The 144,179-nt window shown below is 40.9% G+C and overlaps 4 protein-coding genes across 8 annotated transcripts; 3 read left to right on the top strand and 1 right to left on the bottom strand.

Moving 5' to 3' along the window:
• Positions 1–19,043: 19,043 nt before the first annotated feature.
• Positions 19,044–30,309, top strand: tmem38b (transmembrane protein 38B). The gene is made up of 6 exons (XM_071466138.1): positions 19,044–19,551; positions 26,079–26,235; positions 26,660–26,844; positions 27,389–27,476; positions 28,284–28,401; positions 29,289–30,309. Exons 1-6 carry the CDS (start codon positions 19,428–19,430, stop codon positions 29,589–29,591), a joined length of 975 nt encoding a protein of 324 aa, XP_071322239.1. The 5' UTR covers positions 19,044–19,427; the 3' UTR covers positions 29,592–30,309.
• Positions 30,310–73,801: 43,492 nt separating this feature from the next.
• Positions 73,802–123,928, top strand: znf462 (zinc finger protein 462). 5 transcript variants are annotated; one of them, XM_071466553.1, is made up of 13 exons: positions 73,802–74,116; positions 95,854–96,104; positions 96,332–101,574; positions 102,302–102,436; positions 105,147–105,529; positions 107,245–107,363; positions 109,001–109,087; positions 112,414–112,669; positions 112,851–112,990; positions 114,181–114,404; positions 117,830–118,163; positions 119,081–119,222; positions 119,788–123,928. In XM_071466553.1, the coding sequence occupies exons 2-13, from the start codon at positions 95,894–95,896 to the stop codon at positions 120,005–120,007; spliced, it is 7,494 nt and encodes a 2,497-aa protein (XP_071322654.1). In that variant the 5' UTR covers positions 73,802–74,116; positions 95,854–95,893; the 3' UTR covers positions 120,008–123,928. The 5 variants fall into 5 exon arrangements, with proteins under 5 accessions (XP_071322654.1, XP_071322649.1, XP_071322652.1 ...); XM_071466548.1 differs by having other exon boundaries at positions 73,803–74,116; positions 109,001–109,198; XM_071466551.1 differs by lacking the exon at positions 73,802–74,116 and adding an exon at positions 74,136–74,413 and having other exon boundaries at positions 109,001–109,198.
• Positions 123,929–129,899: 5,971 nt separating this feature from the next.
• rad23b (RAD23 homolog B, nucleotide excision repair protein) lies at positions 129,900–137,585 on the top strand. The gene is made up of 10 exons (XM_071466555.1): positions 129,900–130,112; positions 131,042–131,123; positions 133,528–133,607; positions 134,241–134,422; positions 134,516–134,571; positions 135,444–135,571; positions 135,760–135,892; positions 136,011–136,138; positions 136,603–136,818; positions 137,038–137,585. Exons 1-10 carry the CDS (start codon positions 130,047–130,049, stop codon positions 137,149–137,151), a joined length of 1,185 nt encoding a protein of 394 aa, XP_071322656.1. The 5' UTR covers positions 129,900–130,046; the 3' UTR covers positions 137,152–137,585.
• Positions 137,586–139,413: 1,828 nt separating this feature from the next.
• On the bottom strand, positions 139,414–143,972 carry klf4 (Kruppel like factor 4). Its single transcript, XM_071466554.1, has 5 exons — positions 143,632–143,972; positions 143,390–143,501; positions 141,797–142,682; positions 140,897–141,067; positions 139,414–140,539 (listed from the first exon to the last, which is right to left on the bottom strand). Exons 1-5 carry the CDS (start codon positions 143,634–143,636, stop codon positions 140,364–140,366), a joined length of 1,350 nt encoding a protein of 449 aa, XP_071322655.1. The 5' UTR covers positions 143,637–143,972; the 3' UTR covers positions 139,414–140,363.
• Between the last annotated feature and the right edge of the window lie 207 nt (positions 143,973–144,179).

Here is a 144,179-nt window from a genome sequence, read left to right as displayed (position 1 = left end):
CATCCAGAACTGCTCACAAACACACAGACACACACACTGATACTGACTGACTTCCCATCTCCGGTGCCCAAAAATACCATCACGTGCTGACCTTTCATCTCCTTTCCTTGAGGAAGAATCGCTACCAGCAGGACATCCGTAACTGTGTGTCGTTCTGATCCCATGCCACCGGAATGCAACAGAAAGACAGCGAGAGTTGCCCATTGTTTGGAATAACCACACTACCAGTCTGCTGTATTAGATTAGCGCAGGTTACTCACATCTTCTCAAAGTCACACGCAGACTCGTAAAACTCAAATTAGGCCACAAAGCTTTCCAGTATGGCAGTTTTCCTGGTGCTTCCCAGGCTTTTGATTAATCCTGGAATTATCTAAAAGTGTGCCAGTATGCGTTATAATTTCCAAACGTTGTTACAGTTCAGCTGAATATTTTCCAATTGCAAGCACAGAATATGGGCCTTTGTCTCTATCAAGCCTTTTTTGATGAGAAAACATTTCGTGGGAAATGTGATAAATTTCTGTCATAGCGGGGAATCTGCTGAGTGTGTCTCTTTTTGTCTGCAGATAGAGAAACAATAACCTCATTTACTGTACCAGGCACAAAAGAAAACAGTGCAAGCATTTCTTTGGTCATGAATCATGGTTCATATTCATGCTCATACAGTCATGCAGCGTGTGCATGACTGTTTCAGTATGTGGTCCTTTTTACTGATATATTTAACAGTTTTTCATTGCCAGTACTTATCAGTCTGACTTCCTGCTTCCTGAAACGAGATCCGTCAGTGTTCTACTTCCTGTCTGTGTGATGCCAGCAAGTGACAGTTACTTCTCTTCGAGGTCCAGGAACATCATGCCCACAGGAACCTGCAGTCACAACCTATTGTTTTCTCCACACACAGACACACACACACACACACACACAAACACACACACACACACACACACACACACACACACACACACACACACACACACACTTCCCTTATTATTCAAGTGTTTGGTCATGATCTCATTTTTACCAGAATTTGATGATGATGATAAAATTCAAATGAACAACATAACAAATTACCAGACTCAGACACCTTTTGGTTTCATGAGCTGGTGTCTAAAATGACTCACATGGACACTGACTCAGGGGTTATCAAATTGCTCATGGGTTACATACCTGACTAATCAATGTTATATGACTATAAGTTTGCATTTCAGAGGCATAGTGGATTATTCTCACTGACCTTTGTTTCCAGATACAGTTATCCCAACAGGAATATTGCTGTACGTTAACGTGACTTATGACTTGCCATTATGGAAATAAATCCATGAAAGTATTACTGTAACTTATAATTTCGTTGTAAAGGATCAGGAATTAAAGGGGAATTCCACCGATTTTACACATCAAAGTTTGTTTGCAGGTGTTGAGGAGTGCTACTAAATATGCAAGCCTCAGAGGGAGCCGATCCAATATTGAAGACAACAAGTTTAAAAACAAAAAAAAGACTATTACAGTAACTGGAGGTGTGAAGTTAGAAAGAAGTGAGCTTATCAGCCACAATCACTGCTTAAGGCTTGATGCAACATTAACCGCTATTAGCCTAACACTACAGTCAAATGAGTTGAATCGACCTGGGTGGCTAATGGGAGGCAGGTTTTGACAAGGTTTTAATTCATAAATCTGCAAAACAACTGCAGCCTGAAAAAAGAGTCACATCACCAAAATGATGGGCAGTGGTTTATGTGTGATGCGAAGTAAAGCAAGCTAATCTAAACAGAATGAAACAAAAGTAAAGTAAGGTAGATAGATAGATAGATAGATAGATAGATAGATAGATAGATAGATAGATAATATGATATGCAATTTAACAGGTTGTGAAATAAGAACTGTGCAAAATGTGTATAAGTGTAGAATAAATGTAATAAAAGTATGGTGTAGACAGTGTACAGATGGTAGTGCAGCGGTCTCCCCCTGTCACATAAAAGAAAGCAGTTGCAGAGTGTTATGGTGAACAGTAGGAATGGTTCCCTGTTCCTGTTCTTTGTGACAGTGGAGCTGAATGAGTCTGTTAGAAAACGAGCTCTGCTGTCTCTGCACAGTGTCGTGGAGGGGATGGGACAGGACTGTCCACAATGGAGAAGTTCTGAATATTCATGGCTGCTGTCTTGCCAATGAAGAGTATTTCTGGATACAAAGTATTAAGTACATAAAGTATTTATATGAACACAAAGCATTTATTTCTTCACGCATTGCTGATTTTCTTGTCTTTTATTCTGTGCTTGTCTCACAAACTTTGGTCTCAATGGGACTTCCTGAATAAACACACAGTAAGTAAAAGATATCTTTCCTTTGTTTAATTTTGGCGTTGGCTGACCAGTGGTATGAGAAGAATGCACACGTGAGAGCCGCTTCAGCTTCAAGAAAATTCTCTTGTCTCTCTCTTTGCCAACTGCTTTGAGGCACAGCGCGAGATTTACCGTGAACACTCACTTTGATGAAGGCATGACATGACATGCACACTTGTAGGCTGGCACCGAAACCTGAATGTAGAAAAACACACACTCATGAAGGTGTTGGTTTGCTCTCAGACAGTTGTACATCTAGACAAACACACACACGCACATGCATGCACAAACACACACACACACACACACACACACAGAAAAATGCAGTGCCCACCGTGACGCCCAGGAGGCAACACCTGGGAAGGTCTACGTCAAGCAAGTATGACAGCCACAGCTGTCTTATTCACTCCCACACACACACACACACACACACACACACACACACACACACGTGTACATCCTGCCATCTGTCTCCTCATATCAGTGGTTTGATTAATAACTGCGGTGGTTTTGTTAGCTGTCTCCTTTTGTCCTGTGGCACAGTGTGCTATATGTTTGTCTGCCTGTATCATTTCAGTTAACACAGTAACACAGGAAATTCAGTTAGCTCATGTAGTTGTGCAACTCTTGGGCAACCCTAAAGAGATTTATCAACAACAATGCTTTTGATCAAAAAGAACCTGGGCTGAGGCACCTTCGGAATAAGTTGCTCAGAGTTTTAAAATAACAATGGGGTAATAATGGTCTGAGAGGTAAAGGTAAAATCTCTGCCATTCTCCCCTGCTCTCTCTTTTTGTCTGTGATTTTAATTTCATTTCTGGAATACTCCTTCAGAGCTGAAACACTGAGACAGACAAGGAAATACACCACGTGAGATAAATTTAAAATGAACACATATCAAATAAGTAAAATATAGCTGCTCTCTCCCGCGTGTATCTCTTGTGAGAAAAACCTTAGGTAGTTCTTTCCATATAAGGACGGAGAACGACACAGAGGGAGAAAGGTGAGGCAGAACCACACACAGAGAGAGGCAGAGACAGAGAAAGCAGGTTGAATTGAAGGTAGGAGGGAAAGCACAGAGATAAAGAGCGTGTGAGAGAAAAAAAAAACTGAGATGGAGTGCTGATTGTGAGAAATGTGTTGTGGAGACCCAGACAGTCTCAATAAATGTGTTTTTGACAAATGAATAATGAACACGAGCAGAAGAAGAGTGAATACTGAATACAATTATTTTCCTGTATGTGCATTCCTTTATCTTTGGTTTGTATGATATCCTTTGGAAAAACCTGACCGCTTTACCTTTCTGACATTTGTATGAATTGACTGTACATTTTCACACAATATACACTATATTAGTGTATTTTTGGTGATGTTGGAAATCAGTGAGCATGACAGATTAATGGCAAAACTGGATTTCCTGGACTTTTGCATCAATATGATTTTTGTATTCAATTCACAAAATTACCCAAATTGATTCTCTCTCTCTCTTTTGAATTTCCAGAAAATGTAGTTACTATATAAAGATATATATCAGTATTTTACTATATAATTACTCCATGACAGATTTTCTGCGTTACTGACCCTCATGTCAGAATAGAGTAGAATATGATAGAATAGAACAGAACGGGTCATTGATGGAGTGATACTCAGATACACTTCAGCCTATCATGGCTCCACACACATTATCTTGGGTGACCTCTCCAGAGGGCAGGGCACACTTTGCAGTCACGAGCAGATAAAGGTCTCTCTGTGATTAAACTTAATCAGGGTTGCTAAGCAACAGCAGCTAGACCTGGGCCGACTCAGGAAATTTTTCATGTTTTATGCTGCAAGGAACCAAGGCCACTGCAGCCGTAGGCTCTTTTCAGTGAACCTCACTTCCTGGTATTCATCCACTTCCTTCCTGTAAGCCAATTAGAAACGGTCGTCTGAGTCATATGAGAATCAGTTTCTGGGTGGTTTTGTCTGCTCAGCTGGCTTCTGAGCGATATCTATGACAGCCTTGACCTACTGCAGGTTTCTCTCTATTGTTCGAACGATGAGATGTACTGAGTGGGCTGAAGTGGCGGCACCCTGAGGAAGATGGAGCCGAGGTCAAACTGCACTGTTTTGACAAAGGCGTTATATTTCAATGTAGTTGACTTCAGTTTGCACAGTCCTTCTGGGAACAGATGGAAATAACACAGCATGGTGACACAGCTAAAAACAACATCCCAGCAGCTTGACAAGTACCTCGCAGACATTCACATGGAAACTCAACAGCTATCACATGTATCATATGTATGTATCCCCTCAAGAATGTTCAGATCTTGACATTTAAAATCACCTGGGCTTCAGTGTTTCTAATGGTTTCACTTATTGTTACATGCACGGTTATGTGTGCTGGCCCATCTCAGTAATTTGAACCCTGTCACTAAATGCTTTCTGTCCTATGAATGTTCCCGTTATATGGAGCGTGGAGCCTTGTGAGCATAACTGCTCCCTGGGGAAACTCTGGAATAGACCTTTGAGGGGTGTTAGGGAGAGCTGATTCAGCACTCTGCACTGACCTGACCCCCAGCTCCCAACACCCCAATGCCCACCCCACCGCTTTTCTGTCTCATCATCTCATACTTTTTTTTCCCCTTTCGCTTAGTTTTTTAATAGTGTACCCTTTCTCACAGCTATCTGGCTGGGAAGCTGAAAGAGGAAACGGACTGGTGTTTGAGGGAGGGAGGGGCTAGTTCAGGCAGGACCCAAGACAGAGAGAGACATGCAGAGAACTGCAGAAAGAAACAGAGCATTGCTGAGACATAAAGACAATGCAATCAATGAACTCCTTCCTGTACTTCCTGTAAGAAAGATTCCTTTGTTGCTGTCTACTCTCTTTGAATCTAACACTGATAATCTTGTCAGCACATCCAAAGAAAAGACATACTGTTTGGTTACTTTTATGTGCCTGTGTCAACAGACCCACAGCACACAATCTGTGCTTCCTGTGAACTTCACAGACATGCAGGCAAACAGGTACTTCGTAGCATCTATGTCTGTAATGTCTCAGCAGACAGGAACTCACGCACCATATGGCACAATTTTGTTTTGAGTGTTTACACGTGGGCTGAAATAGCCTTGCAGTGGGTAAAGTATATCTTGTCTTTGTGTTATTTTGGCTTTATGTGTTCACGGTTCATGGTTCATGTGTTCATGATAATAGAGGAGAATGTCACTCAGTGCAATCTGTAAATGTATGTGTGCACTGCAGAACGGTTGTGTGCAAAGTGAGCCAGATGGTCCTTGTTTTTCATCTAAGAATAGTCAACATACAGTTGGCATTTATAGGTTTTGGAGTCCATTGTTGTAGATTACATAAACAAAAGGTCTTTGGCTGCACTGATTATTTATACCATATAACGAGAAAATATAATATAAGCACTTAAATAGCAGTTGACATTTCCTGGTGTGTGGGCTCTGAAGAAATTTATAATGTGTTTTGCGGCGTGGCTACAAGTGCATCCTAAATCTGATTGCCTTTACACAACGGAGAGAGGCAGTGTTTTTACAGTGCAGAATTAATGGAGCGGGCTCAAAGTGTCAAGCATTCATCAGTACATCACTTTACAGCCTTAACTAAATAGTAAAAGACGCTGAAGGGGGCAATTTGTTCTGACATTACACGTGCATGGACCTATGTATGTATACACATGAACACGCCAGACACCTGCAGGGCATAAATCAGATGTCTTTTAGGGCACAGAGATGCCCCTCCCTGGCAGCTGGGGGTGAGAAAGAAAGAGAGAAGTGGGCGAGAAGTGCTTCTTTGGCCCTCTGAGGTCCAAGGAGTCTGGTTTCACCAAAACCTGCTGATATATGTTGACAAAGGGAGCTTTGGGGATGCTGCACTGAGCTGTAAAAGTGAACTGTGTGTGTGTGTGTTTGTGTGTGTGTGTGTGTGTGTGTGTGTTTATGCAGGTCTCTGTATAAATAGACAGTAGACCGTTGTCTTTCGTCAGTCCTCTTGTCTCGCCATAGGAGCCTTGGCTGATAAGATCTATTTTGGAGCCACACAGTTCAGGGCAGCTCCACACTTGTGTTTTTCTTTTCTGTTTTTACCGCGTTTCTAATGATAGCCGGATTATCCAGCCCTCCCTTTTTTAAAGCTTGATGTTGCTGCCCTCTTTTCAAACCTGGCAAAGCTGCATCTAGCATCTGTGTTTGGATGTAGTGTGTTGATTTGAGAGACAACAGTGGATCTCAACGGTAATCCTGCATAGTATTAAAACATGAACTCATGTACTTGCCTGCTTAAACCCCACATTCCCTTTTTCTAAACACCCAAATCTGTGAGAAAGTGTGTGTGTGTCCTTGCTCGGTCTTTTCTGACATGTCTGGACATGTTTCAGAGGAATGCGTGTTATGCATTGTGTCGGACAGACAAGGCATGTTCGGCCGTTCATGCACAGACTACACAAAGTCCAAGAGGCTATTGCCCCAAGTCTGCTCACCACCACCACCACCACCACCCTCACCAGCTACCAGCACTACCCTCAGCGTGGGAAAAAAAAACACACTGGAATGTCTTCAAGAGACACAGCAGCTCAAATAAACAAGGTTCCTCCTCTACAGGTATGTACTGGAGCAGATAATGAGGGAAACTTGAGAGAGAGAAACTCAAGTTTCTGTTGAAGACAACAAAGTGTGTCTATGTGTTTGTGAGCATCTGTGTGTTTGAGTCATTCCTCATCAGTGAGCAGTGAGTACACACAGTAAGAGGCGGTAATCAGTACCAATTATCCTCAAACACGAAGAGAGTCAAGAGGAGCATTCCTCCTCAGCACGACAACCGCTCAAGTCAGGCTTGATTAATCTAAATGTCTGTCTGAAGCAGCATGGGAAATTAGTGAGACCTGAAATGGAAAAAGAGGGAATTAAGTTGGTTTTAAAAGGCAAAACTTGAAATGATGTTAATAAGATGATGGTGATATTTTAATTTAGCTTCAATAAAATAATGGAACAAGTTGTTTATTGGAGTAGTATTGCAATCATGTGCATGTTAATGTCACTCAGGATAAAGCAGACATAATTCATTCAGAGTGCCCTTGACAACAACTCTGCAATGCTTCAGTCAGGACTTGGCGTTGATTTTAACACTGAGAGCCCATATCTTTTCACCAAGTGCAACACATTGCCAGCATTCCCACCGTGGACTGTTGCACACACCGACACACAAAACACTGCACTTCTTTTTCCCCGCCAGTTAAAAGCAAACAGAAACAGAAAGCAAGCAGAGCCTTTGGCAGACTCTCAGTGGGTTTCACTGTTTCAGTTGACCTGCAGTCTGACCCCCTGTTAATGGTGATTTTAAAAGAGAGAGGAGAGATTGATCACTGGTGTAAAGTCCAAATGAATGGACCAGAAAATCCAGACCAGAAAGAAACAATGAGGAGAGACTGAAACAACCTAGCTGGTGTTCATCAACGAGTTTTTGTTTTGCACTAAAACAACTGTCCTCTGCTAAACTTACATTTACATAGAAGCTTCACCATTTTCTTTCTTGTAAGATTAACTTACAATAAACACAACCATGAAATTTCTACAGATGCTTCCCATTTCTTCTCTGTATGTATATGTATATAATATGTATAGATATTACGCATTCGATTTATAGCGATAAAGTGACAGTAAAGTGCTTTGAGTCAGAGAATTATTTTGGTAATATAGGGGCTTTTACTGTGATGCAGCTGCAGGAAGAGTTAACCACAAACATCAGCCACAAAAGACTGAAAAAAACTTGTTGGTGCATACAACAACTTATATTTAGACCTACACATGTACTGAGCCATCTAATTTCTAAAAGGTGTGAAAACCAGTCAGAGTCACGCTGTTGTTTTCAGGTCATTTTTCGGACGATAATTCTTCACAGAACAGTGGTGGAAAGTGAACTAAATACACTGACGACAGCACTGTACTTAACTATAATATGCTACTTGTCCATCACTTGAATATTTTCTATTTGATACTTCTACCCTATTATATATATATATATATATATATATAACATTTATTTGATAACTTTACTTTCAGATTCAGATTAATAATACCAAATATAACCAACAAATAAATAATGATGCATTAATATAGATTAAGATTAGATGAGATATGACTTTATGGATCCCTGGGGGGAAATTCACAAGCCATCCAGGAGGATATAAAGTAATTCAAATTAGCTCCAGCTTTATAAGATGCAACATTAAAGAGATGATTACACATTAATGGATTTAATAATTACAATCCAGTAATATAATGTACATTACTCTGGGAAATGGGCCATTCTGCATGATCAGTAGTCTACTTCTACTTTTGCTACTACACTGGTATGTTTTGATGTTGACAATTTTGTCCTTGTCGTCTTTTCAGCTGACAAACAGCAGATCTAAAGAGTGAGACAGACTCTGCTGAGCGTCAGTCTGTTAAACCTTTGTTCTGTCCTTCTCCGTGATCAACTGAGCTGCATTATAAGCTGAATTAAATTCAGTTGTGTTCATTGAAATATACTTATGCTTCTGTTGCCAGATATATAATATGAAATAGTGATTTAATTTAGCCAAGAAATAATACATGTTGTTAACCAGCAGTCATTTCCAAGCTCCTGCACAGCAGAGATAAAATCATTTATTTTATTGCGAATCTAATAATCTTTCTGATCTCCTCTTGATGTTCTCTTGACTTTACTGTTACACAGCCCCCACCCCTCAGCGAGCAGGTCATGTCATCATTTTGCAGGGAAAGAGAGGTCGATGCAGACACACACTTAACCATTCTTTTTATTATTATTAGTAGTAGTATTAGTAGTAGTATTGAAATATTACAGACATTAAGTGTGAACAGGAGTGTGTAGTGTGAAAACTGGTGCATCCTTTTTTCACATCATTGTCCTCATCTGTCCTTATTGTAAGTGTATGAAACTGGTATTAGAGCTAGTTCTTCCAATCTGTGGCAAGACTTTCTCATCTTCAAACTCTAAAATAAGGTATCAGTAAGTATGAAATGTTAAGTGTTGTTTTGGATCATTTAGGATTGGAATCTGTTATGGCAACAACATAGCCTTCAGAGCCAGGGTGCAATGTTGTGGGTCGTCTTCTCTCACTGATGTACAACGAGTTAAAGGTGATGGTGAGAGGTCAACACAGGTTTGACCTCTCTGTTGAGTGTTTTATGTCCCCTTTAGCGCTCACTCTTCCACGTGTATCCTTGTTAAACCTCCAGTTTTTTTTATCCTGTGATCCACAAGTCCCTCATTTCCAAATAGTCGAAGCACACACACACATACATACGCACAAACACACACTGGAGGGTATAAATCATGTCCTATTTTGGTGATGCCATATTTGGGTGAAGGTTTTTTTTTTCCCCCCCTCTTGCCGCCACTTCTTTTTCCACTTAACTCTCTCTGACTAACATAGACAGTTAAAGTTTCTAAAGGTATTGCCACAGCCGTCACTCTAACCAGCTTGGTGCCGTGGTTTCACCAGAAACAGGCAACACCCAGATCTGGTCTTCCTGAAATGATACGGTTTAGCCTGGTAGCAAAGAGAAAGTGCACATGTGCGCATGTGTTTATGAGAGAGAGGGGAGGTTGGTGAGGTTTGTGAAGAGGGTGTTGCTCACCCTCCACCCTTTTCCCTCTGCGTCTGAGTGTATGATGCATACAGAGGTGTTTGCGTTTGTTTCAATAGCTGGAGGCACACAGGAACATTTAACACTCCTCATTTCCTGCTTGTATGTGGAAACAGCAGCTGCATCCGGAGAAAGATGCAAGAAATGGAAATCTTGAGGAAATCTCATGTTGCTATCAGAAATCCATTATAGCCACTTAAAGTATTATTTCAGTGGTACATTTTTTTTATAATACCTTTATCCTCTTTGGTAATTGTCCTGCACAACTTTCTTAGTATGATAATTATTGTCTGTGTAATCAAAGAGAGGACACTTGGGCAGAGTCACTGGTGTTTAGGCTGAGCCATCATTTGGTACGTACGTAATCAGAGACTAAAATAATCTGTTTATAACAGGACTACTAATTTACCACAGAATGACGCCAGCCACACGACTCCCTGCATCGCTGTGTGGTCAGACTGACACATGCACACACAGTTGGTTGAGCGGATGCCGTAGATAGAATACAGGGCACTGATGTGTCTAGGTTGTTTGTCTCCCTTAGTGTGTGTGTGTGTGTATGTGTGTGTGTGTGTGTGTGAGTGCAGTTGGGAGCCTGAGAGCACTGTGGAGAGGTCTGGAGGGTAAGAGTTTTTTCCAGCCAGACCCAGAGGCAGCCAATGTCCCACATACATCCAGTTTCCTGAGGCAGAAAACAACAAGCTGACTCACTGACTGACCTTCTATGTACATCTGATGTGCTGCAGACCAAACTGTCCCATGTGTCACAGTCCTGAGTTGTTTGATTCAATTCAAGCACTTTACAGAAAAAGAAGACCCTGTATGAGGTGTTCATGTCGCTTGACATATTTAGCTAACCACAAATATGTTACTGGTTGTTCCAAAGCGTTTTGGGCTTGGTTTCTGTTTTAAGCAGTGTTGCTGGGGATTGATGTGTGAAGGTGTCGTGTCACACTGACTGCCTGAGTCTCGGACATATGTTGATGTAAGCAAATCTCTTTACTTCAATTCAAGCACTTTACAGAAAAGGAAGAAGAAGAAAAAAAAAATCACATATCACTCGTATAAGCACAGCAATGACCCAGGACATGTCACACTTGGGGCTTTTCTCACTGTTCTGACACTGAGATGATAATGCTGCTGTCAGCTACCATGGCAGCTGAACATCACACTGAAACGGCTGATAAAAAATCAATGGGGATTTTTAACACAACCAAGGAAAATGAGACTCTGCTGTTCCATTGTTACAAAAGACTCATGGTGAGTTTTATCAAATGACACTGATTTTCTGTGTGTGCAATTTGAAAATCTTCACCACCATTGAGTAATTTAAAAGATGCTAAAATCCCAAATAATTACATGAAGCAGCATTAATTGATTATTTTGGCCACTTGGGGACAACACTAACATATTACCACTTTCTACAACTGCTGTTTTACACACCTAGCACACATGAATTCACATTAGCAATAATTTGGAGGAGTGTGGTGTGCACTCCTACCTAAGTTTTGGTCTCCACCAAATCCTGATGGAAATATCTGGCTTTTTAGCTACTAGAGTGCTCCACTCTGTTCACCAGCTGGTTGCTAACTTTGTCTAAGTGTCTTAACAGTGAGTTTTAAGAGCTATTTTTCTGAAACCACAGAATTGCTGCATCTGAAAACAAAGAAATCACATGAGAGTTAATCAAAATAGCAAAGTTTTAGGGCCACAAAACCAAAACAGTTGGTTGAAGGAAGCTAAAATGCTCAAAAACACTAAAACAAATCACTGAGTAGTTCAGCTTCAATACAAAGCACCAAAACAAACACATCTGGCTCCTGTTAGTGTCCCAAACCATAAGGACCATAGATATTTGGACACCAGCGGGCTAAAAAGTTCAAGAAAAATGTCAAGGAACTGATCTCTCCTGAGCAAAGTAACATGATTAAGTTAGTAGTGTCACTAAAAAGCTTGTTTTTCTTGATGTATATGATGAAGACACAGACTGATGAGTGTTTATTCCGTCTCAGGCAAGTTAGTCTTGACATTGTTGTCATACATAGATATTTATATTTATTATTATCCCTGTTGTTTGAACCATTCATTCACTCATCCCCCTCTTCATGATGGTCCTCTTTTTTGCCATGTCCTCAGCTAAAAAGTTACATGGGCTGTTCACATGGGCCAACTACAGTACACACTCTACTGTGGGTTTTCTCACAAACATATACATATCAAAGTCAGGCCTTCGGTTCATGCAATCAACCTACACTAGCTGTTCTTATTTTTTGTCTTGTGTAGAGGGAATTGCTGTCTGATTACAATGAAAGACAATATTATTGTCTTAATTATACATTATTATGAAGGGATTCTGAGCAATGCAGAGGTTAAATGTAAACTTAAAAATACACACTGTATAAATTTCTCTCTGAAGACACATTTGTAAGGGAGACCTCTCATTTGTTTGTGTTACTGTAACTTCCACTTAAATTCTGTTTGCGACTCTGGTCCAGGTTTAAATCATCTCTTTAGATAGAGAGTAGCCTTTTGCACTGAGACATTCTCACTCTGTGATAAAGCACTTCGATAATATTTAAAGCCATTTCATTTTAAAAAAGAAGGTCAATACTTGTGTCTGAGTATTGCAAGTGAAAGAAATAAATGGTTCACACTTAAAAGCTTGGCTCAGGAATAATATTTACTCATTTTAAAGCCAGACTTTAGCTATTTGAAATCAATGTTGATGCAGCTCAAATCAATGGTCCATCTGAAACTAAAAGTGCAGTGGTTTTATTCAGCTGGAGGCGGCGGTGAAAAGGGGGCAGGGGGAGGGATGGCATTACTAGAAGGAACTGATCCCGAACCCCTTTTGACCTTTTTGGTCATTATGAAGGCAGAACTTCTGTTTTCATATAAACATGGCGTTAAGGATAAAGACAAGTGAGTCTTTGTGTAACCAACCTCTTTGTGTCTGCTGAGGAAGCTCGATCATGAGACTCATGGGAGCGAGGTGAACCTCAGGAGTTTGTCACACTGCTGACGTGAATAAAGCCTCATCACGCTGTGTTGTTTTGTGTTTGTTTGTTACCATCGTTATTCCTCTTGGAAGTTGATCCCCAACAGGAATTGCTTGTGTGTTTGTGAGGAGAACGTTTGGTGGAAAACAAACACAAGCAGGTAAAGGTCCAACAAAATCGCTCCACTCATGTTCTTCAAACAGCTTGTAACCCTGTATGAGGTGTTTCATGTCGCTTGACATATTTAGCTAACCACAAATATGTTACTGGTTGTTCCAAAGCGTTTTGGGCTTGGTTTCTGTTTTAAGCAGTGTTGCTGGGGATTGATGTGTGAAGGTGTCGTGTCACACTGACTGCCTGAGTCTCGGACATATGTTGATGTAAGCAAATCTCTTTACTTCGCCCTGGCTTTCAGCACAAACAGGCAGGCTTTTTAACACTTTATCGTGTGTATTCATTAACAGAACACAGTGTGTAAAGGTTAGAGAGAGCCAAAGTGAAACCTTGAACTTCCAGGTACTGTTTTATAAGTAAGAAAACGTCATTCAAATTTTTTTGGAACAGAGCATTCAACAGTACTGCTGTACTTTTTTTTAGCTGTACTTTTTCGTATGCTCTCAAAGTAAACATTTAACTTTCTCGCTGAAGGTTTCAGTTTCTAATCATAAGTGCTATGGTGGAAGTCAATTTGTCTCAGAATTAGGAAAGTAAACCCCAGGAAGGTGTTTTATTTTCTCAGAGAGACTGATGACAGAAATGCTTAAGGAGAGATTACATCGAGTTACAGGAGTTAGAGGAACGGAGGTGGTACCATGGCTCTCTATAGTACACCTACACTCAATGCTGATCTGAATTTTATTTGATGTTAAGTGTCAGAAAAAACAGTTCATTTGTCGAGAGCAGGAAACTAAACTGTCTGAGCTGCATATTTTCATGTGCTGTAAATGTATTTACTGTAAGTCTTGCTCTTGTCAAAAGCTCATCCATCTCTGACATTAGGGTCCAGCTTTGAAGAGTAATTGTTTGCAGGAACATAAGCAGGCAGTTTAGAAGATTAGGGTTTCAAGCTATAATTAAAAGACGTTTGAATGAATGATTCACAAAGGTCCAAAAACGCATGGAGGAGAAATCAGCCACAGCTGTGAAGCAACCTCACCATTAGATAGAAGCTCGGTTTTGAATAAACATAAAGTATATGGGCAAAATAAAAACTTGGTTTTGTTTTCCTTTGGTAGAAGTTTATAATATTTTTAATATGTATTGAGCTTCTTATTTCTAGGACCATATATATTATCTGAGCTCCAAATGTATTATCTTATTGACACTTTCATTATGCAAATAATTATGAAAATATGATCCTGACAACACAACTTTCTGCTTGACTTTGTCTGTTTTGGTGCGTTCAAGTTCAAGTTTAATATTAGGAAAGTAATTTACTGCGGAGCACAGAGAGAGTCTCACATGCACACATATAATGAATTCTCTCAGTGGTTCAGTTTGATTTATGGGCTTGTGTACTTTATCTCGCTCACAATACCAAGGAATTTGCTCTGGTGCTACACATATGCACAAAAACATGCTGACCAGTCATGTTGTTTACAGCACAGAGCTTCTTGTGCCAGCATCATTTAGTATAGTGTAGTAGTCATAGGACACATTTTCAGGACTCTTATATGGTGATTGGCACACGAACACCTGAACACCAGTGAATCAGAACAGCTGTATGGCGTATTTACAATTACTCATTCTATCTTTATGTCATCTTTCATAAGGTGTGGCATGTACTCTGCTTCCACCTTCTTCTTCCTGCATTTTTTTTTCAAAATAATACCACAAGAAACAAACATCAATGAATGCAGGATTAATATAACATAATAAACAAGCTCAAAATGATCTACAGTTATCTATAAACAGTAAGTTAAACTGAAAAATGTAAAGTCTTGCCTGCTGTCTTGTTTAAATTATGTTTAGTCTAGTAAAAGAGCTAGATGAATGTAGGGGATGTTGCTCTGATTGCCTTCATGTGTCTTTTCCTATTCATAGTAACTCACATTGGATGAAGCCTTTCCTAAAATGAAACACTTCAGAGAGTCAATGATGTCAGTGATGGTGAACCCAGACAAGCAACCAGACTCACATTCAAAGGGTCAGTTAAAAAAACATTCAATCGTCCTTTGTGTCTTTGGATTATGGGAGGAAACATGAGCACATGCAAAGAATGTGCCAACAAGTAAACACCACACCAATCAAAACAGCAAACAAACCAATGAGCAAACAACTTGATAATGATTTTTTTGTGAACACAGTATGGAAAAATCATGCAGCATTTAATGAGCAGTTAGCTAACCATGCATTAGAATAACCTTTATGAAACAATGAACTATTTTACTGCATTATCATTTTACTGTTTTGAAGTGGACTGACGTTGACCTGAAAACACATTTTCCATACTCAAGCCAAAAATTTGTGTTTTATTTTTCTCCACCTCTTCACCCATGTGCAAAGGCACACTTAATTCCATTTCACTGAAAAGTTTTCCCTGACCTTCAATTGTTTGACATGAATGTAACAGAAGCTGTTCCAAGACCAGCAGACTCCCCATGTAGATAGTTATTGGAAATACCAGCACAACCTCATCTGGCGTCAGCCCTGCCTGACTTCCTCAGTGAAGACAGCATTGGGGGGTGGGGGGGGGGGGGGGGGGGGGGGGGGGGGGGGGGGGGGGGGGGCACAGATGTAACAGCCACAGATGTAACTGACATAAGATTGCAGTTGTTCTTACATCCCCAGTTTTAGCCACTTCTGAGATGGAAGGAAGTCCAAGGTCCCAGTGCTGGTGGTGTTGTGGACACAATTTAATCCTGTGCCACTGGTGAGAAGTGCTCCGACTGCAGATGGGGTGGAATGTGTGTGTCTATGCGTGTGTGAGTGTTGAAAGCTCCGGCAAGCACTGAGCCTTGAACCTGAAAGACCCACACTCCTATAATATATTTATGGGAGGTGTCACGTAATAGAGCTGGGTCATATCTAAAATGCGGGCCCTGGAAATAATGTACAGCCTCCAATGATGACACACAGTGGTTTCAACAAGCTGATACACATCTCGCTGCTCTGCCAGCTACCAACACAAACACAGGATTGGTCTCGGGTGGAGTTGTTTCTCGACGTATGTTGGGTTTGAATACGTGGTTACATCATCAGGTACTCTGTTTCCTCAAGATATTTATCAGTCCATGTTCATCACAGCTTTGAAATAACGTCATCCCCGGGGGAAGTTTTCACCACGGCAGTAACGGGCAACACAAAGCTATTGTACTTTGAAACAGAAAAGGTCACAAAAAGGTTCATACCAGCATTTTTCACTGATCCACGCCTCAATTAAGACCAGAGTTTGATGAATAATCTTTATCAACTAAGGACTGTTTTATATTCTGACATATATAGTGACTGAATACAGTCCAACCACTTACTTGCTGATTTATCTTTTTTAATAAGTTAACATGAAATATAAATATGACATTACTATTAGACTGTTGCTGTTGATGGATGGTCATGTTTCAGTTGAATTATGAGAGCAGACGTTAATGTAATGAGATATGTAATGGCTAGTCAACTGCTGCCATCTAGTGCCTATTACTTCACATTACAGCTTCCCAGAGGCCCTTACAGTAAAATACATTTACACACTCTACTGCTTCAATTCACAGATTATTTACCATTACATTAATATTACTAAAGTAAAGGAATAGTTGCTTTAAATGATTTGAAACCACACTGAGATGTGAGATATAAAAGCAGGTGCTCCTTTCAAATGACAGAATCAGTGTTGCAAATTTGATGTCTGATTATTACCTTTGTCAAGGAGGTTTGCGTCTTTACTTATGTCAGCTTGTTGGTTTGTTTTTCAGCGGGATTATGCAAAAATCAGGACCAATCTGCACTAAAACTGGTTGAAGGATGGGGGATGAGCCAGGGAATATAACCCATTAAATTTTGGTGTGGATCTGGATCATTTACGATGAATGGGAAGTCTGGTACACCAGACTGTTTGACATTCGGCTGTGGACTCTGACTGTCCTTCTAGCTTGGTATGGCATTATTACTGCCCCACATGCGAGAAAAAAAAATTTGTATCATATAAAAACGACCACATCTTTTTGGCAGTGGCTAACTAAAGTTTTGTGCAATATAATCTTCATAAGAGCTAATGAAGTTTTATTGATTTGTTGTTTAAGTGTATTTTTGAATCGGTAAGTCAAGGCATGTGGACCCACCACCAGGTGTCATCATGCTCATGCCAGCCAGAACACAGCTGTACAAGAAACGCTTGTACATCAAAGTCAGGAAGATTACAGATGCAGCTTGCGTCATACATTGTGGAGGTATATTTTCACCCAACAAATTGGCCCCCCATAAATAATAGCTCACAAGTGATGCAATAAAAAGAAACAACACATTTGAACATATAAAGACTTTCACAAAACCATTTTTAGCAAATACATTTTGAGGTCAAATTACAGTGCAACCAACCAACATGTGACTTCACTCGCTGACTTCTGTGAACCACTGATGCTACAGTGAATCAACCAGCCCCACCCTCCACTACACATTTTCAATGAATTCAACATGTCATTGCAAAAGCATGAATCGCTCTCTGGTTGAACTGAGTGGGGCTCACGGTGTGACAACAGGTTCACTTTGGGTCAGAAATGCTGTGCCAACACAGTTTTGGTGGTCAGCAAATATTTTGTTTTTTATTATAACTTGGACTTTCTTTGCATTCCCTCACATATTCATACAGATCAATGCTCTTATATTGTTAGGACCCATGAATGTATAAAACATTGACACTGCTTTTCTTTAATTGCAGTCTCCCTCTTATAATCTCTTTGACACAGGCACATTTTTTTTAACATGCACAAACTTGAATTTCTCAGGGAGATTTATTTTACAGGTTTACAAAGTTTGATTTACAACTATAGACTTTATGATTATTTGTGAATGTCAAAATGAGTTAATTTACGTCCATATAGGGATGGGGTCTAGTCATGAAAATGATTTACTGTAAGTTGTGGTACTGGCCTGAGTTGCCTTTCCTCAGAACATATACTTATACTAAATAAAATAAACTTTTATTGCAGGGCAAACAAAGACATTTCAGGCAATTTTTCATAATACAATACTGAGAAAATTAATTTCACTTACCATTACTAACTCAGTCAGGCTCAAGTTGAACGAAGCTCCCACCAGTTTCAAAGGAGGTGGCTGCACACAGCTCCAGCTGTTAACAGCAATCCTGGAAAGATTTTTGTTTGTTTATGAAGCATTCTAAGACCTTCTCTACTCTATGTACAGTTAAAGATTGTTTTCAAAAACATCTGCTTACATTACTTGGTTTTGGTGTAAATGGTATTTTGCCAGTGAAAATGAGAGCCTCTTTTAGCCTATTGTTAATGCTAGCTGGCACTTTTAAGTGGAAAATACAACCAGGGTTCCAGGGATCTGTTGCCTGCAGCCATGTTTAAAGTAAAAATGGCGGGCTCCTTAGTTACCACTATCCATACACCATATGTGGGCAGTCTATAAACTTAGCTGTGCTTCGTTTCATGTTCACCTGACTTCCAAAACTGTCACAGGTAAGAGTTTCTGCGTTTGTTTGTTCCCCAACTTATTCTCTTTTGCTGTTGTTATTCATAAACACATCTTTGTGATTATATTTACACAGTATTACTTCAATAACACATCAGTGCAGGGTTTTTACTCGTAATGGAGTATTTTCAGTGTGGTAGGCCCTATTTACTTTTACTAGGTGAAGGATCTAATAATTCCTCAACCACTGACATTAATGTAGGTCTACCTTAAATTTCACAACGTGTCATTTGCACCTCATTAAAAGTACCTACACACAACAAACTATTACTGCTGACCCATTGTGTGTGTGTGTGTGTGTGTGTGTGTGTACTTGTGGGTGCATTGCCGTTTACAAATCGTGTGGCATCACCTCTCGAAGCCACACTCTGACCCACGATTGGCTCACCGTGCTCTCATTCCACCAATCACAAAGCCGCTCTGGCTCCGCCCGCCACATCACTAGCATGGCGGAAGACGGAGCAGGAATTCCGCGTATGCGCTGGTGACAGCCTCGTTGAGGGGTGACACCGACGATGACCATCCTCCGTCGATACAGGTCTGCTGGCAGGCGACGAGCGGCCATCCCTGAAGGCAACTAACCAGCTGCGAGCAACACCGGCCGCAGTGCATCCTCAGACACAGCTGTTACAGCGGCTTGTGTCAGACTGGACAACAACATCCAGACTGGATGAAGCTGAGCGTTTTCCCCGATGCTCTGAGTTTGGACCGGTGCCTTTTCTCGACTTGAACCTCCTCTCTGGGATAAAGTAGAATAGTTTACTCTTCTTGAAGAGTTGTTAGAGATAAGATAATGGATTTGTTCGGGGCGCTGCATTTGGACGAGCTGTCCCACGGACTGGCAAACTTGTCTATGTTTCCATACTTTGACATGGCGCACTATATCGTGTCAGTTATGGCTCTGAGGGAGCAGCCAGGTAAGTGGCTCATGATCACTGACTGCCCAAGCACGACGTTTACAGTTTCAACAAAGTGTGACGGAGAAAAAAAAAGACCTGCACCTGAATGCCACGCAGAGCCACAAAGTTGTGTTTAATGTCCTAGTCTGCTGTACCAAAACAAAAACATACTCTGTTCTATTCTACTTTAATTTGTCCATATAATCTATAGGTTTATTTCATAACATTAACATATTAGCTACAGGACACATTAGACCTATTAGTTATTCTTTACATTATATTATTTATTAATTGGTGTAGTTTTTTCAGTGTTAGCCATGTGTTGTAGAAGATACTGGACTGAAAAATGTTTTTCAATGAATCAAATCAGACATCAGCAAAATAATTGTCGACTGTTTAGAAAATTGACTACTCGATTCTGTCATTTTTTAAAGCAAAAATAGTGAGAAAATGCCAAATATTCTGAGATTACAGTTTCAAAATGAGAGGGTTAGCTGCTTTTGTCATATCGCACTGTAAAATGAGTATTTGTGACTATTGGACATTTGATCAAATATAAAAAAAGACACCTGAAGATGTTTATCTTTGGCTGTGCACAGTTGTGATGGGCATTTTCTGCTCTATGTTTTACTTTGACAGACTAAACAGTTAATAAAAAATATATAATTAGCAAATTAATTGATACTGGAAATCATTTTTAGTTGGATTACTTTATTTAAAACAAAAATAACCAGTGGCCTATGATCAGAAGCCCTGGTACCCTGCCATGATGAGCTAATCAATTAATCCAATTAAATGCTGTTGCCAACACCCCTGGGTGAATCAGCTGTTCTGCTGTCCTGTCAGGGTGTTGTATCTCCCTGTTTACCTTTGTACATTACACATTATTTTGATGTGATTTAATATGAAATGTTATTTACTTTCACTGGAGTAATATCATAATGATAAACAACATATTATGATATTATTTTACCAAATACTATTTTCTGAATTAATGAATTTGAGCAAACTGTAAACAAAAACAAACTAATTAATTTTTGGCATTTTGTTGTGTGTACATCCATTGCAAGTGAAATTCCTGCATTCAAAATCTTAGTTAAAGTACTTTTAGAAAAATGTACTGCATTATTATTGCTAATGCATCAATATGTAACTAGGATTTACTGTAGCTGGTCAAAATAGCTGCTGTAGCTGCTTTATTTACTGTTGGTTTATTCTTTAGAAATTGATGATAATTTATGAACTGATTATATGTTTAGCAGCACAGGCACCTTAGTAAATGTACTTAATTATATTCCACCACATATAAGTAATATGTAACAGTGGAATGCAGTTAATTGTGTTGAACATCAGTGTCTATATATGGCTTTGCATACATTCCCATATTGATATTTGGAAAAACGGTCTTACTAATATCCTGATATCGATTTCAGCCACATCACTCATCCCTCTGCTGTTTGATGTGTCTCTCTGAAGAGGTGAAAACTGAGGCCTTTGAATAATTAATTAATTAAAGACTACATGTCTGTCTCTGTCTTGGGAAAGCATCCCCATGGCTTCAATTACTAAAATATAAATTTACTGATCTGAAATGTATTGTTGGTATTTTTGCCAGTACACAAACCAACGGTTACCGACAGTGTAAAGCTGTGGGTTTTTACCTGATGTCATGGTTAACTCAGTTGGATACAGTCATGTATTGTCGCTTAGACTCTTGCTCATGTTTGCCTTCTTTGTTTGACTGACAAAAGCAAACAAAAATGCAGCAGAGTGACTGGAAAAACTTTAAAACACACACTGTAACACTCAGCTACAGTCTATTGTATCAGCTCAGACCAAAGGCAGGCACTGAGCCAACTATGTTATGTCACTGAGATAGTGGCTACAGGAACAGGTGGACTTTAACTGCGCATTGGACTTTAACTTTCCATACACACACACACACACACACACACACACACACCCGGCCCATTGTAGTCCCGCCGCTGTCTATTTTCGAACTTGCCTTGCGAAGCATCTGGGCTGCCGTGACCTTTTAACCCCTTGTCTTCTACTCCCATCTCTCTGCATGCAGCTGAAAGAAGGACACACACAGTAAAAGTATGTACAAACGAAATGCCAGAGGTCAGCAAACTTTTCCCTGTGTGTGTTTTAATTTCTGTGCATATGGAGACAGAGAAGACTGAGCTCTCTGGGGAACTTGTGGACCATATCTGATGTAGGACACAAACAGTGATGTATGTGTCTCTGTGTCTTTCTGCTCATTGTTTGGAGATGGATGACTATAGCTTTACTTGAGATAACAAGAGAAAAGCAAAATAAAAGTTTAAATCTCAGGGTAATTTGAAAAGAAGTTAAATAAAAGTCAAGACACAAAACAGTCATGGAGCCAGCTCCGGTTCTTCTTTTCCCCAAAAAGGAAAGGAATGCTATAAACAATTCAACCCTCCCTTGCTTTTCTCTGTCCTGTATTAATCTTCCTCTCCAGTGCATCCACTCTGGGTGTTCAGAGCTGGAGCTGCTCAACACACAAGTAACTTTAATATTTTTCAAGACAAGAAAATCATTATTCCAAAGCTTCAAACCAGAAAAACATACACAACTGTCACTGCAGTTTACTGTGTGGCTATTTTAAGCACATTTCTGTGAGTGGATTGTATCGGAAGCAGGAGGACAAGGACATAGAGGCAGTGGTTATATGTCAATCAGTGGTCCTCTCTTCAAGCCAAAAATAACCCGAGATAAGCCACGTTTTTCTCATCTCCCTCTGCCTGTAATGAGTCTGTCCACTGAGAGAAGAGGAGAGGGCAAAGGAAGTCTGAGTACGAGGGCCCATAAAAGTAAAAGAGTGGGCAAAGGAAAACAAGGCACTGGCTCAAGTTGAGTGAGATTAAGTGGGAACAAAAGGGTTAGAAAGAGCAATGGACTTGGAGAAAAAGAGGGAATTGTAGAAATGCAGATTTAGAAAATGGAGTGGAGGAACAGAGAACAAGACAGATTGGGAGTGAGTTTCAGGGGAGAGGAGGAGTGTCTTATTTACAGGCTTAGATAGTGCTGTGTTTGATGTTTTCAGTCGGTGAGATGTTGCCCTGGTTAAGACTTAAATGACTATTTTTTCATTTCAGGCTGTGTCAGCACTGCTGCAGCAGCAACAACTGAGCTGTTTCTCAGCTACAAGACTTATCTCAATATCTCCTTCCTTTGTGTTCATATGTAAAGATCTTGGTAGCTGGCCTTTCAAGAGAGCTTTCCAAAAATCCAACGGTCTTCAGTTTGTTTTAATTACTGTGAGAACTGAGGGGGAGAGAGATGAGACGCAACATGAACCCAGTCTGTGCAGACAGGCTAAGAAAGACAGAAAAAGGAAGAACATAAGAAATAAACACAGAAAGAGGAATCGATTATACAACCGATACAGGATGACATGTCACAGCTGTACTGTACTTGGCTCGTCCTCCTCCGATTTGACTTGTAAATGTGTTTCCTTCAAACACAAAACAAGGAGACAGGATCTGGTCTGGTGTGTTTGTGTGTGTCTGAGCAGTCAAAGCATATTTCAACATAAAATATAAGCAATATGTCTTTACTGGCCTGTTTTCTCATCCAGCTTTCTTGCATATCTCTAGTGCAGAATTTCCCAATCATGTTTCAAGGTTTGAGCTTCCTGAAAAGCAACCTAATATATTTTATTAGACCTGCAAACGCATTTGTTGCCTATACGCTGAAATTATAGTATGTTTTGTAACATGCAATAGTCTGTACCTCAACACTGAAGCACCATTTTAACAGTTTTGAAATGTTGCCCCCCCCCCAAAATAAAAAAAAAAGCTGGAGCTCATCCAACTCAGAGATCAGGCTCGGACACTGACTGCAGCAGTTTGTTTTGTTCTTGAACTAAAGGTGATGACAGATCAACGCTGTTTACTATGTAAGCAATGTGCTGCACTTGTGAACTGTGTGCTACATCTGCTGAAAGACCAAAAGCACTGACACTGAGGATTCATATCAGGACACATGCAGGCAATGACAGGACAGGAGGATGTGTATGATAGCCATGGGTTTAGATTATTGGCATATTTCTAACCACTCTTTGCTATCTGACGTTTGGCTGCGTTATCTTCTTGCCATTTTTTTTTTCCTTTTTCAAACTGCCTTCTCTCCTAACCGTGGCACAAAATGTTCATTACATCAGACCTCATATGCACACAGAAAATAAACTGCCTGGGTGTGTCACCAGTTTTCTCTTGCCAAACTCACACACAGAAAAAACAGTTAAAAATTGTCAACACTGATGCTTCACTCTGCTCTTGATGCTGCAGTTAAAGCAATATTATACAATATATCACTCACCACCATTCATTACAGTCACCTGCAGTATAGTATTGTATATTCCGACCAATGCTGTGTTGGAAGCAAAGGTGCAGTTGTGACTTTATTCGTCTGTTTTTACGATATTTGACTCTAATGGGTTAGAATCAGTCAGTGTAATTGAAACCTCCGAAAACGCCTCATTTTAGTTAAAGAGTGACTCAGTATTGTAGGTATGGAGACCATGAGTATTTTATGTAAAAGCATTAGATATTATATAAAGAAATGCAAATGGGTATGTCTCTTTACTCTTACTACTTAACTGACTATTTTTTCTGTCTTTGTGTCCGACATTTCTGTTCCACGATTTTCCAATTGTGCGCTTGACTCATCATAGCTGAAAAAGCACTGGTGAAACTTGTGACACTAACTGTTGCTCTGCTTCAGCAGTTAGTGCAGCGCATTGCAGCAGTTAATGATGGTAATGGTTACAAATGTCTCCCCACAAGTTTGGGGAAAATCCTTTGTGTGAAGCTGAGTAGTTAAAATAAATTTAGAAGCTCATGTAAGAGGCTTCCTACCATACGGTGTATGTTAACCAAAGCTGTGTGGGAAGAGCACGTTCTTCAGCAGTGGTGGAAAGTAACAAAGATTTATCCAAGAACTGTACAGTAAATTTTTAGGTACTTGTACTTCACTTGAGTATTTCCAATTTATGTTACTTCACACTTTTACTTCACATTTTACTTATTTAGTTAGTTACTAGTCACTTTACATATGATGATATGATGATTTCACATAAAACACAACCCAGCACATTGTGACCCCTCCCAAAAAACTGTGAGTTGTTATCAATTCCACCAAAGAGACATTTCCCTTTTAAACTTCCTACACGGCTTCATTTAAATAACTGTTTGAGGCTAAAAGAGGTCAAATGAACCATTCTTTCACAAAAAAGTAAAGATTAGCCAAGTCCAAAAACTGAGCCTTCAGGTTTATCTAGTGACCTTTTAGGGGGTCTGATCCATAATTTGTAAACCTCTGGACAAAATTACCTTCATCGAAGGTAAGTTCCACCTCGACTAGCTACATCACTAAGATGCTGCTTACACATTCCTGCTTCAGTATTAGGACTATATCAGTCACAGGGGACGATTTCCTTTCTATTTTTAACATCAGAACTGTTCAAAATGGTACTTTGCCTCTCATTTAGAGATCTAAAAACTATCATTTGCAATTTATAGTTTAAATAGGTGGAAATCTAAATTGCTTCTGTGTCATTTTCTGACTCTTTTAAGGGGAAAGTTAAATGTGAGCCACTCAGACTGAATCCAGGGGAGTCTGCAGAGGGGGCAGACAGAGCTATAAATCCTCCAGGTTTACCGATCTCTCTCCAGGAGTCTATAATCTGCCTGTAATCCTCAGATTACCAGTATGGTCCTGTGTGTGGACACAGTGACACCTGGGCAGGTGGCTCAAGGTTAACTCAGTGCTACCTGTGTGAACTTAAGTGAAACATGTATATCCTTGTGCACATTGGCAGCATTCATTTTGGTGAGATAAGACAAGTCAGTCTTAGATCGTATTGGTCTATCTGTGCGAAGGTACATAGAGAGTAGGATGAACAGTTTAGGTAAACAATAGTTAAACTAAATCTTCCTTTCATGGGGAAGATTTACAAGGTCATCTAACAAACATTAGTAGAGAACAGTTTTTATGCTGTTCAATTTGCCTATAACTCGTGAGTCCCTGTGTTATATAGTTAGCATGTAAATGGTTTCAATAGTAAAAAGAATACTGTGTTCTTTTTATACAGGGTGGGGACAAGGAGGGAACACTGAGCAACTGATAATTATCTCCAGCAAACTGATGTCGTCTGTGTTTGTGACTGTAGACGTTGTGTCTTTGCTCTGCACTTTGAACTGTAGGCTCAGGAGCAAATAATGTTGCTGTGCGTGACAAACCTTTCTCTCCCCTTGTTCCCTGTATCTGTTAATTCTAAACCAGTATATCGTTACACGGGGCCAGGGGCTGTCTGCTATTCTGAATGCATTCTGCAACAATACTGTGCTTTTAGTCCAGACTACATTTTACTCATATCCAGCTTTCACAGACTCCCATGAGAGCTGAGAATCTTTAAAGCCTGTAGGAATGCTAATACCTAATGTATGGATGTATATGTACACTGCATATAGGGGACTCAAGGAAGTGCTCATAAATATGCTGTTCTTGTGCAGGAGCTCTGGAGGTGTCCAGAGTCAGCCCCCTAGCCTGCTGGTTCAGCTCCATGCTCTTCTGCTTTGGCGGAGCTGTGCTGTCTGGGATCATGCTGGCCGAGCCACCTGTAGCACCTTTGACCAACAGCACCAGCGTTCTGCTTGCCTCAGTCATCTGGTAAATATCTGAGAAATGGGGGGGATTAGCGGGGGGCCTTCTGCTACTCTGAGGGAAAGGGACACAGAAATGTGTCTGTGTCCTCTCCTCTATGCATCCCTAAAGCAAAACACCAGATAATGAAGCTCTCTTTTAGAAGAAATGTGGAACTACTTGATTTTCTGTAAAGGGAGCATGAAATGTGCACAACATTGAATGAAACAGAGAGGTTATTGTCGAGGTCCCATCTTTAAATATATAGCCTTTGGTTCCCTCTGCTGGTGGCACATATAATTACACTCTTCTCTCAAAAAGGAACACACACTGGCCTCTGCTGGAGAAGTCAGGTGCCTGACAGAGACGGGCATGTGATACTGTTAAAGTGTTTACTGAAAGTTTCCTGCTTACTGTGCACTAGGTAATTGAGCCACATGTGTCCTCACAGGTATCTGGTGTTTTACTGCCCCATGGACCTGGTGTACTGCTGTGCTACTCTGCTGCCGCTCAGGCTGGTGCTGTCAGGAATGAAGGAAGTGACCAGGACATGGAAGGTGCTTGTAGGGGTCACCCAGGCTCACAGCAAATACAAGGATAGCCTGCTGGTCATGATTGCTATTGGCTGGGCTAAAGGTCAGTGAATGTTAGTATGCACATGTCCCATGGTCCCACTCAAGGATTTTTAAGCCTCCATGCTGGCAGCAGCCAGGGTTGGAGGTATTATGTTTTTGGGTTGTCTGTCCGGCCCGAGGTCAAGGGTCTAGGTCGCAGTGAGCTCACAAAACACAGTTTTGGCCTTGTGAACATGATATCTCAGTATTGCCTTCACGGAATTCCTTCAAATTTGGCACAAATGTCTGCTTGGACTTAAGGATGAACTGGTTAGAAAACAGTGGTCAAAGGTCAAAGGTCAAGGTAACTGTGACCTCACAGTTTTTGGCCATGACTCAAGAATTCATACACTAATTATGACACAATTTAACTCAAATGTGTTTGAGGATAATATATAATGAATAATGAAGTGATAGCATTTTATATCCAAAAGGTCAAAGGTCAACTTCACTGTGACATCATAATGTTCTGCAAAAACACCTCTGGCCATTATTTAATGCTGTGGTAGGGGTTGAAGGGGAGATTGTGACCATATTTCCTGTCCTGTCTTTTCTACCCACACTAGGTGCTGGAGGTGGTCTGATAAGTAATTTTGAGCAGCTTGTTCGAGGTGTGTGGAAACCAGAGACTAATGAGCTCCTCCGAATGTCTTAGTAAGTCTTCTAAAGGACCCTGCTGATATTACATCAGTGCATTACACTTTTGTGCTTATGAAACTAAATTTTTAATACACTGTGAGTATATTGTAATGTAGCATGGTGTGAAATTTAAAGAAATAGTTATCTTCGCTTATGTCATGACCAGAGACAGATGAGACGATTGACAAGTTTTTTCAGTTTTACAGGGGGGGTTATGAATATTATGAGAGACTATTTCCTGTTCGAAAGTCACCTCCTCTTGAAGTCAACCCCGATTGCCCGCCAGGAAGTTACTGTCCCTGTAAAACCGCATCTGCAGAAATGAAATAAATGGGATATAACATGAGAACTCAGGGGGTTGGCCAGGCTGTCTGTTTCCCTCTGTTTCCAGTCTTTGAGCTAAGCTAAGCTAACAGGCTGCTGGTTGTATCATAAATTCATTTTTACCTTACAGAGAGACTGATATTAATCTTCTCATGTTAACACTCTACATGTATCCCTGAAATAAATTATTCCTTTAAACCAAAGCTTTGACATTATATAGCTTACACCCATTTGTATATACAAATCTCATCAGAGAGCATGTTCTTTTGTTACCACAAGGCAGCATTAAAACTGATATGGGTTGCTTTCTCAAGGGGATTTCATGTACAACTGCAGTGATGATGTGTGTCTCCAGTTTAATTTATTTCTGTGTATAAGATGTGACATACTGCATGTGTGTGCATGAGGGGATTGTCCCCACTATTTTAGACATTGGAATTTTTTAAAATCAGAAGCTGTATAACATAACTGATCATTTCTCATTACACCTTTGTTTAGCCCAACAAAGATCACCCTGATAGGGGCGGTGCTGTTTGCTCTGCAGCAGACCCACTACTTGCCTCTCCAGAAGCACCACCTGATGCTCATCTACACCATCTTCACTGTCGTCAACAAGGTCAGTGCGGTGTATCTGGTGTAGCTCATACCTGACGCTGTCACCAAGGTGCTATTGACTCAGATACAAAACAGGAAGTTGTGTTTTGGTTCATGTTATTGCTTACCTAAGAAAAGGACAACAATGCAATACCATTCTGTGCTTATTAATTCGATCTTATCTCAAGTACAACAAATATTTTGGAGCCATATCTCCCTCCAAATCTGCGATGGCTTGTCTTCCAAATGACCTTTCTCCCTCTGCTTTTTTGAAGTTTTAGCTGTGGTGACTCACATTAGCTCGGTATTACCCGTAGGGCTGAGGCGTTTGCATCATTTTCATCAGCTTGCATCAGCCTCTCTTCTTTTCTCTGGGAAACTTGTGCTCTTGACTGAGACACAGATAAATCTACCATGTCTTCTTTCAACTCTCGTCCTGTTAGCTCCCTCTGACTCTGATCTGTTAAATTAACGTGCAGCCATTTCATCAGATTTAGGAGTTGTGTCCAACCTGCTATTTATTATTTTGTGTTCCTGATAATGCAGGTGTTATGCACTCGCTCCCTAAAGCAAATAAGTGCTTTTATATGTAAACTAGGTCACCATCATATAATTAGTCAGGATACATAAAAAAGAGCATATATTTTCAAGTGTCATCTTATATTTGTTGCGCTTTTTTGCTGAGAACGGTTTGCCCGCTGCTTCCGAAAACGATGCTGGTGTGAGCAGTGAGAATGAACCAAAGCTGTAAAGTTGTGGGCCAGAAAACCAAAATAGTGAGCTGAAAGACGCTAAGACACTCTGCAGTAGCCCATAATACACAAATATTGATTCGGAAGTGATTCCCTAAAAAATGTCTCCTGGTCACATCTTGCTTCTGTCATCACACATTTATTTTCTCTTTTTCAGTCAAGGATGATGCTGACAGGCTCCTCTGCGTCACCATTTGCTGCCATTGAGTCGGCCATCTACAAGACCCTCTTCACAGGCTCCTCCCCTTACGCCGCCCTCACTGGCGAGGTAGAGAAAGCATGTATCGATAATGGCGAAAGAAAGAGGACGACCTCCACCGCCACAACCAAAGAGTCCAGTGAGAACGGAGCAGCAGGGAAACGCACCCCAGCTTCTCCTGTCAAGGGACAAAGTGAACCGCTCAAAGCCAAAGAGGAGTCAGAGAACGCAGAGGCAACAAGCTGCAAAAAGACGGACTAGTCAGCCTCTGCCCCATAGCGCCTTTTCACCTCTAAGCTGGGTGGTGGAGTCATTTCTGATTCAGATTTGTCATGTCAGGACTTAAACTTCCTGTTCTATTTTTCTTTTATCGAGAAACATGTTTCTGTCCTGCTGACTGAACATGTTTTCATTCCATTATTTCCATTTCTTTCATTTCGTTTGCAGTTCAATTTAAAGCCTTCTGCTGAAAGAGAATTTCAATAAGAGCTGACTCCAACCAACCCTGCACCTTATTCTGGGGATAATCACCCCATCCTTAAAGTACTGTAATATTCATGCTGTTGGATGTGAACATCATACTATCCTTGGGCTGATTGCATATTTGCAGTACGATGTGTAGCTTAATTTTTAATACATATTTATGATGAGAACAAACTGTTGGTAATTTTATCTCTGGGTTTTGGGAACAGTGCTGTGCACCTGCTGATCTATGAATGTCTACCTTTGTCTTTCTCTCTGTATATTCTGCTTCATGTAAATGCTATATTTCCTACTCTGAAATGGTTAGAGACATTTTTTAAAAAGAGATTATATTCTATGACACTCAGATATTTTATTCTATTTATACTAAATAATTGCACTCTTGAATGTATAATATTTCAAAATGAAAGACAACTTATTGTGTTGTGTTTCTTTTGTGAATGCTTTGAATTACAGTCGAAAGCATGAAAATAAATAGGTTTAAATGCATTAAAAATGTTCTCTTGTGGTTTCTAGCCTCCAGCTTTATCAGACAGATGTGCACAGTTTAGAGAACATGGGTACATGAACATGTATTTTATTTATGTATTTTATGTCCCCGAAAGAAAGCTGCCCATTAATACTGAATTAAATAGTAGCTCTCTTAGCACATTTGTTCACAGTATTATATGTCAAAGAATAATTGATAACTACATTAGCAGCTTCTAAGCTGGTATAAAGCGGCACAGCGTCCAGAAGTAACCTCCTATCCTGAAAGATTGCATCAGTGTAACATCAGCACCTGATTGATACCTCACCCTCTTCAGAAAGCTGCTGGAGAGAGATCCCCCAAATCCCCCCCAATTCTCATCCATGTAACCTCAGACGGAGAAGAACCCCCCTGTGAATACAAATTAAAAATGAAGAGAAGAGAAAAGAGAAGACGTTCAAAGACGATCAAAAGTGATACTGGGTGAGATGATGTACCTGCCTTTAATACACCTCAAGTGCACAGATTTCAGATGCATGTATGTCACTTACAGGCTGGTATGCTTCAAGTTTTTGCTGTGTTGATATTATTGAGTCTAATGCTGAACTGTGTGACCTGGAAAACCGAAAAACACATTAATAAGCCACTGTTTTTCCTCACACTGCCTCCTCTGACAGGAAGGCCAGTGACATGATGACAACTCAGAACCTGAAAGTTCCCAGACAGTCCTCTTAATGAGGTCCAGACCCGTATGACCCCCACTACAATTACTCACTGAACTGAGCAGCCCCCCACTGTCGAACCCCCGCTCCTTTTGCCTCGGCCCCTCACCCCCTGCGCTTCACCTGCCCTATGGCCCATCTCCTCAGGCTCTTTTTATCCTCAGACTGCTGCCTGTTTTCCAGTTGTCAGGTGCAGAAAATTAATCCTTAAATGTGTGCATGCAGACTGACCTTCACACACACACAGACACAGACACGCACAAACAGATTATACATACATTGCATGTGCGCATTTCTATAAACATGACTTTGAACCCATAGTGGCGTCTGAGTAGAGGTCATGGATATAGCAAGGATTTAGCAAACTATGTCTCAGGAATATCTGATTTTCCTCGTGTCAAGGCCACCACAGAGACACTCAAACACGCCTACGACTCATGCGCATAGGCGCAATGCAAATACTCTGGATGCATGTACATTCCTATACACTTGACTTTGAACCCACAGTGACGTATTGAGGTCAGGGACATGCCAAATGATCATATACCACCCATAAACAAACTCACACACACAGCTTGGCTAAGCTTGGGTGTGACACTGACAGTTTGAGTCTGTGACCTGTGTTGTCTTTATTTTTTCTTGCAGTCCGCACCTGAAAATAGCTCAGACAAATGCACCACTACTTGTTTATTTATGTTTGAGTAAGGTTTAAGTATTATTACGCAATTTAAATTACATGTCTCATTTTCAATATGTGGCTTCAGTACACGTCTTGAATCTTCACTCAAAGTGTGAACACACACATACACCCTTTTGCCTCGGTCCCTCGCCCCCTGCACACACACTGGTTTTCAAACTCCACCAATGAAGCTATAAACACTGTTGGTAGCATCTTCTCCTCCACTGTTGCCTGGAGTATGGCACCCCTGCTGATAAGAGGTGCAGGGCAGGTGATTACCACTTGGTGGCGTGAGGAAGCGTCATCTATGATGGCTTGATGCCTGGGAACTGACAGGCTGGCCAGCAGCTGCAGGCAAGAAGGGATGGGGACAGGAGGGGACCCTCTTTGCAGAGCCAATGGTAGCTGCCTGCATGTGTCTGAGTGTGTGTGGTCTGGTTTAGCTGTGCTTGTGAGGACTGACTGTAGACACTTCACCATTCTTGTGAGGACATTTAGGGTTGTGGGGGGATAAGAGCTGATTTTAAACTTCAAAATACCCCTCTCGATGTTTTGAAAATATCCCAAATGTCCCAAAAAATCTGGGACTGTATTTTTTAAGTTTGAGATGGGGTTAGTCTTTACAGTAAGGGTAATACCTCAAGAGAAATGCCACATATAATATAGTAAAATCATGCAGCCAACTTGTATGTGGATATATGTGTGTTTTAGTTTGTTTGTGCTGGTGCATGTGTATGTGACACATAGAGCAGAAACAAAGGCTGAGTCCATCAAAAAGGCACAAAGAGCTCTGAGGGAAACACACACACACACCTACAAACACACATGCTCCCACACACACTCACCAAATCCCTCCAACCACCACAGAGACCAGGGCACTTTGTCTTCTTCTCTTTCTCCAGAGGAACAAACATGACCTATTCACATACACGTCCACACCTCTGCTTTTATGTGCTTATGAATATTATTCAATTTTAGACAAAATTTCTGTTTACTAATTTCTTATTTCAGTGATTAGACAAAAGTGTCTCTACAATGAGCTTTGTTGCATAATCCCAGTCAGTCTAAGTCATGCCTTTGTCATTTTGCCCTACCAGAAACTCCCATCACGCCATGGAAATGTCATTGAATGTGCTAAACTAGCTGCAATCTTCTGGCTTGTGGCGGTGCACCTGCGCCAACTCACTGGTGTTTTAACGTGATGTCACACGCTGGACGTTGACACCACATCCTGACATAATCTCTAGTGGGACCATGTGCACCAATTCTCCTCTGAGCTAATGTCTGCCATGGATGATGTATCAATAAAAAAAATAAAATAAAATACAAACTAATGCAATAAAAAGTTTTCATAGGTGCTTCACAGCAGCAAGGCGTTCATTATTTTTCACTGACAACTTCTTCCTTTTGGGATGTTTTGAAACGATCAAAGTGAGTGTTTTTTAATCCAAAGTTTTGTCGAATGACTGTGCGGGTGATGCAATCAAACTCATTATCTCTTCAAGTGAGATGAAAGTATGGAGAGAGCTGCTTGGGACCACACAGGAAAAGACTCAGTTAGGAAAGTTAGGCAGAAGGAAGGAGAAAGGCAGATAGAAGGCAAAAAAAAAAAAAAAAAATTATAACTAGAGGAGACTATGAAAAATGTGGGGACCACATGAATGAGAAGTCACATCAGGGCATCATGACAGCGTTGTGGTGTTGGATGAATGACATCTCTCATTCTCTCGCTCTCTCTCTCTCACGCACACTCAGGCACACATTCACAGGCACAGCGGTTTCTTCAGCGCGCTCGAACTGAACGCCAAACGGCCGATGTCTACCACCATTCAAGATCTGACTTGTAAAGAACAGCTGTGAGGAGAATGCCAAAAAATGGAGCTGCTGTAATCTGACTAGCAAGCTGGTTGTGTGTGTGTGTGTGTGTGTGTGTGAGATAGAGAAACAGCAACATCGGAGAATAAAAGGGGTTTCTCCAAAGGAGCATGTTCACTTATAATGTTAAATTTTGACTTGGAAACTAACTGAACATGAATTTGTTCAAACTTTTGCAAACTACTTTACATATCAACAAGAGGCATACAATAGCTGTTGTGGCAATGTGGTTTTTAAATGAAATGACAGTGTTGCTTTCTGTCTTCCTGGATGTGTGAATAAGCAGCTGATTGTTCACTATAGTTCACTATATCAACTTACAAGGTAATGGGATGTCAATTTTGTGTTCACAGCTTGTTTCCTCAGCTCTCATGTGTCAGAAAAACATCATTATTGCAGGTTTAACCAAGTGGCAACTCACCATGACATCACCCATTGGATTGTGAACTGCTGTTTTGAAGCCTTGAGTTTGCAATTCGCCTGTAGTCATCTTGGTTTTTTGAAACCAGAAGAAACCATATTTGGACAAGAAGGTGGAGCTAAGGAGGAGTGAAAGGTGGATCTGACCTGCTGTGCACTCTATCCTGATTGTCAGGCAGGTTGCTGTGTGGTACAGTCTGTCAATCACATGGTAACCACACTCTAATGCGTACTCTGCCTTATGGTCTATTTTCATCTAAATGGGACCATAATTTTAAAAAAGAACATCATGTTGTATTCAAGAACACTTGAAACTAGTGATTGAGACCATAATCTGATTAAGAAAACATTTACTGAGGTAATAAATCAAGTGAGAATTGGACCATTTTCCCATACATTTCAGTACAATCAGACTTTTTTCAACCAGTGGAGTCGCAACCTGATGGTCATTAGATAGAATGTAGGTTTAAAGCACTTTGGTATTGGCTTCACTTTTCAGACCTGAAGTCTATGTCCATTTTCATAAACAGTCTAGGGGTTTAACCAATTACAGTTATACTTAGATTGATCCTGAACTGCACTAGACCCATTGGTACAATTCTAGCAAGCATTTGTTAGACACAATGACCACTTTTGTTGAAGGATCCAGGTTTTGTCCTTCTTATTGGAGCTTATGGATCCAGTGGATCGAAGCTGTGCCAAATACCAAGTTTTCAAGGATCACAATATCTATGTTTTATTAAGACTATGAGACTTGAAGAGATGCTACATAAAATTTTGTGGTTATGTCTTTTGGATAATGGTGATAATAGAGTTTTGAATAAAGCTGTCATAATTTATCCACATAGCAACTACACATCTATGTGTACCTGCCTCTTCTGAGAGAATTACTTTGGACCTCCAGAACCAGTTTCCTGCAATTTCTAGCATTTTGATGACCTGGTGAGGTAATATGGAGATACTCCTTGTAGACGGTTTAATGTTAGCTGGTTGGATGTTCATGTTCAGTTGGTGCTTCTGCTCTCACACTGGTTCCTGATCCACCTTGGAAATATACAGTGTTCTTTTGTTCTCTGTATTTCTGTTCACAGAAGCATGGCCAGTAGTTGGTACATGGTGTGCTTCTGTCACTCCCCCTCCTCTTCCTTTCCTCCTCCTCTTCTTTTCTTCTTTCACCGAGGAAGCAGATGGCGTTTAGTGTTGGTCCTTTTCCCTTTCATAAAGGACCCTACTGGATATTCTTAGCCCTGGGTCTGTATAGGGTAAATGTGACCTTGCTAAGGGAATGGAATTGGAGTTACCACGCTACATTGACTACACCCTACAGCAGGTTATTTACTACAGAATGTGTGTCTGTCAGTGGATCTGCTCATAGGAAAAAGGGTGATGTTGTGTGGTCCAGTTGCTGGAATCTGTTCATATTTCCCATTGTTCCTGTCTCCATTTTTGCCTCTGGTTCCTTCTTTCACTCCATCAGTCTGCTTTATTTTCTTCTGCTAATCTGCTGTATCTCTCTCCCCTCCTCTCCTTCCCTTGTTCCCTCTGTGTCCCTCTCACATCCTGGGGGACCCTCATTTCACCACCATTGCCCCTCCCCTCCTTTCTGCTTGGCCCCTCCTGTATGCAAAGCAGGTGTCAGCCAGGACAAGGAGGACAGCGACTACCTCACAAAGGAGGCGACAGGGTCTTGGGGGCAAAACACACACACGCACGCACAGTCACACACACACACTTGACACATGCAGTCTCTCTCTGCGTCCTCTGCTGTGTGCTCGCTCTATCTACATGCACTTGCACTTCACACATATGTGCTCCCTTTCTTTCCCTCACACACAACCACGCTCACACACAGCTCCCGTGGGCTGGGCTGGGGCTGGGGACAGGGAGAGCTGGAACTGTCTGTCTGTCTGTCATTAGTATTCCAGCAGGAGGCTCCTGGCCCGGCCAGACATCTGAGCAGAGCAGCCGCAGCAGATAAAGAAGAAGCCATTAATCCACGGAAGATTACCAGCACTGATACTTTATCCCACCGTAATACAGCAATGCAACCAGACTCATTCCATTTACAATGCCGTCAGAGGAAGAAAGAGGGGAAAGAGGAGGTTGAGAGAGCTGGTCGAGCTCACCTTGTGGATGGAAAGATGGCAAGACATACAGAAAGCCAGCTTCCCCTTCTTAGCTCGTGATTTGAATTTCTTCTTTGATGGAGCAGGGATTGGTCAAATCTCTGCGAGGGTGTGAATGTGTGTGTGTGTGTGTGTGTGTGTGTGTGTGTGTGTGTGTGGTCTTGCATTTGATTTGTAGATGTTTTGAATTCAGAATGGGTCACCCCCCCCCCAATCACTGTGCCACAGATGGCCACTGTTTTAGAAATCAAAGTTGGTCCAAAGAACAGCTGGCTGTCTTTCCTACACCATGCTGTGCCTGTTTAAATCTAATATCCTTAATAAGTTTGTTTGTATGGGTCTGTGCATGCGTGTGTCCCTGATGAACTTCCACATAAAAAAATTTAAAAAATAAATAAAAAAAAGCACCAACAGCCAACCAAGCCACACTGCAAGAACCTTACACCAAAATGGGCACCATTCTTGTAAGGTGAGAGATCATATCCAGAGCTGAAACCACCAGTCACATGATAAGACTATCAGCACAGCCTGGAGAACATGATACAGTGGAGGCAAGCTGTTTGAAGATACAGTGAAACAAAGAAAAGAGGAACAATAGCACAGCAGATGCAGGAGATTAGATTGGCATTAGATTTATACACGCTAACTGATAAAGCCCAGTCATGGTTGGGATTTCTGGATGATGAAACAAAACCAGGAGGAGGAAGAGAAGGAACCGTTGACTCAACAAGCAGCAATGACAGACGAGCTGACGAGAGGAGGAGCCAGATAAAGGAGACAAAGGGATCCTGGGCCAGTGAGGAGGAAGAAATGAAACATTCAGTAGAGACAGAAAGAAAGATGAAGGTGCAGGAGAGAAGAGAGAGAGAGAGAGAGACAGAGAGAGTCTCCACCGCTGGTACAGTGCTGAGCTCATGTGTCCTGTAAAAATCCAATCCTTCAGACTTGGCAGATAGTGTTACCATGAGAACAGCAGTGGGGTTATTGTGAGGAGAGAGAGAGAGAGAGAGCAAGGAAGAAAAAGAGAGAAGGGGAAAAGCCAGACTTGCTCCAGCAACCATCTGTTACTCCAGCTGACCCTGGCACTGAGACTACCCTGCCTCTGGTGAGGAATGTACAAGTCCAACCAAGAGGAAGGCTGCAAAAGAAGCTGGACACCAAGTCAAAGCACTGATCTGGACTCCACTGCTGCCGTGCACATGTTTACATTATCATATAAGCACCAGTGGATCAGCCACGGAGTTTGAAACCGATTAACTATAATTTTCTGAGTATTATTTTGTTGGGTAAATCTCACCCTGATCTCCACACTGTGATAGTACCACCACTATGAGAGAAAGATCTAGCAGAGCCTGTTTTCAGAACCTGTTTTGAGAAACTGGTACAGTCATGTCACTGGGTAATCTTTGACCCACTGCTTGTCTCGTCTGCTTTACTAGCTGAGTGAGTTGTCCTACCAATAGCCAATGTGGGCTCCAACTGTAGACACTTAAAAACAGCAAACAATGACATTTCATTCTTCCAGTATGTTTTATTCCTCAAGAGGCAATTGAGCAAACATTTATTTGGTTTGCAGAACAAAGTTAAAAGGACTTAACAGGAAAATTAAAAGTCAAAGAGAGAAAGTGTAGCCTATGAGGTAAAGGTTTTGAACAGATGGGTTTTGAGAGTCTTGTTTGAAGATGTGCAACAGATTTTGCTTCTCTGAAACTTTATGGGAGGATGTTCCACAGTTGAAAGGCAACAAGAAATACCTGTGGTTTTTGGAGGTTTTTTTATGTTCAAGATGAGGCCTAGTGGCCTGATTGACAAAATCTTCAGTTCAGTTTATATGAGGCATCAAGCAGCGGTTTTAGCATTTCCTGGAGAAGCTGGAATAACAAAATGGATTTGCACCATTTGTCTTCACAATCACATGAAATATCACGCCTATCACAACTGCAAAGCAAGGTGTTCAATCCAAATTCAGCTAAGCTAAGCTGTGTTTGTCGGCATTTAGGCTTTAAGGCCAGCTGGGAAGTCTCCATTATCTACCAATCACAGCCTCAGCTGACACAGTAGAAACCTGAGACCTTCAGGTAAATCTTAACCTCATCTGGGAGAGAAAACAAATGTGTACTCTATTATAGATCTAAAGAAGAAAAAGTCTTGCTAGACCTTCGCTTAAACAAAAGCTTTTCTTTTATACTGGGCAATCAACAAAGATAGTGAACAGGATGACCTGGTGGTTGAGACCAATGTTGTGAAATGCTAAATGGATCTACAGCTACTCCTTCACGTGTTCATAAAGAAACAGAGGTCATTCATATTAAGCCTTACAGCCCTCAATAAATATCTGATGTGCTTTGAATTAAAAATTACCACTTGGGCAAATGTCAGGTGCTGTAACCTTTAAATTTCACCTTCAGAATGACACATTGATAGTCTTAAAGAAGTGCAAAAAATGCTCCCTTTCCTTTTCACTGCATAGACAATGAGTGGAAAGGGTAGAGCGAAGAAACTCTTATTGATGTGCACAGCTCCAGCCTGATCCCAGCTCTCTAAAGCAGTATTTATAGTTGTTATTTCTCAGTTTCGCCCACTTGTTTTCAGTCATTAATCTTGGGTACCTTGGGAACAGTTTTGTGCTCATATGTCTGGAGGAACTCTCCCTGGCATCAGTATAGAGGCAGATATGCAAACAAAACCTGGATTAAACCCAGTCAAACTGAGTAGCTATGATCAAATAACAGGAAGGCAATGACGTGCAACGAAGTATCTGATCAGGTGGAATGACTTCACAGTGGCATTTGCATGTTCAAAGTGATTTTATCTAATTTCAAAGGCCACTTTAATGTTCATAAAGTGACCTGTAAATTGCTCTCACTCAGAATCGTACTTGTTTGTATAGTATATTCTAAAGTATACCATATAATTGGTTTCATATCCTAAGTATTTTGGTATAACTATTAATATTCATGACTACATAAGCAATAATCAAAGCTACATTTACAAGTAAACAACTCAACACCTGTTATCACATTTTGATTTCAATGCTGCTAAATCCTGATCCTCATTCCTAAAATGAGCATTTATGTTTGTCGTGTAGGTTGAAATTTAAATCAGCATTGAAAATGAGATAAATCTAGAATAGAACAGAATAAAATAGAATATGCTTTATTGTCCCTGTAGGGAAATTTGTTGTGGACTCGGAGCTGCACATCTGAATGCTCTAACTCCAAAGCAGACGCACAGCACAGACAGAACAGCGTTGGCCATATCAAATCACAACAACAAAGACTTGACATAATACACACCTCAAACATCAGTCTTAGTGTGAACACTGCACATAACACATAATGCACACACCCACTGCTAAAAACACCATGAAGCTTTGCACAATCCCCGGAGCCTCAAGCAGCGTAGTTTACAAGTTTAATGGAGACAGGAACAACTGAGTTTTTCAAACAATGAACAGTACCATGGTCGTAAAAAGCTTAATTTTGTCAGAAAAAAAAACAGGAAAAATAAAAAACAAATAAGAAATTTTGACACTTAAAGACACATTTTCAAACATCAAATACATTTCAAGACAACAATAATTGCTAGAGATCCCTCTACTTCAGCTACTGAATATATTTGGCAATTTCTTCAATTGAAGATCAATTTTTGTAACATTTTTTTTAAATCTGTGAAGTTTCTTGGTCATACAGGTCATGGTTATCCAAGAAAAGTTGAACCGAATTCTTCAATTCTGAAGAAGCCTCTTGGAAGAGACGTGGAACATCTTCAAGTATCTACAATCAAATACAGTTGCTCTCAGTTCAACTTTCTTTTTTTTTTTTTTTGATAATTTAATTTAATTTATAGTTTAAATGACACAAAATTTTATACTGGACCTTTGGTCTCATAACCGACAAAATTTCATGTCTAAATAAATTTTTTTTTGTTTATTTTGGATATATTAGCAGAAATTTACACTCAAACCCATAATTTATTTGTTTAACCGCATCACATGGACATTAATAGATGATCTGTGTATGACTATATGATCATCTACAAAGGACAAAGAAATGGCCACAATCTGTCTTTATTATTATAGCAATAGTTTACTTTTAATAATGCCATCTCCTTCTGAGTGATCTAGTTTTTGTGGTCTCCAAGGAAGAAGTTCAATTCCCCATCCATCCGTGACCTCCACAATTAACTCAGCGACCAATCATATCAGAGAGAGATGGAAGTGGATGTGAGCCACTCAGAACTCTGGAGACTCCCGGTCCTCAATACCTCATCATCACTGTCATGATCAGACATAGACCACAAGACTTGGTGTTACTGGGGAGAACTGATGGTGTAAGTATCAGAGCGGAAAGGGAAAAAGGGTAAAAAAAAAAAAACCAAAAAACAAAAGTGTGTAAGTACTTCAGAGTACAAAAAATCTCTGCACTTTCTATATGTGCTCATTGTAGAATTTCATTTTTCCAATACCTCACTCCACTTTAAATATACTGTATCACTTTTGTCATCAATAATGATATAAAACCTGCACAGGAGCAGATTGTAGCAGGTTGAAGCACTCTATTAAAGCTTCAAACTGGAAAATTAAACATAATTTTAAAATATGAACATGAAAGTCTAGCACATTTTCTTTTCTTTTTTTAATTTTATGGATGGCAGTGTCATCTGTTACTCAGTTGATCTGTCGACCACTTTAAACTGAAATATGTCATCAAATATTGGATGGATTGCAATGAAATTTTGTACAGACATTCATGACCCCAGGGGATTAACCATAACAACTGTAGCAATCTGTGGATTTTCATCTGGTGACACGCACAGGTCATGGTTTCCTCTCACTCAGTGAGGTATCTCATCATTTGGACAAATTTGTACAAACATTTATGGCTTTCAGACAATGTATCCTACTGACATTTGTGATTTTGAGGGGAAATGCCTCAACTTTGAGATGAATTTGTTGTTCAGATTGTCATTGTCTCTTCATCATGATCTGTAATAGCTTTGGTAATCCATTAGCTCATCATCTACCATCATCAGGTCAATATTTTAATTTACACAATACTCTGGTTTATGACTACAAAACTAATGACACCCCAAGCTTCATTTTGTGTTTAGTTCGAATTAGCAAATGTTAGCAGGTTAACATGCTAAACTAAAATAATTAACAAGGTAAACATTATACCTGCTAAACATCGACATGCTAGCCCTATCACTGTGAGCATGTTAGCATGCTGACATTTAGCTCAAAGCACAACTGTGCCTAAGTATAGCCTCACAGAGCTGCTAGCTTGGCTGTAGACTCTCAGTCTTGTTATTCTTGGCAAAAACAAAAATGGGCCACAGAGGTATTTGCAGGATTCGGATTTATGATTTAGGATAAATCCAGCAGTCAGACACCTAGAGTAGAAGTGTCACTGGCATGTTGGGGATAGGTAACATAAAAGGATCACTATTATCACTGGGTGGAGGTTATATTTTCAATTAAATGTTCAATTAATTGTTTTTTAGCTAGGTTATGGTACATAAAAGTTCTGCCTACCCACCATTTTTTTTTTTTTTTTTACAAAATTCTGTCCTCCAGTGGAAGGACACTCTTTTTGACTGTTCACCTCATGTCTTTGATTCACTTCCTGCATTCTCATGGGACCAGGGCGACAGTGCAACGCTGTAACCAAATGTTTTATCTCCTCCCAACCTCATTTAACATCATCTGCCAGTGGCTGCTTATTTAGTGGGCTGTGTAGTCAATTGTGGCATATCTCCACCTCCCACAGAAGGTCATCGATTTCTTCTTGGTAGACACTTCTGTGGGTGGGGTGGGGGGGGGGGGGTTCGAGGGGTTGGGGAGTGCTTTGGACTTTTATCTTTCATCAGGAAATTGCCAGAGCTCAGCAGCACAGAGCACTGTTGTCTTTTTAAAGACATTTCTCCAAATAACATTGCTATCTTGAGTGAGTTGTCTATACATGTGATTTCCCACAGTGCATGTGAAGAACGACCTTCTTAAGTTTAGACGGATGTGGCTGCAGTGGGTAGTCACAGGATGTGGTTATGGTGGTTTTGTTTTGGGGGTAAATGAAATGTAAAGGTCTTTTTTGTTTTTGTTACAGCTTTATCCAGGTTCCTCCAAGAAAATTGGAACTGACATTTTGTTCTTAGATAATGCGTTTCCTTTTATCAGCAGGGATCAGTTAGATTCTTTTCAAGATGATGTGATGTTAATTAACCATCTGAGCCTCGTGGCATCATGTATCACTCTCATTCAGTGATTATGTTCTTCTTATGTTCATCCCCACTTTTGCACAAAAAACATCAAGAAAGGAGAGCAGGGCTTTAAAACTGCATCATCATTTAAACTATGATCCTGAAACGCGGGATCAAGAAAAATGTCTGCGAGAGCAACGTTCTCACAGACACACACTTTAATAACACCATCTGCGGTCAGCACATCTTTTGAATCTCAACCTGATCTTCTCTCCCCACCCCATAATCCAATCTTTGTCCCACAATGCACTTCCTGCATCCTCACCTCATCCTGTTTCCTCTAAGCCGAGAACATCTCATCCTTGCTTTGAAATCAGGAAATGAAAGAAAGTCTCAGCATTTGGCAGCGTGAGGAACCATTCTTCCATAAACACTGTATGATAAAGGTTACAGTGTCACAGTAAGAGATAGAGCACCACTGTTTTCAAGAAAGGGCTTATTCCCATTGGTGGATGGCTTTTTCCCATTGAGTAAAGCTCCCGGTGAATGATATGGCCTGTCTGTGTTGACAGGCTGGAGATAAGGAAGTGCCCTCAGGTATTAGTTGTCATTCCTTTTCACCAGGAAAAAGCAGCTGAGAGTAGCTACCTTATTTTTTTTTCTTTCTCCTCAGTCTTGCACCTTTCCTCCTCTTTTGGATGAATAGAGAAATTCACAACAACAAAGCCTTCCACTCTCATTAAGTCAGCCGCAAAGCCAAGCACCACCAAGGAGCACAATATCTGAGGCAGATGAGTAATCCCCCCGCTCAATCTAGAAGCTGGCACAGAATTTCAAATGTCCATAATAACTGCCGGAGAAGGAAGTGAAGGACACACACAAATGTGCACCCTAACACAGCCCATACACACACACAAATACACACACACACATACACGTACTGTATAGTGATGAAAATAAATCTGTTATTGACCATTAGCCCACTGCAGCAGAGCAGAACTAAAATGTCCTTCATCTCAGAGTGTCACACTGTGAGTGTGAGTATTTGAATATTTGTGTGCACCATTTCCTCAAAACCCAATATCTTCAAAGAGACAGACATTCGGTCCAGTCAGAGTTTTGACTATTTAATGACCTTAGCGTTTAACATGACATTTAAATATATGATCAGGTCAGATAGCCTCATCTGAAATGAGAAATAACCTCATGATGCACTAAATAAAATAATACACCTACTTTTAAAATTATATAGAAACAACACATTGTGATAATTAGCTGCAGTCTAGAAGGATAAATAGACCTTTATGGCTTCAACTCAAAGTGTGGCAATACATTTAATACTGTATTTCCTTCTTTTGCATATTCAGCAGCAGAACAAGAAGGTAGCTGTAGCTGGTGAGGAGGCAAAGCTATTGGTAAAGCCATTTAGCTCCTGCCCACTTTGGAAATATGGAGCTGAAATGCAGCGATGAGTCAGCTCTTTTTTCTGGGAGGATGAATCATTCATCATGGCCGCCAGCAGGGTCCAGGACCAGGATGGAGGGATGGAGGGGTGGAGGGGTGGAGGGGAGGTCGATCAGGACCTGATGGCAAGTTCCTCTGCTGACTCCACAGATAGCGCATGAGGCTGTAGTAGCAGTAGCTGCTGTTGGCCTGATGCTGTGCTGGATGGTACAATGATACAGAGATACGGAGGGACGGAAGCTGAGCAGCACAAATTCTGGTCATGATTTAGTCAGAGCTTTACTTACAGGTTGAGTGACAGTTTGAGGTTACTGTCCACATGCGTTTGCATACTATTGGTCATTGTCTGTTTGTCATGGTTTGGGCTTTGCCCTTTAGTTCAAGCATACAGTGATATTTTAGACAGTAGTCTGCTTCAAACTGTTGCTGTCCTTCCTTATGGAACCATTGTGGGGAAGGCCCTTTCCTGTTAATGGATTGGATCCCCTGAACAAATTGATGTCCATATTTTTTTCCCCAACGTTTGGCATTGAAGAACCAGCACTTTTGGCAGGCAAAGAATGTTGATATTGGATGATTCAGCAAAACTGTGAATTACACTCAAGTTTTTAAAATGATTTCTCTCTACGATATCTGTGTGTGGCATCTACAGTTCAGTTAAAGGCTGGGGCAGACTGGATTTGGCAAATAAACTACTGGACAGTAACTGTGTGGTTAAATTGGTCACAATGCTACCCCAAGCCTTCCTCATGAGAGCTGGATGCCAGTCTCCACTCAGACCTTTACAGCATCAGAACTGCTTATCAGATGGTCAAACAGCTTCTTTTCATTTCTTTTTGCATTGGTTGCACAACTATTACTGTCAATTTTTGTGTATATAACAAGCTTGACACTATGAATGTCTTCCGGGAGAGACTGTTTGAAATGTGCACTGGTATTCCCATCTTGAAATCCTTCTCTATGGTGGCCAGCTATTCACCCTGCCCTTGAGTGTGGCTCCTCAGAACCTCAGCACCTTGCAAAAGACACTCTACTTCCTGCATTGGCACTAAGCATTAACCCTGCCAAAAAAGTGATTATGGGCAGAAACATGCAATAACATTCCTAGGGTTACTGGGCTGGGAGGAACTTGACTGGCCCACACAGAACCATGACCTCAACCCCATGTAATACTTTTAAGATTAGTTTGAATGCCAACTGTGAGGCAGGCCTCATCGCCCAACATTAGTGTCCAACCTTACTAATGCTTATTCCCATTGGTGGATGGCTTTTTCCCCATTGAATAAAGCTCCCGGTGGATGATATAGCCTATGTAACACTTTTAAGATGAGTCTGAATGCCAACTGTGAGGCAGGCCTCATCGCCCAACATTAGTGTCCAACCTTACTCAGTGGCTACCTGGTAGCAAACCCCTGGAGCTGGGTCCAAAAAAGCAGCATACTAATGGTCATGGCTTTGAAATGAGATGTTCAACAATCACATATGGTTGTCATATTCTGGTGTCCACATAGTTTTGGTCATCTAGTGTACTGTATTGCTTTGTTTAGCACTATATATGATCAATCTGTAAGTATATAGTAACATCTGCCTTCCATGTATAACACATTCCTGACATCTTTGTGTAAAAAGCACAACATCCTCTGAGGAACCTGCCTGCTGCAATGTGCTTCATATCAGCTATTTCTTTTCTCCTGAGAGAGACCGAGAGAGAGACAGTGAGAGAGAGAGCTTAGTTACATCCTGGTAGGACAACCTCACCCAGAGGGCTGGGGAGAAGACGAAAGGGAGGGGGGGGGCAGCAGACAAAAAAAGAGGAGAGGAAAGCAGAAGAAAGGAGAGATGGGAACACAGCATATTAGGGAATATGAGGAGAGCAAAAGAGAGCAAAGTCAAGCTTAGGAGAGGCATCGAGTGACCTCCTCCCTCTCCATTGTTCAAGAACAGAGGAACGAGGCTGGCTAGAGGCCACCAAAGGGGTAGAATACATTAGAAACCAGCCAGAAAGAGAGAGGAGAAAAAGAGTGAGACAGAGGTAGAGAGAGCTCATGCTTTTCATGTCATAGTAACAGCAAACATCAGTGCTAGCTGAACAAGTAATGCTTTTTACACAGGCATTCAGGCTGAGCTCTAAAAAAGTTGCACAGGTCGAGGTCGTTGTAAACTGGAGCAAGTGTGTGTCTGTGGTTTTGAAAATGTCACATGCGGTGTCTTCAAAGGTTTTGCAGACAGGGGAAATGTTGGGGAGAAAGCACTGGACTTGGATGGATGATGAGAACAGGAAGAGGAAGTACATGATGACACAAAGGAAATGTCTGGAGAGGACAGGGAAACAGGTGGTGGTACAATGTGAGAGAGAGATCAACATGTGGAGATCAAACTCTGAGGAATGACGCTTCTGGGAAGTACTGCCACCAACCTGGAGATGATAACGATCAACATAGTGGGGATTGTGGGATTATTGTCTTCTAAATCAACCAATTAACCCATGATCATCAGTGGTCAAACGCTGAATAAGTAGACAGAAATTCTGCCACAAGGTAGAAGAGGGTGGATACCTCAAACCACCAAAATAACAGAATGAAAAATTTGTTTACATCCTTCTAAAAAACAGAAAAGTTGCAGTTTCTGGAAAATAACTACCACTGAAATACTATTTTTAGGAACATTTTGCCAGACTCTTCAAACCTTGGCAATACAGAGAGACACATCTAATGCCACCTTTCAGTTCCAACACAGGAAGTAGAATGACCTCGATGTAGCAAGGCAGCAAGGGTGCAGAGGATGGGATGGTGGATGGTGAATCTGAGTTTGGGTCCCATGACAAATCTGCAATTAACCATAGTACTAACCTTAAGTCCAAGGTTCCCCCTACCTAATGAAAGTGTTTAAGTTGTGAAACTCTAACCATACTTGCATCATCATTTAGTTGCAGGCAACAGCAACACTGCCATTGAACATAATCCAGGATTTTGCAGAGTCGTCCAATATCAATGTTCTTGTCTGGTGATAGGGTTGCTGCACGTAACCAAAATCTCTTGAGATTAAAAGAAAAATCCTCATACATAGCATCTAGGAAAGCCCAGCATTTTCCTCACCAATCCTGCTGCATTTTATAAAGTGAATGATTGAAAACATCACTTGAATCCTCCACCACAATCTGGTTCTAATCTGCCTCCTCCTACACTAAGGACAAGCACCAACATGGTGTCTGTGCTGATGAGTGGGTGAATGGCTGTCAGCTGCCCTCCACGAAGGAGCTGCATGATGCCAGGGTGACAAAAAAAAAAAAGGGCAGGCAGGATTGCCACCGAGCCTGCACACCCAGGCAACCATCTGCTCTGAAAACCTTCCTGTGGGAGACAGTGCCTCCCCTTCAAAGCCCCCTATGGAACTGTCTGCAAACCTACTGTGGTTACTGTTAACATGCTACTTACTGAAGCCTGTTCGCATGATCTAACTGTGACTGTGAAAAGCCTCTGCAGTGTGTTCATAATTTGCTGTGCTTTCTCATTATGCAGCTGTAACATGGTAACACTGACTGTAGTGAAAGATTAATGTTTGTGCAATGGTATGCAATTGGTCATGAATCAACGTCACCACAACCCCACATCCCCTATGTCCTCCCACGACAAAGGCAGTCTCTAAAATGTTTAAGTCATTGTTTCTATGTATATTATTATTTTTTGGTTTAGCTGGGCAACTGTATTTTCTCTAAGTTTTATTAAAACAAGCTGTTCTCTCAAGGAAATCCCTATGAAAATCAACAACCGTTTGTAAGCACAGCTAACTAAACTCTTTCTAAAATGACTGTCTCAGAACTCTCCCCCTCCAATCAGTATGTAGCCTAATTATCTCCAGGAAACTGCCTTGGATGTTACACATCTGTAAAATAAAGTGTTTTATTACCAAACATTAAAGTGTATTTGCTGTGGCTGTCAAAGCATTTCCACCCTGCTGTAAATAAATTCAATGAGAGAAATATTGAATCCATTGAGTATTTATTTTGTCAGCCTTAAATTAGTCAAATTTAAATATACTAAATTTACTGAATTTATAATTATTAGAATCAGCTTTGTCTCCTCTTCCCATTGTCCCCCATCTCCTAGTGTATTTAGTCTGTGTTCTCCCTTCTCCTGCTGCCAGTTCGTCTTCGTCCCTTGTGCCAAGTGTACCAGCCTTATTTTCCTAGTGTGGTTGTTTCTTGTGTATGACCTCAGTTTAGTTTTTGACTTTGCCTTGGCCTACTCCTTTGGATTTGTTTGATTGTAATGACTACCTGTGTACCATGCTAGTAAAGACCTTGATTCCTGAAAACCCTCACCTGTGTCTTGAGTTGCACCTTCAAGTCCTCCTCTTGTGGTTTCAGTTCATGACACAGATTGTACTTCCTTCGTTTTGCGTCATTTTGTTGGACTCCATGCAAGATCCTGGTTACCAGTTGTGTGACCAGTGTGCACTATAAGTAAAACTGACAGATACCTGTACATAGACATAGATAATCAACAAACGGATATCGTTCTCTGAGTGCCAACACATTTTAAGAAAACATACAACAACTTTCAGAAAGTCTCAAATTACTGTCATTCTTTGGCAATCGTTGAAATACCATTCAATTTCCCCAAACATAATTTGTCACATCTGAGGCATGCAGTACATAAGCCCACAATTTTGCCCATCACAGCATGGAGCTCCCAGTGTTTTTGTTTAATCGCACCAGAGGGAGCCCCTGTCACTGCTCTGCTATGTGTTGTCCCTCTGCAGTTTCTAATGCCTCATCCCTTATGATAAATTAATGCTGGATGATGGTGATAGATATCACCGTGCCAAGGTAACTGCCATTATGAAGCGGTGATTGAGGACTGGTGAACCGAAGCTGTGGTTTATACTGTCTCCCTGGTGTAAAGTGCTGGTGTGGAGCCTGTGTGATGACAGGGGTCATTAGCTCAGGGAAGGTCAGTGGAGTTAAGCTTATGCACTTAAACTTGATGGAGACTGATACCCAACGGAAAGAGGTGACTCGTCTGAGCTCACGTGCGGTTGTTCCACACATAAATGACACAAAGGTAACATGTCATCAACCCGCCACATGTAGCATTTATGAGCAGTATATAAACACTTGACTGACAATGAGGAGATCAGCAGGAAAATGTTCATTTTCTCAATGAGGAAACCTGCCTTTTAGCTTATAATAAGCTCCAGCGATCTGATCAGAGCTCTGATTTGTGAAGGTGGTGGATGGTTATACACGGAAGCTGCAGATATAAATGCCAGTTTTAAGAAATCTCACACTGTCACTGCGTATTTAAAGCTGTTTAATGATTAACATTTGCAAGGCTCTCTGTTTGACATGTGTTTATAGAGTTTCAGTTTGGAAATCTGTGACAGCTGATAGAGGAGCAGACTGATGGCTTTGGAATGAAAATGTGTCACTTATAATTGTTGTTATGCTTATAATTTGCAGAGACATTTTTTCATGATGCTGTGTGGCTGATCAATAATACTGATTAAATCCCATTCACACAGTTTGTCAGGAGTGAAGCTCTGTTTACACTGCAGTGTGTTGTTATATTAATGTGTCACATCTGGCAGATATCCAGTGTCTGCTATATTTTGAGGAAAGAGCACAATTTCCATACATGCAAATGTTACAAATATAATTTCTTAACTCTAAGCAGCATCCTTATGTTTGCAGCAGTAAACAGCGTAACAGCATCAGTTTTTCTGTGTAAACGTTATTTGAGTGAGGGGACTTCTGTGCTTTTCCTTTAACCATAACTATCACTTAATGTTTTGGACACACATGGGTCATTTCTCTCTAACTTAGCCTTATTAGCATTATCACCGCTACTAGTGGCTGTTTCTCACTGGAGTATATAGCCTATTATATTAGCTGCCATCACTGACAGATATCTGTCAAAGGTGGTGTGTGCATGGTTGAAAAAATGTATGCAATGCAAGGACATGAGTCACATCGAAAGTCACCTCTTAACAGTAATTTCACGGGTTTCCACCTCGCAGCTTCATTTCTAAATAGTAAAAATGTCACATTTATTATGAGTTTATACACATAAACAAAATGTCTCTATACTTCATTTAGATATCTTGAGCTCCGAGGTAAAAAGAGGCAACATACATATATAAATAAATAAATACCTTTACTCGAGGTCCTCTTACTAGATTTTCTCTGGAGCTTTCAGTCTTGTAGCCTTTGTCACTTCCTCAGTTGTCAAGGGAGTGAGGAAGTGTTTATGAATAAAAAAGGTTACTAGATTATAAAGTAAATAAATAAATTCAATTATCATAAGTTCTTCATTGATAAATATAATAAATTAAAATAATCAATATAATAGAGACAATGAGGTGTGTCACTCAGTCATCATAGAAGAAGTTTTTGACAAGATTTATATCTGTTAAGATTTACAATTACAAGATCTTGAAATAAACTCTGTTGACCTTGCAGCCTTTCCAGGAAATACAACTGCAGCTTTCTGATTCATATCTGGAGAGTAGCCACAAAGGAAATGCTGCTGATGGGTGTAGGTGGCCAATGTGTGAAATGTATGAAATTTATACCAAACAAGAGTGTGAGTGTGAATTGCTTGAGCACAGCAGGTTTGAGTGGTTAGGAAACAGAAAGCACATAGTAAGTTAAGTGTGTCTCCTGCTTAGCAAACGTGGTGAAGCATGGTTGTCCGTGGGAAGTTTTAAGAAACTACTATCACAGGAATACCATCAGCTAAGAGAGTGTGTGTTAACTCCTTGAACCTGAGGCTGTTTTTCACTCTATTGTAGATTTGTAGGCTCGCTGTATTGCCACTACATGTTTCAGCCAGGCTGCCATATGCTGTTATTCTCAGAACAGGTTATTCTGCTCATTGGCATCATTCAGCATATAGGTGGTTCTTTACTGGGTCATGCTGGTTTGGCTTGATGCACAAGGAGTTGGGAGGCGGTTAGCTTCTAGCAAAAGAGCAGAAACACGAGCTTACGAAATCGACCTCAATTACATGTTGTGTGAACCTAGCTGCCATGCTGATGTTAGCCGACACTGAGGAATCACCTGGGTCTTGTTCAAAGTGGGAGGGTGTGTAATCCTCACTATGAGGGAAGACAGGACTACTGGATTGCTGCAAATGGGCGTAACATCATTAACCATACGTAAATCCAGTGTTTCCACAGACTGGACTGTGGCAATCGATGTGGTGGCAGATTAAATTTACTGTATCTGAGCAGAGCAGCGCTGTTAGAGCGGAAATATTGGATTTAAAAAGTTTTTCAGATTATTTCACACATAAAGCAGACATCTGTGAGAGCACAAAAAAACTAAGTTAAACTAACATTAGCAGTTGTTAGTCAGTAAATACCTCCAAAATACCTTTAGCTGGCTGCATGTTGAACCTGAATGACTTATTTTCTATTTCTATATGAACAATTACTTCGGAAATTACAAAAAGGTATTTTGATGCCATTTACAGCATCGACGCTTAAAGACAAAACAATGAAGAAGGTAGAACTAGACAGAAGAGAAAAGGTAGGAAAAAAATAATTAGAAAGTTGAAAATAAATTTAAATCAAGGTCATGTAGTGCAACCGGAAACAACTGTTGCATGATTATATTTTCCTCCTTTGCTTTTTCGATCATTAAGCTCAGTATTCAGCTCACAACTCTTGACGCCTCCGTCTCTCCATCTCTTTACAGTATTTCTCCTGCCTGTCATTTCCTCTGTTTTGCCTTTGCACCACGTCGCTCAATTATATTTATTCATGCATGTCTTGGTTGATATACAGTATGAATATTCTTATTAGATGCTGTTGTTGAGACCCATTTCTTTATGGAGCGTTGAATTTATATTCATGACCATGGATGCACATCTGAAGGTGTGTAATGATGGAGGAGTCATGTCCTACCACACAAGGCTACAGAGGGAATATTATTTGTTATGTTTGCATCAGCTGAAATGAGCCTGTGTTGCACACACAAGATGACACCTTGACTCAGATGAAAAAAAAAAAAAAAAGAAATATATTGGATCTGTGTGTGACTCACAGTGGGTTTTGATCATCTAGCCTTATGTGTGACGCAAGTCTACCGTAGGAGTTTTTTGTTGTTCAGTGATGAATATTGGATGTTGAAGGTGAAGTTGTTGAGAGAGAACAAAACCTGTTGCAGCATTTTAACGATCCTGAAGTAATCAGTACACTGATGTATTATAGGTTTTTATTTTTAATTCACTTAGGGCCACTTGTTGGTTGAGAAGTACTATTACAATGCAGGTGACTAAAAGAGACAAGAGCGGCGATGAGGAGAGAGGGGGAAATAAATGTAAGACGTGTGACATTATAATTGTCTTGTTTATGACAGCCAGGTAATAAATCAGGGAAAAGCAGTGATTCTCAGCTCCACTGACTCTGAGGTAGGAATATTAGGAATATTACATTCTTCCACAATTGCTATTATCCCAACACTGGTTTGTATGAACAGAACATCAAAAGCTTTACATTAGCTGATTCGTGCTCTTATGTTTTGTCATTTTATATCCAAAAATTATTCATTACAACGCAACGTGAAGTCCTCACACTGAAAGCTTTATTGTGCAATCACTAGTGCGGGGAAAAGTGTTTTTTTTTTGTTTGTTGTTTTGTTTAAGAGCAATGAATATATACATGCCACCAACAGAGAGAGTACAAATGAGACAATAACACAGCAGTTGTTCTAATTCTGCAGAAATGAGGTACTGCTAGCTAACAGTGGTAGAAAAAGAAGAAATCTACTGCATGAGCTACCATGACATTTGGTACAGATATTCATGGCACCCTCAGGATGAAGTTGTCTTAGCATGCTTATTAGCAAAAACTAGCATGCTAAGACACTAAACTAAGATGGTAAACATGGTGATCATTACTTGCTAAACATTGGCATGTTGATTTCATTGCAAACATGTAAGCATGCTGATTTTAGCATTTAGTACTTATTGTATGTACAAATGTGGCTGTAGTCTTCTTATATTTCTTTTATCTGATGTTTATTTTCCTTACATTTTAGTCTTTCAGCATAACCCCACTACACATATTACTTGTGTATGTGACAAATAAACTTTAGAAATCTTTAATTCTCTTTAACTAGTAAATCAAGTTTAATATTGGTGGAGTACCCTATAAGAAAAGTAAGACTATCCCAGAATCATCTGTTGTAGGATTCATGATGGCCTGTGTACCCTTATCTGTTCTGCTGTTCTTTAAAGTGATATGTGCTGTAATGCATGTTTTGCAAGCAGCAGAGAATACACTGCATCATTGTGGACGTCCTTGGCTACAGCAGAGGCAGTGTCGCTCTTCATCAGCCATCATGACATTCATCATGGGACAGCCAAGCCAAAATGGGCCTACGTACTGTAATGCTAAACATCTGCTTGCATTCCTCACATGTCTCCTGGTGTTTTGCTCCATGAAGCAGAGGGAGATGATGCTGGCCAGAGCAGTCTTGCTGCAACATCTGGAACACTGTCAGTTTCCACTGGTCCATATCTGCTGCTTCGCTGAAAATCCTGACATTCCCCAGTGTGTCTCCTCTACCCTAAACCCAATTCTTTAACACCATGATAGAGTTTTCTTCGCCGCGAGAGTGGAAGCTGTTGGACCAAAGTTCCTGTAAAAACTGAAACCCTTCTCCAGGCTGTGGAGGAGGTTTGTGGACACAAAGCTTTGGTCTCATGCCAGGGTATTTCTGCTGCTGGCTGGCCAGGGTCAGCATTGTCTGTGAGGTAGACTCAAATCTCTGGTGTGACCTATCCCAGAGGTGGAACACTGGGAGAGAGTAAATGACCTTTTTTCAAAAAAGAAAAAAAAAACGAACGAATTCTCATCTGCATTTATAGTTTGGGGAAAATGTTGTGTGTCATGTTAGGAATCTTATAAAAAATAATTACTTCCAAACAGCCAGACAGAAACAATGAATAACAGACAGATAGAGGGACAGATGGACAGACAATGCAACAACTCAAGGTAGGAAGAAACTGTATGTATAAGAAGGAGCTATGAGGGAGAAAAAAACACAGCGTTCTCCTTTGGTTGGGAAAATTGAGGGAAAAATGGCTCCTTACTTCCTGAAGAATAGATTGTCATTATGCCCACCAGCTGCTGCACAGCGACACCATGGTGACAGGTCTGAGATTGGAAATATGATTAGCTAATCCTGCAGGATGAGACGAAATACTGCGCCTTTCTGAAGACCAAGGTAAACTTTGTTGAGGACAGGGAGTTAATTGAAGTGTCACTCCGTTCGAAATTTGAATGACGTCTCGGACAAATGAGAATCACTGTTCCCTTCTCCCTCCCTCCCCTGCTCTGCATAAATCTCTGTTTGGAGGTCACTGACTCTGAAAAAAGCATCTGGTCAGTTAGTTCACACCAATATCTTAGTCACTTTCTGGCACAAAATGGTCGCTGGGCTTTATCTGCTGCCAGTAGGCTTGACTGACATGCATATTAGCTCCTTTCTCCCAAGGCTCTGAAAACACATCATATTTTCCACAACTTTCATTTTCTCTATTCAGATTGTGGCCACATTGAGGTGTCTTTGTTGCATACTAATTGCGCCGTGCTCACCTCTGAGAATGAGCGAGACATCTATGCAAGGTACCAACTATTTTTCACTGTCTCTGTCGCAATAAAAAGTGTCATCCAAGACAGGTTGCCGAATACCTAAGATCCGGCGTCATCCGTGGAGGACTGGTGTAGATCAAAACACGGACGAAATGTGATTGTTTGGGGACAAAAAGTCTACATGGTAATATAAACACGGTGTTTCCTCATCTGCAAATCCTGAAAAAGCACCTTTTGTTCCTCTCAGCCTCCGGTGGTGTCCCACATCCCAACTGTTGTTTCTCCCCTCTCCCAATTCTAATTCCACAGCAATCACTTTTGCTTTTGTTTCTCAATTACATGCCAAAAGCAGGTCTCTTGTTTTCTCCCTGAAGGATATCAGGCGATTCCTCTGATGCATCTCTCAACCTTCACGCTCCCATTGTTGTGCTGTAAGATATGTCATTTCCTGCCCGAGAGAAAAGATGATCACAATTAATGAAATGCTGGAGTGACATGTTAAAAACATAACAGGGCTGAGGACAGAGATTCACCAAGGTAACAGCTGTCTCTCTTTTACATGTATGCACAATTTTACTACTTAAATAAAGGGACGAAGACCAAATTAATTGAATGCACAGAGCAAGGTTATGTAATCAACAAGTCCTCAGCATGGTGGGACTAAAGGGGTGGAGAGTCTTCTTATTCACCATATCTCATGTCTCTATTATATATACAGGCTTTTTCATTATATGCATGGAGAAATTTCTCAAGGAGAATGGGCTTCTCACAGAAAAGGAAATATAAAAATGCAATGAGAAGCTTCGGTAACCCTGTTTTGTTGCCCATTTTTTAGATAGTTTGTGTGATGAAATATGCTCTGAGCAGACCTTGAAATGAGTAAGATGGTGTGTCTGTGTCTGTGTGTGTGTGTGTGTGTGTGTGTGTGTGTGTGTGTGTGTGTGTGGTTTAGGATGGTATGAGTAACATGATGGTGTCTGCTGCGGCCAGAGGATGCATGAGTCGCACTGGAGGACAGAGGAAATGCCAGCTGCTGTGGCATGAAGGCAGGCTTACATACACAGAAACCTCAACAAGTAAAAACCCCAGCTACAAAACATACTTTCTCCTCAAGGGTTTCTCCTCAAATCAGTTTGCCAATGACTATTTTTGATGAACATTTATGCTGATGATTGAAGCACCACACTGTGCTCATGGGCTTTCAAGACCACAGCCAAGATGGTCATGTAACAGTTCATAATGTGTCATTCAGCAAATTCACAGACCCATTTCAATCCAACTTAATAGAGAAAGAAAAACTACTGATTTTTTTATATAAAAAGGTTGGACAAAATAATTAAAAACATATCAGTATGGTGCAATACAGTTCAACAGCATCACAAACTACAGCCTCCAAAATGATCATACTCTTCAGACAAATATAGAACATTGTGGAATTCATGATAGGATTTATTGCAAGAGTGTTGAATTAGACTGGATTATTTAAGTTTCCCTAATAAACTGGTAAGTGAGAATACACCTGCTCAGAATTCTTTAGCTGTAATTTTTTCCACCATGTCATTGTACATGGGATGGGTCAATGAAATACCAAATGAAATGCCCACTATGTGCCAGATTAGCCCATTATTTCTCAGTGTTTTAGTTTAAGGCTATTCAGGATTTAATGACTGTAACTCACTGTAATTTGTCTCAAAAGTGCTAGAAATCCATTATGAGGTTTGTCGTGCAGATTTGTCAACACGTAAAAATTAACAACAAGCCTCTAAGTCCCACATATTATACAAAAATGGCCAAGCTGACCTCAAATTAACAATTTTGAAAAACTTTGATTCATTATTTCAATAAATGTTTAATGAAGTGTTTTATTCATGAGTGAATTTCCACAGCAAAACTTGTTTCACACCTCTGTCTCTGTCAGGTGCTTTAGATGTATCTTAAGGAGCTATCAGGTAAATCAATCTCAAATCTAAATTGCCTAGGCAACAGATGAAGGCAAAGTTATCAGAGCAGGATGAAGGTGAATGAAAGAGCCCCAGACAGGCTGGTGTGAGTGTTTCTGAAACTGCTGATCGCCTGGGATTTTCACCCACATCGTTGTCTTGTGTTTACTCAGAATGGTGGCAAAAAAAAAAAAAACCAGAACAAAAAAAAACTCTGCCAGAGGAAGTTCTGTGAACGGAAACGCTTTGTTGATGAGAGAGGCCAGAGGAGAATGGCCAGACTGGTTGGAGCTGACAGAGCTTGGAGCTGCAGTAACTCAGATAACCAGTCTTTACAATTATGTAGAGCAGAGAAGTATCTCAGAATGAACATCCAGGTTAGTAGCTGGTAGGTGGAGGACAATGCAGTGGACATAAGGCTCAACAAAACGTAGCCTGATCAGATGACTCTTGATTTCTGCTGAGGCACGCAGATGGTAGGGTCAGAATTTGGCGTCAACATCATGAATACCACAGCCTATCTGAGTATTGCTGCTGACCAGGTGCCTCCCTTTATGGCCACAGTTTACCATCTTCTGATGGCTACTCCCAGCGTGATAATGCACCATGTCACAAAGCAAAAGTTGTCTCAAACTGGGGTCGTTTACATGGCGGTGAGTTCGGTCACCTGCAGTTTGGGATGTGGTGAAACAGGAGATAAGCAGCATGAATGTGCAGCTGACAAATCTGCAGAACTGATGTGATGCAATTGTGTCAACATGGAGCAGAATCTCAAACAAATGTTTCCAACTGCTTTGAGGGCAAATGGAGGCTCTACCCAGTATGAGTACGGTGCTCCTAATAAAGTGCCTTTCTTATTTCAACTGAGAGAAAATCCAATCCCCTCCCAACTTCTGAAAGAAGAAATATAAACAAATGCATGTGCAAAGACACACTCTGTCACAGATGTCTGGCAGAGTGCAAGAGAAGCCAAGTTGTCAGAGCAGCAGCAGAGTCTGTAAATATGAATATTAATGTACAGTACAGAAGTTGCATTATTATGCTAAAACCACTCTGTCCTTCTGTCTGAGGTAGATTTACAAGCAAAATGCACAAGTGTCATGGTTCACTGTCAATGTAGTCCATCAACTTCCATTTTTAGAAATACTTTCAGAGGAAGAGGAGAAAAAGAAAAAGGCAAAGGAGACACAAGAAAACTAAATACTGGATTATGTTACAGAGTGTTTTAAAAGACATTATCATTTTTTAAGGTCTGGCCTGATGCACAAAGTCCCCAGACCCTGCTGCTATCATCTGACACATGGTGAGTGTGTGTGTTTGTGTGTGTGTGTGTGTGTGTGAGAGAGACAGAGAGAGAAAGACAGGGTGAGGGGTCTGACAAAGGAATGTCTGAGTGAAATGAAGGCTAAATCTGCCCATCAATAAGCAGCTTGGGCCTGTGCCACGAGGGCTGCAGGCCTCCCTGCAGATGCAGCTCCACTTTTAAAAAAAGAAAAAAAAAAGATACATCTGGATCTCAAATTGTGAGTGTGAGCGGATGTGTGTGTAAGTGCGTGCGTGTGTGTGTGTGTGTGTGTATATGTCTGCGTGCGTGCATGCCACATGCAACTTGGTGCTCCTTCCAACAAGGATTAAACTCTCAGACATAGACTCATCTAATCACTGGTGGCCCAAATGGAGAGAGAAAATCCAATCCCCTCCCAACAAAGTGTGATCACAAACACACACAGAAGCAAATGTGCACCACAGAGCATGGCTGGATGAAGAGCTTCCCCTCTGTCAGGCCAGCAACTTGTGTAATCTAAAATGCTGGTTCACCCAAATGGCGAAGAACATGTTTTCTCACTTACCAGAGTAACAGTGTAAAAATACTCCATTAAAAGAAAAAGTCTGCTGTCAAAACCATATTTAAGTGAAAACACTGGTATTATCCAGAATTTGCTGATATTTAGTGAAATTCATTCGCACAACCCCGAAGCAGGAAAATTCCACCCCACACAAGTGTGACCAGCAAATGTTGCTTCTATTTTTTCTCCAAATACACTCTTGGTGATTGTGGCCAAAGAGCTCAAATTTAACTTCATTTGTCCACAGCACTTGTTTCCAAAGATGACTTTGACTTATCCAGATGTTGTTACTTTGACTTTTGTGATGAGGTCAGAGGTATAAGGTTTTCTACTGACTCTGTGCTGTGCAGTGGAATAGTGCACCACCACTCCTGCGTCAGATTAACCTTTGTGCTGGTCCTTTTTCTCTGTCGTACACATATTGTCTTGGGTTCCACAATTCCCCTTAACTGCTGTTTCTTAATGACATTTTGGACAGTGGAAATTTTAAGGTGGAAGCTCTTTGATACCTTTTTATAGCCTCCCCTGCTTTGTAGGCATCACTTTATTTCCGAACCTCAGTCAATTGCTAGGGGAGTCTGTGGTTGTTGACTGTCACTGTCATATATTTTACTACATAAAATCTAAATGGTATTTGCAGAAACAAAGAACACAATAGGGGCTATTTTAGTAGAATGTATGTGCAATTACAAATATCTTAAAACCAAGACTATCTCAATGGCAGTAGAAGTGAGGGGATATAGTATTGTAGTGTTTTAAACAAACTCTTATGATGAAAGAAGAATAAAATTTTAATTAACCTACTTGAAATTCATAAACTAAATCATGATAACCTCTGTCAAAAGTGGCAGGAGAAAATAGAAAAAGATAGAAATGGGAGATGCAACAAAGGGGTCTAGCTGTTGAATACATTAATAAATGATACAAATGGCCAAAAAAAAAACAGACAAATGTTTATTGTTAGATGCTGTGGCAATGCTGCTCATCTGTCATTCATGCCAATACAGCACAGTGGATTGAAGTCAAATTAAGAGAAATAGCACGGGAGGAGAGGAAGAGGGAGTTGGAGCAGATATGACTTGGCTTTGATTGAATTCTGCACAGACAGTGGCCAGATACACCTGGGTTCCTCTGTTCATCTGCATCCAGATATTACCCCCTGAATATAAAACATCAGAGGGCTGACAAGCTGCCTTCGGTTAGATAAGGTGGAGCTCCTTGAGATGCAGTTCAGTTTTTTTTTTTTTTTTTTATTTTATTTTAACAAAGATGCTGCCTTTGTGAGCTGTTTTGCCCTCCCATATGATTATGTAGAGGAGTATGAACAGCAGAAAGAGCATAAATGTGCACACAAATATGCAAAGATTTTTTTTGTTATGACAGTTATCAAGCAAAAGGAGTTGTGCGTTTCTGTCATCCTTGTAAAGTAGTCTTTCACCTACACTTAGAATATGTACCCATCAAGAGCAGGAAAATGAATGTTAAGAAATGCAGACACATTAACTTCCCACTGAGGCGTACCCTCCTACACTAGGAAGGCTTCTGCTTATTTAAAGCAGATATGATTACCTTGCCGTTCAAAAGCCAAGCCGTTCTCCAGAGCTCCTCAGAGCTGTCATTTTCGATGTATACCAATTAGCTCACAAACTGGCTGAATCATTAACAAGTTGTCTTCATCCTGCTGTACTGTTGTTGACATCATTCTCATCCACATTTCATTGCAGTCAACAACATGCAAATTCCTGTATGCTTCAGACTTTTTTCTTTTTTGTCAGTGGTGGGAGAATATTGACTTTAAGGTATTTAAAGGGGTTATTTGTAAGTTTTCTCTCCTGCCAAGTGTATTCTGTGGTGGGGGTGGTGGTGATTGTTGCTTGACAAGAGCTTCGGCCATTGTTGTGTTCACAAGACAAGAGGTTGCAATAATATGTCCTCTGAGCAGCATCACATCTTCAGGGCAAATTGGAGGCTACAATGAGTTGCTATTGGAATAGGAGTTTTAATAGGAGTCTATAGGAGTTTTACATCAAAAGCAACTGGACTTGGTTATTTGTCTAGGAAGACGTTTCACCTCTCATCCAAGAGGCTTCATCAGTTCTTTCTCGCACCTGACCAGGCTGGGACTGGTCCAACTATCTGGTGTGGAGACCCAGGTATTTTTAACCTCTGGGAGGGGCTTTCACAAGGCTGATGATGTCATGTCATGCTATTGGAAAGTGACGAAACGGGCTGTGGCTAGCTGGTAAGCGTGCTAACTCTGGCTAAAGTTGGCTATGTAGCAATGGCAAAACTCACAAATAGCTCCTTTAAAGTACTTAAACATAAGCCATTTCCAGAAAATCAGTAGCTTGTCAGCACTGCAACACACATGATACTGCATCTTCACAACAGTTTGCAGGAAGTGAAAACATACTGTTCTGTGAAAATGCACAAGGTTCCCCTCTAAAACTAACTGTACTAAAATCAGAACAGGTCCTCACTAGTGAGAACTGAGAATTTACTCATGAAGATCACAAGATTACTTTGACATCAATAGATTCAATTAGGTTTTTTTATTTTAATGAAATAAATTACTGTGGGAAGGAAATGCGTGGCTTTTTTGATTATATGCCACTCGCTTGCTGGGTGTTCCTCTTGACAAAGACAGCAGAAGAGTGGAAGGGATTTTGTTGCAACCTTTCTGACAGATTCATGGATTGGCTTCACCATTTAAATCAGATGCCTCTGGAGTTATTTTCTGTGGAATTAAATAGTAATGAATGAGCCTGAAAGGTTTGACGAAAGTGTAAAAAAAAAAAAAATCTGACACTGTGATACATGAGTGTAAAAAGATAAAAAGGGAGAGAAAGACAGAAATTAGCAAAAATTCTAAGATTGTTGTTTTATGACTGCTCTGTTTGGGGCTAGATGACTCCAGTCAGAAGAATTTGTGCGACATGTGTGTTTGTTATTCTTGTATATTATACAATTCATTGTGTCATGCAAAGGTGAGGCTTTAATTTAAAGTGTGGACTTTTTCACGTATTGATTACCTGAAATAGTCATAGAGATAAAGGCTTCTCATTCCTGGACCAACTCAACAAGGTATGAATTCAGATTTTTTTTCTATAAAACCACTGTCACAACAATAATAAACACCGGTTGCTGCTCATGGATTTCACACCTTCACTATGCCTCCCACTCCCATTTTGTGTCAGATCCTATATAACATTACTTCCCACAATTAAACCTCATTATTCCTCCTGTTTTTTCTCTGCTACTCCACAGTAGATGCAATTTCGATACCTTCAAATATATCAAGAAAACGGTCTCTATCTTTGCTGTGACATTCAGCGCAGCCGGTTGTCAGATCAATAACTTCATAACGACGCCCTGTGAGGATTTTGATGGAACTGGTGGGAGGATTAGACTTTTGCAGACTTCTGCTTCAGCTCCATCTCACCGACTCAGAAGCTGCAGAAAAAGACTGCAGCCATAATCCAGATTCAGGCACTGCAACATTACAGCCATTCCCACAGTTTTCTCAGATAAAAATCTCAACCTATATACCTGCTGCAACTCCCCTCCCTGTCATTTCCACCCTGTTACATCAGCAGCCCTGTGTGTAAAACCTGACAGGGAGGCTCCTGCCATTTGGCCATGCAAAATTAATGAGTGTAAACTTTCTTAATGGATTGAGCTGGCAGTTTGTTTCTGTGTGTGTACTGTCTGTGGGCCTACAATATGTGTATATATATATATGTGGTGAGGGAGGATGTGGATTACAGCTCTGCTACCTCTGTCTAATGAGCAGAAACCTTAATCCACACCTACCAGCTACTAATTCCTAACCTGACTCACCTCACACTCACTTGCAGACTAACACTTTGTAAGTGTGTGTTGATGCCAGCCTGACACCGGTTCATGACGAGTGTTATCGGCTTATATTAAAGCTGAACTGAAATTAAAATTCACATTTGCTAAGGAATCAGGTGTTTTTTTTTGTTTTTGTTTTGTTTTACATAGTAAAAAAAAACAAAAAAAAAAAACAAAAAGAAGGCCTTTCTGCTGTGCTTGTGCCCCCTACATAAGGGTTCTCTAGAGCACATGAATTTGTGCTAACAACTGCCAATTTAAGTAGAGATAATTTGATTTGTGCAGTATTTGTAAAGGTATGCACTAAAAATACTTCATAATATCATATACATTTCAGTGGCCACATATGCATTCAAGAGATTGTCCATGTGCAAGCAGTTTATTCTCACCTATAGTATAGCTTACAGTATATTTCCTTAGACAGAAAGAGAGAAAAATAACAATTTCACTTTAGCTTCAAGGTATAAATCATAAGCATTCTCATACACATGCTCTACATGCAGAGATCACCAAAATACATGTAGATCCACATGAACATCCACACCCTTACTCACAAACTTCCCTTTACACACACACACACACACACACACACACACACACACACACACTCTCACACACACACACACACACAGTGGAGCTACAGGGTCTGTCAGCCCATGTGAGACACCTATACAAGATATCATGTTGTTCAGCCAAAAGGACATGCTCTTTGAAAAGCCCCACTCACAGACACACCGTTTCATTTGTCCTTATAATTTCGGTTTACCCCGGCTGACGAGTGTGATGTCCTTTTACACTCCGGCTGAAGGGGGAGAAACTGCTGACATGGACACTTGTCCCATGAATTTTGTGCCAAAGGGAGGAATCTGCTGACGCCGCCAACTGTCTCAGGGAGAAATCCCAACAAAGAAGTGAAATTAAATGCCGACAACTTCTTCTCTGCTTCCTGGAGTTACACCGCAGCTTTAATATTTCATACCTGCTTCCATATCTTCCACATCTTTTTATTGATGACTCTGACCTTAGCAGAACCAGGTTCAAGGAATCAGAAAAACAGCATAATAAGATATCCTTTCCTGGACCTTGATTTCATCACTGGTCACTCCTCAAGAGTGAGTCCTTTACTTATCCTGAAGTTACAGAGCATTACTTACTGCCCAACAGCCTAGAATGTCAATATTATATCTGGTATAACTATAGCTTTTATATGACCAGAATTTTGGAAAAATAATTGTTGTAACTGTATATCTGTTATGATCAGAGACAACATTAGGTATCAGGAAAAAACATTGCTGAGAACTGGGTGAAGTGAAACAACCAAGTCATGTGAAGGAAAATGGCTACACAAACAATATGGGTCATTGTGTTGCCTGGAGACTTGGATTTGGTTCCTGAGATTTAGCCTAAAAGGAAATTTCACCACAAAATGAACTCCACAAACGCTGGGCCTGTCATCTTGAACAGTTGTGTACATTTCCAAACATGATTGGCACTCTGGAGTTTTCTGGCCTACAATGGAAATAAAGAAGTACAGAATGATTTATGAAACCTAATGGACAGTTTTCAAAACGCTTGTTTTCAGGTTTTTGGTAGACCACAGCCCACTGTTTGTTGTGGTTTCCCCCCTCAGGATGCTGCATGTTTTTCATTTATTTCTCATGATTGCATGACAGCCTTGGCGGAGAGATGAAGTGTGACCTTGGAGAGACTGTGGCACCTTGTAGCGCTGTGGGTGCATTTATGCACTGTATCCCCTCAGATGATGGCACAATGTTACAAATTCATGATTTTAAAAGGAATGTTACTCCCGTAGTTCTTTCCCTTGTGTTTACTGAGAGATTACAAGTCTGTGATCAAATAGAACTGGAGGAAAGAACTCATCTCAGATCTCACCAAGACAAAGCCCGCAGAGGCTTGTCGAGAGCCTGTACCAAGGACAGCAAATATCTATCTATCTATCTATCTATCTATCTATCTATCTATCTATCTATCTATCTATCTATCTATCTATCTATCTATCTACCACTGCATTTGTGCTGTTTCACCATGCTAGCACTGAGGGTCAGTCAGTATGAGGTTGACAATTGTAGTACGGAGTAAAATATCACAACAGTTCAATTCAAAATTCAAGTAAAATTTGTCCAGTACTTTGGTTTTGGACCAAATACCTAGAAAACTAACATGAACCACCACCAAAGTGTAGAATACAGAGCCTCTACTGTGTCTATAAACACTTCCTTACACTTACTGAAACACTGTTAGCTATCAATGTGACCAATATGAAAGTCATGTCAAAAGCCGAAGTTAGACCTCTTTTATGCCTAACACATTGCATAATACAACCAGACCAATATGTCATACTCTTGTAGCTGCATCTGTAAAGGTGAGTATGGCCTGAATCCTGCCAAATCCACATGAGAGACACCACAAAGCATTAAGAACAGCATAGCTTGGATCCCGTGGGACTTCCAGATCGGGTAAGATAAATGAGTGGTGGCCATACAAACAGTCAGCGCAGTAATGGACAAGGGGGAAAATACAGCAGCGGAAATACATGTTGTGGTCCCAAGTGGCAGCAACATCAAAAAGAAGGAATATGAGAAGCTAAAGGAAAAACAGGGGCTGATGCAGCCATCAATGGGAAAGGTCCCACTGGGACAACTTGGGGCTGAGACCTCAGTGTTGGGATAAAGGCTTCAGGAGATTTTGAGGTGCAACTGTCCAGTCTTGTCAAGAAAAGATCTAGAAACAGAACATATTGCAGAACATATTTTTACACAGAATCTTGACTGTGTCATTAATGTTGATGCTAGGATGCATTCAGGGAAGTCAGCCCTTCATGTACAAGCATGAATTTCTCAAAGGCAGAATCAGAAAGAGAGAGTAATTTGAAGTGAATTGGTCAGGAGAAGCATAAAGATGAAAATTTCAAATATTTCTCAGTGACTGTGGTGTAATTGTTAGCTATGTATGTTGGTGTCTTGTTTGTCTTTCTCCTGCACTTTATACTCTCCCTGTATCAGTCGAGATGCTTTTAAGGGGGGCTGACAGCAAAATGGATTAAATGGGGTTTGCTGACGGAATACATATCAAATCTGCGGGCATGCAATAGTGGGCTGCGGCATTTGCAAGGCTTATGACTTCTGCTGAGGCTGTGGATCCATCAAGCCTTGCCTGCTCCCTTCTTCTCCTTGCTATTCAGATGTGGAGGAAGAGAGAGGGAGAAAAGCGAGAGGGAAAAGGAAAGAGCTCTTGATCACCTGCTTTGTCTGAAGTGAGTCACCTTGCAAATATATGAATAGCAAATGCAGGAAAAGTAATCTGGTGGCACACTGGTACATCCTCCTATTTGCATACCTGCCAGCCCCTGTAGTTAGCTCCTGCATTTCAGGACTTGGCACCTCAAATACACAACGGTATGCATATATTTTCTTTCTTTTTTCTACAACTGTGTCTTTATTTTTCTATCTTTCCTCCTTCCTTTGTCTCCGTCTCAATCCTGTCCATCTTTACCCTCCTCTATCCCCCTCCTCACTTCCCCTTCACCTCACCCATCCTTTTCCCTCAGTCTCCCTCAGACATCAGGGTGTATTTCCCCCCCGGCAGGATGCATGACAGGGGAGCAGGTGGAACGGAGAGCAAATGACAAATCTCTCTCTGTCCCTCCCTGCATCTCTCTCTCTCTCTCTCTCCATCTCTCCCACTGTCCTGCCAGAGGCCCTGCTCAGCCTTCCTTCCTCCCTTCTTCCAGCACCTTCCCATCCTATCTGACCACATTGATATTCAAATCTGCCCAGGCTGCATTCCACCTTCTCTTGCGGTGAAGGTCTCACCAAACCACTGAGGGAGAAAGACGGTGGGCTAATGTCCCCACCCTGATTCTTAATCCACGGCTAGACATATAAAAATGACAGAGCATATGCTGTAGATGGTGCTCTGCAGGACTCATATCCAGCTCACTGGCCTGAAATTTGTGTTGAAATAAGCTGAAGGTGGTTATTAAAACACAACCAAACTACTTCAGTAACAAAATGTTCCAATTAACTCATGTTTTCAGCCCCGAACTGGTGTGTACATTATGTGTCTGTCTACATTTAGTTGCTTCTGCAAGACACAATCCCCAAAGAGAGATGGCAGGAGACAGTGAGAAGAGACTGTTTGTCTGACTGCTGTTGTTATTGACATGGTCCCATATGACATGCGAGTGGAGCCAGCATCTCACATCTGGCCATGAGCTATCATTATCTTTGCCTTCTTCTCTCTGATGAATCTGCCCCAGCTCCTCGGCAAGGAGCTGGGCTTTATTTAATGGGCTCTTTCAGCTGTGGTTTGCTAGGCGGAAGCCTCTTACAAACCCATTTAAAGAAGGGTCTATGGATTTCATGGCTCCCCGGGCACTCTCTCCTTCTTTCAATAAGGTGAAGTCCAAGGCTTTATCCATCCGTCAGTGGGCCAGGGGAACAGTGGATGCAGCAGTTTTTAATCCCAGAGATGCCACTGTCCACTGTATGCTTGGCTGTTCCCTGATAGCAGGGCCTCCTTGCACAGCTCTCACCTGGGGACTTTTTAGTTCCTGTGGCAGAGCAGATTTATTGTTACATAGATGGGGGATAAAGACTAGGCACCTAAGACACAGCCTGCAGACAGAAATGTAGATAGAAGGATGGAGGGAGAGACAGAGAAAAGAGGATGGGAGCATATGCAGATGGTAGAATCTATGAGGTGCAAATATCAATGCATAGGTTTGACATGCATGAGCTGCTGAACGGATCAATTCCCTGCCAGTGGCCATACATATAAATTTACAGGACTGTTAAACAATAATGTAACAATAACAGAAATAAAATTTATTTGTATAACACCTGTTATACATAGGCTGCAGCAAGTGCTTTACATAAAATTACAAACAAGCCTCACCAGGTTCTGTGTAAGGATGACTTGTAGGCACAGCAGAGCTTCGAGCTAAATACTAACATCAGTGTGCTAACAGGGCCACAATGATAATGTTAACATGCTGATGTTTAGCAGGTGTATTTTTTTATAGTGTTCACCATCTTAGTTTAATGTGTTAGCTTGGTAAAATTTGCTAATTAGCACAGAACAAAAAGCATTAGCTGAAGCTAATGGGAATGTCATTAGTTTCGGCAAAGTATTTGACAAATTCAAATTTTGACCTGAAGATGTCACTAGATTAAAAGTCACAAGATCACTAAAGTTATTACAATTCATCCAGAGGGCAGCATGAATGTGTGTACCAAATTTCATGGCAATCCAACCAACAGTTGTTGAGATACTTTACACTGGACCAAAGTGGTGGACCAATTGACTGGAACTTTATAATGGCATCCCATAATGGCCAAATACAAACTAAATAAAATGAAATTGTATTTCTGTCATTTTTCTTTGTAATGAAATGCTCAGGTTGTTATCACACCCTGTGCCATTGCTGTTTACAGCAGCCAACATGCCTTTTAACATTAGAGTGCCATTTGTTACTGCCAATTCATTTCACCATCCTTCTCTGTCTCAGCCACCGGCATACAAATGCAAGGCTTAGTAGGTGAGAGCCGATCAATGTATGATTCAGTTAGTTAGTAGCAAATAAAATGTGGTCAGTTTTTGCCCTTTGATAATTCAGGAGTGAGAAACATCGACACCTCTCTCAGAAATAAAAGTATTTTCTATTCTCAGTCTCTTCACTGAGCCCCAGAGAATTGCAGGGCAGTGGTTAATGGCATTATCAGAAGCAATCACTTCACTGAGGTCAGAGAATGAGGACTTCAAAGCAATAAAATTCCCCAGGATGAGAAATTACCCATCAGCATACATGCAGACACAAATGCATGCACACACAATGGTATTTCCATTGTGCAAAAACGAATGGAAAAGCAGTCGTACTGAAACTGAATACAGCAGATACAAGACACAAACATAAGACTAGTTAGTTCCTGTCATTTTTAGCCGTGCTAGCAGCACAGCTCTAGTTATAGAAATGTCAGGCTTTCTGTTGGTAGGTCCACCACATTGGTCTGTGAAATATATCAGCAATCATTGAGTGCTGTAGCATAAAGTGCGGTACATACATTCATGGGTTCAGAGGATGCATCCTAATCACGTTTCTCCTGACTTAAGCATGGATTGGAAAAAAAGCTTTGATTGCCATGGTTCAAGGTTCCTAGATGATGTATCTTAATGGCTTTGGCAACGCCTCTGGCACATGCAGTTTTAAGTGACAGGCCTTCACATGCTATTTGATAGATCATCATGAGGTTTACCCCACAGTTTGCCACACACAGTCATGTCTCCCTTAGGATGGGCTGAATCAAATATTTGCAAAACCAATGACCCAACAGCCACAGCCATATTTTAAGTTTAGTGCTGGAAATGGTGGCGTGCTAATGTGCTAAGCTAACATGGTTACATGAATGTGGTGCAACAGCATATTACTATTGTCATTAGTATTAACATTTAGCTCAGAGCAGTACTTTTCTTTAGTGCAGCCCAACAGAGCTATTAGCATGGTTGTAGACTCTTGGTCTTGTTTAAATAAATCTCAGTGTGATGTGGAAGACTATGTCCTCAAGTGCTTTACTTTCAATATTCAGTCAGTAGCGTGATAAGTCTAATATAGCTATTATTTTAATTATTTATTTGATACTGAATTAATAACATTAATGTAGAGTGTAGCACTTCAACAATAAGAAATAAAAACCGTGGCATCCAGATATACCCATTTTTTTGCATCCAGTCCGTGCACACAGGTCGGCCCTTCCCTCCATCAGCACCATCAGCACCAGAGAAGCAGTCACAGCTAGTCAGCCATGGGGGAGACGAGGGATAAGCAGGAGTGGCAGAGCAATCTGTCAGCCCTTTAGAAAGGTGATACATCCAGAGACAACATCTACAGATTATCATAGCCAAATGTGGAAGGGTTATGCAATCTAAAGCCATACCATGGTTCTGTGATGTTTGGCCCAGTTTTGTACAAACTGCAGCTACAAGACTGTATCAAAGGTTCAGATTTGTATCTATCTGGATGTGTATGTGAATGAATGGCTAAACATTTATTTAGCAAGTGGAGACTGAAGCAAAGGAAATGTAGATTTTGTCGAGTTCACTTTAATCAATTGATAATTTTCGTTTTTTTGCTGAAGGCCAGTTGAGAAGAATTGCACTGCCATAAAATGTTTTAGTGTCTTCTGACGTTCCTTTCCAATTTGCTCTTAATAACTAAAGATGTTCTGTAAATGTGATTAGGAACATTTTGGGTTTGCATGTTTTAAGGGAAAACAGCAGCATTTTTAAATCGTGACAGTAAAAATGAAATACTCCCTCCCAGCCTATTGTTTTGTCAGCCATCACAAATTGTTGTGTTCCACAAAATACATAAAGTGCTCTCATTCAAAAGTGCATTAAAGTTTAGACTGCTGAAAACTCCATTCCAATTGCGCTGCAGGTATATCTATTGTTAACAGTGCTATTTTGATATGTGCTGTAAGTGCAGCATAATCATTGTGCTGCCTATTCTCTTTTGATTTGGAGGAAATTTTAACTTGAAACCCCACAAGTTACAAAAATCCAACTGAATAAAGAGACACCTGAATAACTGAAGAGGGTTTTTTTTTTACTACACCTCAGATACTGCTCAAAAAGCTTTTTATTACTTTTTTGTACAACATCTTCACAGATTCACATTCTTTTCAAAATCTTTATTTGCATATTCTCCTTCAGAGTCACAGGGAGCTAGGTCTGGCATGCAGTGAGAAGATGGTATACAGGTCACCAGTCTGCAGGGTAAACACAAACAAGCACAACTTTGAGCATGTTAGGACCTCACATTCATCTGATTTGCATCTGAAAATTGTTGGAAGACACACACACACACAAACACACGCACACACACACACAAAATGAGCAAAGAATGTTTTATAGTGGAGACACCTGAGCAACATTTCTGGTAATACTGAACCCATGAAGACATTTATGAAACGTCTCTGACAAGTTAAAGGGCTTATCTAAATGAAATAGTAATTGAAGCATTAATAATTCAGGATCATTTCTCCATTTAGGAACATGCCATGACAATTGGCCGGATGTAGCATCCCTGTCTACAAAGCCTTGCAAGGTAAGAGCCAGTGTTTTTATTTCTATTTTATGCACGTTGTTATACTTGTGTTTTGTAATTTAAGTGATCTCTCACAGCTGCAATGTTACTTCTGGGGGAAAAAAAAAATCATCCTGGAGAGATGGTGTAGATACTGACAAAAGAAACAATATGCATTGCCATTTCTTTCATCATGATCTCATAGAAAAACCCATTTCATTTAAGAAGACATGTCAAACTCTGCCTCTCTTTTGGAAGAATCCTTTCATTCTTCTGTCTGTCTAACTCGATCATAAAAAACTGAATTGAACCGGTGCAAACAGTTCATAATTATGTGTATGTGTCTGCTGTGTATGTATGTGGTCGTCTGTGTTTCCTGAGTGAGCGAAGTGAAAGAAAAAGAAAACAGAAACAGACTAATAGTTGGAGGTAGTCGCCCATGAAAACTCACACTATCAGGGCAGCGATCATTTTATCTCCTTGTATCTCCTCTGTCCTCTCTCCACTAGCACACAGAGCTGGCCTCTCGTAATGTTCACTGACCCGTACAGGGCTCCACTGTGTCTCAGTTCCAGTCTTGGGAACTTTTCAAGAGGCCACAGTTGAGTTTTCACCGGCACAGAAAGGCAAAATTTCAATTCACCTCTCAAATGTCAGTCATCATTTGCAAATAACTAAAGAAAAGAATTAGCTGAATGTGTATTTTTTTTTTTTTTTTTTTTTAATTAGCAATTGGATTTTCTCAGTGAAACGGTAACATTTTAATATTAACATATCCAAAAAGTCACTGGTCACCTTCTAAATCTGTACAGCAACCCCTCCTCCTCCTCCCACCCCCCCACTGCTCAGACCATCTGAATCCTTGACGACTGGTCTGTTTTTAGCCGTGCTGGATGGAGGCCTGGCACGGTGTGCGGGGGAGGCCGGACCAGTGGGGATGTCCTGGTGCAGTCTGTCCTACACTGTACGCTGGACTCCACGGCCATCCCATATTAATCAGATTTGCCGCAGCAGCCATATGTCCAAGCAGCATGATAAACCCCGGCTGCTACCTGGCACCCACAGGACGCACTGTCAACACAGTGTGTGTGTGTGTGTGTCTGCATGGCTGTGTATATTTCACACATCGTGCCTCTAGAGACATTCCTTCAAAGATCTGTTGAGACATCAAAATGATATTGGAATAAATAAGACAGGTATTTTTTTAAGCTTTTTTTTTTTTTTTTAAAAAAAAGCATGAATGAACAAACAGGGCATCAGAGGTAACCCTGAAGGAGGAGGAAGTCAGTTTTGGAGCAAGTGATCATTTGCCACAGTGTATGGGAAATACATGGGGCTATGTACGTCACTGCGACAGGAGAACTGGCACTATGGAAGTGCTTTTAAAAAGGCTCATTCCTGTTTCCATCTGTCGCCTTATGCTTAACAGCACATTGTATATTTCATATTCTCACATGATTCAGCTCCAAGGGCGTCGCATACTTTAGACACTGTGCGTAGCATTGTAGAGAATCAAACCCTGTACTTGCACTGGTGACACAGACAGTAAGCTGGTGACTGCATATCACTCTTCTAATAAATTCCACAACAATATATGCATTTCACAATCCATCACTGATAACTTGCAAGAGGCAACACCAACACTTGTCAAGCATGATTAACTTTGTCTGTATCTTACACAAATTTAATTCCTCTCGGTGTCTCTGCCTGTAAATCAGACAACAGTCACTAGTGAGCCCGCTCACAACAAGATTTGTAGCCGAAGTTTTTCAGGCATATACACGTCAGAGACAGAATTGTTAGGAAACAAGAAAATAAGTTTTTCTGCAGGAATAAAAAGTTGCTGTTTAACTGAAAACTAACAAAGAAAAAAAAACTCAGAACAAACAGTTCACACGCTTTTGTTTGAATAATCAGGGTAGATGTTATTATTGCCATCTACTGTCTGCAAAAGGCAAGAAAAGAACCCAATGCATCTCACTGACACTACTGTGTACATCATGTAGAGGAAGGTAGTTACTATGAGCAACTATTAAAGAATAAACATTCTGGCATTCAGATGAATATAATGTAAAATACATTATTAATATGTGTGCTTTATAATCTTTCACCATAATTCTGCAAGACAAATATGTCTTATACCAAAGGGTGGATAATCTTTAATGAAATGAAGCTTTATTGTATGATTCATATACACCACTGTGCTGTGATGTTTTATCAATCCCGCAACACCATGCTGGAGGAATCTGACTGGTCACAAACATACAGCCGGAGTCTTAAAGAACTGTCTTCAGAAACAAGAGCATGGAGTCCTGCAACAGATGGTGCGGCCCCCACAGTGACCTGATCTCAACATCATGGAGTCTGTCTGGGATTACATGAGGAGGCAGAAGACTCTGAGGTGGCCTAAATCCACAGAAGAACTGTGGCACGTTCTTCAAGATGCTTGGAACAACCTACCCGCATAGAACCTTGAACCACTGTGCGCGAGTGTAAGCAGGAGAAGAGGCAGAGGGTGGTCTCACCAAATATTGATTTGCATTTGGTTTTTCTGTTTACTGCACTTCGTGTGAAGTTAACTGATGAATAAAAACTACTCATGGCATTATTTTTTACAGCATTTTTATTTATTTATTTTTACATGTGCCTAAAACTTTGCAAAATACTGTAGCTGCAAAAACTGTGTTACAGAAAAAAAGTGTGCTTTGCATGATGCGTTCAAATTCACAGTCTTAAGATAAAAAGACAATAGAACTCATTTTTATAAAAATGTAGAGTGTAGACATTCTTAAAAACATCCTGCAGTGCAACAACATGACAAGAGCACTTCCACTGTATGAATAATCTCGATATCTTTCAGTGCAACGTTTACGGCAATAAACTCACACATTCTTCCCAACAAGACAGATAGACATTGTCCAATAATATTATCATCACTCAATCATGCAAGGTAGACTCTTCTCCTCACTAAACACCCTCCCTTGCGTGACGCTCAACCCCCACCCACCCGTCACCCACCCGTCACCCACCCACCCATCCTTTACTCTGACATACATCTGAGCAGGACCCTGCACCTTTTGTCTTGGGCTCCCTCTTTGTTAGCAGCTGGTGGACAGAGCAGCAGCCTGCAGCAGCAGCAGCAGCAGCAGCAGCAGCATGTCTACTATACTGTGTAATGACAGTGTACTGCAACACATCAGCCGTCCTCTTCTTTATTTATTTATTCATTTATCTATTAATGAGGGACAGAATGAATTAACGCTTCCATGTGAATCTATTTTTTGCTTTAATTTTGAATAAATGTGATAAACCTGTGGGGGAGTGTGATCAGTGGATAGAGGCAGTTTTATATAAAAGTGTTGAATGTTACTGGTAATTGTTTTAAATTATTATTATTTTTTTATATGGATATATTTATTTATTTCATAACATTGGGGTGTGTGTTAACTCTGCATTAAAAAAAATATATCTATCTATCTCTCTGTCTGGCTATCTATCTATCTATCTATCTGTGTTGTTTGTGTGGTTGAGGTGTTGAAGCAGCATCATCACCACCAAAGTGAACTGCAGATAACCCCATGACGTGGCAGACACGGTATGGAAAGCCTATATAAAATTGACGGTGCCCGCATGTATCTGCTGGTGGTCTGAGCCGCTGATAAGGCTTTGCAGGCTATCTGACTTCAGTCTAGATGAAGGATGAGCTTCTCAGACATAGACGCTGTCCATCCTGCTGATGCTCCCTCGTCTCGTCGTAAACTCTTGTGCACCCTCTGGTGCTTGCTAGTCTCCCAAACTTCTTTGTGTAGCCTGCTTTGCAGATTGTCTTCCTTGTCTGTGTGGTTGCTCATTATTCAGAGACAGACGGATCTCAGGTCATCTGCAGCTGCAGCAAAGGAGAAGCAGGAAAGATGGCGATCATCCATTAGAACGACCGGGCGCACGCATGAAATACGAGGACAACTTTTGGGAGGATCGCTTGAGGAGAAGATTGTACTAGTGAGTTTTTTTTTTCCCCCCCACCCTCTTGCACTATATTTCCAGTTTCGCCAAGATTTCGGCTGGTCTTTCAAGGTCTGCGAGAACGTCGGTATGGTAGATCATGGGATATAATTTGGAGAGCGCCTCGTGAATGACCTGGAAAGAGCTGATCCCCCCCCCACGCCGTTTTTCCTCCTTATAGTCCAGGTCCAGCCGACTTGGGAGTGAAGGAGAGAGGAGATTCTTTTTTTTTTTTTTTTTTTTTTTAGTCGGGTGGTGGGCGCTCCGGCTGGCACCCCATGCAGCCAAAGTCAAGTGGGTCTTCTCGCTTCCCCACTTAATATCCTAACCAACCCCGCCGCTTCCTCGCTATGTCGCCTTTCGGTTTGTTGTCAAAGTGACACACGGAAATGGACGCGGCGGTGTAAAGAGGCTCGCCTGCGTGTTTCAGCGGCACCGGAGCGGAGTGTTTTTGTTATTCTGACATGTCTGGCCAGGGGAATCACTGGCCCCGGCTGCGCGTCCCCCGCTCCCCGGCCGTGCGTGTTGTTGCGCGTTAGCTTCATGGAGAAGCCATTGCACGGATTGCTCTCCTCTCCCCAACCAGCCTCCATTAGCGACACAGAGGAGCTGGCATAGCCGCTGGTCCAGTCACACTCACACACACACACACACACACACACACACTCTCTCCATGAAAGCCATGTCCAGTGAGAGGAGGCTGTATGTGCTCCCCTCCATTTATTTCAAAAAGAAACCTTATCTGGTGGCGGTTTTGACTCGGTTCTCCACAGGGTTGGAGCTAGATGTCTCTTGGTGGTGGTGATATGAATGTAAGCGCAGTGTGGCTTTCTGTAGATTTATTCTGATTTGTGTTTTTTGTGTGTGTGTGTGTGTGTGTTCTGGGCGCTTACTGCTACATTGTTAGCCGCTCGCTCCCCTGCACTGTGTGGATGTCTATTTGCTGTCACTGGTCTCAAGTCAGGTATGTGTCATACTAGTAGGGCTTCACCATAAAATGGAGGAAAGCAGATGAGTCTCCAAGGAGAGCCCTGGAGTCAGACAGGCAGGATCCCTCACGCCAGAACAAAGGTTGTGTTCAGGAAAAAAAAAAAAAAAAGATCGGCCACAATTTCTTCTTCTTCTTCTTCTTCTTCTTCTTCTTCTTCTTCTTCTTCTTCTTCTTCTTCTTCTTCTTCTTCTGCTGCTGCTTCTTCTCCTTCTTCCTCTTCCTCTGCTTCTTTTTCTGCTTTTTTTTCAGCTGTGAAGTTTTCGTCTGCTAGAGGAAGGAGAAGAACTCTGAAAAAGTGAGGCGAGATCATTTAGTGGGTCTTTCAAGGTTAACCTCCATGGACTCCCAGCTTTCATTTACATAATTAAACACAACTTGGCTTGTAAAATATCTAAATGTTTTTTTTTTGTTGTTGTTGTTGTTTTTTTAAACCTGTGCAGCTGACAGTTTTGGACAGTACATGTTTGTGACTGTGATGGCTGAGGGACACATGGATGAGATAGGAATTTTAATGCTGAATAATGCAGTGTTTTGGCCATGCAGGCGGTTAATGTTCAACAAAGTGGTCCCCACACACACTCTCTCTCTCTCTCTCTGTTTGTGTGTGTGAGTGTGTGTGTGAGAGAGTGAAGTACTGGCTGTTGCAGAGAGTTTCTTAAAGGAAGTTCTCCAGATGATTCTTGTTTCTTAGTTTTGGATGAGCTTTTGGTGAAGTTACTGCTGTCACCTACGCTCTGCTGGCTGCAAATATGAAAGTCAAGTGTTTGAGCTGCTTACACAGGTGTCCTCTCTGTTTACTGGGCAGCACGTGTGCCTGTTACTGCGCGATTACACTCGTTTATTTGGTGTTTTGAGCATGTTTAAAAGTTATTCGGACTCATGGAACAGGCTGCTGGTCATTTATTAACAAGCTCTATGTTGTGAGGTACTCTATGTCTTTGGTGACATTTCACACATTATATCCTAAAAGTATCTGTTGACCAGCTTGTCAGGAGAGTGGAGGTGTGTTTGCAAGCCATGGTGTGTGTGTGTGTGTGTGTGTGTGTGTGTGTGTGTGTGTAGCTGTTGCTGTGTGAGAGTGTGGCTGTGCTACGCTCTGCAGTTCCCCTGGCCACTGTGTGAAATCTTGCTGACAAGGAGACTGTGAGCTTGACACACTGTGCTGCGACAATGCTGGGGCTGAGAAGAGCAATCAAAATGGTGGCGATGCTCCTTCTCCCTGGCGTGGCAGGGCAAACAGGTTCTCAAGGAGGAGCCGATAGCGGACGGCTGGGCAGGAATCTGCTGCGGTCGACACATTCGTCTCGCAGGCGGCTGCAGTGGAAATAGTCTGGTGGAGAGTGGATGTTCTTCAAATGAGCCCAGTGATGTAAACCTGGATGCGATTGTGATGTTTTTTTTTTGTTTTTTTTTAAGAAAGCTCAGAGGCTATAGATTGTCTCTGACACAGTGTGCTGTCTCTTTGCACTTAGAGATCCTGCTGTAACTTTCACAAGCCTTCAACACATTCTTGACTCCTTCTCGATTGTAAAGCGTGTTCTTGCCTCAGCAGTAGCCGCTCTGTGTGCTCAGGTTTTCTGCTCAGCTCCCCGGTTAAGGTCATGTGAGTCAGGGCTGTTTGCTTGTGCCGTGGCAGAGATGGCATTTCCATTAGTTTGTGTTGCAGTAAAGCGAGGCTGGATTACTAAAAGGGCAAAGTGGGCAGCTGCTTAGGGGCCACAGACTCTCAGAGGCCCCCGTAGTCTGCAGGTCCTCTGTGTGGAAATTACCTTGTAATTTAAATAATTACAGACCTGTCTGGTATTATACAATGTAAATGTGAATCAAAAAACCTAAAAAGCAAAGGGCCTTAAGGTGGCCCTTGCATTTTAGCCAATCTCGAGGTCATGTCTTGAGGTCCTAAATGAGAAGTTTTAGTTAATGAATTGATTATTTGATCGACAGAAAATTGATCGGTTTCAGTAAATCTTCTGGTTCCAGCTTATCCAGCACGAGATTTTTCCTCTTTTTATCTGTTTCACGTCGTGAACCGTTTCATACGGTGAAACAGTTAGCAAATTTGAAACAAAACAAGACGTCTGAATATGTCCTCAACTGTGATTCTTTTTTCAAATGTTTCTGAGCCAAAAAGACGAATCGATTAATCAAGAGAAAAATCATCACTTTAATCGGTTATGGAAATAATTATTAGTTGTATCCCTCCTAAGTCGAATTTAGCATCTTAAGTATTTTAATTAATTCTCTCCTTACATGGTGCATATCTTTAAATAAATTTGTGTATAATCAATTTATCAGGGGCTAAATGACACAGAGCACCCTGGGGCATGTTAATATTCCACCACACAACCTAGAGATACTGTTTGGTTTCTGGGACTGGAGGCAAACCGCATTTAGGGATCGTGTGTGTGTGTGTGTGTGTGTGTGTGTGAGTTAGCAGTGAATTATTCAAAGTACCTTGCAACATGCTATAAGATACCGCACTATCTCATAACCACGTAAACATTTAACTCTGACATAAATATTTCATTTTCCATGTTGACTCTTGTGGGTTTAATTGTAATTTCATGGCCTAAAGTAAATATTTGTGTCACGTTTGGAGCGCGACAAAGGCTGTCAAAATCAAACTGGCTGAAATTTACCTCTGCATAAAATATTTAACGCAGATTGTTGCTGCAGTTCAGCTTTAAGGTGACAGGGCAGAACTGAGCTATGGGAGACACTTTTAGAAAAAAAAAAATTACATAACTGGATTTTTGCAAGGTATTTCAGGATTACGCTAAAAAAGCTCAACAGAGAGGACAGAGGATTAAACAGGAGAGACTTCTGTGATGGTTTGAACACTGGGAGGAAGCGGTTGTGAAGCTCATCACTCACTCGGATACTCTTTCTGGGTCCCTTGCACTCGCACACTCACGCACGCACACACACACACACACACACAACTGCTCTCTCTTCCTCCCTCCCTCCCTCTCTTTCATTCACTCACTCACATTGGGTGATGCACTCCTCCATTCTTCTCTACCTGGGGCAGTGAAGAAGGCTAGGGAGGCGCACAAAAGCAAATTGAAATGCTCCAGTGAGTGCTTTCTTGACATGATGCATGGCTCATGAGATGCAGCCTGGCCCTGCTGCTACACTTGTAAGTGTGCTGACACACACAGGCCCCACGTCCACAACACTATAGTCATTGCAGCACAGCCAAAAAAAAAAAAAGAATGTCACTACTTGCTCTTGCATTTTTCTGACCTTCTACTCTCCGTGAACACATTTATTTCCTTCTTGGGCCACCAGCTTTGATTGTGTTGGATTGTATTTAAAGCTGCCTTGATCGACTGAATAATTTAATGCTGTGTATGTATCTATGGGCCTGTTTGAAAGACCATAACACAGCATCATGTCAGGCTTTAGAACAAGGAAGTGGCTTGCTTGAGGTGTTATTCCAGTTTCTGTTGTCAGTTGCCACGTTACACTGCTGCAGAACTGGTTCCTCCTCTCTGCTTTCTATCAGAACATCAACAGTTCAACGTCGTCTTTCCCCTTCTGCTTAAAAAAAAAAAAAAGGCTTGTAGCTGAGACACTTGTGTCTATCTTTGCCTGTCTTTTTGGCACAATTTGGTCAGATAGTGGGCTAGTTTATATAAAAGGAAGACTTCAGGTATAACGTGGCCGTGCTGATGAAACAGTTTGTCCGGTGAGATAAATTAAGCCGTCTATACAGCGTCCTCAGGTTTCCAGCCCAGGCTCAGGATTTATGCCCTTCTCTAATAAGACACAGTGAACCAACTCTGTCAGCCTCGAGCTGCCTGTGGTGGAAAAAATCCTGAATTCTTTGGAGACGCCCGTTCCTTGGGCAGTGTGGTGCCACCGGACAAGGCCTTCATTGAGCAGGAACAGGAGTGGTCTTGTAGAAGGGATCCACACTGGCTCGGCCTACGAAGCAACAGAGCTGTCCAAGGACGATTAAATATTTAGGAGCTTGGAAAGGAGGTCTCAGTGGTAAGTTAATATTGATGGGTCTCTCATCTTTCCCTTCTCAAACTTGTAGAGTTGCCTCAAGAGGTCAGTTTGGCGAACCTGGAGAGGAACTTCACTTCTTCTCTAAGGTTAAATTTAATCAGTAGCTGTAAAAAGGTTGACATCATCACACAGCCTTTCCTCCAACGTTTCAGCGAGGAAACCAGGCTCTCTCTGACTTTTCAGCTCTTTTTTTTGTCTTGTTTCCTGTGTCTTCTTTTGGTCACTCTGAAATACTCCATCCTGACGAGCTTGTAACCTCACCCACTCCCTGTAACTGTAGTAACTGCCATGTCAGGCTTACAAGGAAGTCAGCATTGCAGCGTTTTCTGGCAGTTGTCCACTGAGCACCACTTATGAGAAGCCTTTGAGTGCATCTCGCAGCCTTTTCTTGAACTCTTGAATTAGATACTGCTGAAGACTTTTTAGTAAAGACAAAGGAAACAGGAATGAAACTTCTAAAAGGTTTTTAGAAGTTTGATTGAGGTGAGATAATCAGTGGAAGATGGTTTGAGAAGGACACTGGATCACTAGTTACCATGTTTACCAAAATTTGTCTCTTGGAGAGCTGGCTTAAATCCACGTTGTTCCTTCACAGTTCTTCACATACGTTATCTGAGATGATACAGAATTTATTCCAGACAGAAGCCGATTGATTTATGTCAGGAAATGGCTTCCTAGGATAGATGGACTGCAAGGCTGTGTGGAATGTAAGCTTTCCTGGAGTAATTGTCCTTGTGGAAATACACTTCCTGGTTTCTCTCCAGGATCTGTCCTTGGTCATCCTTCACTCACCCAACGCTCCAGTGGTGTTTATTTAGCCCTTGAACTGGTGTGTTGCAGTTGCAGGAGATCTGTATGAATCATATTTTCAGCCTCACATATCTGACTGTGAGCACGCACATTGTAGTCGTGTGAATTGTGCGCGGTGCTGTAGCCTACTTGTGTACAGTACTTGATAGAATTTTCTTTTTCTCTGAATTTTTTTGTTCGAGCTCAGGGGAAGAAACCTCTTGAGAAAACCAAATATATCTACCTATTCCTTCCCATATAAAATTGTAAAAATAATCACGCCTAAGGCTATTAATTAAATTGTGCACTTAATCATTTTTGGATGGAATATTTAATAATGTTGCTGAGGGTTGCCCCAAGTTTTATCTTTTATGCTTTTCAGTCTAGAAAATCTGGATTTGTAGTTCTCCCGTAAAAGCACCAACACATGTTTAGAACATGTTGGGTGACTCGTATTGTTATCTACAGAGGAACACGCATATCTGCTTAAAGATTTGTATGGCGGGGCGGTTGAACGCTTCCTATTTAGAGACACTGTCCTCAGATCTCTTCAGCCTATGAAGAACATCAGAGTCGCACTCTAGGTGGCCATCTTTGAGGCGAACACAAACCACACATCTCACTTCTGCTTTTGCTGACTGTCATGACAGTCTGCAGAGGAACCGACAGGAGGGGAAGCTGCTCGCTCAGGTCTGTGCTCTTAAAGTTAAACACTTCCATCTGTGTAACAAGATAGCAGAGCGAGCAGAGGCAGCTCCACTTCAGCTGAGCAGGACAGTCAAAGACCTTGAGGAGCACAAAATGGTGGATGGCCATGCCACTGATACTCCAGCGTGATTGGCTGCGTCTCCTTGGCCACAGTGGGGCTGGCTGTGTGAAATGGAGTCCTCTGTGTGGAGCGTTGGCCCAGCCTCAGCTCTGATGCAGAAGATAATTCTGTCAGCCCTGAGAGAGAGAGAGAGAGAGAGAGAGAGAGAAAGGAGAGAGCAGCCAAGTGAGGTGACTATACTAAAAGAAGGTTGAGCAGTAGACTTCCAGAGAACTCCAGCCATGCATGTCTGCCTGCTTCCACCTCTTCTCCTCACACAGCTACTTGATTTCCTGGGTTCTGACTTAACGTTATTAACTGCATTTTTCATTTGGTGCTTTTTGCACTGAGCAGACACGGCAGTGGCCACAGAAAAGATCAGCTAAGATGAAAAGGTTCATTTTTGGTGCTGTTAACAGGAATGAAGAGAGTGACTATGTATGGGTATTCATTATCTAACCTTCACACCCAGCAGGCTTTAGCTGAGGGATTTACCAGCCCCCTGTTTTGTTGCTTTGTGAAAATTTCAGGCGGCAAGGTCACACAACTACCTTTGATAAAAACATAAATGCAGGAGATGTAAAAGAGTGGAAGCGCTTCATTTTGAATGGACAAGTATTTTTATTTATTTATTTATCAATGGTGAGTTTTCACCATGACAACCTGAAGACAGTAACCTCACGGAAGATGGCTATTAATGCTTGTCTCCTCTTAATCTGCTTGGTCATTATCTTCAGTGCAAAAGAGGCCAAATGTTGCTACTGAGTGCTCTCTGTTGCAGCCGTCCCCCTTTTCAGGAGGAACAATCTGAGCCCTTTGCTAAGCACAAAGGCTACCCTTGGAGCAAGGTTACTTGTACCATGATGGCCAGCTTCTTTTTTTTTTTTTTTTTTTTTCCCGTGCAGCTTTAGAAAGAAACATGGAATTAGCAAGTTGGATGTCTTGGATTGCGAGAGGAAATGTCTTGGTTTGAAAAGAAGGAATATAAAGAGGAGAGCGAGTGCAGTGATATTAAGTATTAAAGGCTGTCTGACTGGGTGGGTGATGTCAGGTAACCATCTGTCAGAGAGAGACAGGCTGACACAGGCACCGTCTGACCTTGCAGTATGGACGACCCAGACATAAAGTAGAAAATTATCATCTCTTCCTGGGATTAGTATTGCAACTGAAAGTCATGCTAATGACATCCCTCTCTGCCTCTTTCGGCTTGTCTGTCTTTCTTTTTGATGTGAGAACTTGCTTGAAGGCCCTCAGTCAGCAGAATACTTTGAGGTCCAGAGATCAAAATCCTTCAGTCCTTTAGGCTGTGCTCATTGTCCTTTATTACGGAGTTGGTACATGCTCATATTGTGTAATGCATTAGCTTTGATTTTGAATCAGATGATATTTCAAGCATGGTATCGCTAAGTAAACCAGCTTTAAGGGCAGCAATAGTGCGTAATTCAGTTCTGCATCATCTTGCCTCATTTTGTTCCATTAAACCTGCGTCCAGTCAACTTAATAGGTTGGTGCTAAGCTTACATGAACTTCTCCTTTACCCAGAATCCTTCAGGGTCGACTGGGCCTGCTGCTGTGAGGTGTTTCTTTTTTATGCCCTCTGATTGTGACACTAGTGAAGGTCAGGCTGCAGACAGATCAGCAAAGCTCGCTGGATTGCAGCGTCTGAAAGGCTCTGCACCTGTATTTACCAGTCCTCTGAGAAAATCTGGGATTACTGAGCTGGTTTCACAAAAAAAAAATGCAGCTTTTCTTTTCTCATTCATTCAGTTAAAGTAACCAGTAAAAGAAAGTTAAGCGCAAAAGGCTCTGTGCTAAGAATGGGTAAACATTTCAGTTCCAGAAGTATGCACATACCTCATTAATTTGGGGTTGTAATAGTTTTGAGATTCAATTAGTTGCATTAAAATAATGATGTGAGCTAATTTTGCATAAATTAACTGCACTGATTCTAATTAGATCAAGTAAAACCAGATTTTAAGGGAATATCAAAGGAGCCATGGTAACATTTCTTTCTTTCTCCTATCTCAGATTAGGAAAAACACATAAAATCAGATTCAAGACCCTTTCCATTTTCTTTCTGAAACATTGTGAAAACAAGCTTCAAGACTTGGAAAAATAATGGCACCATCAGGACCTTATCTAGATCAGGCCAGCTTTCTATGATAGATGCTCATGTAAAGAGGAAGCTCTAAAGGAAAAACTACCAAGAGGCCAACAGCAAGCTAAAAATAACTGCGGGACTGTATAGCAGAGTCACTCCACAACATGCACTTAGAAGGGGTTTTATGTGTTCTACGTACTTCTAAACTAAGCAGTAGACAACAGTATAGGACTTTAAGTTCTCACCAAAAAGCACATGTAAATTTTACAAGAATGTTGATTCCCATGACAAGAAGTGGAACTTGTGATCTAATGAATCCAAGGTTGAACATTTTGATCTTGACTCCTAGATACGAAGCAATGGCACATTGAGGTAGTGGTCATCACCTTGAAGATAATGCTTACTGATGTGCAAAGTAAAAAAGAAAAACGGAAAGGAAAAAAGTTTCATATTCTTATTGTGGCTGAAAGGTTTCTAACAGCATCTGAAAAGGAGAATACATTTCAAGTGAAAATAATCTGGAGATATTTTTACAAATTTAACAAATTAACACAAAATATTGAATTAAAATTTAATTCAAGAAATGTTCTGTTGATGGGTAAATACCTCAAATACTTGGAGGGAAACGTACTTCCTGTCTCCAAGAGTGAACCAGTGCAGTCAAGTGGAGCAGTCCTTCATTGTGGGCAGACTTTCCTTTTAGTCGGTTTAAAGCAGTCCCATATAACTTTGGCTGAACAGTGGCAACTGGGGCAACATAGAGCAATTATGCAGATAATGGTTAATGATAAATGTACAGTGGCTTCAGAAAGTATTCAGACCTCTTCACTTTTGGATAACAAAAGTGGATAACGGTCAACCAATCCACAGTGACAAAGTGAAAACTTGTCTAGACTTTTGATTTGTTTAGAAAGGCACACATCTATGTATATAAGGTGCCATGATTCGCACTGCATGTCAGGACTCTGTAGAGCTCTGTGATAAAAGTGTGGTGAGGCATAGATCACAGTGAGGGTATAAAACCATTTCTAAAGCTTGTGAGTGTATAGTGGCCTCAATGATTGTGACATGGAATAAGTTTGGAACCACCAGGACTCTTCGGCCAGTCAGCCAAAAGGAGTAACTGGGCAAGAAGGGTCATGGTCAGGGAGGTGACCAAGAACCCAATGGTCAATCTAACAGAGCTTCAACAGTCCTCTACAGAGAAGGGAGAACCTGCTGGAAGGACGACCACCTCAGCAGCTCTCCATCAATCAGACTTTTATGGTAGAGTGGCTAGACGGAAGCCACTTTGAGTAAAAGGCATGTGACACCCACTAAGAGTTTGCTAAATGGCATTTTAAGGACTCTGAGAGCATGAGGAAAAATTTCTCTGGACTGATGAGTAAAAAATTGAACCCTTTGGGCAGAACTCCAAGCACTATCTGTGGTGAACACCAGCCTCTGCTCATCACCTGGCTAATGCCATCCCTATGATGAAGCATGGTGGTGGCAGGTGGTGGGGGTGGTGGGGTTGGGGGTGGGGGGCTTCTCAGCAGCAGTGAGACTGATCAGAGTTGAGAGAAAAGATGAATGCAGCTAAATACAGAGAGGTCCTTGAAGAAAACCTACTCCAGAGAGCATGTGACCTGAGACTGGGGCGACCCAACCTTTCAGCACGACAATGACCCAAAGCTATAAAGCCAAGACAACGCTGGAGAGGCTTCAGGACAAGTCTGTGACTGTCAGTGAGTGGCCAAACCAAAGCCCAGACTTAAACCCAGAGAACATCTGTGGCGCGACTTGAGGATGGCAGCTTGAATGCTTCCCCTCCAATCTGATGGCGCTTGAGAGGAACTGCCAGGAAAAATGGGAAATGGCTAATCCAGGTGTGCAAAGCTTATAGAGACTTAAACAAGAAGGGGCTTCTGCAAAGTACTTAAGTAAGGGTCTGAATATTTTTGTAAATAAGGGATTTCAGGTTTGATTTTTAATACATTTCTAAAAACATGTTTTCACTTGGTCATTATGGGTTATTGAGTATAAACTGATGGGCAGAAATGGCAATTTTTTATCCATTCAAAATGAAATCTACAATACAATAATGTGAAGGTGTCTGAATACTTTCTGTAGCCACTGTAGTATAACAGAAGAAGAAAGGTCAGAGAACAGGCGAGGGTTTGTTTGATTGCTTTTGAATTCAACTTTTAATTTGTAAGATGAAAAATGTTTTAGTTCTCATTTTAAAATGTAGATTACTTAGCTTTGCTTTGCAGTTTTACAGTATTTTGCTTCATCATCAGATACGTCAGATGGACTTGGTTCTCCTGGTGAAGGAGTGGTAGAAGAATGTTCCTGGTGAAGGCTGTTAGCTGGTTAATGGTTGACCTACTTTTCTGAATGCCATATGCTTCCTGAAACAGATTTGTTGTCAGATTAACGCCAGTGTCTTTAGTCAGGTGGCAGATAATATCTCTTGACAATGTTGATGATTTTATCCACTCTAGGAGACATTGTGGACTTTTGGACCATCCGCAGTTGCCTGATTCATTATTAACATGATGTGGCCTCAGCATTACTGTGATGAGGACCCAGATGTGTAGCTGCATAGCTGGTGATTTATCTTAAAAGGTGATTAATGATACTTCTCAATCTGCCATTTTTGGTCTTCATGTTGACCTCAGGCACCAAAAACTAAAACAGAATCTATAAAAATTATTATTCCAGATGGAAAGAACACTAAAGTCTGAGTTTAATCTAAACTTAGAATAACTATAATCAAAATATTATAAGTTGAAATGTTTTCCAAAGAGCTACGGGAGATGTGTGATGGCATTGCTGTTGTATTTCCAGCTCTATTTTGGTCTTTTCTGTTGTACTTAATGCCATTCCCATCCCTTTCATTCCATTTCGGCAGATGTCTGAAGAATGTTATGACAAAACGTTCATACTGAACATTATTGATTCCTCACATCTCCTCTGAAAAGGCCTGGTCCATTGATCGGCCAGGTGGGATCGATGTCTCATCTCTGTGTATTCAGTCTTCCTCAAATGAGCAGCACCATGTGATCGTTTAAGGAAGCTCTCTGCTCTGAGCGCAGGCAGGGAGGGGTGAGGCTACCGTCCAGCTCACTGCTTGTGTTATCACACGAGAGCCACAACACAGTTGCAGTGAAACAGATATGCTCATCAGCACCGCAGGATATCAGTCTGTCAGTTTCAGGTGGTGAGGTTGTGGCATTGCAAATAAAATTCAGTGTCAAAGTCTATTAGATTAAAGCGTTTTTTTTTAGACATGTGTATATATACTGTTCGGGTTTATTATATTTGTCCAGACGAGGACAAGAATGTGTGAACCAAATTTTACAACAGTTCATCTGAGAGTTGTTGACACTTAAAACCACAAATACTAACGGTAGTGGTTTTAAAAACACCACTGTGGGAAACTGTGATTTGTCACTATTTCATGATCTTTTATAGAATAAATGAGAAATTGGTGCATAAAGGAAATTAATAATTAACTGATAAAAAGTGATCCTTTGTTGCAACGCCACTGTTGAAATCAGTGGCTCATTGTCGCTTTATTCTTTTTCACTTCCTTCACTTTCCTCTCCACCGTTCATCACCATCTGCAGTCTCCTTATTGCAGGAAGACCATGTTTACTGTAAATGTTGGTGCCTTCTCTGTAGCAGGAAACCTACTGCTTTTTTTTCTGCGAGGGGACATAACATTGGTGTGAAAATACGTTTCAATTGATTTGCTTTTCATGAAATTCTGTTAAAAAGAAAAAAAACAACCAAAAATACGATCAGCGTAGTGACACACAGCACCAGCATATCTCCACTTTACATGCAGTGTTGTGGTTGCATCTGTCAATATGTTATTCTTCAGTGAAAGGATGAGGCAGCAGCACAGTATTGGACTATGAAGGTCAGTCAGGTCGGACCAGCTTTTCTCTTCTGAACCAGTGTTGTTATCTGCTACAGTGCCGACAGATAAAAGCCCAACTGTGAGCCAACAAGGGTGTAAGCTGCACGCAGGCCAAAGAATTGCTACAAACCAGATGCAGTTATTTTGGCTGGCTTGCATTTGAGGGCACCATTCCTAATCTGAACTAAAATAACTTCCAAAGCGTGTATTAAGAAATTCTTGGGAGATCCTTTTTAGGGAATAATGCTCTGTGACATATTCAGACCCCGTGGCTTTAATGTGTGTTCTGAGACCTTTCAGGTGAGGCTCAGCCATGAAAAATCCAAGGCAAGTTGACACTGGAGTTCTGCACTCTGTGTGTATTTGAGGTGGTGACGGCGCCCGGTGACTATGTGCATGTGTAATCTGTCTCGACTGAATGTTGTTTGTGCATGGCAGTGAATTTAGGTACAAGCACAAATGGCTGCATGTTGGCTGATGGTACAAAAGTTAATTATGCTTACTGGCTACTGCTTACTGGCTTACTTGGCTGTGGTTTCAGGGCCTGTAGCAGCCCGTAGCACCATAAAGAAAAACAGCAGGAGTTAAAACATGTCTGGCCTCAAAGCACTGTAAACATCATCTTATTTGAATTTCTTTTTATTATATTTTATTCACACTTTCAATATCTGAGTCCAATATTCACTCTCTTGTAACTCTGATTTTAGGGTCTCTACCAATTCCTGGGGTAAACATCTGGCTCTTCAGCCACTAAATGCTTCACTTCCTTCCCCAGATAATCGCCAAAATGGTTTAGGTCATTTTATTGACAATTAATAATCAATTAATGGAGGAAATCAATAATGAAAATAAATCATTTGTTGCATCCTTAGGTGGAATGAACTTTACACAGATGGGGTCCCGTTTTATGTGTCGAACTAACACATAACACTTGACTCACTAACACCACAATTTACTACAATATTCAGTTTGAGTGTGTGAGTTAGTTTTCAGACAGAAACCAGTCTCTTTTCAGTTTCAGTTTCTTGACTGACTGCAGGACAATTTGCTGATATTTAGTGGAATCCATTCTGTGCATGTATGTTTTCTCCTAAGATACCTAGTGATTGTGATTATGCTCAACAAGCTCTATTTTGTTTGAAACTTGTTCCCAAAATGACTCTGGTTTGTCCAGATGTTGCTTTGCAGACTTCGGACTTTTGTGATGTGGTCGTAGGTTGGGTTTCCCACTGATGACTCTCCTATGTAGACCCTGTTTGTGCACCACCTCTCAGCTAACTGCAGTTCCTTTGCAGTTATATGTGGTTTTGCTTTGCTCTTCTGCTCAGCAGATGTGCAGTTTTATCTGAAATTTTCTTGGTCTTCCACATCTTGTTGTGACTCCCACTGTTCCCCTTAACTGCCATTTCTTACGGACCTTTCGGACAGTGGAAATTTCAGATTGGAAGCAATTTAATATCTTTTTATAGCCTCACTTGCTTTGTAGACATCAGTTACAGTGGCTTCAGGAAGTGCTCAAACCCCTTTGCACAGTTTATCATGTTGTAGATTTAATTATAAATGGATAAAATGTAATCTACACTCGATAACCCTCAATGACAATCAAAAACTGAACAACATATTCAGAACTTTAATTCAGTACTTTGTAGAAGCCCTTCTGGTAGCAGATAGCTTCAGGTCTTCTTGGACAAGTCTCTACAAGCTCTGCACAGCTGGATTTGGGCAGTTTATCCCATTCTTCTCAGCAGATCCTCTCAGGGTCCATCAGATTGGATGGGGAGTGTCTGAACTTCCATCTTCAGCTCTCTTCACAGCTGCTCTATGGGCTTTAAGTCTGGGCTTTGGTTGGACCACACACTGACATTCAGAGACTTTAATTCAACTTATGACTTAATGGTCACGCTGAAAGGTGAACCATAGTCCCAGTCTTAGGTCAACAAGGCTTCACTCTAGGGATGGTATTAGCCAGGTGATGGGCAGAGCCTGGTGTTTGCCTGAACCACCAGACCACACTTTACGACCACAGCAAAGGATCTGAAGACTTTTTAAGAGATGCTGATGATTCCTTTATCAATCAACTAACTGATTAATGTGACAGTAATTTCAGTGTAGTCAGATTAAGATGTCATAAATATGTTGTATATCCTCAACTATCTATCACAATATTAGGCACCTAATTAAGTCTGTCCAGTTAAATGTTTCATGATTGTAAAACTAGTTTCCATTTATGTTTCTTAGGGGCTTTTTTTTTTTACTGTATTTGTGCCATATGGCTGCCAGATGATTTTGAGTGCAGTCACTCTACAAAAAGCTGCAATATTGCAGGTTAAATGTCTATGTAAACCAGTACAGCTACAAATTATCTTATTACCCGGCTCTAATAATGCAGTCACCAGGTGTAGGATGACTGTCAAACCAAAGCATTACCTCCGTTTTTTTTCTGGTTTCACAGTCTCTCAGTTGTCTCTGGTAAAGAGAATGATTAAAGATTTGGTGCCAAAATAAATATTTCTGCTGCTTGACTTGGCCCATACTTGCATCAGCAGATGTTGGATTTCAGGAGAATGATTGAGCCTTCAGATCCAAAGGTTTTAAAAGGCTGCACCGAGGCTTGTCATTCTGTGATGAAGAAAATCGGCTAAGAGCTTCTTAAAAAATCTTAACGTTTTGGACGGTTGGCCAGACTAAGCAAGTAAACTCGGTCCACAGAGCTTTTTTTTCTTTTTGATAAATAAAAGATTAATCAATACAATGAAGAAAAAAATCAATAATTTAATCGATTTAAAAAAAAAACAAAAAAAAAAAACCCAGTTGTTTGATGCAACTGCTTCACAGTAAAAGCCCATCATTGACGCCAGTAAAGATTTGACTGTGGTTTTCAGTTCCATCAGTTTTGATATAAATGCAGTGCCTCATACTGTAAGCTCTTTAATCTCTTTAAAAGAGACTTTAAAAGTTATGCAATTAACTGCTCTTTGTCACTTACTCTTTTTGGCCAAATGTATTATTGCCTCATACCATTCAGTGAATTCTTTATTGCTATAAGTTGGCATATTTCATAGCAGTGCCTTAAAGTGGAGTTATGTGTCAGGTAAAAGACAGGTGCATATTATCACTGTGAGGAAAATGTTGTGATGGGGGGGGTGGGGTGGTGATCTCTAAGAAGAGGGAAAGGCACTGATTTTTGGCACTGATGTGATTGTTGTGCCTGTGAAAGCCGCCGGATCGTTGGGAATGGGAATATTAGTTATTTACTCAGACTCAATGTGCCAGCATGCATTAGCTGCTGGTTATGAACCTGTTTGCTTTACCACAGTGGTGTGCACCGGATGTCTTGTCTCTTGTGATGTATGTATGATAAAATAATCAATCCATGTAAGCAAACCAACCTTGTACTAGTGAGATGTGCTGCTAGCCGCATCTAATATGTGATGTGGAAGCCAGGTTTTTGGATATTCTAACATTCACAGCTCTAATACATGTTGACCACATTGGCGTGGTGTTTCAGAGCCATAAATCTATTAAAATCAAAATTTAAATCGCTGGTATTTGAAAAATGCTGTTTCTAGTTTAATCATACATTTGCTCTTTTATAATAAATCTTTGTCTTATACTAAAGTTCATCTAGATTATTCACATACACCTATATGATGAGTTAAAGCCTCATATAGCTCCACAAACATCTGTATAGAGCAAGAGGTCATGTAAATACAACAAGTATCATACCAGTTTTTTGGTTTTATTTGTGTTGAGACTGTGTTGTAAAAGTGCTGTTTTAGCTCTCTGGTCAAACCGAGGCCACAGTTTGTGGCATTTCTGTATTGGATTCCATGATGATACGCGCTGTGTGTTATTTGCGCTTGAGCAACTGTTAAGCACACTATCAGATCCGGTGTGTTGGGTTCTCCAGGGCTGCTGACATCAGAGGATGGGAGTAGCCATCTTGATCTCCAGCTCTCTATCTCCTGTTTGTGCAAGAGGCCAAATTCTCAATGGCCCTGTGACGCAACGTTTGCTGCTCTTCTGCAGGCACAATGAGATCTTTCTCTGCTGTCTGTTTTTGCTCTCCTTTGAGTCTACCTGGGCTGAGGAGATCAGAATGTGAAGTACTATGCAGTTACCTTCTGCACTTCTCCCTCCCCCCCTCTCTTTGTTTTATAACTTTCTTGAAACTAAAAATGTATTGATTTTCCCCTGATGTTGTCATCTCATCTCAGCAAAAATCAATTTCCATGTCTCTGGCTACCTGCTGTTGTTGCCACTGTATTTTTCCTTTAAAAAGCAGGCTGTCATTTTCAATCAGTGGGTCATTAATTATTGAGGCTGCGCAGGTTGACAAGATGCATGTCCTGTCTTGTTTGCCAGATAAATTATCTGTCGCCAGGATGCTGGCCATACAAGAATGTAACACATCCGTAGATTTTTTGTCTCCCCGACGGCATGAGATGGTAGCACTAACCAACAGTTAAGGACAAAACCTCTGTACTCCTAATCAGCTTAATGCTAGCTTATTCAAAGGCCCTCTTTCAGACAGAGCAGCTGCTGTCAGCCAGTTTGAGTAGAGGGTGTGACTGCTGGCAGAGCTCACCGATGCAGAGAGACCGGTTGGTGATTAACAAATGTCAGTAGACTTTGGAATCTGGGGAGCCCTGTCTGATGGCTTTGTCCTCTGTTGCTTACCAGTGAAGGTCTTCCAGGTGGCTCCGTCATGCTCCCTCGCTGCCTCCCTTCTCCTCCCACCCTTCGCCTTCAGGCCAGCTCTCCCCTTCTGCTTCTCTCTGCCCCCTCTCTCGTCTTCTCCTCAGGGCTCAGGGTTGCAGAGCTCTGAGATAAAGAAGTTCAGACATGCCTCACATTTTTAGACCCCCTTGTGGAAAGTAGTTGGCAGCTCCTACCAAACGCATTTGCAGTATTTCTCTCCACAAAGTGTTGGTGCATGCCGCTCAATCTGACCTATGCTGTCTTTCTTTGGAACAGGGATTCTAGCTTTTCCCTGAAAATCTCTTGATGCGAGAGATAATTTCCCTGAGAAATGAAAGGACTAGGCAAAGTCGGGCTGGCAAGGGTGTGAGATGTTTTCTGCTGAGCAGTGTGGGCAGAGGGCTTGGGTACAGTGCTGTACATCTGGCAGATAGATTTCTGTCAGCAGCTCTCCAGTGACAGGCTGCCTGCCTTTGAGGAAGAGGATCAGATCTGTGGGTCCATGTTGTGTGCTGGCTGAACACCTAAGCGCACATAGTCAGCTCCTAAAATGGCTGCCCTTGAAGCTCAGCTCAGAGGAGGATCTGAGCAGCTCAGTCGCTGCCTGTTAGAGCCCCAGCTGACTAGATGAAAGCAGTTACACAATCTCACCCATTAACTTGGTGTGGCGTAGGGACTGACTGGCTGAAAAGACACAGCCAGTTCTAAGGCAGATGGTGGTTGTGTAGGAGGCTTTTTTTTTTTTTCCTCTCTGGGCATTCCTCTCCCCTCCTTCTCCGAAAGGATTCTCTTGATATCCATGTCAAGGAACCTGGCATTAGGAGGCAACTTTGTTCAAAACTGCCGTGAACTGCCAAGAGAGCAGGGTGGGGCCCCGTGGTGAGGCTGTAACCTGACCCTGAACAACAATGGATCCCCTGGTTGCTCAGGGACATACTGGCGGCTTGGCCGGCTCACATGGAGCTTTCCACTGGCCGGTCAGTTGGGTGTGGGAAGCAGGGCGGGATTCCCAACTGTCCCTGGCTGGATCTCACTTGAAATTTCTTCTTATCCAGAGCAGTGGACTGAATTTCATATTCCATGGAGGCTGTATTTCATTGGTATCACTGATATAATCAAAGATTACTTACTAATGGTTTCTATTTTTATGATTATAATTTTTTTTTTAGTTTTCAGTTTTGCATAATTTGTCTCATTTGTAGAATAAATGACCTGTCAAATGTGTTCTTGTTCACATTAGCTACAACAATTATTAATTTATTTCAAAGTTGAACTCTTTAAAGTAATAGCTAAAATTTAAATTTAGCCAATTTAGCGTCGTTCTCCCACAACGTTGTTGTCACAACGGACAGCTTAAAAAAAAGAAAAACTGCCAAAATCAATGCAGCAGAAAATCTTTTTTATTCCTTCTTCCTTGTCAAAACCGGATACTTACATTACCCACAATGCAACTTGACCACCATCAGTTTGGACAGAGATTCAGGTGTGTTATGCTAATAGAGTCAAATTTAGCCCCTAGCTGCTTGACACAAGCAGAGATAAGGTGCAGGCCACAGAGGTCTATTGTCTTCAGCCCCAACTGACACTGACTCAAGTGACATCACCTGAGGCACTTTATCAGATTTAGCGGAGCTTCTTCTGGAGCCACAAAAGGATTTACACAACTTTTTTTTCACATATGCAATGAGACCTTCAGAACAATGAATCAACAAAGGGCCATGTTTGCAGTGTGAGCCATTAATCTTCTTTGAATACTTGCAAAATTATTTTGGTTTGCTTTGCTTAATGAAATACACAAATACACACAAATGTAAAGTAAGTTCATTTAGAAAGTGTGTGTTGCCTTTTCAATAGTAAATGACGTTTAATTGTACTTAATTGAAAGTCTTCCAGGGGTGTTACATGTCGGCACCCTCTTTTTTTTCCATTTCCTCATCATGTTTGCAGTTACATTATATTGTCAAGTTGCACAAACAAGGCAAAAAAAATCTTAAAATACCAAAAGGTTTATTACTTTGTCGGTACAGTTTTTCACAAACAACAAAACGTTGTTGCATCCTCAGGCTTATGTTCTGGTTGTTTTTAACAGTTACAAACACAACTGACACGCAGTGTACACAGTGCTTGTGTGTGCATGCCACTGGTGTGTACACAGGTATTTGTTTAGTCTTGTATTTCAAGTTTTTTTTTTTTCTCCAACTGATATTGATGTGCAGGGGTGGACAAAATAAAGAAAACACCAGGGGACAGTGAGGAGAAGGGCCACCCGCGCATCCAGAGCAGCTTCAATCCATCTTGAATGGCTGTCATAGATGGCCTGAACTGTGTGAGGTATTAAATAGGTGAAAACTATTCTGAAACGTACTCAGTGGTTTGAGGCTGTAATCACCCTGTGATATGGAAACATCATGAGGGACCTGCGTTTGTAGAGGGTGCACCTGGTCCTGTAAAATGGCCTCATATTGTAAGTCTATGGAGAGCAGTTATAAGACCCAATGAGTCCCAGAACATAGCCATACCCCTGTCATTACAGATGCGCCATATTTACACCAGGTTATGTTTCCCTGTACATTTGCTTTGGATGTGATATGGGAGCATTCAGCTTTGTAAAACTCAGAATGTACTGTTGGTCTGAGAGGTGCTGATCCACTTCTGTGGTAACTTAACTGTTCTGTCAAGTGGCCATTTATTGACTGTCTTTTGGCTGGTTTACTTTTTGTGGATGCAGTTTGTTTATATTTAACAGGGAGTTTTGATGAACCTGTAGACTGACTGTTTAATCTGTTCCTTTAGTGGTAACCGTGAAACTCTTTTTAGACCTGACAGTATAATTATGATTCATACAACAGTGGTATGACTCACCTTTATGCCTGCATTTAAAAGTTAAAGTTTTTACATAGTGTTGAAGTTTGATATCGCCAACACAGTATCTGAATAGTTTTTTCCTCCAACAGAATGGCGAGCAAACAAAAAATCATCAGTTTTTCTTTTAATTTTTGATTTTGATTTATTTCTTTGTGTGTGTGTGTGTAAAAAGAAGAAAATTGTAAAAAAAATCACGTTGATTGGGTTCTGGCCCTTTAACTACCTATTTAATAACCGGTGTGAGCTACAAATCCTATTTGCAATATTTACAAGACAAGATGACAATTGATTAGAGAGCCATGATGAAGGACCTGTGAAAAGATGGCCACCTCATCAACTAACATTTTTCTGGCCAAGTCAGTACTGCAGAGAAGCTCAAAGACATAAAGCCTTCATCTCTCAGTTGATTCATTCAATCTTATTTCAGAGCAGTTGATACAATCTGATGGAATAGTCTGCTCTAAATACTGAGCTGTGGAGCTGCTCTCCAGCTGTTGCTTATCCCAAGGTAATAAAAATGGGACAAATCAGCCCATAATCCCTCCTCAGTCCTCCCATTGTTCTTTGAATGATGCTATGCTAAAAAATGGGACCTTCTTAGTATTCTGAGTAACATCAGCATCAGCCGAATTCTCCTCTTTGTCATGTTTTCCTGGGCCTTCTATCAGAGTTTGTAGACGGCTCCAGTCGTTTTAGAGATGGAAAATCATTTTAAGATGGATTTATGACTCTCTTTCCATGTGATGTTGTCGTCATAATGAGACAACAGAAATTTGTGGCAGTTCTTTGTTCATTTTTTAAAAATATTTTTTTTCCAACACGCAGAAACAAAACTGAACACTTGTGTGTGTGTGTGTGTGTGTGTGTGATTTGTTTGGGAGGTGGTTCAGTGCCATATTTAATTTAGACTTTAAGGGCTACATCATAATTGAATTTTTCAATATTTCAACTTCAGCTTTTACGTTACCATTTTAGCCCTCTCAGACATTTCTCAGAAGTAAAGTAATCATGAAAAATAAATGCAAATTATATTGTGTCTGTTCTCGTCCTCAAGTGCAATAACCGTATTTTATCTGAAAAAGATTTTCCCCAAACAGTGCAACATTGGAAACAATGTGCCACATCCCTTTGAAGCACAGGCTTGCAAATACAACCTGAAGAGGCTCTATAAATCTAGCAAATGAGGCTCTGCTGCGTCATAATCATAATCATAAACATTTCTAAGCATTATTTTTATTTATTTATTATTTATTTTTTATTTTTTACTGGCAATTGTCTTACTTGTTATGTGGAAAAGGTGTGCACTTTCTTCACAGCAGGAATTGCTGAAAAGCTTTGTGATAGTTCTGTTTATACGAGTCTCCCTGCAAAAGTAAATACCCCTTCATTTGCTTTGTTGATGGCTCCTGCGCATAGTTTAACATGATTCTCATAAATTTCTTTTCATTTTTATTAAAACCACTCGAATGAAACATTTATTCTACCATCTGCTCCTTTGAAAATGATGTATGTCCTCATGTTTTGTTTTTTTTTACTCTCTTTTTCTCTGCAGGTTTCCCTGATTTTCCAGGGAGTGCTCCCTCTTTTTAGTGATGGAGGTACTGCAGTGTGATGGCTGTGACTTCCGTGCCGAGTCATATGATGACTTGAAGACCCACATTCAGGAAGTACACACTGTTTTCCTGCAGCCAGCAGATGCAGATGAGTCTGACTCTCTGAAAGACGGGGACGAAGACGAAGAGGAAGAGGAGGAATATGAGGATAAGGATGACAAGGATTATACGCCTTCTAAAGCTGGAATGAGTATGTCGACCACATTAATTCCGATGTTACTGTTAATTTGTTGGGGATTAGGAAGCACTCTCTTCATAGAACTCTTGACAGTAGCGTGATCATATACTTTATTGAGGAGCATAAAATTTATTGAGTTGTGGCTGAATTTATTGACAGAAACAACAGAAAGACTAAATAATGGCAGCAAAATGTTACTGTTTTACTTTTAATGTCTCATATACTTTCTCTTTTTTTAGGCCCCAACTCTACTGACAGTTCCAACCAAACATCACAAAAGCAGACAGCTGAAACCCATCTGCCGTTTTACCAGTGCAAGTTCTGTGTCCGTTACTTCAGATCAAAGTCATTCTTAAGAAACCACACCAAAAAAGTTCACAATGTTGTAGAGGAAGATTCAGATGCAAGCATCTCCTCACAGACAGCTAAGCAGCCCAGCTACACTGTTGTAACGCACAACGACCATTCAAAAGTGTATTCCTGCCAGTATTGCACGTACAAGTCTCCACGCAGAGCAAGGATAATGAAACACCAACTAATGTATCATAGCAAAGTTTCCTCAGAGACCACTGGAGATCCTTCAGAATACGCTGAGACTGCAGAGGAATCTGACTCAGCCAGTGGGCTCGTGAGGGGAACATTTGCCTGTGAATGGTGTGACTATCAGACTGACCAGAAGGACAGCTGGACTAATCACGTGGTGAAGGAGCACAGCGACAAGGTCAAGATAGTTTCCTGCATTGCGGAGCTGGAAGGGGAGGCGAGTGCAAACTCACCCAAGCCAGATTCTCCCTCCTCTTCCCATAGCCCAACTAGATCAAAGATGACCTTTGCTGATGTTCACGGAACGGAGGAGGAGACTGGCGAAAAAACACCAGAAAACACACAGGAGAAGTCAGTCCCAGAGCTCTCATCCTTTCAGTACGCACAGATTAGTGCAGTTACACCCAACAGCACAGGTTCCTCTATTTTGTCCAAGAGGTTTGCTTCATCTGATGTCCCAAACAGTGTCATAGACATGGATGCCAACTTACTCAATGAGGAAGACTCTAGGAGCAGCTTAGAGGACGATGACGACGAAGAGTTGGGCGATATAGATGATCCCAGCTATACTGGAACCCTGTCAGCAGATGCAAAGCAGCTTTTAACTGATGATGATAACAAATTGCTGGAGACTAAAGGAATACCTTTCAGAAAGTACATGAACCGCTTTCAGTGCCCCTTTTGCTCCTTCCTCACCATGCACAGGCGAAGTATCTCTCGCCACATCGAAAATATTCACCTTTCTGGCAAAACCACAGTGTATAAATGTGATGAATGCCCATTTATTTGCACCAGTCCTCTTAAACTAGGCACACACAAACAGAGCCACAATTCCTCAGATTTAGAGACCTTGGACCTAACGAGTGATAGTCCAGAACCTGAGAATGACAACGCTGAAGAGCCAGTTAATGGGGGTAATGTAAGCTCCAAAGTCAATGGAAAAAAGACAACCAGCACATCGAACGATCAGCAGAACCCTCATCGCTGCACACTCTGCAGCTTTTCCACCACCACTTTGAAAGGCCTGAGGGTTCACCAGCAGCATAAGCATTCCTACTGTGATGACCTAGATCCCTCTGTCTTTGAAAGCCAGCTGACTGACCAGCCAGACTCGGAAGCAGACGCTTCTCCAATCTTTCTGCAAAAAACCCAGACCTCCATTTTAGGACTTGCCACCAAAAAGCCCCTAGTAACAGGGAAAAGAGCCAGGAAGTCCATTAATGACTTGCCTTTGGACTTGTCCTCAGTCAAGAAGAGAACTAGAATTGATGAAATTGCGAGTAACCTTCAAAGTAAGATAAGCCAAAGCCAACAGGACATGATCATAAATCTGGATGACATGGATGATGAAGATGCAGGAGAAAATCACGCCAGTGCTGATCAAGACGGGAGAAACCATGACAGCCAAAACTCTGTTTTTGCCTACAACACACAACAGCTTCATGCAAGAGAATCAATGATCTCTCATGAGGGAGGCAGAATAGGAAAAAGAAAAAGCAACCCCAAATCAAAACCTAGAAACATTCCTATATCACTGACTCTCTCCGATGATAGTGAAAACATCTCTGCTGACCCCAGTGACAGCACTGTCCAAGAGAACACTGAATATTCAGAGGAAACCGGAACAGCACGTTTCTACTGTAAACACTGTGATTACCACAACAAGTCAGCTCGTAGCGTCAGCACCCATTACCAGAGGATGCACCCTTACATCAAGTTCAGCTTTAAGTACATCCTGGACCCTGAAGACCAGAGCGCGGTCTTCCGCTGCTTAGAGTGCTATATTGAATACACAAATTACAATGATCTCCACCAACACTACATGGATCATCACCCTGAAGCAAGCAACGTGCTCAACTTTAACCAACCACATCTGTTATACTTGTGCCGCTTTTGTTCGTATACAAGCCCCAATGTCAGGAGCCTAATGCCCCATTACCAAAGAATGCACCCAACAGTGAAAATCAACAATGCTATGATCTTCTCCAGTTATATAGTGGAGCAGCCCCACAAAACCGGTGAATCGCAAACTCTGAGGGAAATATTAAACTCTGGCCCCAAGACTTTCAACTCAGCCACATCAACGCCCAGGTCCTCCTCCAGCCCAGTGCTGAAAACTGTTTCCAAGACCCCTGAAGCTAGTGCTGAGGCAGACCCACTTAAAGAATCCATGGGTGGTAATGTTGTTGTCTACGATTGTGACGTTTGTTCTTTTGCTAGTCCCAACATGCACTCTGTTTTGGTTCACTACCAGAAGAAACACCCTGAGCAAAAGGCATCTTATTTCCGTATACAGAAAACCATGAAGGTCATGTCAGTGGATCAGTCGCAGTCTGTAGCCAACTCTTCATTTAACCTCAGCATGTCTACTCCTCCAAAACAATCGAGCGCAGCACTGTATGGATCAGATGAAGAAATGTACTACTGTAAACACTGCGTTTACAGCAACAGATCTGTTGTTGGTGTGTTGGTCCATTATCAGAAAAGACACCCAGAAGTAAAAGTGACAGCGAAATATATCAAACATGGCGCTCCCACCCCTGGTTTGATGAAACTAATGGATGAATTGCAAATTGCCGCTCCCAAACAGTTTTTGAAGCAGTTTCAAAATAACGGTCACGATGGACCTAACAACTCAAGCCCTAAACCAGGAAGTGGTGATAAAGGGGAGGATGAGCTGTTCTTTTGTCAGCACTGTGACTATGGCAACCGTACTGTAAAAGGAGTGCTTATTCATTACCAGAAAAAGCATAGAGAAACCAAGGCCAATGCTGACCTTGTACGTCGTCATACTGCAGTTGTCCGGAGTCAGCGTGAGCGTGCACAGATGGTTCAGTCAGGTAGTGTCTCCTCTGCCGTGATCCCAGCCCCTCCTGACCCTGAAACTGCTGCGCCCCTGCGTTCCCTCAAGTGCAGACACTGTTCGTACACATCCCCCTATGTCTATGCCCTGAAGAAGCATCTGAAGAAAGAGCACCCCACTGTGAAAGCCACAGCCATGACCATTCTACACTGGGCTTATCAAGATGGCGTTCTGGAGGCTGGCTACCACTGTGAATGGTGCATTTACTCCCATGCTGAACCCCAGGGCCTGCTGCTCCATTACCAAAGACGCCACCCTGAGCACAATGTTGATTACACATACATGGCCAGCAAGCTGTGGGCAGGGCCAGAAACCACCCAACAACAAGGAGGCAACATGGAAACCAAACATTACAAATGCAGAGACTGTGCCTTTGAGGCGTGTACAATATGGGACATCACCAGTCACTATCAGGCAGTCCACCCCTGGGCCATCAAAGGGGATGAATCTGTGCTTTTGGATATCATCAAGGGGAACGGCTCAGCTGAAAAGATCCACCAACAGGTTGCCAAAGAACATGCGTCTTTCAATTGCCAGTCTGTTGAAGATGATGGAGCACTGGTCATTGCCACCCCACCTCAAGAAAACAACCCCCATCCTTCCCACCCACGTCTTTCCATCTCTAACAATCCTTATCAGTGCACTGTATGTCTGTCAGAGTACAACAGTCTCCATGGCCTCCTCACTCACTATGGCAAGAAGCACCCAGGCATGAAAGTAAAAGCTTCAGATTTTGCACAGGAGGCAGACATCAACCCCAGCTCTGTGTATAAATGTCGTCACTGTCCATATGTAAACTCTCGCATCCATGGTGTCCTAACTCACTATCAGAAAAGACACCCGTTAGTGAAAGTCACTGCAGAAGACTTTGCAGATGATATCGAGCAGATCACTGACTTAAATGAAGGAGAAGACAAATGCAAAACTCAAAGGCAGGGCTACGGCGCATACAGATGCAAGATGTGCCCGTACACACATGGGACACTGGAGAAACTCAAAATCCATTATGAGAAGTATCACAATCAGTCGGCCTCTGAAATGTTCACTCCCTCCCTGACAAATTTCTCTTCCAGTAAAGACACAGAGCCAGTAGCTGAATGCAGTGCTAGTAATATATCAAGTGCAGCAAAAGTCCAGGAGGTCAGTGAATTGGACCTTGCCCTCTCCCAGTTACCCATCAATAAGACAGAAAAACATGCTGTATTCAAGTGTCAGCTCTGCAAATACTTCTGTTCCACCAGGAAAGGCATCGCTCGCCACTACCGTATCAAGCACAACAATGTCCGAGCTCAGCCAGAGGGTAAAAACAATGTATTCAAATGTGCTCTGTGTTCATATACAAATCCTATACGCAAAGGCCTGGCAGCACACTACCAGAAGCGGCATGATATTGATGCCTATTATACCCATTGTCTGGCTGCTTCCAAGACTTTAACTGAAAAGCCTAACAAAGTGATCGCACCCCCGCTATCAGAGGGAGACAATTCAGAAATGAGTGAAGACCTACGTTTGGCTGTGGAGAGACGAAGGTGTTCTCTTTGCGCCTTCCAGGCCTTCAGCAGGAAGAGCATTGTCTCACATTACATTAAACGCCACCCAGGTGTCTTCCCCAAGAAGCAGCATGCTAGCAAGCTTGGCCGCTACTTTACCGTTATCTATGCCAAAGAACCCGAGAAGATTGCTGTCAGTGCAATGGCAGAGGAAGAGAAGGAAGTGCTGGAGGTTCCGCTTGAACCCGAGCAGGACAGAGAGGTTGAATGGCTGCCATTCAAGTGTCTAAAATGCTTCCGGTTGTCCTTCAGCACAGGCGAGCTGCTCTCTATGCACTACAACGACCACCACAGCAACGACTTGAAGAGGGACTTTATGGTGTCTCCCGGTCCTGGGGAAGATGACGACTCTGAGTTGTACCAGTGTTCTCACTGTGAGCTGAAGTTCCTGGCTCTCCCGGTTCTGGCCCGACATCTATTGAATCACAATGAGGAGTTTCAGAAGAGGGCCATGAGGCAGGAGAGGAGGAAGCAGCTTCTCAGCAAACAGAAAGCCACAGAACTACCTGACACCAAACTTGACAAGGTGAGTAAAGATGCAAAACTGATTTACTAAAACCTTTTAAATCAAAGAATGTAAATCATCTGATGCTATAGTCACAAGCTACTACAGTATAACTCCTGGAGGTCAAGGCCCCCATGTTTTAGAAACAAAACAGCTCAAAGACATTATCTATCTCTGAGAGCAGAGTTAATTCATCAATTCATTTGTTAATTCATCAACATTATAAACACACATTCATTGCAGATGTACCCTAAGTAGTTCAGTTCTGCCAAAACTGAAGTGACGAAATAATTAAAGAGATAATAATGTATTTCGATTGGCCTCTTCACTGTCACCAGGAGTATATAACAGTGCATGATAATGAGGTGTGATAATTAGTTTCATAATTAGTTCATTAAAAATACCATTGATCTCATTTAAAGTACAGTGGGGTCCAAAAGTCTGAGACCACTTTCCTATTCAAATGAATGAGTAATTTGAGAACAGTGGCAGTGGAGATAGGGATCATGGAGATAAGACAAATCTCAAAGAGAAGTGATAGTAGTGTGTGACTGTAGCAAATACATCAGCTGGTTTAGATTTAGTTAAATTACAGTGTTATTGGCCTTAAAATGTTAAAATAATATTGGTAAGACAAACAGCTTTAGCACAAATCACCTTCAAATACAAATGAAAAAGATGTCAAACAAAAAGAAAACAATAACTGTGACTGAAATAGGTTCTTTTTGTACTTCTCTTTTCTGAACAGGAAAGCTCTGTAAATAAAACTCCTATAGGATTCAGGTGTAACTTCTGCATAGAGGTTCACCCCACCCTCCGAGCCATCTGCAACCACCTTAGGAAGCACGTCCAGTATGGAGAGGTCAAAGAGGGACACGTCAAGGTAAATGGAGTTGGATTTAATCTTAAATGTCTTTAGCTGTTACTGTATTGTATTTCTCTCTTTTCAGCTGGGGACTTGCTACATTAAGTATAGAATATTTTCATATTAACTATCCACATATCAATGTTAAAATGTATTTGTATACAGAACAGGACTAAATTATTTTAATTTAAAATATTTTTTTTTTTTTAAATTAAAATATTAAATTATGTGAATAATAATTTTAATAAATATAAGTTAATATTGTTCTTTATTTATGGAAAATTAAAGACATTACTTTTAAAAATATGTGTTTTATATATAAAGGCATGATCTAATTACTTATGTCTATAAAGTGTATTAAAGCAATAATAGGATTATAATAGATATTTTGGGAAACACAGTTCTTTACTTTCTTGCTGAGAGTTAGATGAAAAGATTGACATCACCTCCTTATGTCCAAAGTCCATTAAATATGAAGCTACAGCCTTTGGTTGGTTAGCTTAACATATCATAAAGACTGGAATTAGGAAAATTACTTCTATAGAGGTGGTGCTGTTAGCGGTGCATAGTTTTGTTACCATCAAACAAAGCCAAGCTAGCTGTTTCCCCTTGGTTTCCAGTCTCTGTGCTAAGCGAAGCCACCCAGCTGCTGGCTGTAGCTTCATATTTAGCGTACAGACATGAGAGTGGCATCTACCGTCTCATCTAATGCTCAGCAAGAAAGCAAATAAGCGTATTCTCCAAAATGCCAAACTAGGTCTTTACTAAATTTGTGCAGCAACTTCTTCAGAGAGCAACCAAATGTACAGTATGCTTTAATTACTCCTACTTTAACATTAACAGCACTTGAAAGACCCACTTGGCCTGTCCCCAGTGTTTCTGTTTTACTCCTGTCCTCCTAGCACTGCAGAGATCTGTTTTACTGGGCTTGGGTTCTCTGTTTCCCATTTTGTTTATTACTGACATAGGCTTCTGGGTAGACAGTCTGTCAGCTCCCCCCAGAGAAAACAAGCAATGCTGTCCCGTTGCAGTGGAAGGGAGTAGGGGGTGGGGGGTGTCGGGGGGGTGTTTGGAGGACAGAGTGGTGAGCCATAACTTTTAGGGCAGCGGCGGGTAACCATTCCAACATTTGTATTCCACTGAGGCTGTCAGTGGGGGGAACAGGCCGAAGGATCCAACGCCTCACCAAAACGGAGAGGCCTGGTTCTCCCGTCAGACACTCTGTCTGTCTTTCATGTATTTAAGATGAGATAGTTTGGGGCCACTGAGAGTGAAGACGTACTGAACTCACTGTGGCAACTGAGACGTGCCAACAAAAAAGGGAGCATTTCTGTTTCGACTGTCACTTCTAGGAAGAAAATGTTGTTCTGTGTGAGGGATTAGATGGTTTAACTGTAAGCATTCGTGGCCTACAACACAATGACCATGTCCATGTACAACATCTCCACCAGATGGAGCAGACCGTATGTTTTACACATTGCAGGGGGTAAAAATAAATGTTGCTTTTTATAGTATCATGAATACTGTTTCAATTCTAGAGCTGCAATGGTTTCTGATAGAGTTGGATGAAGAACAGGCTGACAGTGCAGTCACAGCAGACTGGATGGCAAGGTTGAGCCTGTGGATGCCACATCTTATTTATGGCTGCATGAAGTGCAGGGTCAGGTCCTTCCACAGAATGAATGAGCTTCCTTGAGGCAATAAAAAAGTCATGGTGATTGTCTGTGTGCTTGTGACGACTGCAGAAACCAGCCCGCACTCCAGCAGATGAAGGAAGTAGAAACCGATGGTGACGTTTTCTTTTGCTTGCCGGTAGATAAGCAAACATGCTAAGTATTCTGCTTAAGCTCTGCTGTGTGAGATGTACCGTCTCGTTTCTTACATGGATGATTTAGCATCATCATCAGGTCTAGCAGCCAACAGAAGTTTATTGGTCACTCACAATATAAATGCTTGTGGTTTGCTATAAAGATTTATTGTTATTCTTAAGAGTGATATGGTTGAGAGCTATATAAAAAAAGATGGAGGAGAGTTAGGAACGATATGTAACAAAGCTCTCAGCCAGATAAAAGAGGTAGGGCCTCGAAATTTCCTGTCACATTCCATTTGTATAGAGCAATCAACTCAGTATCAGCTGAGTGTCGTGTGTCCATAAATACTGACAGACTACAGAGTTTCAGGTCAGGGTTGGAGCTAGGCACTGGCTAAGCTTACGATTAAAGCTTGCCTGTACTGGCATTGAATCAGTTGTGTTTTTACTTTTTGTAATTCGTCCTTGGACCAGCAGTTTTATCATACACCCATACGGGCTCACACTGCTGGTGGAAGCATTTTAGGCCATTTCTGCAGAGTATTTCCGATAAATGTAAAGCTAATGTAAGGTTGATGAGCACTCCAGCATGAATGTGCAAAGAGTGAGTAAAAGATACTGAGCGAGGCAGAGCTGTAACTAAAATACAACTGAAAACTATTGAACTGATACAGCATAGACAGAACCATATGTGCTAGACAGATGCTTTACTGTTGCTAATGCACCATTCACATGGTGCATCTGATCTCGCAAAAAGAGTTCGAGGTGCCAGACTCTAAGTGATACTGTAGTGAAAGGCAATGTTTGTCATGTGGCTGTCCAGATAAATTATCCTTATTCTTTCTCTCCGCATAACGAAACACAAAACAAAATCAACAAGCTACTGAACTTCTGAGACCTCTCCTCTTTGTTTTGCAGCAGGAAGTCAGCGAGGTCCCGCTGACCCTGCCTTCAGAGAGTCTAACTAATGGTGACCTGGAGGGGGATGAAGCAGCTGAAGCCGAGGGCCCACCCTTGGTTTCCACAGCTTCTGGTGGTGTTGCTGTTTCCGCGGAGACGGTTGATCCGGAAACCGATGCCGTCGAAGGAAGCGCAGCGTCCCTCGTGGCCGTGGTGTCAGAGGGCCAGCTGAAGCAGCGGTTAGCAGCAGGGGGGCACCCGTGTGCCCAGTGCGACCGAGTCTTCATGTCCATGCAGGGACTGAGGTCCCACGAGAGGAGCCACTCGGCCATGGCGCTGTTCAGCAGAGAGGACAAATACAGCTGCCAGTACTGCCAGTTCGTCTCACCCTTCAGGCACAAGTAAGCAGGGTCTATGATTGACACCTCTTCCACAGTAGAGCCCCCTGTGTATAGTGTGGTGCTTTATAAAGAGTAAATTAGAGTGATTTAGGCAACTTTGCCCAAAATAAACAAATATTTACCACAATGTTATTTTCTACTAGTATTGATCTTCCATTGAACATTGATTTGTTCTGACTGTTAGACTTGCTTAATTTGGTAATGGTGGCATCGGCAAGTGCAGTTTAATACTATAGCAAAGACTCACTGAGCAGATACACTCTCAGAAATGCAACTGGTGTGTCTTTTTATAATGCACCCAAACAAACTCGCGTTGTTTTAACAGAGAGGTCATGAATAATCGTTGCCCATGGCACAAGTATCTCTCCCCTGTTGCTTTCCATCTAACAGCTCGCCGTGGCTGCTCCTTGTTTTATTGCTCCCGCTGATAGAAAAATTCAGACCCAAATTCCCCATGTCTTGTTTTGTTGACACAATTTTCATTAACGATAGTGATCAGCGCAAACTTCTGTCTCAAAACACATTGGGTTTCTTGTGGCTTCTTCAGTATAAAAGCGACACTGTGCTTTGCCATTTGAATATCGGAAATGTTTGGTTTGCATTAGCAGTAACTTACAGCTCTGTTACAGACATCATTTCCTGAATCCCTTGAGGGCAATTTAAAAGTGTGGAAGTGCCAGTTTCTGCCGCCAACAATAAAAACTACTAACTAGTTAGATAAATACAAAATGCAAATATATTGAATAGCTATTGCTGTAAAAATGCCAACTATAAAAAGTATTAAAAAATAGAATTTTATTTGATTATAACTTTCAAGGCTCATGATTAGTCTGTTCCTGCCAGATTTACTTCCATTTGACTTCATCCGGTATAATCTAGCAGGAGAACAAAGCCATGTATTAACTCATGGCTCTCCAGTGATAGATCAGTTTACCTGCAGCCTTACAATATGTGCAGTGGTAGAAGTATATATTAAATTCTCGCTCTTCTATACCTTACAATCCTTGCACCAGATGTTCTACAAATCAGCTGGATGTTAAACTCATTTTGAGCAGAGCTCAGTTTTACACCATGATCTGTTTACTCTGTCACATTCCCTTCGAATCCTCCATCTTCTTCAAGACTTCCTGCCTCCTAGGAGAGCGAGACAAGCATTGGAAGTAGACAGACAATTTGGTCTTGTGATTTGTTTTATCCATCACAGAGACGCAGAGCGAAAGGGAAAGAGAGAGTCCTCATCACCTTTGAGCTCCCAGGTGTAATACCTCTGTACCTCTGTACTGTATGTGCCCTGACCCAGAAAGAAGTCGCATTCCCATGCCACCTAGGAGGTTGGCATTAAAAACACAGCCACCGTCCCCACAGGCACACACACACTCCCTCCCACCAGGGGATTGTGGGTAGATGAGTTCACCCCACGGCTCCTTGTTCTGTAGTCATTGGAAAATGTGCGGCTGTTGTTCATGAGGTAAACAGAATCGAGTGCTTTAGATGCTGCTGAAAACCCCGCTGTTGAAATCATCAAAGTGGATGCTGCAGAGTCGAGCTCTGCCTCTTTCTTTCCTGTACCCTATTCTTGTCACTTTCTCTCTTTTATCTGCTATCCTTTTGTCCTCATTTCATTTATTTATTGTTCCTTCTTTTATCCTCTTATCTCATATCCTATCCTCTCCTCTGTTTTTTTTTTTTTTTTGTATATTTTGTCTCATCACCAGTCTGGACAGACATGTGCAGTCACACCACGGGCACCACAAGCCCTTCAAGTGCAAGCTCTGCCCCTTTAAATCTGCCTACGTGAGTCGCTTGAAGAGCCACCTGCATAAGGCACACACAGGTGAAAACACACACACACACACACACACACACACACACATACACACGCATATACATTAAATCACATCTTACAGCTGTATCCATGACTAACAAGGTATGCCCAGTCCAGAATAGCAGTCTCCTGTTTATCGTCCTCCACATTACGATGCTGTGCTTGATTTATCTTATCCAGCATAATGCAACCAGTGGATTAGCTTGAGGAGCAGCTTTGCCATTCACTGAGTACATTAGACACACCTAATTAAGCACATCCAAAAAACTCAAATTCGGATCCAGATTTAAGCACAAACAGCCCAGATGAATATAATGCTAATATCGTGTAATATGGTGGTGAGAACCTCAGCATGCCACCAAGCTGAAGGCATACAGGTGTCCTTATTTATATGCCATTCTCCGCCTGTCATCGCTTTTGTTTTTTGAGCGTGCCAGACGGCAACATTGATCCAAAGACATAAGCATTAAAGAAAAAAGAAAAAAAAGAAGCTCCACCTGGGCAATCAATACACGAGCAAAAAGAAACAATCGTAGAACTGGTAAAGTAGAAAGACCAATTTTCAAACGGCATGAGTGCTCTCAACTGTCTGATTGGAGCGAACAAGAAGCAGCAGTAAGAGTTAACAACTTCTGTGGATAATTGAGACAAACCTATTCTGAGTTGCGATTACATTTGAAAAGTGGAGTTTGGTGATTATGTAGACTTTCACTTTTATTCTTTGTGAAAAAAAATATACATTAAATCTCATACCCTTTATTCTTGCTTTTAGTCCAACAAGCTAAAGAAACGTTTGGACTGACGCATCCACACCCAGGAGCAATCTTCTTCCAAACAATATGTTCTTACCAGAAGCAGTTCAATAAGGTAGTGGCTTCCTTATTAAACTACTTCTGGTAAGAACATGTGACAGCCAGATCAGATTTGGTAGTAATGGCTTCACTCCTCAGGGTACTGCTTGCATTAAGCAAATATATTCAGCAGAAACAGGAAGCAAGATGCTGTAAATCCCCCATGGGTAAATTTAAAACTCGACCGAAGCATTTGCCAGAAACATACATCGTAGCCAAAACAGCATGAGTACAGTGACAAACTGGAGCAGCATAAATCATAACGTACTGTCCTTTGTTCTCACCACCTGCACAAATCTCCATTTAATGTTGGTCTTTGTGTCAGTGTAACGACAATAGTAGTTTCACATTGTAGCAGTAGTGTTTCTGACACACTCTACTGTTGTTTTTTGTTGGATAATACAAAATCAAATTTGTACAGTCATTTCCAAATTGTCTAAAAGGACAGTTGAAGTGTCCGAATGTGGATCTGACTGAATATGTTTGTTAATAATTTCATGATTATGTGTGATATCCGGAGACATTTGTGTTTGAATTTTTGAAGAAACTTTGATAAATGGTGCAGCTCAACATTTTCTTAAACAAAATTACGCTAATTAGTCCAAGGGGAGCGCTAAGTGAGTGCAAGGTGACATATTTGTTACAGCTTGGCTCAGAGGGGAATAGCTTTGTTTGCGGTGGAGGATTTGTTTATTATTACATTTATAGGTCTCTGCTAATCTTCATCTAATATTCCATTTGTATGTTTCATAACCTTGTCAAGTTGTTGACTTATGATTCTTGTTTATCTCACAGGTGAGCAGCACACATACAAGTGCTTGTCGTGCCCTTTCTCTTCCATGACCATCAGCCAGCTGAAGGAGCACTCTCTGAGAGACCACGGTGAGGCCCTGACCCTCCCCAAACTCCGGGCTGCTACCCAGGCTGCTCATGCCACCTTCAGGCCCTCCCGGCTGACCAGTAACACAGAGCAGACTCCCTTGCCCTCAGATGGTACGAGATCATGTGTAGTATCATTTTAATAGATATAATGTCATATGGTGCTTGTCAGGCCAGATTTTTGGAAAATTTCAAAAGCAGAATCCACTGTGAGACAGAAATATAACACACAGACATGGTACACATATTTTTAAATTCAGTATAACTCTCTGAGGATATTATCTCCGAGGTCCATCGTGAATAAATGTCCATAAATCTGCTCTGAAATAACTCCAGTTCAGAAGTTTTGTTCAGTATTGGTATCCAGTAATAACTGTCTGTACAGCCATGGGTACACTGCAAACAGGAACTGCTAGTAGCTGATTCAGCAAACTGTTCATGCTGCCAGTTTTCCAAATTGTAAACAAACGTAGGATAAAAAAAAAACCAGGCTCAAGTTGACACCATGGCAAAGTTTACTTCCTGTTTACATCTCCGAAAGCATAACGAAAACTGTCGTTCCATGACATGATCATCCCTCAGATTTTACTATTGGGAGTGACAAAATCCATTAATGTTCACTTTTTTCAATATTTTTTTTGACATAAATGTAATTTTTCATCTGAGGCAGGGGGCACAATGTCAGACTTTGAAAACCCTTGGTTGTAAAAGTAAGGTTTTGAAAATTGTGCGTTGTAATTTCCCACAGCCAGGAAGAGATATTCACATGTCTTTAATGCAACCAAATACCCAATATCCAAATAGATTCACTTTACTGTTTTTATTATATGGCAAAGAAAAGCATCAAATCCTCACACTCAAAGCAATTCAGGCAATGTGTGGGCTAAAAATGCCAGGCCTGTTCATCAAGGTGGTTTGATTTTTTAAAATACTTTTAATGTTATAGCATCAACAAGTCTGTGTCTTATTCATAGTATCTGGTAGAGGGGGGTGTGCACAGATTGAATAAATTACCATGAGAATTTAGGCATCTGACTGCTCAGATTTGGCTGCCTTAGCCTTCTTTAATGTTGCTGTACGACACTTTTCTTCGCAGAATATATTCAATTGAAGAGGCACCTTCCCAGTAGGTTGGCGTAGCAGCAAACTCCTTGATGTGATGCCATGTTTTAGGTGTTTTAGTGTCCGTGCAGCCACTGCTGTAGCTTGCAGACTGTTCTTGGCAGCAGCTGTTACCTTGCTGCTGGAGCTGTGGAATCTTCCCTGGAGCTGAAGCAGGGCAGCATTCCTCAATGCACCAACCACCACTGTCAGCTGTGCCCCACCAAGACAAATGAAGCATTGAGAAAGAGCAGAGCTGACACACTGGATGTCTCTCTACCACGCCACAGTAGCTACCTTCAGTCGAATGTCTAAAATTCTGATGTTTGCAGTGGAATAGAGTGTTTGTACTTTTTTTTTTTTTTTTTTTGGCAGTGAAATATGTTTTACTATTTCATTGCTTCTCATTAGCAGGGATGGTTACTTCAACTTCTTGAAAATGATTTGAATATAGATGCGGTTTGTTTCAATGTTTCCACCTGCACCTGCCCAAAACTATGAAAAATTCTTTGAAATCCAACCCCATCCTCAAAATATTTCCCCTCCTCCTCCTCTGTCTTCTTCAGCTCCTCACACAAGTAACCCGCCCGTCATTTATGCAGTGTGCTGTAATAGACATTTATCCATTCAAGACGACACATCACTACCTGACTACAAAATTTTCTCTCCATCTGCTATCTCATCTTCATACATCTCCACAATGCAGAGAGGATATTAAAAGCAAGAGTCAACTGTGGCATTGTCTGATTTGTATGAATTCCTCTGGCTCTACCGCAAAAGTGAGAAATTGGATCTCAAGCGTTTTATAAAGTAAAAGTTAAAAAGTAAAGTTTTTTTCCCCCTCCATGCTTCCTCATACCCTGAGTGCTGAATGAGGCATTTTTCACATGAATAGATATTCTATTAGTGGCACTGTGGTTTATTTATTGATGTGTCGGAGGCTCAAAGTAGGACGAGAAGATGAGCTCACTCACTGTAGGCTCATGAGAAAGGGGATGAGGAGGGAAATGTTTGGGGACAAATGATGACAGTCACAGTTACACTTCTGTGTCTGCGAGAGGGGAGGGGACAGTTGGTGTGGGCGCAACTCACTTCTGGATAGTCGTGTCTCCTTTAGAAAGGAAAGGAGCCACTGCTGTCAGCTGATGATTTATTAAATATTAAAAACATGGATTTTCTTTTTTGAGGAAATAATCAGACATCTCTCACAAAAAGAATCAATTTGGAGGAGATACATAAAGTAGGTTAAACTCCATCCCGCCGAGCAAAAATTGGTGTTGGAATAACATGACTCTCAGATGTACGGTGGCTATTGTGAGTTGGAAATTAGCTCCCAAATCCTCTTGAAATTAATATTCATTCATTCACAAATAAATGAATGAATGAATGAATGTCCTTGTTCAAGTGGTTACTTCTTGATTATGTAAGAAAATAATGATGAAATATAATAATCTAAATACACTTTGGAGCCTGAAAAACATACCTTGTGCTATGCTGAAACATTATGTATCCATAATAATATCTATTGACCAGAAGTGATAGATACCAATATAAAAATGTATAAATATTTCATAACAAGAAAAGTCCTCTTTTCAAAATTCCACTAAAGTCAAAGTACAGAAGTTTATGAGCTTAATGTAAGCAGATCTGCTGCAACTGATACAGAATTTAACAACTTTCTACAGTGTTAGGTTCAGTAGTTTAGTCCAGTGGTCACAACCTGGAGGTCGGGCCCTCTGAGGGGTTGGAACTGTGGTTGGAAAATTAGCAAAACAAAGCTCTACCAAACACATGCTCTGTATTCATTATTTGGACTTTTTTTTTTTTTTTTTTTTTGGACAATCTTTGTATCTTTTTTATTTTCATTTTATTGAAATGATACCATACAACTGCTAACAACAACTTCTAAAATGTGACAACTAGACATGTTTTTTTTTTTTTTTGGAAGTGCTTACAAGCGAAAACTGGTTTCCAGTGCACTGAATTTAAATCTGTAAAGTAATAAACAAGTAACCAAGTGCAGTGGAGTAGCAGTGTAATGTAGCATAAAATAAATACAGTACTCGAGTAAATGTACTCAGTCACTTTTCAGCACTGCTCCAGACTACAGGGAAGTTCTGTATTTGTTGGCCCCAGCTACTACACATTAGTGTTTCCATGTCCACATGTATCCAAACAGCATGTTACAGTTTGATAAAGTTTTCTTACTGTCTCAATCCCTCTCTCAGATCCATCCTACCTGGAGCCAGCCGATGTTCGTCAGCAGCTTAGTCATTACCAGCTGGCCTCCCGCAGTCAAATGTCTTCCGGCTCGATGACCGGTGGTTTGACAGTGGTTGACAATCGACCAGACAGCGTCCTCACTTGTGAGTTCTGTGAGTTCAGCTCTGGCTACATGCAGAGCCTTCGTCGTCACTACAGGGACCGCCACGGTGGCAAGAAGCTCTTCAAGTGCAAAGACTGTTCCTTTTTCACCTGCTACAAGTGAGAGACAACTTCACTTTGACAGGGAAATGACTCAGGGAAAATGGCCGTGATGTTTTCTTCTTTGCTATATGCCGTTTGTGAGAAGATAGACGCTAAATGAATTTGCAAACACACAAAATATTTTTTGTGTTAATTTTGGTAGACTAATGACTCCTGTCTGCCTGTAAATCTGTCTCAGGAATACCTTCACCATGCATGTGGAGGCTGGACACAACAACAATGCACCTGAGGACCTCCCTAAAGACCTGCGCTGCCCTCTCTGCCTCTACCACACCAAACACAAGAGCAATATGATTGACCACATTGTCCTGCACAGAGGTACGCATCAGAGACAAAGAAAAGATTTCTTTTAAAGGAACAGTCTCACGCTTTGGAAAATGGGCTTATCCGATTTCTAGCTGAGATTTAGATGATTCAACTCTCTGAGACCACTTCTATGTCTGCTACAGCCAGGAGATGGTTAGCTTAGGATAATAATAATAATAATATAATAATAATAGCTTAGCATAGACTGGAAATAAGAGGTAACAGCTACTGCCGTGCTATTTTTTCACCGTGTGCAGTGACTTCTTGGAGTGGCAACAAGACTCCAGGAAGTCGCTGCACCCTTCCAAAAACAATGAGCCTCATAGAATTGCAACCTTTCCATAAAGATTACACAAATAAGTTTTAGAGGTGCTTTTAGGCAGATGTTGTTACCTTTGGATGGAGCCAGGCTAGCTGTTTCCACCTAGTTTCCAGTCTTTAAGCTAAGCTAAGCTCTTGGCAAAAAAGTGAATAACCAAATGTCGAAACATTCATTTATCCATAAACGGTCAAGTGAAGACCTTATAACCCTTGTGCTGGCAGTTGTACCGTTTTAAAGAATTGATTTAAGAAGGTTCTACAGCACAGGGCTCATCACACATTTCTGAGTTGCTGAGGAACTGAACTTGTTTGATATGCAACTTGTTTTCCGTCATAAGAAATGTTAATATGATAATATCACACGTAATATATAAAAAAGATGTACAAGCGGAGATTTTAGTTTTTAAATAATTAAGGCATTGTTTACTGTATATGACAATGTTCACAAGAACTGAAAGTAATTTAAAAAACTCTAAAAGCATAGAGGGATGGAACTGGCTCTGATGAGTTGATAAACCTTTTTGTAGTGTTTAGGTGGTTTTTATATGACACTGTCTTTATTTATCTAGAAGTGTGTTTGTGTTGAAACTGAGAAAATGACAAAACCACCAGAAGGTAACAGCCACTGTGATTGCACTTTTCTGTGTATGTGTGAGCGTGTGTGTGTGTGTGTGTGTGTGTGTGTGTGTGTGTGTGTGTGTGTGTGTGGACAAATGTTATTTGATATCTCTCCTGCGCCCCCACGTCTCCCCTCTCTCCTCTTCCCATTGTGTCGGTATAGGTCTCACTTTTCCTCTCTCCCTGTCCCCCGCTCCACCATTATTTCCCTTCCCTTCCTCCGACCTAATAATCCACATCGCTCTCTCCTCTTCCTCCACCAGAGGAGCGAGTGGCTCCACTGGAGGTCAGCCGCTCCAAGCTGTCACGCCACCTTCAGGGCCTGGTATTTCGTTGCCACAAATGCACCTTCACATGCTCCAGTGACCAGGCCCTGCAGCTGCACCTGCAGAAGCACGCTGAGATCAAGCCTTACCAGTGCCAGCTCTGCTATTATGATAGCAGTCGACGAAATCAGCTAGAGGAGCATCTCCGCCTTGAGCACAAGGTCTGTTGGAGTCCAGATATGAAGTTTTCTGTAACTGAATTTAAATTGATATACATTTCATAATTGGTTCCTACAATAAAATAAAAAAAGTAATAGGAATGTGGCCATGACAGCTGTAAACAGTGGCCTCATTTTGCAGATTAAAGCCTTTTCTTTTATCACCATCAAAGTCAGAGAGTGTGGTTTTTTGGTAAGAATAGGTTAATCATCAGTCTGCTTAATGGATTTATACACTCTGTATTCAACTGTTCAAATATGGCTTTTGCTGTTTTTATAGGAGGTAAATATGAAACTAGTGCTATATTATGTACTATATTCCCATAGTGTTGATATATTATATATAACAGCAAATCCAATTTACAATTCCCAAATCAAACATATCCTTAGTAATCAGCAGCTGAACCGTAAACAACAGATATCTTGTAAACATCTGATACCCAGAACTGTTTAACTGGTCCTTTTCTTTCTTCTTTTTTAAAGAAGTGATTTATATAATTAGGCAAGTGAAGAGTTTTTTCCTTGACTAACAAAGTCCAGTGGAAATATTTTAACACAGCAGCATAGTAGGGGAACCTTGATGCAGAAAGTGTTATACGTTTTTTGTGATCACATTTTGAAGTGATGCCGTGCAGCAGATTGAGTGAGGATGCAGATAGATTGTAAAAAAAACAGTCAATACCCATTAAAGTATGTTGTTGAAATTAGTGCAGCAGCAGCAGCAGCACAGGGAATTGCTGTGTTTATTTGAAACTTAATATACAACTATCATTTTTTTTAGAATAGCTTAACCACTATCATCAGTTAAATGTTAACAAACTACTCCCAGTAACTACAAGCGAACCCTTCCTGCAGCAGTTTCACATTAGAATCCAAATCAGTCCATGTTAATATAAGACAGGGAAAACACTGTTTGTAAGTTTTGCTGTTGCTAGCCAACATTAGCAGTTTGCTTACCAGCGTACTTACTCTCAAACTTCATTCCTTTACTCGCCAGAAGCTGTCGGCAGTGGTGGAAAGCAACACCAATGTCTTTTTTCTGTCACTTCTTTTCTTCCTCTGAAGTTAGCATGCTAACCAGCTAGCCTCTGCCTGTTCCAGCAAGTCTCACTGTCCGATAGTTTACTCACTGTAGCCTCCAACCTGTCCTGAAGATGTAGCTCTGCGCAGATTTTTTATTATATAGACAACAATAGCCAAAGCTCTTGTCAATTTTGAGCAGCAGAGAAAACTTACAAATAGCCTCTTTAATGACCTCATTGCAGCTACCATATATTATGTCTGTGGTATTTTTTTGAACATCAACAAAACTTAATTAAATGAGAAAACATTAGAAGATTGAACCATGAAGTCAATCAGGAGTAGGAAAGTATGTAAACTTTCTAATGTTTGTCATTAGGCCCACAAAGTCATTTTTACATTCAAACGTCTTCATTCTTCTTCAAATGAAGCATTTCCACACAAGCTAATAAATCTAAAAATTAAACTCCAGACTGCGTCTTGACATACAGTATAAGGAGATAGAAATATCAGACAAATGGCTTCTGATACAATAGAGAGATGAGTAGGTGCACACATATCAGCCAGCTCAAGCTTCAGTATATTGTGACCACATCCAGGAGAGAGAAGGTTTCATCTCTTGCTTAATGGGGATAATTCATGAGATGATGTGAGAAGGCAGATGGTATTTTAGGAGTTTACAGTACATTAAACTTTAAAGGGCACCCGGTCATCATTTTTCATTCATTACATGTCTAGATGCCTGATTTTACAAAATGCATGCTGGGATGTCCAGCCCACCTGTTGCCTAAAATAGGTTATAGATAATGGATGAATGGAAGAAAAATAATACGGTCGAATCATTTTTAGTTCTTGTGTGGTTGAATATGGCATCTGTGGATCTTGGGTGAGGGGACCCGCCCTGCAGTTGTCAAGAGGGAGGGACTTGATATTTCTGGAAATTAGGAAGAATCTGATATAGGTCGGAGGAGGGACCAAGCATCTCTGGAATAGTGAGGAGAAGGAGCAGGAGAGCTCTGTGAGATAGCCAGAGAAGTGTGTAATTCTAAAAAGAGGAGAAGGGAAGGACAAAGGAAATCAGAGGAATGTGGTGAAGTCTTATAGTTGTGCATTTTTATTATTATGCTTATCAGTGCACATTTAATTGTGGCTCTCAGCAGAGTTAAGCACCCATCCTCATCCATATTATCATTTGGTAAAGAAGTGTCGAGATGTTAGATGAAGGCTTCTGAATCATTCATCATCAACTACACAGAGCAATCATTTAGCACTTCTCTATCTCACTGAGTTGTAGGCCTTAATAGCACATCAGGCAGTAAATTCATTTTTCTTCTGTTGTTGCTGGATTAATATAAATGTACACTTCAGTCTTGGAAACACTTAAATATCCATTGTAGACCTGGGAGTCAGAGTATCTGTTGTTAAAAGGGAGAACAAGAGATACAGCTCATCCACTGGAGGAAGACCGCAGGGACAGACATATACACTGCTGGGAAGTGTATCGCCTGCTCCAGCTCTGAGTCTTTAGGGAGGATGGGAGGAGGGAATTACTGAGGGAGAGTGTCATAATTTACCGTACAACAAGTTGCATAAGCAATGAGATGAGCAAGATCTGTTATCAAACCTCCCACCTTTGTTAAAATGACTTATGTTTCAGATCATTTTCCCCCGGTGGTCACAAAGCGTACAAACACATATCTTGTTCGAGAGATCCTCAGTGTTTCATTCTTTTGAATTAGATCTCATTAATGGGAACAGTGAAAACGTGAACATTTGACTGTCGACTGAGACTGGCCTTCACCTTGAAAAGCCTGCTATCTCAGTTGATTTAGTACTTTGGAGTAAAATAAATCAGAAATTTTTATGGCAGTGTCTTTGCCTCAGAACATAAAGTTACTGCTGAAAAAACATTAACTGGTTTTTACTATAGCTTTAATATTGAGTATAGGTGGGGCATAAATTTGGGTCACAATTAATGACCATAGATTCAAGAAACACAGCTAATTTACAGTAAAGAACCAAACAATTAGGGACAAATAGACATAAGATTTAGTCACTTAACCCAGTTGTAATAATTTGCATATATTTTCTAGAGATTTTATAAAAGCTTTTAAAAGAAAGGGTATGATTCTTGAGCTTCTCTGCTAAATGTTACATAGAAAATTTGTAACAATCAACCTAAAATTTCTGTACTTACTTTTGCATTTTAGCTAATTTTTATAAATAAAAGAGAAGAGAAAAGAAGAAAAATGTAATCCTACACATGCATGAATGTCCAACTGTCATTTGTTGATATTTTTTAAAGCTTCAACAAGCTGCATTGGAAAAGAAAAGCCCCCCAAATGCAAGCAAAGCAAGTTCTAAAAGACGAAATACCAAACTGATAAATACATCCTGTTTCTGATCAGGTTATCCGCAACTTTGAGCTGATGGGTCGAGTCAACCTGGACCAGCTGCAGATGATAAAGGAACAAGGGAGCAGCGCAGAGGAGGAAGAGGAGAGAGAAATGATGGAGATGGTAGTAGATGAAAAAATTGTAGCTACAGAGGAGGAGGAGGAGGACGACGATGACGATGAAGGAATGGAAATGATGGAAAACATGGTGGATGAACAGAGAGAGGTAGATGATGAAGAGATGGGGGACAACATCAAAGAGGAAGATGAAGAGGAGGAGGAAGAGGAGGAGGAAGAAGAAGAGGAGGAAGTTAAGGGGGTGGAGGAAGAGAAGCCTGCCCCACAGGGTAAATACAGATGATCATCAATGAAATCCTGTTCTGTTGGCTGAATAAAAATCTCTACATATCATGTTAGTTATTGTTCACTCATATAGACAGACAGTGTCCATATCCAAGGACTATTATAAACAACGTTACACCACTTTATTTCAAATAAATCAAATAGGCAGGCAGCATGTAGAAGAAAAAACAGTCTCACACCAGGCTGTCAAGTACAATGGCTGATGTTTGCTGAAAGAGCAAATATATAGTCTGCTTCACACCTGGGCCATCTAGTCAGTCAGACACGACTGAATGCAATGTAACTGCGGTATATGAGCTCATCTCAGCAGCTTTCTTTACAAACCTACTGGGATCACGCTGTAAATGTGTATCTGCTGAAAAGCCATTTGCTACAGTGTTCTCAGTTGGTTTATATCAAATTGTGATCTGTGTAAAAAAAAAAAACCTCCTGTGTCTCATATGAAGTGTGCTCATAAGTAAGAAGACAATCACACCTCCAGAATATTGTTTATTTTGGAAGTCCCACGACGTACATATGTTTTTTTAATGTCTTTTAGCTGTCCTTCAGGAGCAGTGTTTGTCTTCCAAAATAACCAAAGTCTCATTGTTATTCTGAATTGATTTCTTTATTTCATTTGTCTAGGCTACTAGTTGCTGAATAGACATGACTGGTGTTGGTTGCTCTCTGAAGGAAAAAGTAGAACTAAACATACACAAACATACAAAGGAACCAACATTCACTTCTAATACATTACACTTTTTACTTGATGATTGGTGTAAAATTACTACTTGAATGTTAATGAATAAACTCTAGCAATAAATGTTTCTATTGTTTTCAAATTTTGTTACAAATAGGATATAAACATACATGAAATTACAGTATTCTGAGACTAACCAATCATTTGAACTCTGTGTCCCAGAGGTCCTTGCATCTCCTACCAGCAGTAGCAGCAGCAGCAGCTCTGGGCCCGGCGCTGTAGAGAAGCGTCTTCCCTGTGAGTTCTGTGGCCGCTGCTTCACCAACAGCCTAGAGTGGGAACGACATGTCCTTCGACATGGCATGTTAGTATTTTTTTTTCTTTTTTTCTCTTTCTCCTCTTCTCTCTCTCTCTCTCTTTGTGTGTGAGCTATTTGTTGGATTGCAATGAAATTTGGCACAGGCATTCATATTGCCCCTCTCAGGATGAAATGTAATAACTATGATGATGGTCTGACTTTTCATCTAGCACCATCATCAGGTCAAGTTTTTAAACTTGTTCAGTACTTTGAATTACAACCAAATACCTGCAAAACTAGTCAGGCCTACCTTTCTACTCAGGGTCAGCTCAGCTGTACTTTGTGTTTAGTGCCAATTAACAAATGTTCGCATGTTAACATGCTAAACTAAGATGGTGAACATGCTAAACATTATATCTTCCAAACATCAGCATGTTGGAATGGGCACTTTGAGCATGTAAGTATTTAGCTTAAAGCACCAGTGTGTCTAAATACAGCCTGACAGAGTCACTTCAGTTTAAGTTTAGTCTTGTTTTATTACTGTATATCTGCCCTCCCTGTCATTAGTCTTATTTCTATTATTATATTATAATTTTATTATTCTTATTTTTGCTCCCTTCTGCACTTGCAGGATGGTTAACAACAGTCGGATGGACACCAGCACCACTGCAGCAATAGAGGCCTCAGCTTCATCTTCCACTGGCTCCTCTGTCCTGGTGGACACAGGACTGGACCTGTCCAGCGCCAGAAAAGAGGAAGGGAACCCTGCTGAACTATCACTGAGAAGTCAAAGCCAGTATATGGAGGACAAAGACATGCTCGACACCAAAAAGGATCAACAGTTTGGTTGAACAGATTGTGGCATCTCGGGATATTGTGCTAGAAAAAGATAACTTTGGGTAGGATCAGCACTGAGTTGGATCTTAAGATAGAATGTCAAAGGAAACAAAAAAGATTAAAATGGAAAAAAGTGACTTCTTATGAGTTGGCACATTATTAGATTTTAGGTGTTCCATATATAAGTATTAGGTTGTGCTGCATAAAATGGCTGAGCTCTTTTCATGAGCGGTCCCCTAGGACAGATCTTAATATATTGGTAACCAATAGTGAACAGAACTCTTTATTGCTGACATTCTGGTCAAATCTACAGTGAAAGATCCCACCTAGATAAAAGTAAGCTATTTATAAAGAATTTTGTCCAAAATGAGAAACTAAATTTAGCATTTTATTATTTGAAGCACCTTTTACAACCCCCCCCCCTCTCCCCCTGCTCACCCAAAATGGGGGTACTGTAAATTTACCTAGCAGACACAAACAAGATATGAAAGCATTTATAACCATGGCCCACTGTAGAGCTACCTTTTCTTGTTTCTTGTTGAAATTTGAGACTTTCTTCATCTTAGCCTTGTGTTAAATGTGTAGAAGTTTTCATTGAGGAGTCGCACCTTATCTATTTTAGCTAAGTCATAAATCATGTTTTATTCATTCGTAGAAAAACTGACAATTTCCCCCAATGTTTGTAGCAAATTGCTATATTTTAGGTCCCTTAATATTATACTACGTATAAGCCTTCAGCCTGTGGCACCCTCAACCTCTCATTTTGACTGTACTATTTTATTGTCCAGTAATTTCACAGATAAAACCATAGAAATAAAGGTAATACTTTCAATATCGTTTTACCTGTAGGATATCATATTGTTTGTGATCCAGGTTACCACTCAGCTGAGTTGCACAGGTCAGAATAACAACAGAGATATGTTAACTGAAAGCGGTATCCGTTAAGGGTTAGCCTGGAATATAACAACAGGTTAGTGGCATCTTGACCAACAGACAGAGATTACACTTGTCTTTTCAGTGCAAAATGTGTGATTAGCTTAGTTAGAATCCATCCAAAGACTTTTACTGACAGATGGTTAAGAGATCTCTCAGAGATCCGTAACAGTGTGCAGCTCTGGGTGCGGTCTGGTTCACTGGAATACGCTGTGCACAGGATCGGACCACATGTACAGCCAAAGTGTTGACCACCACGGCTGAGTGCTGACGCCAGCGTGCAAGTGCCTTAAAATGCAGTTCCTCCAATGGCCTCTATATGGCCTTAATTGCTTAAAAGAAAAAGTCCAACTGTTTTGAAGTAAGTAGGAAAATACCCAACTTCTCTCTCAAAGTATAAAGTCAAGATCTATTCCTACAAGAATCTATGGCCTCAACATCTGTTTTCACTCCTCCTAATGTGTGCCTTAGTGGCAATTTTGAGAGTCATTATTTAGTTAAGATCAGATTAGATCAAATTTGATTGAGCTTTATTGTAACAACAAAATATGGTTTAGCATCTACCTAGATCAGAGCAAAGAGGACGTTGGGGCGTAAAGCTTTAGTTTGACACAGATTACAAAAAAAACCAACATATTTTCTCATCAACCTCTAGTGGTAAATGCTTTAGTTCGAGATCCCCTTCTCTGAGATTTCCACTGCCATCCTCATCCAGTGGAAGTGAATGGAATTTCATTTGCTTAACTCACAGCATTGAAAAATTAGAGCAGTTTTCATTAGAACTGTTTTCTACCAAATAAATAGTTCTTATGAAACTTGTTTAGAACATGTCCTGCTTTATTATCTGGAGTAAAGGGGGAGATGGTGTTTAGGGGAAAAGTGCTGCTAATGTGTGTGTGTGTGTATTTTGTTTTTGTTTTTTTGATGATGTGAGCACCACAAATGAAATTCCATGCTAAAATGTTCAAAGCCATGTTTGCATAGTTGTCAGGTGTCTTGGGCTTTCACAGTCAGCCCCTGGTGATTACCTCAACTCCATCCAGGTTCACTACAGTGTCCATATTTGGATCTTCAGGCTCCAAATGACTGACAGGCTGGCATGGAGCATCTAGGCAAACCCAAATCCAAAATGTAAGGCTGATGCCATAAACATGGCAGTGTTTTTTTTATACAATCTATGGTCCAGTTTTGACATGTTGGGATACACTGAAAAGACAAGTGTAACTAGGTCAAAAAGCCATAATATTTGTTTCCACATACATAAGAGTATATGTGCCACTGGGACTGTACGTTGAAGACGTACACCTTCACCGTCCCCCCCCCCCCCCCCCCCCAACTTAAACCCCTTTAAATTCTCACCCTGGATTGACACAACTGTCACAGCCTGCATTTGTGTGCTTCGTTTTAGACAAAGTTGTTGTGTTATTGTTGATATTGACAAAAGGCAGAGATTGTATTTGCTGGAATTTGCTGCTTGAATGCCCTAAAGCCTTATAAGAACTGAATAGCAATTAAGTCAAATTTATGTCCAATTGGAATAAGATCAATAAGCAACGTTAAAACAGTCTGAAATAAAATGACTGATAACAGCAATTTCAAATTTGTAGAGTAACACGGTTAATCTAATTGTGTTCTTGGTACCAAAATATTTACCAAGCCTGTTGTGTTTGCTGCTGTGATTGTCTTTCCTGAGCGTTGAACCTTTGATTGAAATGGGAAATCTGGGTTTGGATCATAGAATTTTAGAATTAGAGTTCTATTGGTGGAACCCAGATAAGCTACATGTTTGCAGCCATGTATAGAAAACAAAACTACTCGTTAAGTGTTTGAACTGTGGTGTTTCAGAAAGGATACTTTAACCCTTTTTTCCTTTAGGTGTTCTTATTTTTAAAAAAGAAAAAAAAAATGAATCTAAAGATGATAGATTACCCTTCGGGGCTTTTTGAGTCCCCAATCCAACATTATTACGCTGTTGTACAATGTCTGGTTACAATGAAAAATATCTCCTTTTTTGTACTGTGATGGGAATGAGCAGATAGGAAGATCAGTGTGGTTGTACAATATTTAAACACATGAAGGAAAATGATGCCGTTCTCTTATAATTAATGGTCAGGGCTTTTATTTTGAAGAAGAAAAACATGGGAAAGTAAGAGACAAGAAAAAAATAGTTCCCTTGGGAGCATTTCCTCAAACTGCTTGGTCTCTTTCTGGGCTTCACCACCATCTGGGTTGACACTCAACCTGTAGATCCCTCTGAGATCTAGCTCAGTCATATTTAATCCAAAATCTGACACTCCAGTATCGTCTATCCATGGCCAGTAAGGGCATCAGCTCACTAGCTCCAAGGACGCCTGCCTTTAGTCTACCTAGTCAACAAGAGGTGGGACAGTAGCAGCCCCACTCTGCTCCTCAGTCCTTGTTAATACCTTAAAGATCAGTTGAGTTGGTGCTGAATCTCAAAGCCCTTTTTCTGTTTTACAGGACCAGCTTGTAGCTTTTTTGGAAGTAAAACTGTTTGAAAACTGTTGTTGTAGTAATAAGCTTTGTAAGGCAGCTTATTACCCAGCTTGATATCCCAGTGTAAACCAGATGATAAACTGGGACAATCTGGGTAATGAAGCTGTCAACCCAAAATTATTTGTTGTTCTGTGATCATTTGAATAGAAAATGACTATGAATCCTTCACTGTGTGCAGTCTATAGACTGTAATATTCCCAGTTTACCCAAAGTTAAACCCCTGCTGACAACACACTGGATACTTGTATATATGTTTAGTTTGTTTCCAATGCATTTCTCTTTTCAGACTGTTGTCTCCATAGTTTGACACTAGAATCTCTCCTTCTTGCCTTTCTTCCCATATAAATCTGATTACCTGATGGTGGGTTGTGATGTTGCCTAGAATGATTGTTTACAATTTTATTCCATTTATCTCTGGATATTCTGTAAATATTGTAATTCATTGTCTTTTTTTAACTTGATAATAAAGTTATCAGATAACGGTTGATGGGGTTTCTCTCCTCTCTGTACAGACATGCCATAAAAATTGAATTATTATTATTAGCTCTAAAATGTGGCATTTCCATACTTGACACTACGATTTTAAGAGATAAGACTGAGCCACAGTATGTGATAATTTGAAGATAAATTTGTGATACATGATGTATTTTTTTAATATACACTATATTGCCAAAAGTATTCGCTAACCTGCCTTGACTCGCATATAAACTTAAGCGACATCCCATTCTTAATCCATAGGGTTTAATATGACGTCGGTCCACCCTTTGCAGCTATAATAGCTTTAACTCTTCTGTCCACAAGGTTCAGGAGTGTGTTTATGGGAATTTGTGACCATTCTTCCAGAAGCGCATTTGTGAGGTCACACACTGATGTTGGAGAAGGCCTGGCTCTCAGTCTCTGCTCTAATTCATACCAAAGGTTGAGGTCAGGACTCTGCGCAGGCCGGTCAAGTTCATTCACACCAAACTCTCTCATCCATGTCTTTATGGACCTTGCTTTGTGCACTGGTGCACAGTCATGTTGGAAGAGGAAGGGGCCATCTCCACACTGTTCCCACAAAGTTGGGAGCATGGAATTGTCCAAAATCTCTTGGTATGCTAAAGCATTCAGAGTTCCTTTCACTGGAAGTAAGGGGCCAAGCCCAGCTCCTGAAAAGCAAGCCCACACCATAATCCCCCCTCCACCAAACTTTACACTTGGCACAATGCAGTCATACAAGTACCGTTCTCCTGGCAACCGCCAAACCCAGACTCGTCCATCAGATTGCCAGATGGAGAAGCGCGATTCGTCACTCCAGAGAATGCATCTCCACTGCTCTAGAGTCCAGTGGCGGCGTGCTTTACACCACTGCATCCAACGCTTTGCATTGCACTTGGTGATGTATGGCTTGGATGCAGCTGCTTGGCTATGGAAACCCATTCCATGAAGCTCTCTACGCACTGTTCTTGAGCTAATCTGAAGGCCACATGAAGTTTGGAGGCCTGTAGCGATCGTCTCTGCAGAAGGTCGGCAACCTCTGCACACTATGCGCCTCAGCATCCGCTGACCCCGCTCCGTCAGTTTACGTGGCCTACCACTTCGTGGCTGAGTTGCTGTCGTTCCCAATCGCTTCCACTTTGTTATAATACAACTGACAGTTGACTGTGGAATATTTAGGAGCGAGGAAATTTCACGACTGGACTTGTTGCACAGGTGGCATCCTATCACAGTACCGCGCTGGAATTCACTCTCCCTAGAGCGACCCATTCTTTCACAAATGTTTGTAGCAACAGTCTGCACGTGTAACCCCTTATGTTCTGCCTCACTCCAGCAGAATGACGAGACTGGCTTTGATCATGTTCACAGCATTTAATTTTCATCCTCTGTGTAAACAGATAAACAACACAATAGTGTGGTTGGCATTGTCCTCACACACAGCTCCAGCCCCATAACATGGAAGTCCAAGCAGCAAAAGGGGTGTGATTAAGACAGTCAATGTGATCGTATAGTTTTTACACAACATTAATTTTATTTTTATTTTTTTAACATGACATGAAATCATGAAATATTTTTCTCACAGCATCAACTATTTTTAGCCATGAACCTCTTTTTAAGTAAACAATGCATTAAAAAATGAAATACAAAATCAGATGCAAAGGCTCTCACCAATAAAAAAAATAAAAAATAAAATGGTACTAAACTAAAACGTTTCTTTTTTTTTTAATATAAAACATACCTGTGTAAACAGATAAACAACACAATAGTGTGGTTGGCGTTGTCCTCACTCACACACACACACACAGCTCCTGCCCCATACACAAAAAGAGACACACAACATGTACAATGAAGCTACATCAATACGTTGTCGCTACTGCGCAGTGCTAGCTAACAAGTTAGCAACTCCGCTCGGCCTAAACACAGAATTAACTGCACAATACCAACTTACTAACAGTTGCAAAACATTTCAACAATGTCTATATCACTCAACATATACTTTGTTTTCAGTGAAATTTGTGCATTGCAGATTAAAATAGAAAAGTCACGGAGCTGTGTGCACTACATACCATGGAAGTCCAAGCAGCAAAAGGAACCAGCTGCTGGCTTCCGGTAACTAAACCAACCACATCCGTCAAAATAAAATATCTCTCCAAAATAAAATACAACGGAGCCTTGCATAAATAAACCAAAAATAAACATCCATCAATATTAAAATAAAATAAGAACTAAATTAAAGGAACACTCTGTGGATTTTGACAAACTTCAAACAAACAAAACAACGTTGTTACACATGCCTAGGTGCTTGATTTTATAAACCTGTGGCCATGGAGGTGATTGGAACAACTGATTTCAATTATTTGGTTGGGTGAGTGAATACTTTTGGCAATATAGTGTATCTTCTGCATACTTAATATCACACATATCACTTCCTAGGGTGTAATATATAACTTCCGCTGCCCTCTAAATCATTAAATTATGCATCAGCACAGATGTCAAAGTATTAAAATTCCCAGCTTAGGAAGCCTCACTGAATAACACATTGAGAATAAGGTATAAGTTAAGTGTTTGAAGGGCAAAGGGACTGGTAAGGAAAATGCACATGTTTCCATTTGACGAGTGTCATTTTCCTAACTTTCCTAACAAATGGTGAGTGCTTCATGTCACTGAAGTCCTTCACTTGTAGTTTATGTTGAGTAAGAGTCTAATAGGAAGTCCCCACCATTTTTATTTGCTTAATTGTTTTTAAAACATATCAATCCTGTGCATGTGTATGTCTCTAGGTGGCAGAACACTTGAGGGGGGGTTGGCATAGCTGCTTTATTTCCATCATAACCAAGGCTCCTGAAAAGGCCAAGAGGAAGTGACCAGGGACAGGGAAAAATACCTGACCTTCTCCTCCGGAGCCAGCCTTATCTTACGATGATAACATTCTTTGCTTGATAGATAGACAAAAAATAATAATTGGGGAATCACAGTATTTGGCAGGTCTGTTAGAAGGCAAACTTTTAAATTAAATCAGTGCAGCTATTTAGGGATTGTCATGAAATTCATGATTGTCACGACATTCATGGTGTCTAAATGATGTATCCTAATGACTTTGGTGATTTCCTGATGTTCCCTGTTGTGCCACCAGGAGGTTCGTGTGTATGATTTTAAGTGAAATGTCTAAATATTATTGGAGTCATTGCCGTGAAATTTTGCAGACGTTCATGCCCGTGGCAGGATGAATTGTAATAACTTTGATTGAGTGATTTGAGTTTAGTGCTAGTTGGCAAATGTTAGCATGGTAACACACCAAACTAAGATGGAGACAATGGTCAAAGAAAATATACCTGCTAAACAACAACATTGTCATTGTTAGCATGTTAGCATGCTGTTTTTTGCATTTAGCTCAAGGCTTTACCAGTACAGCCTCACCGTATCTGCTAGCATAGCAAGCAGTCTCTGTGTAGTATTTGATACTCGGTGGAAACACACCGGTTTAATGATGCAGTAGTCTACATATTTAATTACTCCTCCAAAGTTAATCATATGCTGTGTAAAATGACCTCATGGTTATCCATTCTGGCTTTTGTGCAACCTGTTTCCAGTGACACATATGATTTTCTTTGCTACATGTCCAGAGAGACCCTGGAAAAAAACAGAAGTAGTGCCAGCAGCCTGTCCACAGGAAATAGCTCCAGGCTGAGAAGGCATCTCAGTGGCCTTCACTCTGCGTTACACCCTTCCACCCTTCTGTTTCTCTCTCTCTCTCTCTCTCTCTACTCTACTCCACACCCTCCAAGAGCTCTGCTGACCAAAACCACAAACCCTGCAAATGCAAATTGTGAGTGTGTACGTCTAGTGTGTCTGTGTAATGCACAGGCATGAAATGCCGAAGCTCTTGCACCCTACATACCACAAGTCATTCAGATCAGCCACACTTACATGTTTCACTGGTTCTTCATTTTGTTCTTGGAATATTCTCTAGTGTCTTCCTATTGAAAGTCTGGATTTCACACATGTCCTCTGCATTTCCTCCCCTGCCTGTTTTAGAAGGGGCTGGAGTCAGAAGAAGTCTTTATTTCACACGTCTAACATCATCACTTAAAAATATCTTCAAGTCACCTGAGATCAGGCTCTGATCTCTGTGGCTCACCACTTCAGAGGGGGCCGATGGCAGACTGACGACCCCTGGAGACAGGAGCAAGAGGAACAGCCACAGCGGGGAGAGGGGAAAGGAGGACACTGCTGCTGCTGCTGCTGCTGCTGAGTAGAGCAACATAAGGAATGTCTGGTGAGTGCATGCTCAGGCCAAGGCAGGCGAGGGCACTGCTCTTGTTGTAATAGCTGGATGACAGGGATAGAGGGAAAGAGGACTGAGAGCGGAGATGGAAGGGAAAGTCAGGACAGAAGGGGCGAAGAGTGGCAGAGGGACAGGGAGAGACAGTTGAGAGGAGTGGGAGAGACTCATGCATACAGTCGTAGAAAGTAATTCCTTGCTTGAGGGACCTGGGGTTCTTGAAACTTGTGATAACAGCACAGAACGCTATCTCGAGCTCAGCTAGGGCAGCATGTTTATTCCACCAGTGTCAGTCCTGAGAGGAACACGATGGAAAAATATCACAAACACTCCAAAATTAAGATGCAAGTAATGTTTTGATCACGTCTCCATTAAAAGTTGACACGTTCTTTCATGATTGATCCCTGAGATGCACAGACACAGCAGTGTCAAGATGTTAGATCTGTTTAAGAATTCCTAACACAAACATTAAAAGCACTGCAGTGCTCCAGCTTGCATAGTTGAATCGTTGCTCTGTCTGCTGCTCATAATGTCCTCAGCTGAATTGGAGTCAGCCTGAGTGCAGGGTAGTGTGTGTTCCTGAGAGGGTTACTTAAGAGTGTCTGCATCAGGCAATATTCGTACCTCCAGCTCAGAGAGAGTAAATTAACATTATTGTTCACTGTTACATTGTAAATTAGGAGTGTGTGTTTTTGTGTGAATGTACTGTTTGTGAAATATTAGAGAGGCCTTTAAAATGTGTTTCTCTTCTTTCATGTTTACTTTTCTGTTACCCTCCCTCGCCTCGGAAAATTACTGACAGTTAACTACATTATTGAGGTTTATTCTTATTTTTCAGAAGTGGAACTGTTGTAGAGAACTTGTACTGTGGTGGGCAAATATTCAAACCCATTTCTTAAAAATATTTGTAAAACAATATGTTAACCATGTTTATTTCCAGTAATTTTCAGCTTCAGCAGCACTTGTCAAATAAATGGACTCAATTAGCCAAATTATGTGAAATTATTACAAAAGTTGTTTAAAATGTGCTTTTGTAATGTTGAATCTCTGTTGTTATATTCTGCCCCACCCCCCTCCTTTTTAATGTTTGTCCTTATTACTGCTGTCATTGTTATTTTTTTCCTGTTATTAAAAATGGCGGAAAGTCAGTTCATTTATTCAAATGAAGTACCTAACTTTACTTTAAGAACTGCTACTTCTTACATCTTCTCTGCTCCGTTTTACAAACAAATATTGTACTTTTTACTCCACAACATTTATTTTATACTTGCTGCTCTTGATTTTACAGATAGATACAAACACAGGATCAGGTTATAAAACATGATACACGGCTGCATATTAATAAATAGTAAATAAAAAGACTAATTGGCTCAACATTGACAAACTACAACATTTGAAATGCTTTAATGCAGCAGTAATAATAATCCAATAAAAATCATATGGGCCTACAATAATTTTAACACCTTTGACAGAACAATCTACACAATGTGAGCTTTTACTTTTAATACTAAGCCAAGACTTGCCATGTGATTTTTCATACGTAAATTCAGTGTTAAATACAGGATTTTTTTTTTTTTATATATAGGGTGTTTTTTTTTTTACTTTTATTTAGCTCAAGGTCACAATGAATACTTCCCCCACAGGTGAGTTTCAGTGAAATGTCGCTGTGATGCTAACGTTGACCGGCGGAGGCGCTGTAGCCTGGCGGACTCACACAGAAGAAGAGAGGCGAACAGTCATGGCGGCTGACAGTTTGTAATTAGCCAACAAAAACAGCAAAGCTTCTTGCAAGTTGGATTTACAGCGTTTAAACCAGGAGCGGGGATAAAAACACAGTCGGCAAAATGCTGATAACCTTGAAAACCTTACAACAGCAGACGTTCAAAATCGATATCGACGATGAGGAGACGGTAAGAGCTGAAACCATGCATCTGTGAAGGGGGTGGAGTGGGAGTTGGGTATGTCCTGGAACCGAGTCCTTCAGTTTTTGAGAATTTAAAAAATGGGGCGATCGATATATGGGTCTGCGTATACACGGCGGATTAATCTCAGATTTTATTTCATAATTTTTGGGGTTAATACGGCTCGTTTGGGACCCTGAACCCGAGTCATATTCGCGATATTTATTAAACACTGGCTAGGAAAGTTGTTTGTATCGTCAGCATTTAGCCGTAGCCCACTTCAGGTTCCAAACGGGGGGGGGGGGGACAAGATGACAAGTGAACGCAGCATTAACCGCAGTAAGTTATGCTAAACTATCGCTGTTCATTTAGTGTTAAACAAGTAAACAAAAGCATGACGGTAGCTGTTAATTAACGTTATTTAATCTCGTTAACTGAGATAACGTTAGCTTGAACTTAAACTAGCGTAAACCAGCGCTAAACGTCACGTTAAAATAAAATCCATATGTAACCGTCGATGACTGAGCTCTGATGGCCACTGTTCATTTTAGTACAAATTCACATTTTGGCGCTTTGCTTTTCATTAACTTTTACTTTCGGTGAGTATAGTGACGTGAAACGTGACCATTACATATTATGAACTTTTCTTCAGGTGTAAAACATTTAGCTGTAGTATGAACTCAGTGTTCAACAGGGTTTTTGAGTTAGTCAGTTAGTTAGTTAGTTAGACTTGAGAGGCTGAAGTGCCATGTCTATTAAACTCCAGTTTTATGATGGTGCTAGTAGTAAACCATGTGCACACTTTGTACTTTATTTTTAACTCGTGATATAACCAGGGCCCTGGGCAGAAAAGATGATTCTTTTTGTATTATTATGTTATTATATTCTGGTGATAAATTATGAATAAATGATGAATTCGTGTTGCCTTTATTTCACAGGTAAAGACATTAAAAGAGAGGATTGAAGAGGAGAAGGGAAAAGACAATTTTTCAGTTGCTGGACAGAAACTGATATATGCTGGTACGTTGTCCACGGTTGATGATTTTAATAAAAGTTTGGATTTTTTTTCTTTTGCTTGATAAATGACTGAAATGGAGAATTTTATATTTTTCTGCCCACTGACTAATGGATTAATCAACTAACGATTGCAGCTCTAGCTTAAACTGTCCTTGGTTTTCAGTGGCTTACTGTGAGAAGTACACAATACACAGAAATTCTGGCAAAATGTCTACCTTACATTTTTATTGCATTTATATATTGGGTTTTGATCTAATTTCTGCAACCCATTGACGTTTGCAATTCATTAGTGATGCTGATAGTATTAGAAAAGTAAAGGGTAAGAAAATATAGTTTGCCTCACAGATTTCCTTTATTGGTTTTCAGTAGTATTAATGCTTTCAATTGAGAAGTTGGTGTGACTTTCTATTACTATTATTATTATTATTATTATTATTATTAGTAGTAGTAGTAGTAGTAGTAGTAGTAGTAGTAGTATTTGCTAATATACACAATACACAGCAAAGCTGAGGAGACTCCTGTGCATCATCACACAAATGTTAAATTATTCAAAATAGTAACATCTTAAAATAATTGTATATCTTTTTAAGTTGATGTATAGGGTGTTTGATCTTATGTTCAATTAAAAACAAACAGGTTGGATAGACATTAAATAAAATGGGCCACAAAGTACAAATTCAATGCAACAAAAGTGAGTGATATCCAATAAAAACTGCATAAACAATGTTATAGAATAACCTGAACACCACAGCTTTCACAGTTCTGGCCTGGGTTGTGTCTAATGCAGTATGACTCCACATGGTATGGAAGTGCCTGAACAAGTGAGAAACCAGATTGTGAGACTTTGTAAAGATGGGAAAGGGTACAAGAGCATCAGTAGGCGACTGAGCATAAGCTGAAACACAGTTGGAGCATAACAGAAGGCGCAGTGGCCATCCTTGAAAAATGGCGCCACGCAGTTCGCTATTTACACACACACACACACACACACCCTGCCTTGAAAAACAAGACACATAAATGCTTCTGATATGGCACAAGGATTATCCGTGGAAAATTCTTTTTTCAGTGACTGATCAGACATTGCATTACATCAACTCATGTGGATGGCATTCAAGTAGAAAACTCCATAAAACATATAAAATATTAGAGAAATTAAAGAGTGGTATCTCACTAATGAAAGGTGTACTTAGTTTTGTTGTATTTGGTTTTTAAATGGACTTTTCATTATAGTTTAATTAGTCCAACCTTTCTGTTTTTCAAATTAATTGGCTTCATTCATCCTGTGCTGTGGCTAAAAACAGCACAGGATGAAACAGAAATTGTATATTAAACGGACAGAAATTGTAATTACTCAACATTTTAGTGGGATTCACCAGCGGTGTGCTCAGTTTTGTCGCTAACTAACTGAAACTGCTGGCTGCTGTTTACTTCATTGGTGGTTCTCTCTTGCTCACACTACTGTGCAGTTCCGGGTTTTTACTGGAGCACTGTTTGCAACTCTTGACAGACTCTGAGTAAACTGACAAATGTTGTAAATAAATTGCCCATAAACAATGCTTAAACAGGATCAGGAAAATGTGGTGATTAGATTTAGTTTTAGTTTATTTTGTTGTTTGATTCAATTTCTGAGTCACAGCATGGGGATATTGTTTGGTTTACAGTTGGATTAAAGCCTGAGCCTTTAAGTGGTATTCAGACAGTTGGCAAACTCCTTGCTTTCCTCTCAATCATATTATGTCAAATTTTGATGCGTTGTAGTACAACTTATGTAATTGTAAATAAAGATCTAATTTCACATCTGTAATAGCTGTTGCATTGTTATGCAAATGTTCACCCACTGGATTGTGCTCATCCATTCAAAGGCCTAAATCAAGATATTTTGTTCATATCATTTTAGTTATTGGATGATGTTGTACAAATGTAATGCAATGCTGTAGAGAGGTTAACAGGATTGCTAACATATACACAGAACTGCTGAAGGGTTGCCTGCCTTCATATGTCTAAACAGGTGTTGTGATTAAAGGTGCATTCAGACAAAAAACACTTTAACTTGTCTTTTAAAGTAATCAAACATGACAAAATTCCAATGGAGGTTGAAGGCATTTCATAGGCGCAGTGTATGTGATGTGCTGTAGAAGCATATTGTTATATGTTAAGCAGTGGGGTTTTATGTGACCTACTTAATGTGGTTTTCAGACACTTACACGACACAAAATAAAAGCAGAACCTTATTGGAAAACAAAAAGATGTGGTGACAAAAGCAGACGATTAAACAGCTCAACAATCTTGAGACAATTGTTCAATGTAACAATGTGGTACAATTTTTTGTTAGACCCCTGCATGTTGTTTCAGAGTTTATGGCCGTTAACATCAACAAAGTTGTGACTCATTTTTCTGTTTCTTCCAGGTAAAATCCTCAACGATGACACAGCCCTCAAAGAGTATAAAATCGATGAGAAGAACTTTGTGGTCGTCATGGTGACAAAGGTTCAGGAATAAAAAAAACTACTTATTTAATACTTTTTGAGTAGCTCTATTTAAGATGTGCTGCTATTGATTTAAAACTGGCTAAATTGGTTAGTATTCTGCTCATACTGAAGGTATGGAGAGGCTATTTTAGTCCTGTCCAAATCTTCCTGCTGTAAAATATAGTACAAACACCTAGTGCAGGACAGTAAAGAAAGTGGCGATCAGGCTGTACTTTGTTCATGCAGAACTGTTCAGCAGTCAGATGATTGAATTGCATCACAGATTTTATTGAAGGCATGGTATTACATTGGGGGAAAAAAGATATAGAATGAAACAGGACTGTGTGTCTACAAATGTTCATTATAGCAAGACTCAGACTAAGGGGCAAAACATTGTGATTTGGGTAACCCTATTCAGGAGGAAACTCGATATGCCAATCAGAATATATGGAAGAAAGCTCAAGTTAGCTGGCTATATCATCGGGTTGTGATTGTCTAGTATAGCCTTTTATTAGTATATCTCAAGATCGCCAAGTCATTCCTTCACTTTGCTTCAAAGTGAATCAACATTTTAATGACAACTTATGAGCAAATGACCCATGAAGTGCTATTGATGAAGTGACATATTTTTACATTTTAAATTGTCCCACAGGCTAAAACAGCCTCAGCCGCCCCACAGCCTTCATCTGCCACTTCAGCTCCCAGCACTACAGCTCCCGCAGCACCTCCCGCCACATCGTCCAGCTCAGAGAACACAACAGAGCGTGCCTCTACGGACGACAAACCGGATGAGAGACAGTCTTCGACTGCTGAACCAGCTTCCTCCCCAGTCGGGTAAAGATGAGTCGATGTTTGTCATCAACTGTTGATCTGATATTGGCGCGTTTCACTTTGAGAAGTGATGCCTGAGTCTGTTTTCTCTTGTAGAAGCTCTGAGGCATCAACAAACACAAACCTAATTGATGAGGCAGTTTCAAATCTAGGTAAGGCTGCATTTGTAAACCTAACTTGTAATTCATTATTGTTTGACTTTTTATTGGTGCTCGATCTGACAGAAGTTTAATGATGAATTTGATTTGTGTGGGTTCACTTTAGCCCACATTATTTCTTGTTGATACCCATAGCGTGCTGTTTTTGATGTATTGTAATCAATAAGCAGTCTGATTCCTCAGCTCAGTCAAACATAATCCCACAATCCCCTGTGGCCACATACTCTGAACTTTGCAAATATTGCTTTGCTCAAAGCAAATCCTTCAGGTCTTAATTATCATGACTCATATAGTCATGATGTTGATTTTCAGCGTTTGAGGCAGGTTGTTTATTTTTATCGGACACAGTAGAGAAATTAATCTTTATGTATTATAACTCTTGAAATCATCTTCCTCTGTTATGCCTTAAAGTTGTGCTCAACTGATACTGTTTTTGTTTAATATGCTTTCATAGGATTACATTTTAGTTGTGTTTTCTGTGTTATGTAACCTTAAAAACATGGGAGCAGAACATGTCTCTTGCTTCACAGTAAGGTCATATTTTAAATATTTTATTTAATTCTTCATGCATATTAATGTGCGTTTAAAGATTTGTCTTCTTCAAATCATTTCTTCCTGGTGACCGTCACAGTTTGTCACCCATGTTTTAAAGTAAATGACTAATGCACATTTTATGTCCAATAGTGAAAGACAACTTGACATTATTTTTTGCGAATATTGGGTCATTGACAATTAACATGTAGTTTTTCTGAAATAGCTTTAGATTATGTTAATTACGTTGCTACACCTGAGAAAACAAAACATAACAGACTCTGGCGCCACTATTGAAATGCATTTGCCATGTTGGTGCTTGTTTGTTCCTTTAGTGACAGGCCCATCATACGACGCCATGGTAAATGAGATGATGCTCATGGGCTATGAGAGGGAGCAGGTGGTAGCGGCTTTGAGAGCGAGCTTCAACAACCCAGACAGAGCTGTGGAATACCTGCTCACAGTAAGAACGGTGTTATGTCTATAGACGCAGCAAATGTGTCTTAGGCCACATACCAAACCAGCCAAAGTGGTTTAATGCTTGATGGGTCTACAAGTAGTTCTGAATCTCAAAATAACAGTGTAACATCCAATATTGTTCAGTATTTATGATGAATTTTTAGTTAGTGTATTCCATGACTTTTCTGTCAGGGTATCCCAGGCAGGGATCAGGGCAATGCGTCAGGTCCTGATGCAGTGGTGCCTCCAGTGAGTGGAGCTCAGACTGCACCCACAAGCGGTATTAGCGTCCCCGCCAACACTGGCTCTTCACCAAGTACTGGAGGTAAACGGCGCCACAATATTCTGTGTATTCCATCAGCCTCAGCAAGCAAATGTTTGTTTCTGTAATTATATTTCTCTGACTGTCTTGTTGCCTCCTGCTGGTTACGCTTTCCTCTCAGGCAATCCCCTGAGTTTCCTACGGAATCAGCCCCAGTTTCATGTGATGCGACAGCTGATCCAGCAGAATGCGGCCCTCCTCCCAGCCCTACTGCAGGAGATTGGCAGGGAAAACCCCGAACTGTTGCAGGTGAAGCACTGACAGAGCTTGATGTGTTTTTAAATATGAGTGTTGGGGGGGGGGGGGCCCTTGACACAGTTATGACTGAATAAACTCGTGGTTTTATCGCTGGAGTTAAAGGTCACTTAAAGGGACAATCCAGTGATTTTACACATGACGTTCTGTTTACTCATCACGAGGAGTACTCCACAGTCTTTGAGAACTGTTCTATAGAATGTGTCTGGCTCTTGAGGGAGCTGTCTAAAATTTCAAAAATAATACTGCCCATTAGTTGCATTACGGGAATTGTAGGATCAAGCGTTTTGGGACCTTGACCCTCACTAAAGACTCAAAGTCAGGATTTTGAGCATTCTTTGTGAGACCCCCAAATTTATTGGTAAAAGAAACATGCAACTATAGGATGTTTGTTGGATGTTGTTTGTATTTTTTCATCAAGTGATATAATAATGCCTAATGCTCATTTGCCACTGTAGGAGATTAGCAGCCACCAAGAGCAGTTCATCCAGATGCTGAATGAACCCAATCCAGAACCCGTGCCGGTTGCTGGCGGAGGTGGATCAGGAGGAGCCGGAGGAGCCGGAGGCGCTGGAGGAGCTGGAGGAGCTGGAGGAATGGGAGGTGATACAGCCGGCGGAAGTCACATGAGCTATATCCAGGTCACACCACAGGAGAAAGAGGCCATCGAGAGGGTGAGGAGGAACACAACACTGTCATTAACTCTCTCTAAGTCCAAACGTCAGCACAGAAGTACTGGAATATGATGCACAACTCTGATGATGTTGCCAAAATCCTCACTTTAAGTTTTATTCTTCACATAATGGAGACTGATCAAACAAGAAACACAAATTGCCATTTGCTTATTAAAGTATTGTTTGGCTAATTTGCACCACTTCTCTCTTTAATTCCAGCTAAAAGCCTTAGGGTTTCCAGAGGGACTTGTTATACAAGCCTACTTTGCTTGTGAGAAGAACGAGAACTTGGCCGCCAACTTCCTTTTACAACAGAACTTTGACGATGATTAAAAGAGCCATCCTTATTTTGACTTCTTCTTTTCTTATTCCTTCCTCTACTTTTTGATTGCTGATATTGAATATATGTGTACAACAAGCCTTTTACATTTCCAAAAAAAGTTTTATTCACCACTTCCACATTCACCTCTCTTAATAACACTGGATCATTATCACAAGGACAGGCTGTTGTTTGTGATCAGTTTGAAATGGAGGAACAATTAAAGTACAATAACTTTGCATCAGAAATCACCTGTGTGCTATCGATTTTTTTAAACACTTTAGTTAAGATCTTATTTTTTATGATAATTGTTTGCAATGGCAGTACGTTTCATCCTATAAGTGGGGTTAGTTCGGGGTAAATCTGGGTATTCATGCACTCTTAGTATTCTGTTTTCTGAGTTGATAAGTAATGGAAATTTTGAAAATTAAAGCTGTGCATAAACCAACATGTATAGCACTGGTTCTTTTCCTATTTAACATCCCTCATCTGCATGTGAATCGACAGGACTCTTGGCAGGAGCTGTGGAACAAAGTCTGAACTGCAATGCATATATGAAGGCATTTCAACATGTATAAAGTTTATATACATGTCATAGGGTTTAGTTGCAATGACTGTCATTTTTACAGAAAAAATAAAGTTTTCAAGATAAATGAAAGCTGTGCCTGTTCTGCTGTGTTTGCTTGGAGTGTGACTGCAGAAATCAGAATGTACCGTGCAACTTCCCTGCAAGTACTTTGCCTTTAAAGAATAACTGGACCCTGGAAAAGTCTGACGTTGCACCACACTTGATTTACAGGGCAATGAAAACAAACTGTCCTGACTCCACTGGCACTAATAAAGGTGTAAAATGTCCAAAAAGATAACTTAAAAAAATGTATTTAGTACAGATGGAAACTTATTTGATCGACATTTTCCAACCCACACCTTAAATTTTGCTGTTCTTACTCCAGAATTGTTTGATGAATTATTTATCAAGGACCTAAAAGGCGGTTTCCACAGTGATGCTCCATTAAGGGACTTAAAATGAGTTTAAAACTGAGTTCACCTATAGGGGGCAACATAGACCACAACATGTTTCCTGAAGTCAATACCAAGCTCTGTCTTCCAGCCTGAAGATGAGTTGACTTGAAAACCACAAAATGGGTCCATATCTAAAAATTGAAGAACATTGGAGTTAACTAATAAAACAGTTTGGCCTCTACAGATAACTGAAATAAGTAAATTGTTAGACTTCACATCAAGGGACTTTCATAAGCACACAATTTGGTTTCACTATAAACATGGGTTTTTATGTCATTTGAACATTTTCTTACCATTAATAGGATGTAAATTACTCTTCCTTTGCTCGTTTAAGTCTTTATTAAGTTTAATGACACATACGTAAATACATAACTGATCTTTTTTATTATTTAATTTGAAAGGTTTGAGGAAATATCAGTATAAATATCGATATTTTTAATGAAGTCATCATGTTTTCATTAAACTGCAATTTGGAACAACTTCTCTGTTTACTGTTTGTATTTTAAGAGACATTCAAAGATATGCAAGTATTGCTGGGTTTCTATGCTGAGACCACTTGAGCATGTAAATGTTGCTGACTGTGCTTTAAAGACAACATTAGCTTTTCTTTACTGTACAAGTTGATCTCTCAGTTGTTGAGTGGATAACAAGCATATAGCAGGATTTCATGTATATAATTTTTGTATTGCAATATTGCCATGCAACTTTTTGTGAAAAAAATGAATGTAGGTGGATACAGTATGTACATACACTGCAAAAAAAAAAAAAAAGATGCATAACCATAATAATCACATAGCAGAAACATATCACGACACTATCTTACTGTAGCATCTTCATGAGTTTCATTCATATTGTGCACCTGAGAGCTCCAGCACACAGTGGCGGTCAGATTTGGTGTCACCCTTGAATGTCAGCCAGTAACTCAGTTGTCCTTCCCATTCTTCCCGCTGACAGGTAGAAAGAGAACCCCATGGAAACAGGACAGTGAAGGAGTGTATTTTTTGAAAATCTTTTTCACAGCAGCATTGTGTTAGTTTGCCTGTGGCAATCTCGTGATTATCAGGGGGATATTATGTGTGAGCTGACTGAGCTATTGTCGCCATTTAAACGTGCTTCTCCATTACACTACCAGGGAAATCTACAATTACTCAAACTAATGATGTTCAAGAAAACATCACTTAACAGGCATGTTATTTTTATAAAAAGAATTTTTGTTTGATAAAGGTGTAGATAGAGTATAGGTATCATCATGGTTTTCTTATTTCAAATACATTTTATTTTATTATACTGTAAAATACAAAACAATAACAAAGCAATTTTATTTACAAATTTACAAAACTTAAGATTATATTACATATTTATGCTATAAACAAAACATCTTTGTTCAGAGTTACTCATTCCATACAAAAATATGAATGTCTCATATAAATTATTGCACTTCGCAACTGCAGTGCATTGAAGATTGCCATCACCATTTCAAAAGTGAAGTGTTCACCTGATTTAAGTCAGATTGTGGAAGAGGTTTCCAAGAAACGCACAAACAACCATATGGCACTTTTTCATAGTTTTCACCCATTTGTATCTTTTCCTTAATCTTTGGTACCTTTTCTTTAAAAAAAACAAACAACCTTCTTCAGAGTCACTGAGCACCATTCTGTATAAATTAACATTGTACCTGAAATTAATGGCATTGCAGGTGAAATGTGTACATAAATATAGATGTATTTATTAATACAGTATTTTGAACAGTGTGTAGTTGTTAACAGAGCCTATAAATGGCATGTTGCTGGTAGAAGGCCTCTGGAGATGTTTGTCTGTTGCTCCTGGCTTCCCTGACAAAAATACATTTCCAGTTAAAAGTTGTTGGCACCTGGTCCTCCAAGTTTTGTCGGTTAAATAAGACACATTCCAGTTTGGTCCCTTTCATAAAGGTTTACAACCCTGACAGAGAGGTCTCGTCGAGTCACCTGCACAATGTGCAAAGACGGGAGCAGTCTTGGGAGAAATTCTAGGCTCTTGGGGGAGTAATGCTCTTTTTGCCGTGAACACCACAGCTTGTCTTGTTGCTTGACGACGGCTTGAAGGCAAATTATGGTTTTTAAAAAGTGTAGGTCACAAGTTTGTTCAGGGTTGTGCTAACATTTTTTTTTTTCTTTCAGGAGCCTTCATCCATCGCCATCCAATCTGATCCTCTAACCAAGTCTCATAAGTGTCTCTTCATATGGAGAGCAAGGTGGTCTGACCTTGAGAAGGCCCGGTCGCATTTCTGACACTGAAATGGCCGGTGGCCTGTGTGTTTCCTGTAGTGGCGTGTGAGCTCGTCCGAACGTGCAAACTTCCAACCACAGCCCTCCCAGTCGCAGTGGTAAGGCTTCTCCCCTTTGATGGAAACACAATACACATATGGAGCAGTTAGTACTGGCCCTGAGGTTAAACTGGCCCAACCTTCCCCACCTCCAGGAGAAAAGAGGTCCATCCTGTCCTGCAGCTAGAGTATAAAGGCCAAGCTGATCAGACCAGAGTTTGCATTTGAGCAGAGATCAGTATCAACCTGTTTCACTGCACCTGCTAAACCCTAACCCTAACTGCACCCTAACCCCCATTCATGACTCCATAATTGTATAAGCGTTTGTACCCAGAGTGAAACAGACGTGGCTGTTTTGTTATCCAGCCCGGAGCAATGAAAGTACAAAAAATACAAAAAAAACCCCAGAACATTAACATGCAGTCACATACCTGTGTGTGTGCGGTGATGGGCTTTGAGATGGGAGCTCTTTGTGTATGTTTTCCCGCAGCCAACATAGTCGCACGTGTGTGTGGCGACTCTCTTCCTCGGCCAGGAACGCCTACCACGTTTGGGCTTTGGTTCCTCTGGCAAGCAGTCGCCACTGGAGATCATGAGGGGCTCTGGGGGGGTGTCAAAAGAACATGATCAACATCACTGTACCTCATCATACTACCACATGTAGAGAAAAAATGTATAAAGTATAAATATATCAGAGATCACACAGTGCAATAAGGTTAAACATTCTGTTTTTTTGCTTACATGAAAGGCAGGTTAAATTTTATTTTTAGCTTTGCTAAAGAGATGCCGCACTTCAGATGCCTAAACTGCAGAATGTCCCTTATCATTAAAAATTAGGTGTTTTTTTGTTGTTGTTGTAAACTTTATGCTGCCTCAGAAAATTTTCTTTTTGAGCAACACAAGTACACAGCCAGTATTTCAAAATACTTAATAGTACTACAGTGTAAAAAGGCACAAAGTGGCACAACCAATAAGAGCAACAAGACAACACTGATTCAATGAAAACAGAACATCTGTATGTGGTCATGCCCTATATTTATTATTGTGTGTTTATGAAGAACTTCATGATGAAAAGAGGATTCTTTTTGCCATGGGATGTAGCTTTTAGACCGTATGAATTGTTTTATGGTATGGGGTATAATCAAAGCCTGTCAGGTGGTATAAGATGTATTTAAATAGACTTTATGGAGTTTGGTTTTATATTTGTTGTCTTTACGTGTATGTTTTCCTTTAATGGAACAAAAGCTTAATAAAGGTTTCCCCACATTTAAGTTACTGACTTCAGTAGACAGAGAGATTACAAGAAAGTATATGAAGAAATGTGCTCTAACCTTGGTACTGCATGGAGGATGACTGAGGGTAGGAGGAGTAGCCCTGCGGGGAGCTATGGTGGTATCCCTGGGGAGGTAGGGGGATCTGAGCATGGGGATGCCCCAGCACCTGGTGCTCCCGGCTCAGTGGATGGTCTGGGGAGAGGGAAGAGGATGAGGATAACCTGCCGCCTGTCATGGACCGCCCTCCGCCAGGGAACCCATGTAGATCCAAGTGGCTGGGGCGCTGCTGCTGGCTCCCCCGGCCCTGGGAGTTTACCCCAGCCAAGTGTAGGTCCATGGGCTGTGAGATGGTGCAGTTACCGGGGTTCTCCTGCTTTATCCTGTGGCATGTAAAGGGCGGTGAGGCACGTGAAGGAGTTGGGTCTGACACGGCATTAACGCACGCCTTGCTTACGTTCACGCCTTGGCTGTATTCTCCCATGTCCATTGTTGTCTTGACCACAAACTTGCCATGGAGGCTGGTGGGGTGGAGGTATGCTGGGTCCAACTCGGGTCTCATGAGCTCTGCCACAAAGCCTCCAGAGGGCGAAACGTCATTTATATCAGGGATGGTGTAGAGCAGGTCACTGGCAGTGCCCTGAGGCGAGGGGAGAGGGTAAGTTGAGGAGAAAGAGCCCGGGGAAGGAGACAAGGCCTGGCCAGAGGTGCATGCCATGGCCTCCTCCTGCTGTTGCTGCTGTTGTTGCTGCTGCTGCTGCTGCTGCTGCTGAAGAATGGAGTTGGACAGAATAAAGTCGTAGTCCAAGTCCAGGTCTGGCTCTGTGTCTTTCTTGGACATGCTGTGGCTTGTTGTGCTGGTGGCAGTGGGATGGTCTGGGTCAGGGCAGTTGCTTCCGGTTGGCACACTGGGTCTCTTAAGATGGGACAACTCCTCCTTCCATCTCTAGAGGAAAGTTACAGAAGCATTAATGACTGTAAAAGCACAAGCTGCTTGTTTGTGTCATGTTATCTTTTATAAGATACAGACAGTAGTCGAGAAAATCACACTTGTCCTACCTAGAAATGAGTGCCTGTTTCTAATAGAGAAGGATTTCAGATAAAAGTAAAAGTTCATGCTTCAAGGAGAAAGAGAAAGAAAGAGAAAGAGTGTGACAGCTCAGCTACAGAGCTAAGTCTGGTGTAGCAAGTGTCCTTGGCACAGAGCACTTCCTAGAATACAGATTGGTCATATCCATCATGAAAGTGCACTGGGAAGCACAAGGAGTGGCATATAGTTGGTAAGTAGCACTTGTCTTTGATGAATAAACAGCGAGCTATGTAGAAAAAGATCAGGCTCTGAGTGCCACTCTTGTAATCCATGTGGAGCCTATTGCACAGCATTTTTTTTTTTTTTACAGTATCCTGATTGGGCATCTCTGTGGAGTTTGAAAACCTACTGGAGAAGCCTATGCAAACTGGTTCACGCCCCAGTACAGCGTGGTGTCGAGCCCCGGCCGTGCGCATAATAACACGGGAACAACACATTTGCAAACAGCTACGATGTGAGTGAACTGCACAGGCTACATACCCCCCCCCCCCCCCACTCCACGGATCTCCTTGATGCCCGTGGCTACCTGGCATGCAATAACAAGTGACCGCAGGCATACTCACTAAATTGGCACTTCCTATGGATTTGCTCTTGACAGTGGGGCCGCTGGCAAACGTGGATATGGATGGCAGAAGCGTCCCACCTAAAGCCATCTCGACGTCATTTGGAGGCTGCCTGAAATTAAACAGAAAAGACCGTAAATCCTTGCGGAGGGATCCCGGAGCACGGAGCGCAGCCCGCTGTAGTCCACTAGTAGGTGTTCATCTGTCAGACGCTCTTATTAAAAGTTTGCCCAGGTCCGCACCTCATCAGGGAGAATCTGGATGTGGAGTCCTGCCGGCTGCTCGTCGGTGTGACTGCACTGGGTGTTTTTTTTTTTTTTGGTTAAATATCCCCGGGTTTAAAGTTTCTGCTCCGCGTCTCGCCTTAAGCTAGGTTCCAGGACATGTTGCCGCCGATGGGCGCGCCGGGTGGAAGCAGCCAGACAGACTGACTGACTTTTTAACGCTAAAGCAAGGATTTTTTTTTTTTTTTTTTTTTGGTTTAATTTTTTTTTGTTGTTGTTGTTGTCACGGGAAGGCAGAGAGGCGACGGACTGGGGGAATCCCTCACGCCTGTTGCCATGCAGGGACCGGCAGCCTGAACTGAGAAAACCGCGTAAGAGGTATCCTTAAATTACTTTGGGCTGGACACGCCTTTCGTTGCCCGGCAACAAGCGCGGAAAAACATCACGTGGGGGGAGGGTGAGTAAGGAGGGAGTAGACAGAGGGGGAGAGAGAGAGAGAGAGGGAGAGGGAGAGAGAGGTTTTGTTTGTATTCATAGCAACGGCGCCTATCCTTACTGCCGCTCGC

Source organism: Trachinotus anak, unplaced genomic scaffold (genome assembly GCF_046630095.1).
Source record: "Trachinotus anak isolate AG129_WGS33_773 ecotype Australia unplaced genomic scaffold, CSIRO_AGI_Tana_v1 ptg000028l, whole genome shotgun sequence".
NCBI classification, from domain to species: domain Eukaryota; kingdom Metazoa; phylum Chordata; class Actinopteri; order Carangiformes; family Carangidae; genus Trachinotus; species Trachinotus anak.
The sequence above is the reverse complement of the archived record's forward strand: the minus strand, read 5'-3'. Positions and strand labels throughout refer to the sequence as shown.

Coding starts and splice junctions, on each gene's coding strand:
- rad23b (XM_071466555.1), top strand. CDS start 130,047: ATGCTGATAACCTTGAAAACCTTACAACAGCAGACGTTCAAAATCGAT. Junction 133,608..134,240: donor TGGTCGTCATGGTGACAAAG/GTTCAGGAATAA, acceptor ATTGTCCCACAG/GCTAAAACAGCCTCAGCCGC. Junction 134,572..135,443: donor TGAGGCAGTTTCAAATCTAG/GTAAGGCTGCAT, acceptor TTGTTCCTTTAG/TGACAGGCCCATCATACGAC.
- tmem38b (XM_071466138.1), top strand. CDS start 19,428: ATGGATTTGTTCGGGGCGCTGCATTTGGACGAGCTGTCCCACGGACTG. Junction 26,236..26,659: donor CTGCTTGCCTCAGTCATCTG/GTAAATATCTGA, acceptor GTGTCCTCACAG/GTATCTGGTGTTTTACTGCC. Junction 26,845..27,388: donor TGCTATTGGCTGGGCTAAAG/GTCAGTGAATGT, acceptor TACCCACACTAG/GTGCTGGAGGTGGTCTGATA.
- klf4 (XM_071466554.1), bottom strand. Junction 142,683..143,389: donor CCATAGGAAGTGCCAATTTA/GTGAGTATGCCT, acceptor ACTTTCCTCTAG/AGATGGAAGGAGGAGTTGTC. Junction 140,540..140,896: donor CCATCACCGCACACACACAG/GTATGTGACTGC, acceptor TTTCCATCAAAG/GGGAGAAGCCTTACCACTGC.
- znf462 (XM_071466548.1), top strand. CDS start 95,894: ATGGAGGTACTGCAGTGTGATGGCTGTGACTTCCGTGCCGAGTCATAT. Junction 112,670..112,850: donor TCCTTTTTCACCTGCTACAA/GTGAGAGACAAC, acceptor AATCTGTCTCAG/GAATACCTTCACCATGCATG. Junction 112,991..114,180: donor CCACATTGTCCTGCACAGAG/GTACGCATCAGA, acceptor TTCCTCCACCAG/AGGAGCGAGTGGCTCCACTG.